Source organism: Herpailurus yagouaroundi, unplaced genomic scaffold (assembly GCF_014898765.1).
Source record: "Herpailurus yagouaroundi ecotype Mexico unplaced genomic scaffold, PumYag 140, whole genome shotgun sequence".
NCBI classification, from domain to species: Eukaryota; Metazoa; Chordata; class Mammalia; order Carnivora; family Felidae; genus Herpailurus; species Herpailurus yagouaroundi.
This window is the reverse complement of record NW_024412395.1, coordinates 22,957,849-23,102,027: the sequence shown is the minus strand read 5'-3', so window position 1 is coordinate 23,102,027 and position 144,179 is coordinate 22,957,849. Positions and strand designations below refer to the sequence as shown.

At 36.4% G+C, this 144,179-nt stretch overlaps 1 long non-coding RNA gene across 1 annotated transcript; it reads left to right on the top strand.

Moving 5' to 3' along the window:
- Positions 1-26,016: 26,016 nt before the first annotated feature.
- Positions 26,017-89,639, top strand: LOC121030230 (uncharacterized). The gene is made up of 5 exons (XR_005790127.1): positions 26,017-26,170; positions 36,699-36,781; positions 76,224-76,267; positions 78,307-78,416; positions 89,498-89,639. It is a non-coding gene; the product is annotated as an uncharacterized LOC121030230 (long non-coding RNA).
- The last annotated feature ends 54,540 nt before the right edge of the window (positions 89,640-144,179 follow it).

Sequence of the window (144,179 nt, the reverse complement as noted above, 5' to 3'; positions counted from 1 at the left end):
ACTTAAAAATAAACCTATCAACCTATCATATCTTAATAAATAAATGTGTAAAGGATGGTTTCATCATTTAGTGTTACCAGATAAGTGATTTCATTGCATATAGTTTTAGGAAGGAAATGGAGCCATATTCTATGCCATACTTAAAAATCAAATACAAGTGACATCACCAAGATGGCTACATCTTGGCTGTTCCTGACTTTGATCTCTCTCACAAGAAGAAGAGTTAATATCTACTGAGGAACAAGACACTGCCGAAACAATCCTAAATCACAGGGGTGAGGCTGAAGCATCCCCCACACCTCAGAAACAAGACGGATTGCACCAGAAGAGAAGGAGAAGAGGCTACACTTTGACCACATTGCCCTTTCCCCAGCCTGTGCAGACCATGCAGTGAACTCAAAGGAGTCTTTAGTTCCTCTGGTGGGAAATGAAAACCCAGGGGGAACAGCTAGCCTTCCCAAGCATGTGGGTCACTTTGTGGGAGTTTCTACTGGATCTTGCACCACAGACATTGCTGGAGAATCTGTGGTAGGTTTATATCAGACAAAATATACTAAATTTTTTTTTAACATTTTTCATTTTTGAGAGACAGAGAGACAGAGTGTGAGCCAGGGAGGGGCAGAGAGTGAGAGAGACACAGAATCCGAAGCAGGCTCCAGGCTCTGAGCTGTCAACACAGAGCCTGATGTGAGGCTTGAACTCATGAACTGTGAGATCATGACCCGAGCCAAAGTCAGATGTTTAACCGACTGAGCCACCCAGGCGCCCCCAGACAAAATATACTTTAAACTAAAATGGAAAAAAGAGGCAAAACCAAGGTATAATGATAGGAGGGTCAATAACAAGAAGCTATAATAATTGTCAATATCTATGTTCCCAACACTGGAGCACCTAAATATTTAAAGCAAAGTTAACAAAGTTAAAAGGAGAAATAAAGAAATACAATGAGAATTGGGAACTTTAGTACCTCAGTCTCAACAATGGATAGACCATAACCAGTCAGTTAAACAATAAGGAAACTGTGGATTTGAGCAACACTGTAGACCAAAGGACCTAACAGACATATCCAGAGCATTCAAGCCAGCAACAGCAGAATATGTGTTCTTCTCAAGTGCCCATGGAACATTTTCTACGATAGATCATATGTTAGGCCATAAGACGTGTCATAGCAAATTCAAAATTGAAATTATACCAAGCATCTTCTCTGACAACAATGGCATAAGTCTAGAAATCAATAAAAGAAGAAAACTAAAAAATTCATGAACACATGAAAGATAAACATTTCCCTGAATAACCAATAGATCAAAGAAGAAATTACAGGAGAAATTAAGAAAAAATTGAGACAAACAAAAATGGAAACACAACATACCAGACCTTATGGGCTACAGTGAAAGCAGTTTTAAGAGAGAAATTCATAGCAATGAATATCTACATCAAGAAGCAAGAAAGATCCCAAATAAACCACCTCACTTTATGTCTTAAGGAACTAGAGAAAGAATAACAAACTGAACCCTAGGTTAGCAGAAGGCAATGGGGTGATGGGAGGGAGAACTTGAAAAAGGTGATCAAAAGCAACAATCTTCCAGTTATATAACAAATAAGCATAGGGATGAATGTACAAGATGATGACTATAGATAACACTGCTGTATGATACATAGAGAACTTGTAAGAGAGTAAAGCCTAAGATCACAAGGACATTTTTTCCTTTCTTCATTGTAACTAGATGAGATGAACGTTAACTGAACTGTTATAATCATTTCACAATAATGTAATTCAAACCATAATGCTTAAACCTATACAGTGATGTGTGTCAGTTATTTTTCAATAAAATGGAAAAAATCAAATACAGGAGGATGAAAATCTAATAAGGAAAATATCAGTTTGAAGGTTTTGAAGAAAATACAAAATAATATCTTATGATTGGAAGGAAGAACTATTTTTTTTACATGAGAAAAACAACATAGCCATAAAAAGTAGATAAATTTGACTACACTGAAATTACAAATTTCTGTTGAACTAAACATACAATAAAACTAAAAGCAAATAACAGAGAAACCATTTATAAATTTGACAAGCTAAAAACTATTTATAGTGTATTTTTAAAGCGCCACAATTTCGAAAGTTTAAGAAAAAGTAATAGGAGAGGTGCCTGGCTGGCCCACTCAGAAGAGCATATGATTCTTGATCTTGAGGTTGTGAGTTTGAGCCCCACGTTGGATGTACAGATTACTAAAAAAAAAACAAATAAATAGAAAAAGAAATAGGAACATGTGTAAATGAAGAGACCAAAGAATTCTTAGAAGCATAAATATGAATTATCAATAAACATAAGAAGAATGGCTGAAACATACTAGTATTTAAAGGAATAACTATTTGCAAAGGCAGATATCCCTTTAAATTTATCTGATTTGGTGAAAAATATTTAAGTCTACGAATACCAAATATATTTTCTTATATATACATAGAGAAATTTTCACAGTAGCATAAGAAGACCAGCTCCAACATGTTTATTATAGCATTGTCTATAATAGCAAATATCATAATCAACCAAAATTCCCACTAAAAGCAGAACAAATATTTAAATTGTGCTTAAGCCAGGCAGTTTTGGCATAGTGATTTAGAATGATTTTTTTTTTTTTTTTTTGAGTCACCCTGCCAGTGTGTGAAGTCCAGCTCTATCAACTTTGGGCAAAATGTAGCTCTATGCTTCAGTTTCTTCATTTGTAAAATGGAGGTAAAAATTGTGCCAGCTTCTTATTTTTTGTAGGATGTTTTATATAAATAGACTTCAGAGTAGAGTAAGAGACATAGCATATAGTAATTTTGATCTGTTATTATTAATATTAGTCATATGACAATAGACCGCACAACAGATAAAATGAATAAACTGTATCTATCAATGTGAATGGATTTCATCAAATTGCATTTAAGACATTTGTAAAGGATACATAAAGCATAATACCATTTACATAAAACTGAAACTTGAAAACAATACTGTACATAATTAGCAAGTATGTTCATGTATTGTGAAAGTAAAAAATCATGCATGGGAATTCATCTGTAATTGGAATATTTTATTTTATTAAAAAATAGACCTAAAGAAAATGATGTACAAGTGTATATAAGCATTGCTGGACTATTCTCTATCTTTTTATTAATGCTTGAGATACTTGGTAATTAAATATATTATAGTGTTAATTTACTTTTTCACAAAGAACTCTGCATTTCCCAGGCTCTTATTTTTAATTCCCTTCATTATTCAATTTTTAGCAAAAGCTTCTATAGCTCTTAAAACTACAGTTTCACTTAATTATGCAAGTCTTTTTTTGGTAATAGTTAGACCTAGTCCATATGTGTTATGAATTGATTTTACAAGATAAATATGCAATAATCCCATTACTAAAATATTTACACATGTTAATTAATATAAATATTTTGATAAGTACAGAGCATTGGCTATAGAAAGATCATTGTTCCATCAAAAAGAAAAACAAAAAATAAGTAGCATAGGACATTCAAAACAAGAACTGAAGGGTGCCTGGGTGGTTTGGTCAGTTAAGCATCTGGCTCTTGAGTTTGGCTCAGGCCATGATCTCACAATTTGCAAGCCCTGTATTGGGCTCTGTGTGGGCAGTGTGGAGCCTGCTTGGGATTCTCTCTCACTCTCTCTCCGTCCCTCTCCTGCTCTGTCTCAAAATAAGCAAATATTAAAGAAACAAACAAACAAAAATTGAAAACCTATGGTTTTTCAACCTATGGTGAAAAAGGTATTTCCTTCACAGCTTCCCATGGTGCCTGAACTGTGCATAAACTCCATCTCTTCTGTGTATTCTCATTTTGGTAGCCTTTCTGATAGACAAAATAGTCTTTATGGATCCTTCTCAGAACTTGTAATGAGGGGTTTGCTTCATTCAGACAAGGACTTGGCAAACATTTCTATGATGAGCAAGACAGTAAATATTTTAGACTATGTGATACATATGACCTTGGTCACTATACTCAACTTTGTAATTGTAGGGCAAAAGACAAAGGCATAAACAATATGCACATGAAAGGGTGTTAGAACAAATAGGTGATTGGCTTCAATTTCGAGCTGAGTCTAAGTTTCTACAGTGACATAGTCAGACTCTCATACCTTATCAGAGACCAAGGAGAGGTCATTACTTTCCTTTTAAAAGATACAGCAGAGGGGCGCCTGGGTGGCGCAGTCGGTTAAGCGTCCGACTTCAGCCAGGTCACGATCTCGCGGTCCGGGAGTTCGAGCCCCGCGTCGGGCTCTGGGCTGATGGCTCAGAGCCTGGAGCCTGTTTCCGATTCTGTGTCTCCCTCTCTCTCTGCCCCTCCCTTGTTCATGCTCTGTCTCCCTCTGTCCCACAAATAAATAAACGTTGAAAAAAAAAAAAAAATTTAAAAAAAAAAAAAAAAAAAAAAAGATACAGCAGAATAGATTGTGGCAGTGCTTTATTCCAGAAAACCAACACTATGTTGAGTTGTTCCACTTTGGGAAGTGCCCAAATAAATCCATATTAGCTATGGACCTTATTAACTAATGAATAAGGACCAAGAAGAAAGGTTAACTATTCTTAAACCTTCTGGTCACTGAATAATCTCTGCATCAGGTTTCTGACAGATTCTATTTTTTATTGCTACCGGTGAGAATATACCAAAATATGATCCTTTCCAAGTAGTCGAGGTAGTCATTTTTTATTACACCTATTGCTTGGTGGAATGGCCTAAGATTATCTCTGACCTTGGAAATGACTCCAAATAACCCCATTCACTGATATCTAAGGACTTCAATGTTGATTGTCCCAACAATGATTTTATTTAAGCTAGTGGTCCACGAGTTCATCTACAGCCCTTTACATGATTACACAAGCTGAAAGCCTATGCTTTCCACTTGTTCCATTCTCAGCCATGCTCACTCATCCTGCCATCAGTGTAATGCATCAGTTGTGGCACTGTTGGCAATTTTAGATACCTATCTCTGTGAAATTGCTTTGGCAAAATGTAGGGAAATTCACACACTTGTTTGTTTTCTTTTTAAATGTTTATTTATTTATTTATTGATCTCAGAAACTATAAGATCATGACCACAGCCAAAATCAAGAGTTGGAAACTTAACTGACTATGCCACCTGGGCACCGCATACACACACTTGTATGGGATAAAAGACAAACTGCTAACCATTCCAGTAAAAACAAATTGCCTCAAAGGGTCTAAGTATATAAGAACCAAGATAATTGATTAACAGAGTTTATCACTGCACGTTGTAAAGGAGATAATGTGCTTTAATGCAGTTATTACATAAGGATTACAGCAATGGTTGAGATACTGGTAGTCTATATTACTCTTTAGAGTGTATCTGTTCTTGGTTTGGTAATGAGGGAAGTAAAGTGGTGTTAACAAGTCGCTTTTCTCCTCGATTTCTTTGTTTAATATGATGACCTCCCTACTTTCACCAACACAGGTGGATTTACAGTTTAGAAGTTGACTAAAGATCTGTGGGCTTCATTTGACTACCAGTTGGTGAGGTTCTCCTGTTATATGTAAAAGGAAAAAAAAAAACTGAGTAAAGGTTATCATGTTCTTCCCGTATCTGAACATTACCCAGTAAAAATGTGATGCCCATAAAATAGCACTATTATTTATTCTGCATTTACTATGAGTCAAATAGGTGCATACCTAAACAATTTATCTGTACTCTCTAACAATTCTTATAACGATCTTTTGAGATATAGCCTTTTCTTGTTACTGTTTTATAACTGATAAATCTGGGAATTAAAGATATTCAGAGAGGGGTGCCTGGGTGGCTCAGTCAGTTAAGTATCCAAATTCAGCTCAGGTCATGATCTCACGGTTTGTGAATTTGAGCACTGCGTTGGGCTCTGTGATGACAGCTCAGAGCCTGGAGCCTGCTTTGAATTCTGTGTCTCCAGCTCTCTGCCCCTCCCCCACTTGCTCTCGCACGTGATCTCTCTCTCTCTCTCTCTCTCTCAAAAATAAATAAAAATTTTAAAAAAAGATATTCAGAGAAATATTTAGAACTAGTTCTTCTGACAAGCCCAAGATCTTTACCATTTTTTTCATACCATCCCTATTAATCTTTTAGATGAAATAAAATCTGTTTTCTGTATTATTCAGGCATGTGAAGAATATTGACTATAAAATAAATGTGTTAATGAGAAACAAAATATGCCTCTGAAAGAACTAAGCCTTTGTCAATCCCCACTTCAGCTCTTGGGACAGTGAGTTCTCAGACATTTAGTTCACATTATACCAGTTGAAATGTCAGTTGTGGGCTTATGAATAGAAAAACAGATAGGACAAAAAAAAAAGAGTCAATTAAAACTAGTAAGACCTGATGTAGCAGCCAGATGGCTGACCTGTCTCTCAGTATCATCTCAGGGTACCCAGATTCTAATGTCCTGGTTTATTGTCCCAATGGCAAGGCATTAGCATGGTTGGATCAGCCCACAGCAAGCTGATGCACTTACAAACTTTAAGCCAGCTGGAAAGAGACACTCATACTTCTGGACCCAAACTCTGTGCTCTGAGTCAAGCTGTGAAGTCAAGCTGTGAAGCCAAGAAACTTCCTGCATTATGACCTCTCAGTCACAAAGGGAATACATTTCTTCTTGCAGCATTAGTAAGCTGTTTTCTCATCCACAGGTATGTGTAATGTTGTTAGGCATGGACAGGACGTCTATTCATTGAACATGTCATCAGACAGAAAGAAATGGTTACCAGCTTGGATTCAACTTGTGGGTTATCTAAATTTCCTGTTTCTTTTGTTTCTGCTCTTTTTTGAATGATGTTTTTGACAAGTCTTCAGTGCTTCTCTATCACTACTAGAAGGAGAAATTTTAACTTACACAGGTCCAGCATCCAATAGAAAGAAAGAAAGAAAGAAGACAGAAAGAAAAGACAGACAGAAGGAAGGAAGGAAAAGAGAGAGAGAGACAGAGAGAGAGACAGAGAGAAAGAAAAGAATTTTTAGGCAGATATGTAGTGAAGAAAGAACTTTACCCAGAGAGGTTTAGCCTTAGTTCTGGCTCCTGGGAGGTAATTTCTAAACCCATGGAATTCCCCAGAGAATGGAATGTCTTTGTTATTCATAGTGGACCTCTGGGGCCACAGCTGATAGTTTATGCTAACAAGATAATTGGCAGTAGGCTAAGCTCCTCAGACCCCAACTGATTATTTTGCTAAAGAGATGACCCCACTGTAGGGGCTGACCAAGATCCAGAAATACCAACGCTGTGATCAGAGTTAGGCTATGTGAAATCAGTCAGATTTCCAGGGTTGGGACTAGAGATTGAATACTGAATTACATGCAGGCAGTAAATCATTCTTGTCAACCTAATGAAGACTCCATAAAATCTTGGGACAGCAAAGCTGGAGTGAGCATCCTAGTTTGGCAGAATTTCATGCACATATTGTTACACTTCAGTGCCAGGAGGGTAATATACCCTTGGGACACAGAAACTTTGTATTTGAAACCCTCTTCCCAGTCTTACACTGGGAAGATAACTTCCTTGATAAGAGATGTTCTATGATGGGGCACCTGGGTGGCTCTGTTGGTTAAGTGTCTGACTCTTGGTTTTGGCTCAGGACATGATCTCACAGTTTGTGAGTTTGAGCCCCGAATCAGGCTCTGTGCTGACAGTGCAGAGCCTGCTTGGGATTTTCTCTCTCCCACTCTCTCTGCCCCTCCACTGCTCACTCTCTCGGTCTCTCAAAACAAATAAAAAAGCTTATAAAAATTTTAAAAAATTGAAAAAAGAGATGCTTTATGATAACTTCCTTGATCAGGGATGTTCTATGATAAGTTCCTTGATAAGGGATGAACATTTTGCCATTGAGTCACATAGTAGTGGCACTGAGCCCAGACCTGGTTCCAGAGTAGTTTATACAAATGAAGAGATCCAACTAGAGTTGACTATAAATAACTACATATCTTATTAGTAGTGGTTTACAAATAAGAATAGTTATTAGATCAACAATAATTTAATCACAAAATAAGAGCTAAGCAATACTAGATTTGGAACAAAAGCTCAATTTTATCATCAAGGACCCAGTGATATCATCACATGTCATTCTCTTTCTCCTGCTCTGCCACCTTCAGCATGCTGGCCTTTCAATCCTGGGTAAGGATGTTTCCTACAGGTCAATGCCATCACATTCAAGGAAAAAGCAATGGAGTAGACCCATAGGTTTCCTCCTCAAGAAGTTCTGCCTTTTCATCAGGAGTATAGACTAGAGAATTTGCCAAAATGATGTCATAGGCCTCATTAGTGAGAAGGTCATAAAGTGAGGCTCTGATGTAAGAGAATGGGATTTCCATAATTAATTTCATAATGATTCATAGTCTGGTACTGGTGGAGGAGCCATATTCGTTCTGAGACCAGGGAACGTCCACCCTTAACTAAGATCAAGTAGGATTTGGCGAGTGGGTCCTTGACAGTATCTACCATAAGAAATAACCTATAAGCTAAGCCATGGTGGCTGATTAGGATTAGCTAGAAAAATATGGGGGTCAAAGGGACAAAATGAGGAAAAAATTTTCAGACCGAATAACACATAATATTTCAGAGACAGAAATCTTGATAATTGTACTGAAATACCAACAATTTATCACAGCGTAAAAGGTGATTGTTGAGAAATGAGATGATAAAAACTAAGAAAGAATAAAATAAAAAAATACCAAAATTACCTAAAATGAAATGTTATCAATTAATCAAATGGATAATTAAAAAGTTTATATGAAATAGACATACAGACATACCTGGCAGTTATTACAGGTTTTGTTCCAGACCACTGCAATAAAGTGAATATCACAATAAAGTGAGTCAAATTAATGTTTTAGTTTTCCAGAGCATATAAAAATTATGTTTACACTAACCTGTAGTCCATTAAGTGCTCAATAGCATATGTCTAAAATATGTACATAATTAAAAAAACATTTTATGCTGAAAATGCTAATCATCCTCTGAGCTTTAAGTGACTCATAATCACTGATCACAGATTACCATTACAAATATAATAATGAAGAAGTCTGAAATATTGCAGAAAATGCCAAAATGTGACATATAGACATGAAGTGAGCAAATGTTGGAAAAATGGTGCTGATAGACTTGCTTAAGGTAGGGTTGACACAAAAGTTCAATTTATAAAAAATATAATATCTGAAAACTATAAGAAAGCAAACCACAATAAAATGAGGTATGCACATATTTATGGATAATGTCAAGGAAAATAAAACGAATATATGTACTTGGTAGAAAGTATAAATAAGCATGATAAATATTTAATGTATAAAACAGTTATAATTATGAAAAGATGCTAGCTAGGATTATGGATACTAGATGTTCAATTAATTTATATATGAATAATTTAATTGATTAAATTAAAATGCTGATTAGTTTCCTACCAGCACAATGTTTGACCTTACTGTCAATTTACAAAATAGAACTGTCAAGTGAAATTTTATTTTCTTCAAAGTTCAAGATGCCGCATGTGGTTGCATAGATCGTGCACTGCACAAGGTCACCCAAGAGTCAAGTGTTAATTCTGTTTGCTCTGCCATTTGTCTTAGTGCAGGGCTATACCTGGAGAGGTTCCATTTTTAATTCCCAAAAAGTTATCAAATGAACTAGCTGCAGCACTTGCTCATGGTGGAAGAAGACTTCAGTATCTGCAATGAGATTTGAAGATACTCATTTTCCATATTCTCTTCTCTCTCAACTAGCATGGCTATTCAAAGTTAACTGTAAAACTCATGAACTCACAAAAGGAATGTACTTGAAGTTACATAAAGACAGAACAGTAGCAAAGTTCATGGAATAATGAATACCAATATTCTTATTGGGAAATGAGAAATCTTCTAAAGAAAAAATATATGTCAGGCAACTGTGGTCCCTTGAGTGACCTCTGGGGATTCCTATAGATGCTCTGTGCAGAGAGCACTTTTTCTGTTCGTTATTAAATTATTTCCTAAACTTCCTTCTATTCTTTATGGTGCCGTTTGACCTACAAAAAAGGTATTGAAATAGAAGTTTCTTTTCCCTTCTGACCAAATGAGAAGGCCAAGATTTGTGGAAGTTTTTCAAGAAACGAATGAGCTTCTTATTACAGTGAATTATGTGAGGGAAAGGGCCAAAATATAATTTGGTTTCTGCTCTCCCTATTTAATCCTATTAGTTTCAGTCTTTGTGACATGTCTTCTGTGCTTTCCTGAGCAGTCAGAATCCCCCTTTGGTTTGAGCTGGTGGCATGACCAGCTGAGTACAGTTATAACACAGGGAAAATTCTTTCTTTAGGGTTCACGTAACAAAATAGGAACAAAAAGCTTTTGTCAAGTAGAATGAAAAATACCTTAGAGGGTGTGGACGTCATTGTTCCTGAAGCAGCTGCTTTTTCTCCCAAGGTGGTCCTTACCTTATAAACCTGTCTGTCCTATTCCTAGAGGGAAGTTTTAACCAAGATGTCCTAATAAGACCAACTTCTTAGGCAATCTGAATTAGAAATTTTCAGAGACTGGCATTTTTCTTAAAGCAATTTAGATTCATCTCAAAAGTCAGCAAATCTGTCTAATGGCCTGAGCCAATTCTGTCCCCATATGGAAGAACTAAAAACAATAATTACTACATTTACTAAACACTTACTATGTGCTATGACATATTTGAGCACTTTACAAGTATTTACTTACTGAATACTCACAAAACACCATATGAAGTAACTAATATTGTCATCTACGATTTATATATGGGAAAACTGAGGTATTGAGAGACTAAATAATTTATCCGCAGTTAATGAAATCCTAAGTGATGAAGTTAGATACAAGCCTGGGAGCCTAGCCCAGAGTCCTGACCTGTAACTTCTCTGTGGCGATAGCTCTGTTTGATCAGACTGAATATGATAATCAGGATGAAGAATCATAGAAATGTATAAATCATCAATGTCAATATGCTAACTAGTGCTTGAATTATGTCTGCATTAATCCCACTAAGCATACAGCATCTCCAGAGATGACATATCCATTGTCTTGTAAATCTGGACATTTTAGACTTGGAAAAAAATTTTAAGTGGACTTAAATTTTAAGTGGAAAAAATTTTTTACCAGTGGACTGGTAGCTGGTGTCTGTTCTTTTAAATGAAGTGAAAAATTCCAGCAACGTGCTATCCAATTAAATGGCTGCATTCATGCAGCACTTCTCATCCAGATGAAAGGTTTTGTTTCATTATTTGCTGAAAACTTTATTCTCCAAGGCTGCACAATGCTCCCATGTGCTTCAAGTGGTATTTGTGCCATGGGAAACAATACCTTGGTTAAAAGACTAGGTGAAAACTCTGATTTTCGTAGGGAAAGGATAAATGATAAGGTTTCAAAACCTATCTGAAATATGAGGTAACTTATGAATTAATGGGAATGTGGTGCTATCTGTAGAGAAGCATGTGCCAGTAACGCTTTTTCTTAATCCTAGAAAAGGGCCTTGATGCCAAGCAGATGGCAGCTATGTTATTCAAACTGAATGGAGAATGTGTCTTTTCTTAAATCTCTTCTCCAGAAAGCGAATACAGTTACCTAGCAGCAGTAAGTATGCCGTTTTATCACAGGTATTAGAGTGAGTGGGCAAAATGAAACCCCACATAAGGAAATACTCCTTCCAAAACACACACATGGACTTAAAAGTTAATTTAACAATTTCCCGATTGTCAGTTTCTGTTTTCAATCATCATCTTCCTTCCTTTTACATGGGCTAGTATAACAGCCATCCAATTGAATGTTCTACCTGTGATTTCTGTCATTAAATCCAGCTTCCACACACCTGAGTTGTTTCTGAGTCATGTATCTTATCTGATCGTTTCAGTGCTAAACACTTCCTGTGGAGGCTTGATTGCCTGATACGATCCCACGTTTTTTTATACGAAAATCAAGAACCCTTATTTTTAGCTCCAGCCTTCTCCAGTCTTCAGTATCTAAAGATTCTGAAGGTAATTTTCTTCACTTCATGATTCCTCCAACAATATGAAGGTAGTAGATAAAGGTTAAGTGTACCAATACTCCTGAGGAACACCACCCAAGGCTGGATGATCACTCTGAGGTAAAAGTGGTTAAGGGGACTTTTTATAGGTAGTGAGTCACAGCAGGATTATCAAAAATTAAGAATTATTGAAAAAAAAAGTTGAAGGGCCATGAAATTCAAATATAGAAACATGTCACCAGAGCCTTTCATAATCAAACATACTTTGAAAATTAGAAATTCTTTATGAGTTAACTGACAACTACATGAAACAGGTGATGTCTTTAGGTGATGTCAAAGAGTTCTGCAAAGCTGTCATTTACAATCCAGGCTGGAAGACGTCCAAATAATGAGTTTTACGATACTTTAAAAATCTTTATCTGCATGAAACGGTAATGACTTTTGAAGAACTAAAATGAGGATAGTTTCATTGCTTGCAGATGCTTGATGCACTAATCAGTGTAAAGACTTTTAAGGCTTCATTAGATTTTTATTCAATAAATGTTAAACTTCAATCAAAACAAACTTTAAAATATCAATGGAAAAGTCAACTTTTCATTATTTTGAAACCTTGTCATGTAAAATTAAGTACAACATTGATTGCCCTCCATAGAAAATAGATTGATATCCATCAACTCCAGCAATGTGTCAGTGGTCCTATTTCTACACATTCCCCTGAACATAATGTTTTATCAAATGTCTTGATCTTTGCCAATCATAGACCTGAAAAATGGTAACTCTCGACCATTTTAACTTGAAACTTTCTTGATATGAATGATACTGAGCATATGAGGTACACGTTTGCGATTCATTTATGTTTATATTCTGTGTGTGCTGTCTCCTCATCTTTTGCCCTTTTTGTTTTTAGAGGAAGAATTTTTATATAGTAAGATATTAGTCTATTGTCTGACATGAGTTGCAAATATGTTTTTCTATAGTCCATTACTTGTCATCTTTTTTCGGGTTTTGCCATGTTTATTGTTTTTCTTTAATTTTATGTGGTCAAGTTTATTACTCTTTTTAAATTCGGGGTTTGGGATAATATTGAAAAATACATCTTGACATCCAGATTAGAAGATTTTTCTGTATAGTTTACTTTTCAATAATTTTATGGTTTTATTACTTTACATTTAAATCTTTGATATTTCTTGAAATTTTTATGGTCCAAGGAAGGGGTTAGAAAACTGTACCCCATGAGCCAAACATGGTTCACAATGAGCCAAATCCAGCCAAATCAATTATTCATGCTGTCTACAGCTGCTTTCGCACTGTAACAGCAGACTTGAATAGTGATAGAAACCTGCAAAACCAAAAATATTTACTATTTGGCCCTTCACAGAAAAAAACAATAAAAACCACCACAACAAAACATTTTCTGACTCTTAAGTCATGTAACGCAAAATACTGCATATATTTTCTAGGGAGTTAAACACTATTTACGTCACTTTTATCCACTGCTCTGAGAGTTACTTTTATAATATACCAAATTGTAAAATATCTTTAGAAATGAAAGACAAACACAGTAAATACAGGCACCTAAATTTTAGAAAGTCAGGTTACATGGGTCTCTTGGATTCTCTTATATGAATGAGTTTTGTATGTTTCCTTCCAGGAAGGAACTCTGGCCTGACTAGCAAGAAAATGTCATAAAATTCATGTTTTATTGATTCTTCTTCTCATATTAGGAAGATCCCAAATGTTTGTCATGAAGTCTTATTTTCCTTCTTTCTATAATTTATCAGTAGGGGAGTGTTTAATATATATAATGTATGTATAGCACAGATACAAATGGAAGGTTGTATCTCATATATAATGTATCCATCTCATTGAACACACATTATTAGTGCCATTAGCTTTGAATTGAGAGGATTATATTTTATTCTTGCGTGTAAAAATGAAGGAGGAGTCATTGTTCTCTAAGAAATTTTGTCGGTAATCTTACTGGATTGACAAAGACTTCTAATTATTTTGCCAGTGTCCTGATTGGATTGACAAAGATTTTTTTTTTTAATTTTTAAAGTTTATTTTGAGAGAGAATGAGAGAGAGTGCATGTGTGACCTCATGTGAGTGGCATGGGCAGGCAGAGAGAGAGAGAGAGAGAATCCCAAACAGGCTCTATACTGTCAGCATAGAGCCCTATGTGGGGCTTGATCTCATGAACCATGAGATAGTGACCTAAGCTGATATCAAGAGCCCGCCACCTAATTGGCCGAACCATCTATGTGCCCTTGGATTGACAAAGACATATTAATCAGCCTTCCTCTTGCTCCTCTTGAGATCCATGACATCTATTGGTGATTGTGATTTGAATACCTGGATTTGAAGATAGAGTTGGTCTGTGATGGGGGGAGCATTTTTCTCAGTGCAGCAATGTTTCTCATGAGATACTTCAGAAAGATGAGAAAAAGGCATATGCACATATGGTGAATTTTATATACACAAATCTGCATGATAACCAAGTGAAGATGTCACTTGCCAATCAATATTTGGCCCACTTTTTATTTTTTATTCCCTACAGTATTTAAATAAAATACACTTTAGTGCCCCTGTGACTTAGGGTTTTGACAAACTCACAAACAACTCATTCATAGGCACAGCAAGCCTCACCTCTAGAGGCACTAAATGACTGAATGATGCCCAAGCACCTACTAAATGTCCAACATAGACAGAAAACGGAAGACTGGTAAGTGGACTGACACTGTAAAGCAAAGAAAGAAGACTCTATGTCAAGTGAAATTTAGTTCTTTAAAGGAACAGTTAAATCTGTAGTTTTCAGGTAGCCTAGGAAGTTTTAAATGGCGGCTCATTGTGAGAAACTCATTTCGAGTACATTTGAAAGGCAGAACATCTAAACGTGCGGTGGCCTTTCCACCTCTCAGGAACTTTGATTGGGCCCTGACTGCGAAGGAGAATGCAGAGAACTGAGTCACCAGCACAGTTTCTATAGCACCCTGGGGTCCTTTGGAAACAACTCCTCATCCAACCTCAGTCTAGGATGGGTTAGAACAGTGACTCCTCCAGGCAGGGGTCTGAGATAAACGACCTCCGGAGTCCTCGCTCTGCCTCGCAAGTCTTTGATTTTGAACTGACGAAGTGCAAGCCGACTTTAAGTAGGTCATCCAAAGAGCTCACATCCTGGCATGTAGTTGGCATTCACTAAATAATATGGCAGAGAGAGAGAGAGCGAGAGCGAGCAATGGACGTTTTTTAAAAGCAAATCTTTCTACATAATTTTATTTTTCCTAAGGATTCTATAGCCCTCTTCCTTCTCTGGGAAGGTATATCTGTGAGTGGTAGCACCAATTAGCATAGGCATGAAGACGAAATTGTATGTGATTGTTCATGGCACCTGCATTCACAAAACTACTATGGAAAAATTAAAATAACAATGCTTCTGCCTGGTTGTGTAATTGGTTGGTGAAGCAGGTGGCATTTGGGTGATTTTTACGTTTCAAGCCCAATACGTTTGAACCAATGCAATACATTGCAATCTGTAATTATATAACTGATTTTTTTCTTAATGCATGGGTTTAATTAACCCTAGGACCTTAGCGACTGGTAACCTCTCCATCACTTAATTCCTTGACCTACCAGCTTTTCAGCTCTTCCTCTCTTTCATCTTCCCCACAAACCTTCATATTTACTACCATCTACATTATATACCATAATATAATGTAGAAGAAAAGTCAGATGCAGCTGTAGGTTATTGATATCTATGTAACTTCTGTGACCTATATAATTATGCTTCTTTAGTAACTTATATAACCCATGGAATCTTAAAGTTACAAGAGACCTTTGGGACCATCTAATTCAATGCATTCATTGGTAAAAATGGGGAATTTGAGATAATTGTCAGTTTTTCCAACCCATGTCCCAAAGTCAATGTCGTTCACTTAATAATAAAATGTAATAATAAAATGTACTTCTCACCTTTATTTCTGATAAATCATTTTACCAACACAATTTCTTTTCAAAGCAGAAGATTAGGACAATTTCTTTCATAAATGTTCTTCATGATAAAAGAATAAAAGATAAACATGTTCACCGCAAATCAACACAGTTATTTGAGATGATTATTTTTACTATAAAAAATAATTTCAAAATGATGCACCTATTCTGTATTTTCCTTTCCTTTTTGTTATACGTTAGCGAGAGTTGACTTGAGTTGAGCTACTCTCTGAGGTTCTTTCTGAAAGAGAGCAAAGCTCACTGCTCTCTGAGTCAGTATGAAACTCATTTCTCTGGTCTCATTATCTCATTCATTTAAAGAGTCATAGAATCTGGAAATCTGGATCTTCATCTTTTTTTTTTTTTTTTTTATCTCTCACTGACCAGCTGCACTTTGATGACTTTTCCAGGCACTTCACTAATAATGAATATTGTGGCTGACTTCTGGCTGGCTTCCTTCTTATTTGAGCTCCCGTACTATTTGCCTCAATGTGCATGTATATTGTGTGGGATGGGAGAGGCCCCGTCTGCATGGCTGATATAAACAATAAGCAACATTAAACCAAATTCACACAAACCAATAAATAGGAGAAAGGATTTATTTACAGAGTAGAAAATATCCCTTTATTTTTATTGTAAGATGTTTTTAAAGAGAAGGAAATACAGTGGTTTGGTTCATTTGCTTTTGTTTTCTAGATGTACACAAACAATTTAAGAAAGTTCAGAATTTTGTAATTTGATAGTCTGAGTGGCAATGCATAAGCGAAAATAACATTTAGATTGTTAATAAAACAGAGTGGGATTTAATATGTTTTTTACTTAAAAAAGATTCCATCTATTTAACTGTAGTGACTCTGATGAGGCTTTAGGTTTTTTCATTTTCTCATTATAACATGTACTCAGAAGTAACAAAATTGTTCCTGAATCTATGTGTGAAATATGTTATCAATTCAGTTAAGTTATTCAGTTAAGTCAAATGTTGTGAAGTAGAGGTGATTTTTGGTAGATCACCTGTCTGCTGCTCATATCCTAAACATAATTTCTTAGAATTCTAAACCCTATTAGCTAATGACGGTGAGAAATAACAACGTTGAAGAGAGTTGCCCTTCAAAGATAGCCAGCTGTCACCCTACTCATAACATTAGAAAAAAGTAGCTTAAGTCTTTTTCACTTGAAATTACCAAATTCTATTTAAATGAGTTTGACTATTTTTAAGCATTTTTTTTGTTTTGACTAAATTTATTGCTGTTGGTAAACTTTAACTAAAAGTTATATAACCCCCATGAAGACTATCTTGAACAATATAAAGAGCCAAGTTTTCTCCTGAATGAAATAACAGAAAATGTGTACCCAACTAACACATGTTTTGTTTTGTTTTATTGTTTTTTTTTTTGTTTGTTTTGGTTCAGAAGTGCCAAAGACATGCTGTTTCATGTTTTGTATCTGTGTCATAAGCAGTAGACACATGCTCGCAGAGAAGGTCATTGCCTCCCCCTTACTCATAGTATAAAGATCCCTTGAGAAATACCACAGGGGGGTAGTGAAACTGCCAACAGATACCAAAATCACTTTGTTACTATTTTAATTATAAAATGCAATCGAAAGCCCAAGCATTTGAATATTCAAACCGAATCATTACCATGTATATAGGCAGCACATTTGGCAAATGCTGAAAAATTGAACACTGAGGATTTGTGATAAACTAGGGTTACAACAAAGCTGTTGGAATTAACGTTTTAATTCATGCTTGCGGGTATAAAGTCATAGCTTATCATGCCGGCCAGGCAGACTTGCTGAGTATTTCTGTTTCTGAACTCTTTTCATTGACATTTAAAAGCTCTTCCAACATGACGATACAGTTTCCCCTTCTGCTATCTATTACATGCTTAAGCAGTGAGAAGAACCCTGTAGGATGGATGATTGATACACATCATTTCACATCAAACAATTTGAGAAGGAAAGAAAGCAAACGAAGTATTCTAAACAATAGAGTAAAAGAAACTTGCACAAATAAAATAGAAATAAATTTTTAAAATGGCTGTGATTGTTGCCCCAAACATATTAAAATTCTGAAAGAGAAGGCAAATATCTAAATTCTTTGAATACTTTAGTTTATCCTTCTCAGGTGTGATAACACCTGCAGAAAGAATCTTTAATTCCGCAGAGGACATTTGTTGAACGAGTTTGCGTTAAAACTTAACTATGTGTCAGGTTTTTACTGGGCACTGGGGAGAAAATAGTGAAAAAACACAGTCCTCAAGGAGCTTACACTTTAACTAAAATGAAAAACAATGGGTTGACCTCAATGAAAAATAGCGTAGTACATACTGTCAAACTACCAATCAGTGGCTTTCCCTGGTGAATAAAATTTAAGAGAGCCATCAAAATGAGTAGCATTAAGATGAAATGGGACTATGCTTTGTCTTTGAATCCTGCCTGCCTAGCAGAGGTTTTAGGGGATGTTTGCTGAATTGAAACCATAATGATGAACAAGATAGATAAAATGTGGGGTTTTTTAATTCCCATATCAGATGAGTCTTTAAAGAAAAAAATTTATACTTATTTATACTTATTTGACTTCCTAGAGCCCAGCATTATTTTTATAAAGCCAGAGGTAAAAGTATTGAACCAAATTGGAGGGGCATGTGAGACAGGCTCAGAGAAAAGTCACAGTTCAATCGTGGGTCATTAAAAAATGGATTTCCCTAGTACTTTGGTTTCACTTATTCCGTAAATCTGGGAAAACTAGTTTGCATGTGATTTTTTTGCCCAAGTCTCCAACGTGGTGGCAGTTCTTGCTTTTTAGAACCAGCAGCAATGCAAAAGAATCCTTTCAAATAGCTTGTAAATATTGCTAGAATTCACTGTTCTTGGATAAAGTCTGAATACATTTGACTCATGCTCATTAATTAAATCATGTAAGAGTAACTGCACTGGAGACACACATTCTCTGTAGGAGAAACAATAGAAGTCAATTTACATCAGAATGGAGCCCTTTGGGCTCAAGAATCAAAGCACCTTAGTTCATTTTGCTCTTACTCTAGGAAAACAACACTTGAAGATGTATGTTTAGCTGAGATTACAGGTAAGAAAGAATCTTTTGTCATTTCCTCTCCCTTTTTTCATTCTTAGAGGAGCAAAATGAGATAATCAATAGTTATAATTACAATTTTCTTTTTATCAACCTTTCAAATGCCTCTTATATGTCATCCTTACCTTTAAAGATTACAACCTCTGCAAATCCGTGAAACATTTTCCTTATTCTCTGACAAAGTATTTATTGTTAATTCCGGTACTCAAATGCTACACAAAATAGCAAAATGGTGACCGTAGTTATAAATAAGGTTTTAACAGTCATTGAAAGAAAATCATTTTACGCAAGGTGAGGATAATTGTTTCAATGCAGTAATTAAAGGTAAAATAATTTGGAATAAAAATGATTTTTTTCTATTGTTGCTTTATTAAAAACGAGATGTTGGATTCTGATTGTTAATTAAGCAATTCATTTTATGCTTCCCAAGTCCTACTTCTTTTCTTTTTTTCTTTTTTCTTTTTTTACATTTATTTATTTTTGAGAGAGAGCACAAATGGGGGAGGGGCAGAGGGAGAATGAGACACAGATTCTGAAGCAGGTTCCAGTCTCTGAGCTGTTAGCACAGAGCCCAATGCGGGGCTTGAACTCACAAACCTTGAGATCATGACCTGAGTTGAAGTCAGATGCTTAACCTACTGATCCACCCACGTGCCCCGCTAAGTCCTAGTTTTTAAACATTTCCTGAGAATAGGTGAGCTGGACAATGTAAAGCATGACATAGGACACCACATAAGTGGGCACTGAGAAATTACTACTTTTTAAATATTTATTTCTCTTCAATATATTCTACCTAACGTGAACACTTATTTATCCATTTCGCTAATATTTATCAATATTGCCTATATTTCACGTATTGGGCTATGTACTTGAGATTCAACAGTTAGAAAAAATGAATTTGTCATAGTATTTACTAGCCAAATTGACATCCACATTGTGAGAAGAAGCTGAACGTACTGAACCTTAATGGACTCTGATAACTGTTTTGTAATTGTAATATTTATCAATGCTGACACAAAATGCCAAAATTATTGTTGGCATTATATTAATGAAAACCATCCATTTGATGTAACTCAAACAAAATATGTAATTACTTGAGTCAGCTTTTTACTTAATTCCTGACCGTTTGGGAACAATACATAGCGAGGTGTATTGTTGTTATGAATAGCTCTGTAGGTTAATTATTCTAGGTACAGATATCCTCTTTGGGAGGAAGAAGACTTATTAGATAATAGAATGTTATAGATGAAAGAGGTCGCAGATAATACTTGTCCAAGATGTAGATAAAGGCCTCAAATATTTGAGGTGAATATCCCTTGTGACCAAGCCAGTTGTTACCACATGCAAACAAAACTCCTAGCTGTCCTGTACGGCTTATTCTTTTGTGTATTATTTAGTTGTTAATTCTGAAAGATTATTATTGTCTGTATTTGCATCTATCTTTTCCAGATTCTCCATAGATAAATTCATTATGCACTCCTGCCAAATTAAATGTGGACCAGAATATCTATATGAGTGTGTTACCTATTAATCAGTATTTTGTGGACTTCCTTATCAGAGCGGTTTCTTTTTTATGTTGAGAAATATTTTTAAAAGCACAGCTCTTAAATGACTTTTTAAATGTTTGGTATTTGAAAATGTCAGGTTTTTAAGCAAATTTTCCTCAGGAATGAAGTGCTAGGAATCCCTGTTAAAATGGAATATTTTTACTGGGCCAGTCACGGAACTACCACTGTTCCCATAGTAACTCGTTCTTAGATGAACAATGAAGCAGAGACACTAGTATGTGTATTGATAAATCTGACCCAATTGTATTTGATAAATCCTCACTCATATCTAGGATGAGACAGTGTTTTTATCAGGGACTATAAACATATTGATCAATTGTACAAACAGGGAAAATTAGCAATTGTGAGGTATGCTTTTACCTTGTATCTGAATTTTCACTAGATGACTTCTCTATGATCAGGAGAATTTACAATTTTGATGTAAGGAAGAAAAAAATCCCGTGGAGTATTTTTGCAGAAATCTCCAGGATTTTGGTAATGTCTGGAGTAACTTTTCCTTATTGACACAATTTTACAAGTACTGATCAAAAGCCTTGAATGATAGCAAATGATTTGATGGATCTACATTAACATTTGGCTCTTTCAGCAAGACTGGAATCCTTAGAGAAATGAGCCAGTTAAAGGTCAGATGCTTATTAATCTGTTGAAAAATGAGATGGGTAATTGTCATCCATCATTTAAAAAAATCTTTTTTGAATTTTTTTAATGTTTATTTATTTTTAAGAAAGAGAGAGAGATACAGAGTGTGAGTATGGGAGGGGCAGAGAGAGAGGGAGACACAGAATCTGAAGCAGGTTCCAGGCTCCAGGCTCTGAGCTATCAGCACAGATCCCAGCGCGGGGCTAGAACCTAGGTACCATGAGATCGTGACCTGAGCCGAAGTTGGATGTTTAACCGACTGAACCACCCAGCCCCCCATCTTGTAATCTTTTTTGTTCACAGAACTTTTTTTTCTTAGAACCAGCATCAGGAAATGCGACATTTAAAAATATTCATTGTCTTGCATCAACCTCTAACTCCCCAATAGGCTTTATTTATTTTGTGCCCCTATTGGACATAGCATCAGGTTTCTATTATCAAATAGGATACTTTTCAACTGTATCAGTTTAATTATATAATTGTCAATTATTCTGGCCCTAATTCTTTGTTTATACATTCAGAACGACCTTCCTATACTTATTGGTGTCAAGGCTTCCCTCTCCAGTAGATTTGGAACCCCAAGTGGTCATGAACTTTACTTTCAAACCCCTGGTCATAACACCTAGAACTCAGTACATGCTCAATATGATTCTTGGTGGGGAGGTTGGGCTGGGAGTGGGTTCTTGCTGCTTCATAGCGAGCGTGTAGCATGGTTCTCACTGAAGGTTTATGAATGTCAGCTAATGAATGACCACAGATTTTACCGTTTTATATAAAAATATGTATATATTTTGCAAAACAATACATTTTAAACAAACAATTCATTTTGATACTTGTATTTTCTTTCCCAAAACATCATTTAGAATTTGTCATATTTCTTAAGTGCAGTGGAAAGTTTACATCACTGTACTCAAAGAAAAGGAGATAGACTCTATCAGTGAATTCAGGTGTTTGGATTTCATCAAGTAAATAAAAAAAAAAAACTTTAAGGAAATTGTTATGTGTATGTGTTTGTATATGTATTTATTTACACATTAAAAGGAAAAAAAAAACATTTTAACACCAAAAAATTTTGGAAGGATCTAGCTTAGTGCTTTAAGTTTGATACTTTGGATTTCATGTAAAATCTCATCACATTTTCCTTATTTTTCTTATGCTTCTTGGAATTGATGAAAATGTTTAAGAATAATGCAAACCGAAATATAAGTACCACAAATTCTGGCTTTCTATTAAGAAAATTTCCATAGAGGCACCGGATGGCTCAGTCGGTTAAGTGTGTGACTTTGGCTTAGGTCATGATCTCACAGTTCCTGAGTTCGAGCCCTGCGTTGGTCTCTGTGCTGACAGCTTGGAACCTGGAGCCTGGAACCTGCTTTGGATTCTGTGTCTCCCTCTCTCTCTGCCCCTCCCCCACTGGCACTCTGTCTCTTTCTTCTCAAAAAATAAATAACATTAAAAAAATTTCCATATATTTTAAAACTGCATTAAAAATTTTTGTGTACAATAGCCTTAGAAAATATTAATGTTCAAAATTGATATTGAACTGTGTATCTTTTTCTTTTTTTAAAGATATAAATTTCACATAAATTGTCCCTTGCTTTAACTATCATTCTTTTCACAATATCTGTAAGAGTTAGTAATATGTTAAGGATATTAATTAACTGCAAGATTTGATACCATTATTCTTTATTTATCAAAACCTCTTCAATCAGCACTGCCATGGAAACAGCCTTAAATTGATGATCAGGTAGATTGACTGGCACACAGAGATTTGAGGGTATCTTTCGCTGGTAGGTCCATGGGAAAATAGTACATGTCTAGCCTAGTCCAAAGTTTAAATATATGACTAGCTTAGTCCAAAAGTTAAATAAGCAGTAGGATCTGCTTATTAGTTTTAGACACCGGCACTGACATTTATACTGTCGTCTGTAAAATGAGAATAATATTACCAGCAGAATTGAATGAGTGAATGTAGGAAGAATTTTTAGAATACTTATTGATATAAAATAAGTGTTTAATAACTCTTTGATAGACTTAATACTACTAGTGATGGTAATCTTGTACTTTAGGCAAAGTACGTTTACTTCTGGTTCTTTTACATGTTTCTTTTTCTGTAAAATAGAGATATTGCTATTACTTGTTTACAAGTTTGTTATGAGCATTAAGTGAAACAATGCATGTAAAGTGTTTAGCACATTGCCTAACATATATAATCAATAAATGTTAGCTTTATTGCTATTTTAATCAGTACATAAATTCTTCTCTACCATACTGCCTCACTTACTCAAGTTATGAACAGCTTGTTTGAGGCTCTGTCCTCTGTGTGTGTGTGTGTGTGTGTGTGTGTGTGTGTATTCTTTTGAGGGAGAATGTTGGTCTGTTCAATCCCAGTTCAGCTCTGTAAAAATGATGGGGGAGGGAATCCATTGTGTGATTCATTTGTCCTGGTCTCCAGATCCCTGGGGCAGGGGTGGGGGGGGGCAGGGAAGGAGGGGAGGTGGGAGGGGGAAGCCCAGTTACAGCATTTTTTCTCACAAAAAGCATTTGTCCCTCATTCCCCAGTCTCCTTTTTCATGCACAATCCTCTCACAACTGTTGCTACTATTTGGCTCAGGTTCAAGATAAACAAACATTGTTATCGATTCAGAAGCCTCCTTCTGATATTTGCAAAGACAGAAAAAAAGTGTCTAGATCTTGGTGTGTCAGTTTATTACTTTTAAAACAAAATTGCTTTGCACCATGGCACCTCCCCATCTATTTATTTGGAATTTTCAATTTCTTTCTTTCTTAGACAGTAATTACTCACCACTCATATATGCAGTCATTGACAGGATACTGATTTATTCTCCATTACACCTAGGGGTTCTTCTGCTTTATTTTTCTTTCTTTATTTTATCTATAAAAGAAAGTCTATGCTTTAATTTTCCTTGAACTGTGTCCTATGCTTAGTTCTTCTTGCGGGAAGTAATTCATTCCCTATGTGCCCTTACTCTCTGGGGTTTTTCCATTCTAACTTTTTTGTTTCGTTTTGTTCCTTTTTTTCTTGTTTTTTTCCTTTTGTTTTTGTTTTTGTTTTTGTAATAGGCCCATTTTAACCCTTTCACAGTTTAGATAATCTTGCTTTGATTCTTTGATTACATAATTCAGGCATAAATCCTATGTCTACTATACTATTTCAAATTCCTGAACATAGTCCCTTATTATTCCCCCCTCTTTTGCTCCTGAACCACAGAAGAATATTTCAGTTCTTCCCAGACCCACCCTGCCTCCCTGATGATGCCAACCTGAAACAGAATTCTGCCTCTTTCTTTTGCTTCTGAAAGAATCCAATGCAGCTTGACCATGATTTACTAAAGATACGGCTTTAATTGGGCAGGGGCATCACACTGCAATGCCTGTGTCTCTCAGCCATCTCACATACCCACACTTCATGCAGTGCTCCAAACCACTCTTTTTTCTACTTGTCAAAAGCCATCATTCCCCGATAACTCTCATCAAGTATACACAGCCTCCTACAAAGTCTAATAAATTCTATGCCATCCCTCAATTTGCTCTACTATAATCCAAGAAGGTCAAATAATCCTCTAGGCAGACACAGATAACGTTGTACCTTCTCCAGTTAAAGGTGGTGTTAACCAGCAAGCAAGATGACCCACAAACCTTGAGTTGCACATGTATTCACATGACTAGTGGTCGTCTATTATTTGAATATGAGCACAGACGCGTGTCCCTTTCTAATTGTACGTTCACAGGAGCACAACCAGCAACAGAACTGGTTCATCATTCATCTTTTTACAGACACGTTTTACGACCGTTCGAGACATCCAACATAAAGCCAGTCAGTACTGCTTTACCACCTCTCTCGAATCACCAGCTCTCACAATCCACAGCTAGTCTGCTTCTCTTTCCTCATCCGCTTGTCCATTCACTAAGCATTTTATACTAACACCCAGCTGGGGCTATTCTTTTGCTTCCCCTGGTTCTTTTAATAATAGAATCATTAAAGGTCTTCCTTTCCTGATTTTTTCCTCTATATTCATCCTCACCTTCCCAATCTCAAGGTGGCAGGGCCAGTTCACTTCAACCAGGGCAAATTCTCCCAGAATCTACAAGCCTGAGAATATGGTTCAACTTTACCCATGTGCTGAATAGAAGCAAATCTTTTCCTCTTCTGGTCTGAGTCAGACCTAATTTCCTGCTTGAGAATGACAGAAAGAATTCTCATTCAAATGAAATCTCATCCTCACCACAACAGTATGTCATGGCCCCGTGATGGGGACAATTGTGTGCTTAGGAAGTCTAGATTATTCACTTTTAAATAGCACCTGGACAGAGATGCTTGTACTATAGCCCAGGTAACAACACAAGCCAGAGATTTCATTTACTTTTTTACATTCTTTTCTTTAGCTGGAAATAGAAACCAGGACTGCACCTTCATAAACTATCACTGGCTCTGGAACGTCTTGCAACGAATGCCTACATAAGAAGATAAAGATATATATCTTGTGAAAAAATAACGTTTGGGCAGAAAAAGAATAAATCTAGATCTAGAAAAAAAGTTATTTAACTTGCATGAGTAAAATTCCACTAAAATTAGTCCATTTTTTCTATTTCTATGTAGAATATTATATCACAATTAAAACAATTTATTTTAGATGTCTTCATTGCTCTAAGGCAAAAAACAAACACACAAACAAAAAAACAGTAAATACGTGCCTTCATTTTCACATCTACAGGTCCTGTTAAAGTGATACCCTAAAAGAACAACAAAAATGTCAAGATTATGTCAATTGGTCAGGATTCCTCATGCCTTGAATATTCAGATGATGCTGTGAATTTCATTAGACATCAGTGCTTTATTGACCCCTTCACCCAAACAATCTCATAGCAGTCAAGGTATGATTTCCTTCTATCTAGTTGATTTTATAGTTATATGTATTAACTATATTTTATTTATATATTTACACTTACAGTTCCATTATATATACTTATGCATTTGAACAGTTGTGTTTATATGGTTATTATGAGTATGTATACATGTATACACATATTTAAATGTGTATTATGTGTTTATATATACATATTTGTATGTATATACACATTTATATGCATACTCATACATATATATGCATATTTGTATATTTACTTTTACACAGTTACATTAAAGTGTCACCTTTTTTAGGACATATTATAAAGTCCTCAGTTATGCTTCAATTATCTCTCACATCTTATCACTCACAAAGAAATACCTCTTAGGTTAAATTCCATTTCTTACTAAAATGATTTCTACTGAGGAAAATTAGATGACTTTTGTGTTCACTATAAACAATTTCCATTTTGATGGGTACTCTACTCCCTAATGCTGCCTCCAGATTCTAGGGCTGAACCTTTTTTGGTATCTACAGTGACACCATGAAAGAGACAGCATTTCTGCCTCCTATTCTCCTTACCCAACAATCAGCCAGAAAGCCAAATGTCTTCCCACCCTCTTAATCACAGATCCATGGAGGAGGCAGACGTCCAAACTGCCTGATTCTTTTGTCTAGAATTCTGGGTGCTGGTCCAGCCCTTCCCTTTGGCCCAAGGCTGTCTTTTGTTTTTCTCCATCTGCAGGATTCCTGGCTTATGGCTCTCCAGATGCCCACAGTGACACCACAGTCCAGGCTGAGCTCTTACTATCTTTGATGTGCTGTAATCATAATTGAACGCTCAGTGTGTTACCTCCCTTAAAGGGGCCTTTAAAGAAACAGTCATGGCTCAGGAAGGCATGCCATCAGATTCTGACAGTATCCCAACCTCCATGTTTCTAGGAAGCCAGCAGGACACCCCCTGGGTGTTCGAAGAGACTTCATCATATTTCCTTTGATCAAATTTCTAGCAAGGATTCAATTTTATAAAGTCATAACAAGAGCAATAAAAAGAGAATATGGCTGTCAGTGGGTTGTCTTAATTGAGCTAGGTCAGTTACTTATGCAGTTTCGGCTTAACATGGTCCTGTTTCTTTGCATTTACTGGTGTTTTTGAAACCTAAGGCAAATCTCTGGACTGGTTATCAATTCCCTGACATATGGCATATTTTAAGTAGTAGTTGTTGGAAAATAAGGAATTATGTGTGGGTGGAATTAATCCTTATTTCACCAATAGCATTCTCTTCACTGTCTGTAAAAGTCATCCAGTAGCCAACAGGCTTTCCTGTCCCTTTTGAATAAAACAAAAGCCCACACTAGCAAAATGTAAACGTTCTTACAGTCTACCATCCCTTTCTCCCAGAGTCTCATTTTCCCATAGCTGAGTTAAAATTCTAGACCAAGACAAAATTTTTCTATAAGGGAGTCTAGTAAGATATAAAGTGTCCCCTTGGAAAAAAAAAAAAGGCCTTTGTAGATGTCATTAAGGTCAGAATCTTAAGATGAGATCATTCTGGGTTATTCTCCAAATCCAATGACAAGTGCATGTTTTACAGGTGGAGAATACCCAGGGCACAGGCCACGTGAAAACCAAGGCAGAGAATGGAGTGATGCATCCACAAGCCAAGGAATACCTGGAACCACCAGAAGTTGAAAGAGGCAGAGAATGGAATCTTAGAGCCTCTGGAAGTAGCATAACTCTGATGAAACCTTGAGTTTGGACTTTTAGCCTCTAGGACAGGGAGAAGATAGATTTCTGTTGTTCAGGCCACCAAGTTTGTGATAATTTGTTACAGCAGTGCTAGGAACCTAGTAGAAAGTCTAAATTGTACATATTTTAGATTTTATGAGCTTTGAAGTCTCTGTAGCACTTTGCCTCATAGTGTGAAAATAGCCACAGACAATATGCAAACAAATGACCATGGCTGTGATTCAATAAAACTTCATCTATAGAAATTGAATTTTCCTATGTCAAAAAAATATATTCTTTCTTTGAGCTTTCTTTTAACATTAAAAAAGCAAAGATTGTTTTTGGCCTGTTGACCATGCAAAAAAAAGCAGTAGGCCAAATTAGGCTTGCAGATGGTAGTTTGTTAATCCCTGTCTTAGAGTATAGTAGAATAATGACAAGTGTAGGTGGGACAGCATTGGGAATGCAGATTCTACTCAGTCTGGAAACTGGTTTCAGTGTCTGACCCTTTTCTTCTTTGGAGATGCCTTGTACCTCCAAACCCAATTTCTCAGTGGATCATCCCAAGCAACAATATGTGGATCCCTGCTAAGAGTCCTAATGGTGCCTGATAGTAGACAAAAAATCTTTAGTTGATAAACCTTGGGCTCAGCTCCCAGTCTCCTTCATCTCCTATCAAACTGATACCCCTGGAAGCCTGGGTGGCTCAGTCCGTTGAGCTTCTGACTCTTGGTTCCGGCTCAGGTCATGATCTCACAACCCGTGAGTTTGAGACCCACTTCCAGCTCTGCGCTGACAGTGCAGAGGCTGCTTTGATTCTCTCTCTCTCTTCCTCTCTCTGCCCCACCCCTGCTTACAATCTCTCTCTCTCTCTTTCAAAAATAAATAAACATTAAAAAACCTGATATCCTCTTCTCTTTAGTCTTGGAATAATTGTTTTATTTTATTTTTTTTTAATTTTTTTTTCAACGTTTATTTATTTTTGGGACAGAGAGAGACAGAGCATGAACGGGGAAGGGGCAGAGAGAGAGGGAGACACAGAATCGGAAACAGGCTCCAGGCTCCGAGCCATCAGCCCAGAGCCTGACGCGGGGCTCGAACTCCCGGACCACGAGATCGTGACCTGGCTGAAGTCGGACACTTAACCGACTGCGCCACCCAGGCGCCCCAAAATAATTGTTTTAAACCTTGCTTATATATTAAAACCATATATGATTTTATATATTAAGATCAAATATTTTATAAATACATCTGTGTGTGTGTGTGCGTGCACGCATGTGCATACCTAGGTCTTATCTCAGAGATTCGTATTTTACTATTCTAAGGTGGACCCTCAAGTATGGGGATTTGTAAGTTTTTTCTACTTAAGAATGTTTACATCAATCTGACACTGAGACTTATTTGTTCCCAAAGATCCTAAACCTGGGATCCTAAGCTTTAACCATCAGCCCCATATGTGTAGCTGCAGAGAAATTTGGTCTCTTGCCTTTCAGAATTCTTATAAGGCCCATTAATTTATCAAAATAATATTCTAACACAGTGTCTTTCCAGTGTTCCGGAAGAGAAAAGCTACAGCTGTCAGAAGTTTGACAGACTGTTGAAATCAGCTATGGAAATTGGGAATTACAAAATGCCATGGGGGATTTTCCTGTGACACTACAGAAATTGCAAACTTTTTATCATGGCTGAAAATTCAAATAGAGAAGAAATCTAAGTGGTAAATGATGTAGAGGTCTATGATACCTCATTCAAGAATCTGTCTCCTCCCTGAAACATTTCGTCAGTTTGCTCATGCTCCCTCATGAACCTCCCCCCCACCCAACTTGCTCATATTTCATACAAGGAAAGCCTAACAAGAATCAGATGGTAGGTGGTCTGAGAAGATGGCGGCGTAGGAGGACGCTGGGCTCACCGCCCGTCCTGCTGATCACTTAGATTCCACCTACACCTGCCTAAATAACCCAGAAAACCACCAGAGGATTAGCAGAACGGAGTCGCCGGAGCCAAGCGCAGACGAGAGGCCCACGGAAGAGGGTAAGAAGGGCGGCGAGGCGGTGCGCGCTCCACGGACTGGCGGGAGGGAGCCAGGGCGGAGGGGCGGCTCGCCGGCCAAGCAGAGCCCCCGAGTCTGGCTTGCAAAAAGCGGCGGGGCCTGACGGACTGTGTTCCGACAGCAAGCGCGACTTAGCGGCTGGGAGGTCATAAGTTAACAGCTCTGCTCAGAAAGCGGGAAGGCTGGAGGACAAAGGGAAGGAAAGCTGCTGAGCCCCCGGGCGACAGAGCTCAGTTTGGTGGGGAACAAAGGCGCTCGCCAGCGCCATCTTCCCCGCCCATCGCCCAGCCAAAATCCCAAAGAGAACCAGTTCCTGCCAGGGAACTTGCTCCCTCCGCGCAAACACCCAACTCTGCGCTTCTGCAGAGCCAAACCTCCGGCAGCGGATCTGACTCCCTGCTGCTGCCACAGGGCCCCTCCTGAAGTGGATCACCTAAGGAGAAGCAAGCTAAGCCTGCCCCTCCTGCCCCTGTGCACCTTGCCTACCCACCCCAGCTAAGACGCCAGATCCCCAGCATCACAAGCCTGGCAGTGTGCAACTAGCCCAGACAGGCCACCCCACCCCACAGTGAATCCCGCCCCTAGGAGAGGGGAAGAGAAGGCACACACCAGTCTGACTGTGGACACAGCAGTGGGCTGGGGGCAGACATCAGGTCTGACTGCGGCTCCGCCCACCAACTCCAGTTATACACCACAGCACAGGGGAAGTGCCCTGCAGGTCCTCACCACGCCAGGGACTATCCAAAATGACCAAGCGGAAGAATTCCCCTCAGAAGAATCTCCAGGAAATAACAACAGCTAATGAGCTGATCAAAAAGGATTTAAATAATATAACAGAAAGTGAATTTAGAATAATAGTCATAAAATTAATTGCTGGGCTTGAAAACAGTATAGCTGACAGCAGAGAATCTCTTGCTACAGAGATCAAGGGACTAAGGAACAGTCACGAGGAGCTGAAAAACGCTTTAAATGAAATGCATAACAAAATGGAAACCACCACAGCTCGGATTGAAGAGGCAGAGGAGAGAATAGGTGAACTAGAAGATAAAGTTATGGAAAAAGAGGAAGCTGAGAAAAAGAGAGAGAAAAAAATCGAGGAGTATGAGGGGAAAATTAGAGAACTAAGTGATACACTTAAAAGAAACAATATACGCATCATTGGTATCCCAGAGGAGGAAGAGAGAGGGAAAGGTGCTGAAGGGGTACTTGAAGAAATAATAGCTGAGAACTTCCCTGAAGTGGGGAAGGAAAAAGGCATTGAAATCCAAGAGGCACAGAGAACTCCCTTCAGACGTAACTTGAATCGATCTTCTGCACGACATATCATAGTGAAACTGGCAAAATACAAGGATAAAGAGAAAATTCTGAAAGCAGCAAGGGGTAAATGTGCCCTCACATATAAAGGGAGACCTATAAGACTCGTGACTGATCTCTCTTTTGAAACTTGGCAGGCCAGAAAGAGTTGGCACGAGATTTTCAGTTTGATAGACAGAAAAAATATGCAGCCGAGAATCCTTTATCCAGCAAGCCTGTCATTTAGAATAGAAGGAGAGATGAAGGTCTTCCCAAACAAACAAAAACTGAAGGAATTTGTCACCACTAAACCAGCCCTCCAAGAGATCCTAAGGTGGACCCTGTGAGACAAAGTACCAGAGACGTCACTACAAGCATAAAACATACAGACATCACAATGACTCTAAACCCATATCTTTCTATAATAACACTGAATGTAAATGGATTAAATGCGCCAACCAAAAGACATAGGGTATCAGAATGGATAAAAAAACAAGACCCATCTATTTGCTGTCTACAAGAGACTCATTTTAGACCTGAGGACACCTTTAGATTGAGAGTGAGGGGATGGAGAACTATTTATCATGCTACTGGAAGCCAAAAGAAAGCTGGAGTAGCCATACTTATATCAGACAAACTAGACTTTAAATTAAAGGCTGTCACAAGAGATGAAGAAGGACATTATATAATAGTGACAGGGTCTATCCATCAGGAAGAGCTAACAATTATAAATGTCTATGCGCCGAATACCGGAGCGCCCAAATATATAAAACAATTACTCATAAACACAAGCAACCTTATTGATAAGAATGTGGTAATTGCAGGGGACTTTAACACCCCACTTACAGAAATGGATAGATCATCTAGACACACGGTCAATAAAGAAACAAGGGCCCTGAATGAGACATTGGAACAGATGGACTTGACAGATATATTTAGAACTCTGCATCCCAAAGCAACAGAATATACTTTCTTCTCGAGTGCACATGGAACATTCTCCAAGATAGATCATATACTGGGTCACAAAACAGCCCTTCATAAGTATACAAGAATTGAAATCATACCATGCATACTTTCAGACCACAATGCTATGAAGCTTGAAATCAACCACAGAAAAAAGTCTGGAAAACCTCCAAAAGCATGGAGGTTACAGAACACCCTACTAACGAATGAGTGGGTCAACCAGGCAATTCGAGAAGAAATTTAAAAATATATGGAAACAAACGAAAATGAAAATACAACAATCCAAACGCTTTGGGATGCAGCGAAGGCAGTCCTGAGAGGAAAATACATTGCAATTCAGGCCTATCTCAAGAAACAAGAAAAATCCCAAATACAAAATCTAACAGCACACCTAAAGGAAATAGAAGCAGAACAGCAAAGGCAGCCTAAACCCAGCAGAAGAAGAGAAATAATAAAGATCAGAGCAGAAATAAACAATATAGAATCTAAAAAAACTGTAGAGCAGATCAACGAAACCAAGAGTTGGTTTTTTGAAAAAATAAACAAAATTGACAAACCTCTAGCCAGGCTTCTCAAAAAGAAACGGGAGATGACCCAAATAGATAAAATCATGAATGAAAATGGAATGATTACAACCAATCCCTCAGAGATACAAACAATTATCAGGGAATACTATGAAAAATTATATGCCAACAAATTGGACAACCTGGAAGAAATGGACAAATTCCTGAACACCCACACTCTTCCAAAACTCAATCAGGAGGAAATAGAAAGCTTGAACAGACCCATAACCAGCGAAGAAATTGAATCGGTTATCAAAAATCTCCCAACAAATAAGAGTCCAGGACCAGATGGCTTCCCAGGGGAGTTCTACCAGACATTGAAAGCAGAGATAATACCTATCCTTCTCAAGCTATTCCAAGAAATAGAAAGGGAAGGAAAACTTCCAGACTCATTCTATGAAGCCAGTATTACTTTGATTCCTAAACCAGACAGAGACCCAGTCAAAAAAGAGAACTACAGGCCAATATCCCTGATGAATATGGATGCCAAAATTCTCAATAAGATACTAGCAAATCGAATTCAATGGCATATAAAAAGAATTGTTCACCATGATCAAGTGGGATTCATTCCTGGGATGCAGGGCTGGTTCAACATTCGCAAATCAATCAACGTGATACATCAGATTAACAAAAAAAAAGAGAAAAACCATATGATCCTGTCAATCGATGCAGAAAAGGCCTTTGACAAAATCCAGCACCCTTTCTTAATAAAAACCCTTGAGAAAGTCGGGATAGAAGGAACATACTTAAAGATCATAAAAGCCATTTATGAAAAGCCCACAGCTAACATCATCCTCAACGGGGAAAAACTGAGAGCTTTTTCCCTGAGATCAGGAACACGACAGGGATGCCCACTCTCACCACTGTTGTTTAACATAGTGCTGGAAGTTCTAGCATCAGCAATCAGACAACAACAGGAAATCAAAGGCATCAAAATTGGCAAAGATGAAGTCAAGCTTTCGCTTTTTGCAGATGACATGATATTATACATGGAAAATCCGACAGACTCCACCAAAAGTCTGCTAGAACTGATCCATGAATTCAGCAAAATTGCAGGATACAAAACCAATGTACAGAAATCAGTTGCATTCTTAGACACTAACAATGAAGTAACAGAAAGACAAATAAGGAAACTGATCCCATTCACAATTGCACCAAGAAGCATAAAATACCTAGGAATAAATCTAACCAAAGATGTAAAGGATCTGTATGCTGAAAACTATAGAAAGCTTATGAAGGTAATTGAAGAAGATTTAAAGAAATGGAAAGACATTCCCTGCTCATGGATTGGAAGAATAAATATTGTCAAAATGTCAATACTACCCAAAGCTATCTACACATTCAATGCAATCCCAATCAAAATTGCACCAGCATTCTTCTCGAAACTAGAACAAGCAATCCTAAAATTCATATGGAACCACAAAAGGCCCCGAATAGCCAAAGTAATTTTGAAGAAGAAGACCAAAGCAGGAGGCATCACAATCCCGGACTTTAGCCTCTACTACAAAGCTGTCATCATCAAGACAGCATGGTATTGGCACAAAAACAGACACATAGACCAATGGAATAGAATAGAAACCCCAGAACTAGACCCACAAACGTATGGCCAACTCATCTTTGACAAAGCAGGAAAGAACATCCAATGGAAAAAAGACAGTCTCTTTAACAAATGGTGCTGGGAGAACTGGACAGCAACATGCAGAAGGTTGAAACTAGACCACTTTCTCACACCATTCACAAAAATAAACTCAAAATGATCAAGGACCTGAATGTGAGACAGGAAACCATCAAAACCCTAGAGGAGAAAGCAGGAAAAGACCTCTCTGACCTCAGCCGTAGCAATCTCTTACTCGACACATCCCCAAAGGCAAGGGAATTAAAAGCAAAAGTGAATTACTGGGACCTTATGAAGATAAAAAGCTTCTGCACAGCAAAGGAAACAACCAACAAAACTAAAAGGCAACCAACGGAATGGGAAAAGATATTTGCAAATGACATATCGGACAAAGGGCTAGTATCCAAAATCTATAAAGAGCTCACCAAACTCCACACCCGAAAAGCAAATAACCCAGTGAAGAAATGGGCAGAAAACATGAATAGACACTTCTCTAAAGAAGACATCCGGATGGCCAACAGGCACATGAAAAGATGTTCAGCGTCGCTCCTTATCAGGGAAATACAAATCAAAACCACACTCAGATATCACCTCACGCCAGTCAGAGTGGCCAAAATGAACAAATCAGGAGACTATAGATGCTGGAGAGGATGTGGAGAAACGGGAACCCTCTTGCACTGTTGGTGGGAATGCAAATTGGTGCAGCCGCTCTGGAAAGCAGTGTGGAGGTTCCTCAGAAAATTAAAAATAGACCTACCCTATGACCCAGCAATAGCACTGCTAGGAATTTATCCAAGGGACACAGGAGTGCTGATGCATAGGGGCACTTGTACCCCAATGTTCATAGCAGCACTCTCAACAATAGCCAAATTATGGAAAGAGCCTAAATGTCCATCAACTGATGAATGGATAAAGAAATTGTGGTTTATATACACTATGGAATACTACGTGGCAATGAGAAAAAATGAAATATGGCCTTTTGTAGCAACGTGGATGGAACTGGAGAGTGTGATGCTAAGTGAAATAAGCCATACAGAGAAAGACAGATACCATATGGTTTCACTCTTATGTGGATCCTGAGAAACTTGACAGGAACCCATGGGGGAGGGGAAGGAAAAAAAAAAAAAAGAGGTTAGAGTGGGAGACAGTCAAAGCATAAGAGACTGTTGAGAACTGAGAGCAAACTGAGGGTTGATGGGGGGTGGGAGGGAGGAGAGGGTGGGTGATGGGTATTGAGGAGGGCACCTTTTGGGATGAGCACTGGGTGTTGTATGGAAACCAATTTGACAATAAATTTCATATAAAAAAAAAAAAAAAAGAATCAGATGGTAGATTTGACTCCTCGAGAAAGGAGGCACACCTTCTGAGGCTGTCTTGTTTGTTCATTTTTAATTCCCATTTCTTCCTGCTCTCTTTGTTCTGGTTCTCTCTACCTTTCTCCCAACATATACTGCCAATTTCTGTTAACCTTCTCTTGGGGTTTTTTTTTGACAAGTATGGTCCTGGAGAATGGCTTTGAATAAAATATTTATTCGATATCTGATATTGTCTTAGACCTTAGGCCTAAGGCCTTTGATTCCCCTATTTCCCATACATCTAGAGGAAGAAAATTAATAAAATTGATAAAGAACTTAGGTAAGCCACTGTTAATTTTTGCAAAGATACACATGTATGAAAAGTAATCATAATCATTTTTTATTATCAGAAATATTTTTTGAAGCCATACTCTTTGTGCTAAACATGTATTCTGTGGCCTTTAATTTGTCCCTTCTTCAAATTTATCTAAGAGATTTTTGATAAAAAGACACCCCAAACCTATATCTACTGAATGGACTGTGTGTCTAGGAGTGATTTAAAAGGATGTACCTAATAGTCACTAATTCTGTAGCTGTCATAAACCAAAATAATAATAGTAATAGTAATAATAATAATAATCAACATATCAGTAAAATCAATGACCTTGAGACACCTGGTCCCCCTCTCTGTGACTAATTTATAATCACTAGCTTCACTAATGACACGAAATAGCACATATCTAGAAAGGATTCTAGACATATCAATAATATATTTTATCAAATATATCAAACGTATTTGTTTATTGATTTCTTTATAACATATGTCAGCTTTAGTAATAATGATTTATACTTTCAAATAAGCTTTGTAAATGTATCCATAATTTACTGATTTTTTTTCACCAAATTTTTTGCCTTTGGAGTAGCCTTAAAGATTAAAACAATTTAATAGGTAGGTAAGTAACAATATTTTTCACAATATAAAATATGTCATTTGTTTTATATTATGCTAAAAGACAGGGATCATTTTACTTTTTTTCCTCCTCAGTACTCAGAGCTCAGGACAGTAGAAGTTGAATCATCTCAAGAAACAAAGAAGGGTTGAAAGAGTATACTTTTGAGGTCTGAAAGGTATGGATTCAGAATCTTGCCTTGTTACTCTTTTTCCTTTATAATTTAGGAAATATCATTTGGTTATGCATTGATAATATTATCTGAGTATGAGTTTTCTCTGTAAAATAAGCTTAATCTCCAATTTAGGTAGTTGTTGGAATTTAAAAGAAAGGACATAACAACCCATTTGTTGTTTTGGGTACAGAGTAGACTCATCTATAACCTGGGAGCTAATAGTATTCTCACTTTTATACAGTGCATACTTGGGTTTGATAACAATACTAAGGTTCCTTCCCATTTATTGTTCACAATGTTCACTAACAAAGGCAAAATCAATACTCTTCCACAACGTGTATGACTGTCCTTTCTCTCAAGAATGGAGAAAAGTACATAACTGTGCTAAAAAAAAAAAAAAAAAAAAAAAAAAAAAGCCAGAAGATAAAATGAGCATCTAACCAAGAAAGAAAAACAAGACAAATTATCATAGCAGAAGAGGATTCACCATTACTTATCTTAGATAATAAAAGGATATTATGAAAAACACTATGCCCTTAAATTTGCTAAGCTAGACAAAATGGACCAATTTCATGAAAAATACAATCTATCAAAACTCACACAAAGAGAAATAGACAATTTGAATAGGACCACATTAATCAATAACTAATGAGCTTCGAAAACAGAAAGTACTAGGCCCAGACTGGTTCACTGGTGAATTCTTTAAAACATTTAGGAAAAAAAATGCAACCAATTCTCCATAATCTCCTGCAGAGAGTAGAAGCAGAAGTAATATTTCCTAACCCATTCTATGAGGCCCATATTACCCTAAAATCTACGGATAGAAAATCTAATATCTCTCATGAATATAGGTGCAAAAATACCTAATGAAAGTATAGCATATCAAATACAATGTATAAAAATACTTATACACCATGGCCAAGTGAGATTTGTCTCAAGTATACAAGTCTTGTTCAACATATGGAAATCAATGAATTCAATCCATTATATCAATAGATTACAGAAAAAAAATCATAGGATTATATTGTTAAATGCAGAAAAAACATTTGACAAAATCAAACACCAATTCATAATAAGAACTCTTAGCAAACTAGACATAGAGGGGAACTTTTTTTTTTTTAATTTTTTTTTAACGTTTATTTATTTTTGAGACAGAGAGAGACAGAGCATGAACGGGGGAGGGTCAGAGAGAGAGGGAGACACAGAATCTGAAACAGGCTCCAGGCTCTGAGCAGTCAGCACAGAGCCCGACGTGGGGCTCGAACTCACGGACCACGAGATCATGACCTGAGCCGAAGTCGGATGCTCAACCGACTGAGCCACCCAGGCACCCCCTGAGGGGAACTTCTTTAAAATTATAAAGCACACTTACAAAAAAATCTACAACTAAGAACATACCTAGTGTTGAGAAACTAGATACTTTCACCTTAGATTGGGAATAAGGCAATGATGTACCCTCTCACACTCTTTTTCAACATTGTACTGGATATCCTAGCTAAAGCAATATGACAAAAGAGAGAGAGAGAGAGAGAGAGAGAGAGAGAGAGAGAGAAGAGAAAGAAAGAAAGAGAAAAGAAGAGCATACAATTTGAAAAGGAATAAATAAAATGATCCGCTTTCACATATGACATGGTTGTCTATGTAGAAAATCTGAAAAAAAAAAAAAAAAAAAAAAAGACAAAAAAACTCCAGGAACTACTTTGAAATTATAGTAATGTTGCAGGATACAAAGTTAATGTATAAAAGTCCATCAATGTCCCATATTCCAGCAATAAACAAATGGGATCTGAAATTAAAAGCACTTTACCACTTACATTAACATCCCTGCCTCAAACTGAAATACTAAAGTATAAATGTAACAAAATATGTACAAGATCTATATAAGGAAAAGTACAAAACTCTGATGAAAGAAATCAAGAACTAAGTAAATGGAGAGATATTCCATGTTCATAGATAAGAAAACTCACAATTTTCAAGCTGTCAGCTTTTTCCAAATCTATAAATGCAGTGCAATTCTACTCAAAATTCCACCAAATAATTTGTCACTATTGTCAAACTAATTCTAAAGTTCATGTGAAAAAGACAAAAGACCTGAAATTGTTAATGTAACATGGAAGAAGAACAAAGTTAGAGAATTGACTCTACCTGATTTTAAGGTTTACTATAAATCTATAGTAATCAAGATAATGTGAAAAATTAAAAAAAAATAGAAAAAAATAGAACAATGAAACAGAATAGAGAGCCCAGAAATAAACCCACAAATATAGTCAACCAATCTTTGCCAAAGAAGCAAAGACAATTCAATGGAGGAAGTATGGTCTGTTTAAGAAACAGTGCTGGAACAACTTTTCATCCTCATCCAAAGAAAATGAATCTAGATACAGACCTTACACCCTTCACAAAAATTAACTCGAAATGGATCATAGAGCTAAGTGTAAAACAAACAAAAAAAAACATTATTTTTAGGAAAAAAATCTAGGTAACCTTAGGTTTGGCAGTGACCTTTTAGATATAACACCTAAAACATAATCAATGAATAAAATAATTGATAAGTTACACTTCAATAAAATTAGAACTTCTAAATTACAAAAAAAAACACATGGTTTAGAGAGTGAAAGACAAGCCAGAGAGTGAGAGAAAATATTTGCAAAACATATATGTGATAACAAACTTGTATCTGAAATATACAAAGAAATCTTAAAATTGAGCAATAAGAAAACAATTCAATTTTTAAAAAATGAGCATAGGATCTGAACAGGCATGTCACCAAAGAATGTATACAGATGGCAAATAATATTAAAAGATGTTCAACATCCTATGTCACTAGGGAATTGCAAATTAAAAAAAAAAAAAAACAAGGAGATACCATTATAAACTATTCTAAATGGCTAAATCAAAATAAAATCTGATAACGCAAAACTGACAAGGATGTAGAGTAGCAAAAACTCTCCCCCCCTGATGTTGGGGATACAAAATGGAAAAAGCATTTGGATGATAGTTTGGCAGTCACTTATAGAGTGAAAGATAGGCTTACAGTATAATCCATCAATTATGCTCCTAGGTTTTTCTCTAAATGAGTTGAAAATTTTATCCACACAAAAACCTGCCCATGAGTCTTTACAGCAGTTTTATTCACAGTTTCCAAAAACTGTAAGAAATCAAGATGTCCTTCAAAAGGGGAAATGGATAAACAAACTGTGTTGCATTCCTATAATAGAATATTATTCAGCAATAAAAATAAATCTATTAAAGCTATAAAACACAGGGAAGAAACTTAAATGCATATTGCTTAATAACAAATAGTAAAAATGATACATATTTTGTCATTCCAACTATATAACATTCAGGAAGAGGTAAAACTAGAGATGGTAAAGAGATCCGTAGTTACAAAAGGTTTTAAGGAGAATAGAAATGAACAGTTGGCACACAGAAGATTTTTAGATCAGTGAAACTATTTTGTATACTACTGTACTGGTAGATATTATGCATTTGTCAAACCCATAGAACTGGACAACACAAAAAAAAATGAATCCTATGGACATTCTGGACTTCAGCTAATAGTGCATCATGATTGGTTCACCATTTGTAACAAATGTACTTCAATAATGCAAGATATTAATAAGGCAAAGCCTGAGAGGGGAGAGAAGGAGTATATGGGAATTCTTTGCACTGTTTGTTCAATTTTCTGTAAATACAAAAACTGCTTTAAAAATAAAGACTGCTAACTTTTAAAATAAAATAAAACAAAAACATGGGGGTCCAACCAAAGGCCCAAGTTGTTAGTATATCATAGTCTCATTTCTTCAAAAGAACATGGTTTCTTCATCATGACACTCAGTTACCACGGTTAATCAATACTCTAATGCTACACTCATCAGAAGAGCATCATTTACTGGGAGACCAATACTTTGAAGTGAGTAGAATATACAACGACTCTGACAAAAAAAAAAATTATAGCATTCTATTCTTTGTGAGATTCCTACCATGAAATAATTTTCATTTTTAAAGTTCATTTGTTTTGAGACAGTGAGAGAGATAGGGAGGGTCAGAGAGAGAGAGAGAGAGAGAGAGAGAGAGAGAGAGAGAATCCCAAGAAGTCTCCATGCTGTCAGCAGAGAACCTGATGTGGGGCTTGACCCCACAAATCGTGAGATCATGACCTGAACTGAGATCAACAGTTACACACTTAACCAAATGAGCCACGCAGGCATCCCAGAAATAATTTTAACTTTTAAAATATTTAAAATATAACCAGGCAAGGAAATAACTTCAAGTCCAATGTAGCTTGAGGTCAGTGCAAAATTACTAGTGGCAAGACTGATTCCAATATAAATTTCAGCTCAGGTCATGATCTCACAGTTTGTGGGCTCAAGCCCATATCGGGTTCTCTGCTATCAGCACGGAGCCTTCTTTGGATCCTCTGTCCCCCAATCTCTCTGCATCTCCCCCACTCATGCTTTCTTTCTCAAAAATAAATAAACATTAAAAAAAAACTTTTTGTAGACATAAAGTGAATCACAACATTGTGCTGGAATTCTTAGAAACCTCAAGTGAGACAGATATGGTATACATTGTTAGGTTTTGTTTTTTTTTTATCTTCATGAGGACATCTCTATTACCCTGATACAAAATTTAATTAGATGAGCAGTGTTATAAGATTAAAAGCAGATATGTGTGCACATAAAAATGCACATTCCTAGAGAGCAACTACTTGCTTTTCAAAGTGACTCAGCCTAGGATATATGTTTCTGGAAAATAGCAGCAATTTGATATGCACCTCATGCACTGCCTTTTATTTTTCCCTATGGCATAAGGACAGTTGTCAGGTTGGAGACCTTGCCATAATGCACAGAGCGACATTACTATCTGACTTATGTCCCTCAGTGATAGCAAGTGAGGTTCCTTTTTGATTTCATTCAAGAAGAGTCTATGTTATTTAGCAGGAAAGTTTCATAGCCTGAGAGAAGAGCTTTCTTAGGTATGGCTCTATATATGCTATCAAGTCTCACAAATATTGCTATCATCTGTACCAAAGGGTTGAGAGCTAAAAAGAAGTCGATTAATTATTTGGCCTTTTCTCTGACCCCTAATTCATACATTATGATTTTCCTAATGCTGTCCTGGTTTTTAGAGAGGCAGCGTTAGTTAAAAACACCATATAAATCTAACTTAGTTTTATAGAAATAGTCTGCAGTAGAGTTGACATCTGACCTCTTTAGTCTGTAAACTTCTGTAGTCAGTAAGACCAACTACACTTTCCCCAAAGGAATATAAAATGTACTTAGAGAACTGGTAAAGCATACAAGAAGAGATGGCAAATATATTGGATGCCTGTAGTATGTACACTAAAAAGAGAAACTACAGCCAAAAATTATCTCCTGCTTTTTTTTAAGAAAAATAAGACAAATTATAACATTTAATGTGCTCCTACAAAGTATTAGGCACTGTCACATAATTTGCCTCAATTAGAGCCTCAGTATTCCTGTGGAGAAATATCATCACTATTTTACTGTTGAGGAAGCTCAAGCCCAGAGAGATTAAAGAAAAAGAAGAAGAAGAAGAAGGAATAGGAGAAGGAGGAGATTAAAAACAAGATGAAGAAGGAGGAGGAGGAGGAGGAAGAAGAAGAAGAAGAAGAAGAAGAAGAAGAAGAAGAAGAAGAAGAAGAAAAAGAAGGCAGCAATGGAGTAGGAGAAGAGGGAGAAGGAGAAGACAGGTGAGGTGGAAGAGGGGAGGAGGAGGAAGAAGAGGAGGAAGGGAAGGAGATGAAGGAAGAGGAGAAGAAAAGGGAGAAGAAAAAGAAGGAAAAAAAGAACAAGAACGATCATTATTACCACCTAAGTGTGAAATCTAGATGTCATCTCTTGTGAATAAACCACACTGCCTCTGAATGGCATTGAATTCCCAGTCGTCTGTCTTTAATATCTCTTCAAGATCTAGTCCTCATTTCCTATTAACCATTTCCTTTGAATTTATTTCCCAGACCCCATTTTTACATCTTTTACTCACTAGGAGAATGGGGTTAGGCCAGTTAATCTTGATCTATTCATTGTCTTAGAGAGGTGACAGGTAAGGGGGACAAATAGAAGGCAGGTGACCAAGTCTAATCTCCTTGTCATCTGGACCTTCAGGTAAATTGACCAATGATATTCTCTAGGAAGAAGAGACTTATGTGGGAAATGCCCTTAATAGGATCTCTCTGGATACATATTATCTTTATTAAATAGGATGAAGGAACTATGAGGCATGGCGCTGAAGAGAATGTTGTATAAGCCTACACTTCTCTTTAAATGCCTCCTGCTGTCTGAGGAACTCCATGAACCTGACTTAGAAATCTCATCTTTTCTGGGCCTGAAGCACATTTCCAATACAGGAAGGAACTACGTGGGGATCTGCCTTTGAAGTTAAAGATTTCTTTCTGCTTTGTGTGAGCCTCTTGGTAGCAAATATTCTGGAAATTTTAAGTAAAACTTAATATACATTCTAATTCGTGTCTGGGTTGATAATCTAAACCCATGTATTATCTTACTCACCAAATTGACTATTACTTACATATACCCATAGTTGGTAGAGTATAATGGGGAAGAACTAGTAGATTGGGAATTCTAGAGTAGTTGTACAAATTCTATAATTATGGATGACTGGTGTGTCTGCATCTCCGTTTCCATGTCATCCCTCAACACCAAGGCTGGGTCTCTGAAAATTCAATTTATGTGATTCTATACGGTAGCAACCATTGGATTGTAGGCTGGTAGACTAAGTAAGTGGTGGCATATCCCTATCAGTGGATGGCAGAAGAAAATCATCATTGTGGAATTAAGCTCCAAGAAAATTTCAGTCAGGCACCTTAGAGCTATTCAATTTTATTGTAGTGGGAATTGGATTCTGGCAAATATGATGTGAGTAGACTGCTCACTACTTTGCTCATTGCTTTGGGTCAGTCTCAGCCTATCAATAACCAATGCTGTGGTTGGACCAGCTTTCATGGTTCTTATTTTGATTGCAAGGTGTCCTTCAGCACCAACCATCATAAAACTTTGAAAAAAATAAAAATATATTAGTTACAGAACCTGAAAATTACATAGAACCCCTGGGGCCACACAATGAAGTTGCAGGTAGAGAGAGGGAGAGAACGGGCCAGTGGTTGTGATTTTATTGGGGTGGAGGGTGGGGGACTAGGGTTTCAAGAGTTCATTCTTCATTGGTGAATTTAGAACGTAAGAGTGGTAATTTAAGCTCCAGAAGAGAGAGAGAGAAAAAAAAAAAAAAACAAAGCAAGTGATCCAAATGTTCAGTTATCAAGATTAACCAAGATCCCTAAAACAAAGGAAACTCAGTGAGGACTTGGGTGTTTTTTGTTATTGTTGTTGTTGTTTTGGGTTTTTTTAGTTGTGTGGCTGGTAAGTGTTTATTTGAGATAGTAGTTTTTGAAATGGATACCTCTTTGAAATAGATGCCTCTTAAAAGAAAAAGAACAACTGTCAGGCTGAAAGAGCAGACCTAGGCCAGCCGACTAGTAACTATGTCCCCGACATGGCCTCAGAAAGAAGTTCCCTCTCAAACCTCAGACCACGCCTCCTCCCCTTGAGTAACTTATGTTTTCTAAGAAAGCAGACTACCGATTGATGCATTCTTCCGAAGTCTAAGGTGGGAGGAAGGGGAGTGTGAGAGGCATGGAAAGTGTGAGTAGAAGAGGGAGGGCTTCTCTCAGGTAGGGGCCAGAGGCAGGAGCCCTCAACCCTGTCCAGGCTTAGAATGACCTGGGAGCATTTTACCCCTCCCCAAACCAATTAAATCAGAGTCTCTGGGGATGGTGTTTGGTGCTAGGTATTTATATAGCACAGCAAGGCTGACAGCCAATGGTTAATAGGTGACCAGTGAGAAACGTTCTGTATACACTGAGGCCAAACATGTTAGAGACCCTCAGACACAGTGGTTCTTAAACTTCAGGTGCATCAGAATCTCCTGGAAGACTTGTTCAAACACAGATTGCTGAGCCCCACCCCCAGAGTTTCTGATTCAGTGGGTCTGTGACCACCAGGCCCAACATTTGCATTTTTAATAAGTTCCAGGTGACGCTGATAATTGCTGATCTGGGACCACACCTTGGCAGCCATTGTTCTATCCTTCCCCAGCCAATCAGCTAAGGCCATGATCCCTATAAAACCTTTGTGCTCTTGGAACCCGCGCTCTTTCTCTCTCCGGTATCTCACCGATGCGTCATTGCAGATAGGGGATTGAGCTGGAGCTAGCTCGAATAAAGGCTCTCTGCCTTTGCATCAGACTCGGCTTCCTGGTGGTGTTTGGGGATCATGGATTCTGGGCATAACAAGGCCTTACACTACACTCACCTTCAACAACTCATTTGTGAAGATTTGGTCCTCACATTTACTGCTTAAGAAGTTCAGATTTCTCAGCCTTGGAGGGAAGTAATGGCTTTGAAAATCAGAAATAGATAAGGACTACCAGCAGCGTAGCGGTCTTTAAAAAAAAAAACAGATTTACTTATGATTTGACATTTTCTAAAACTAATATTAAAATTAGCTCTGCATTCCTGGCCCCTTTATACTGGCCTCCAAATTAAGCATAGTGATAGTTTATTTAGATATTTATTGCACTATCTATGTCCTTTGGATCCTCTGAGAAACAGATGCCGGGATGGAATTCGATGTGCAAGGTATTTGTTGGGGGAGACACTTGTGGAAGAAGCAGAAGTAAACAGGGAATGGTTTAAGATGGCAGTAAGACTCTAACTCTCCTGAAGGGAGATGGGGAAAGAAGGGTTACTGCTGAAAAATTCATATGTTGAAGCCCTATCTCTCAATGTAGTAGTATTTGGAGGTGGGTCCTTTGGGAGGTAATTAGGTTTAGAAGGGGTCATGAGCATGTGGTCTCTGTGATAGGATTAATGTCCTTATAAGAAGAAGACACCAGAGCTTTCTTCATCATGTGAGGGTACATGGAGAAGACACCCATCTGTAAGACAGGAAGAGGGCCTCCTCTGGGCACCAAATTGGCTGGCACCTTGATCTTCAACTTCTCAGATTCCAGAACTATAATAAGTAAATTCCTGTGGGTGCCTGGTGGTTCAGTCAGTTGAGCATCCAACTCTTTATTTCTGCTCAGATCATGATCCCAGGGTTGTGGAATCAAGCCCTGTGTCAGGCTCCATGCTCAGCATGGAGCCTGGTTAAGATTCTCTATCTCTCTCTCTCCCTCCCTCCACCCTTGTGTTCTCTCTCTCTCTCTCAAAAAAAAAAAAAAAAAAAAAAGAAGAAGAAGAAGAAGAAGAAGAAGAAGAAAGAGAGAGAGGGAGGAGGGAAAGCGGGAAGGAAGGAAAGAAGGAAGGAAGCAAAGATAGAAATTCCTGCTGCTAAAGTCCCCTAGTCTATGGTATCCCTGTATAGAAGACTGAGCAAAGTGATATGATTAAGTAGGAAGAGCCTCAGGCTGCAGCAAAGTTCTGAGAAAGTTTCAGTCATGGTGATGGTAAATCAGCAAGCAAAACTTGTTCAGTAGAACCTCTCATTGGGCAGTAATGGGCTAGAGGTGTAACCCTGCTGGGCCCAGTTTGGCTGCAAGAGCCTTGGAGAACTGTGGTAATTATTTCTATTGTTTACTTATAATCTTCATTTATAAGTTCCACCACATTTTATCTAATTTTTAATTATATGTCAGATACGTGTGTAAGAGAATTGTAGAACCTGCAGTAATATTATTTTCCACGGGAAAGTGATTTCTTTGCCACTGCTAGCAAATAAGGTGATATGATGGTAACCTTAGCTACTTAGGAGTTGAGCTTAGGTTGGGTTGTAGTTTTAGTAAGATTCTGTTCACTTAGGTTTTTCCCCTATTCCTCATCCATGGCCTTTCTGGGTTTTTGATTGTTGAGTTCAATGGTTTTTATCTCCTTAGCCATGAATATTTCCAGATTGGGTTCTGCCTTTTGGATTTAGAGTTTAGCTCCTTAGCCTCCACCCACAGGCCTTTGAGTCTGGCCCATATCTTAAGGAGGCATTTTGTACTTGAAGCAGGTCCCCTTGTCTAAAGGGGCTTTGATTCCTAAGCACCAAAGGCTGAAAGGGATTTTACTTTACCCTTTTAAATGTTTCAGACCTAGCCTTCCAGCATTCTGCTCTACCCCAAATCTTAAGAAGTCTCTCATGGAGAATGCCAGGTGTGCATCTGGGGCTCCTCTAGTTAGCAGTCTGTTATGCCAGCTTTCACAACCATGGATCCCATTGTTTCTCTGTTCCCTAGCAGACGCCCACTACTTTGGTCATGTCTGATCCTTAGTCCATGCCCAGAACTGACAGATGCCTCCAGTGAAGAAAGCGGTTGGTTATTGTCATTGCCCTGATCAAGTGGAATTTTAATTTATTTAGTCCTTTCCCTAGGTGTATTTTTAAACGGGTTTAAAATGTGATTTTGGTAACATACCAGTTTTCTAACTGTTACAATGAATCATGGTCTCAGTTGATTAATCAATTTATTATATTATGCTTTTTGGATTCTGAGACATAGAAATACACTTCTCTCTCTCTCTGAGATCATAAAGGAATTTCCCCATGTTTTATTCTCATATTTAAAAAGGTTGATTATTTTTACATTTAAATTTTTAGTCTAGTTGGAATTTGTTCCTCTGTGCAGTGAGGCATAGATCAAAATTAGTTTCAAATGCAATTCCAGTTTTGTCAATACTCTTTATTGGATAATTCCAGCATTTTCTTACCTAAGTTGAGATGCTGCTTTTATATTGTAGTAAATACCTGTATATATTTTGGTCTATTTTTGGAATTCTATGTGTTTACATTGGCTTTTCCGTTTGCTAATGAAAGTGTACACTGAGCCTTAATAGGCATGTCAGTCCCCGGAAGATACAGTCTTTCCCTCATTTTGCTTCTACTTCAGAATTTCCCAAGTTTTTCTTATTAGTCTATTTTTCCATATGAACTATAGTTAAAAGAACAAAAATAGCATTTTGTGGTCTCATAAAATAACTTAAGGAAAATTGATACCTTTATGATGGTGAATCTTCTTAGCTAAAAATATTATATTTATTTCCATATGTTCAAGAATTCTTTTGTGTCCTTTAGTAGTGCTTTAAAACATTCCATCCATATATCTTTCACTTTTCTTATTTACTGTATTTCTAGGAGTTTGATTTTTGTTGTTGTTGGGGTCAATGGTGAATTGTCTTTCATTTTTCCTTCTAAATGGTACACAGAAAAGCTATTGATGTCTATGCTAATTTAATAGTTGAGTCTAACTTGTTAGATTTTTAGGTGCTTCACTTGGATGTCACACCTACAGAATTAGAAATAATTATATTATTATACAAATAATAAGAGTTGTAATTTTTTTCTGCATTTATTTTTAATTTTTAACTTCATCCTCCTATCTGAATGCATTGTATAATACCACTGATAAAAAGTGATAAAATAACAGTGTTAGGATCCTACTTTTCTTAGGAAATGTTCCATTGTTTTCTCATTAAACATTCTGGTTTGGCAAGTGAGATAAATATGTTTTACAGGTTTAGAAGGATTTATCTACTTCTATTTCTTGAAAATTTTATCTTTTTTCTTATTGAGTATTACAAATATATAAGAAGGTACAAAAACATAAATACATGTGCTGGTAAATGAATTGCCACAAACAAAACCTATATAACTATCAGCAGGGTCAAAGGAAAAATAATTGCCAACTTTTAAAAGCACTGTTCACATACTCTCTCAATCACTACCCCTCTTTTATTACTAAAGTTGAATACTATTCTCACTTCTAACTGTGTGGTTTAGTATTGCTTATAAGTAATTTTTAGGGTTTACTTCTTTTCTTGACATTAAATTTGTAGGATTCATGCATGTGGTTGAGTTCATTTTTACTGCTCTATAATATTGATTTTATAAATTTACTACAGTTCATATACCTCATTTACTGTTGATGGATATTTGGGGCATTTTCAATTTGAGGATATTATAAAAATGCCACTATGAATATGCTTATATACATTGTCTAGGTAGTCATGTGTGTGAGTGCATGTCTGGGAGTAGAATTGCTGGATCTTTAGGAATACATATACTCAGTTTTAGTTGGTTCATTCAAATATATAATTTCCTTAGGTGGTTATAAAATATTCACTCCCATCAGCAATTGAGAATTCCAACTGCTCATGTCCATAGCAAAACTTGCACTTGTAGAGTTAAGTACGTTAAAATAAAACCTTTTTTAATGTTTATTTATTTTTGAGAGAGAGAGAGACAGACAGACAGAGTGTGAGCTGAGGAGAGGTAGAGAGAGAGGAAGACAGAGAATCCAAAGCAGGCTCCAGGCTCCGAGCTGTCAACACAGAGCCCTGTAATGATAAAAAGAACAACTGGTCAAAAATATATATTTATCCTATATATGCAGTACCCAACAATACAGTCTTAATCACATGAAGTAAACATTGACAGAATTAATAGAATTGGTAAATTGACATGATAAGGTGATATTTTAACATACTTCTCCTAAACTAATAAGTCATAGAGTCTAAAAAGATGAGTAGGAGTAGAAAAAATTTCAGTAACATGATTAACAAGGTTGATCCAATAGACATAAAATCCTGTTACTGAAATATTGACATACACATTTTTCTTAAGAACATTTGGAATATTTACAAATGGGTTTGAGGTATCATATACACATACTTCCAATGTAAACATTAATTAATAGTAATAATGAAGAAAAACAGTTTTTAAGTATAAATATTTCTTATATGATTACAATAGAAAATGATGTACAGAAGAGTGAAATGTTAGCAGTAAATATTTTCTGATTCTCAAATTCTCTTTGTTGCCACTCTCAGTGGTAAATAATATGAGTAGTTCCCACTGTATTTTTTCAGAAATGTATAATTTTGTATGCTAAGAACTAATATAACACACTGTAAGTTTTTATTGACTTCCTTTATTTTTATAAAAACAGGTCACTTTATACAAATGATTACTCGACTCTATATTTTTTTACCTAAGATATAGTATATCTATTATAATTATATATGTATGCCTTATATATATATATATATATATATACTTTATGTACATATGTTGATATTTCAATATATGTTGGATCTTAGATAAAAAAAGCAATTTGCACAATATGTTTTGTGTATAAACACATATTATTGTTTTTATAGCTGAATAGGGATTCATTACATATTTTTTTAATGTTTATTAATTTATTTTGAGAGAGAGAGATTGGGAGTGAGCACAAATGGGGGAGGGGCAGAGAGAGAGGGAGAGAATGCTTGTAGGGCAGATCCCAATGTGGAGCTCTATCCCACAGAGAGATCATGACCTGAGACAAAATCAAGAGTGGGATGCTTAACCAACTGAGTCGCCCAGGTGTCCCATAGATTTTCATTACATATTATGTCATAATCATAATCATCTACTATAGAGTAAGGGGTAGGGAGCATCTAAATCAAGCCATTTAGAGAGCAGTTCATCCACTTTGTTGCTTAAAATGTCTCTCTCAAAATTCAGGAAATAAATATATTAAGGCAGAAAATCAAGGGGACTGTACAAATGAATTCAGTCTAAAAGCTTAGATGAACTACTTATCTATGAATATATGTGATGTAGTACTTGTATGACACATGAAACAGGACAAATCCACAATTTGCTCATTAATTCCCTGCTTAAAATTTTCATTGACTTTCTGACACAACTTGATAAAACACAAGCTCCTAATAGATTTTTCAAAATTGAATCTGCATAACTTTCCATCTGAGTCTGTGTTATTCCAGAACCACAGCCCTACTAAATGAATGGTATTTCCCTGGATGCATCATTCCCTGGATGGATCATGCATCCATGATTGCACATGTCCCCCCACCCACCCCGCCACCCCTGCTACCCCAACTGCGTGGAATGCTTCTCAGAAAAGTTTCCTCTTGACAGACTCCTATAAACCTTTCAATTGACCCCTGTAATATCACCTGCATTGACTCTTTGATGTCCCTTCACAAAGATTTTTATGGTTTTTTATTTGCTCCATCTGACCTCCATTGTTATTTTTCTATTATTTACATTATTAAATATTATTATTATTATATAAACCTGGTAAGTAATTAATTATCCTCCCCCTTTATTCTGAATCCTTACAGCATGGGAATTGGCTCTTATTAATCTTTGTATCTATATTGCCCAGCACAGTGCCTTACTAAAAACTTGACAAGACATATGGAATCTGAATGAATAATTGAACACATTTACAGTTCTGGTGTAATATTTCACGTTCCCTGATGTTCTGCTCTTTCCTCAACCAGTATTGATTGGGTGGTCTCATTAACCAATCCTGTGGAAAAAAATCCAATTTCTTAAAAATGCTTCTTAAACTTCTACTTCAATCATATTAGAAACTCTAAACACTTCTGCAATATCTTCATTTATTCTTAAGAACAATCTTCAGTAATTTCCTTCCTTAAGATGCTAATTGTTTTTCACATCCTATAAATCAGAGTTGCTTTTCTCACCTTACCATCAAAGTTACTCACAGTTGCTTCCATAAGGAATATATTACCAGCCTAAAAGCCTTTGCATTGTCCCTGCTCTACTTACCATGCTGTGTCTTCAGTGACTTCTGATGTAAGAAGTACCTTGAGTTTCTCCATTCAGTGAGATTCTCCTTCCTTCATAAAGTATTCTTTATAAATCCAAGCTTTAATTTTTCTATGAGCAATGTGTATATTTCATTAATGTAAAAGAACGAAAACATCACTTTGTTTTATAGATTGCCACTGCCACTTGGCAATTCTTAGTAAGAATCAAAAACTACCTTGGACCAACAATCAGCTCAGTAAACAAACAGGATATATGGATAAAGGCATGTATTTAAATGTTCATTATAACAGTAAAAAATTTAGAGATAGCTCAAACATGCAACGTAGGAACTGTTTTAATACCATTGCAGATGTAGTTTCCTGTTTTTCCTGTTTTTCTTTATTTTCCAAATATTCTGTAGTAAACATGTACTTTTTTATAACGAAAAGAAAATCCAATTTCAATTTAAAAATAATAGGAAAGGGGCAGCTCAGTCAGTTAAGCGTTCAATTCTTGATTTCCGCTCAGGTCATGATCTCACAGTTCATGAGTTTGATCCCTGTGTCAGGCTCTGCGCTGACAGTGTGGAACCTGCTTGGGATTCTCTCTCACTCTCTCTCTCTCCGTCCCTCCCCCTGCTTGCTGTCTCTCTCTCTCTCTCTCTCTCTCTCTCTCTCTCTCTCTCCCTCTCAAAAATAAATAAATAAATAAATATTTAAAGAATTAAAAATAATATGAGAAAAAATTTGTCATTAGTAAAAACACACAAATACAATCTCACTCATAATTTTTTCGGCTTTCACCAATGCACAGTGTTTGTTTATTCATACCACAGAGAATATTTTTATAGACACATGTATATTATCTGGACTATTTTCTGCAATTATGCAGAAATTGCTTCATCTCTCACTTTCATTGTGACCTCTTTGTCTGCGTAATGCCAATGGCAAAACATTTTTGTAGTGAATTCACTTTGCATTAAAAATCCAAACAATCCAAACTATCACTAAAGAGACCAAACATTTGCCAGTTTTCTTTATTTTCTTTTCTTTACCTTCCAATATTGTTCAGTTATCTTGTGACAATCTTTGTCGAATCTGTTTTATTGTAGAAGACTCCAAATGTTTACAGACCATCAATTTGTGTGCTCTCTTTATTGCAAAGATACAAAAGCAGCAAAGGAAAGTGCAGTTTGGTGTCTAGACATCATTGTTCAAGGCGGAAGTCCCAAAATCTTTGAGATTTCTGAAATCTATTCCTGTGACTTTAAGAAATCTATCTTTAAAAATGTTAAGTGCCCATACAGAGCTTACAAGCAAGGTATTTTTCTAGCAACTAAAACTCTTATCCTTAGAAATACTATCACTTAGTGATAGTGAGAGTTAATGGAGGTTAATGAATTATTAAGAGTTATTATTTACTAAAATAAAAACAAATCCCATGATGCACCATTATAAAAGCCATTGATACTTTTTGCATACTTATTAGAAGGAGGATAATATGTTTCTTATCATTAAACATAAGCTCATTTATATTTGTGTACTCTTCGGGTTCTAAAATAGGTTAACTTCTGCTGATATTATGTTCCAGCTATGAATTTCTTTGTTAGGGTTTTATTGTTTGCTGTAAAATTCTTAAGTTACAGAATTGCTAGGCTGGGATTTGGCCTCCTTGAAACAGTAGAATCCAGATGGCATATAGAGGAATTGATACTCAATTACTGAGGAGAAATAGAAATTTGGTACTCACTGAAGGTCGTTAACAACTAGATTGGAGCCATGTTATTACTCCTGGCCAATGAACTGTGAGCAGAACTAACATGTCACTTCTTGGCAGGTGTGGTTAAGAACCTCTTACATCTCTCTTTTGTCCCTGCTGTCATAACCGTGGAGATGGCAAACTTCAGATAGCCAATTTAAAAGATGGGGAAAGTCGATCTATATGAAATTTTAGAGGTTTATTTGACTCCACAGCAGACCAAACCTGACCCAATACATCCATGCTTTAGAATTAATATGATCCCTGCAATGAACTTACTAGAAGTGGCACATATTAAGGTAGTGACACAGTCATTAAATTTAATCAAGGCTCTGCCAAGAGATTTGACTAGAAAAACACATATTAAGGTAAGATGGAGTCATTTCTCAAAATCTGATGCAAATATAAGTATCCCACCCAAAATTATTAAACCACTTTTCTTCATTTTCAGTACCCTACGTCATTGAGAGTCCTGAATGAAGGAAATGGAATATAAGAAAGCAATACAGTACACAGATTTGGGTACCAATGGAAATAGAGGAAAACAATAATGTGTCATTAATCTGAAGTATAACTAAAGGAGAATACCAGGAAAGGACACGGTTACAACCCAAAGGGAAGGGAATGCTTTTGCAAAGTAAATAAACATGAATCGTGCAAAGCAGAGACTACCATTTCCTTTTCACAGAAGACGGTCTTTAGGAACAGAGGACTCTAGACATTGGCAAGGATCATACAATTATAAATATGTCAGTTGGTCCTACGTATTTAAGCTAATTATACTTAGTGCAGATAAGGATCCAGTTGAATCAGAGCAACCAAGCTCCCTTGAAATAGCAGGTAAAACCTCTGGCAAAGTGATAGTATAAAACTCAGAGGGAGAACAGATGTGCTGCGGGAGAACATGCTGTTTTTATAGGCACTAAAGTTTTTCTTAAAATAAATGCAGTCATTTAAAGTGTTTGAGTCATGGCTGGAGAAGTACCACATGGAAGTGCTAGAACAATTAAAGAGTCCTGTGGGAAAAGGAGAGAACTGGGAGAGATTATCTGTGGCGCAAATCTTGAATATACAAATTAAATTGTCTGTGAATAGTGGATTGAAACTCCTCTGAAACTGGTTCCATAATAACACAGGGTTTTATAATACACAAATCCTCATCTATGAGGAAGCCTGATCAAAGGGAAATAAAAGTCCCATTTCAGCTCCCATTCAATACCATCGGTCTTTGTCAATGCAGTATGAGTGGTTGGTTTATTTCTAATTCTGCATGGCTAGTGTCCTCACTCTATGGGCAACCAAATGGGAAAGGTTTTAGTAGGATGGTTTCAAAAATTATAAGGGCCCTTGGGTTTGAACCTGCACTCTATTTGTTATTTGGGTATCTTTGCATAAGTGTTTTAGTGAGTGAAACGTTGTTTCCTTATTCAAACAGAAATAATAATTTCTTACTCATAGAGTTCTTGTGAAAATTAAAAGCAATTGGGTTTATAAATTATTAGCCTCACGGTAGAAGCTCAATATTAGTTGCCTTTCTTCTTTTATGCAAAAAGGAAGATCATACGGTCAAGGTAAAAGGCTTCAGGAGTTAAGCCCTGAAGTAATTTTACAAATTTAATATTTTGGTCCTATAGATTTACATATTGGATGACTTGTAGAGTCCCTAGTAAGAGATCCTTTAGAGATTACAGTTCTCTTAAGATATTTTATTATTTTATTGAAAATTTAAAACAGTATTTAATGTCATTCATGCTGTTTTTAGAGACTATAGCAATATTTATTTCTAAAATGGACATATAACCTTTTCAGGATAAATTCAATGCACTGTTGTACTTGTAGGTTCACTTGATGTCTAATATCATAAATCTGAAATGTTTCTACTACTCAAATAAAAACATTCCCCCGCCAGTCTCTGTAAATGTGAACTTCACCCTACCAGTTACTAACAGCAAAATTTACTTTTCTTTTTATTTCATATTCCAAAACCAAATGAAAAGCTTAGTCCTTTCAATACCTTCAAAATAGTGGAGTCTTACTACTTTTCATCAAATCTTCTGTTCGCTCTAAAGTATAAGTCATCACTGAATTTCATGTGGATTTTTTGCAATTGTCCTGAGTGGTTTTGCTTTCACGTAGACTCCCTCTACAGTCTATTCTCAAATGACAAATCAGGGAAATAGTTTAGAAACAAACTGGATTACATCAGGCCACGGCATGGAAGACTTCTTAGCCTTCCATCATATTCTAAATAACAGCTCTTGTCATTGCAATGGCCAGGGAGACCCCTACTGATCTGGCTTCTCATTACCTCCAGTCCCCATCTGCCAGACTCCTTTCCTCACCCAGTCCAGTCATTCTAGCCTTCCTGATGAACCTCAAAAAGAACAGTCTCTTTATCTATAAATTCCAGAACGCTCTTTCCCAGCTTTTTCTACAGTTCGCCCTCTTGCACTTCTACTCACATACTGTCTTCTGAATGAAACTTTCCCCTCTACACTTTATAAAATAAAATAGCAACCCCATCTCAGGAATCCCTATCCTCCTGATCCTACTTTATTTTCTCCATTGCATTTATTACCGTTTGAAATTCTAATTACTTATTTACTTCCTGACTCCCCATTTATTTTGTGTCTATATCACTACCCATTTATTTTGTGTCTTCCTATATCCTCACTGACTAGAACAGTATTGAGTACATACATTTTCAAAAAATGTTGGTTGAAAGAGGAAAGAAGAAATTAAAAAAAAAAAGTTTTATTTCCTTTTCTGTGTCTTTGGATTTCAGAAGAGAAACATGCTTTGGAGGTCATGATCTCTTTCTAGCATAGTCTTTCTAAGATTTCTTGTGTTTTTGCAGAAAGAATACATCTACTGTTCTAATAAAGCCTCAAGACTTTTCTCCCCAAAACATTTAGAGCAAACTGAGCCTTGAAGGAATAATGTAATCTTAGCAGTTTGCCAAGATATTTTGCTGATTCTGCAAAGCATAACCCCTCCCATGAAGGGACCACTGATGGTTCTAAGTCTGGATTACCTCATTGGACAATAAATAACATGTCAAGTACACTAGCAGTCTTGTGTCCCTAGAAACATGAGGACAAATAGTTATTTTCTGTCCTGTGGAAATTTTACAGAGTCCTAGGGGACTTATTTATCTTGTCAACAGTAATCAATATTTGTAACAAATTAGCAGGCACAAATATAAATGTGATATTCAGCAAAACAATATTGGACGAAGGAACATTGAAAAGTAGCTATCTGTCTTCCATGTCCTAAGAGGAGAACTAGCATTGTTATAAAGAATTGGCAAATATTAATTTTACAACAACCTTACGAGGTAAGTATTAGCTTTTCTATTTAACAGGTAAAGAAACACTCTGGATAAAGCAAAGCATTTGATCTGTGAATGTACACAAAGAATATATTAGAGTTGGGAATCAATCCAGCATCAATCTGAGTTCACAGCCCATGAATGCTCTTAAATATGCCATCTTGTTTTGGAAGTCTTGCCTGCAGTATCCATTTAAACCCAATGAAATAATTGGCCTGACTGTAGGAGACACTCTGAAAGTATATTAGAAAATACATTGTTTTGCTGTTAAAATGAGACATGGTTAGCACTGGTGTAAAGCAAAATAATCCAGAATAAGGTTTCCCTATGTGGTAACTTAGGTTCAAAAGAATTCAATCTTCTATCAAGGTGATCACTGCCATAACTCCTGAAATGTAACATGATGTAAATAAGCTAGGAATTACCTCTCATCATTTTATTGAACGAGGTTCCGCAGAGTTCATGTTGAATCAGAGAATGAACTCTATGTAGCACTCATTAATTTTAAGGATTATTACAATCATTAGTTTCTGTCAATTCACAAGTGCTTTAAGTGAGTCTAAGGTATCTGAATTTTTCAGGTGGTGTTACATTTACATTTGTCTTAAAAATGTAGTGCTTTATCATCCTACCTGACATGTGTTTGGCTTTGCCCACACACAGCCTTTGGCAGTATGCATAGGATTAGAAAGGTTTTTTTTTTCAAAACAGTAGATTATCTCCTGATCTTTTCAGTAGGATACTGTTTTTGCCTATGGAAACTTAATAAACCTTTTTTAACTAACAAGGTTAAAAATTGTAACATAATAGATGGTGCTTTACTCAGAATTGCTTTGCAAACTGGCAGAACTAGCATCCAAATCCAAGCTTGAATGCTCTAAACTTGCATTCACTGCCCTTCACGCAGTTCTTTCTGTGACTCGGTTTTATTTTTTATCCACCAAAATAAAAATAATGTCCATTTCATTTAATAGACAAGACTGTGGTGAGGCTCCGATAAAATGAAACACATCTCTACACGTTTTTTGTTTGTGTTTTACAAATAAAAGATGCTTTCAGTCACAAGGAAACTACCAGTAGATTAAAAGAGGAAGTACCAAATTGTTTGGCTGCTTACGGAACTGCCTCTGCAACACCTTTCGTCATCCCCCAAACTATGATTGCACTGCAACGTCTTAACCAAGCAGTCCAGTGGGAGTCCATATTTGGCAAATGACACTCCTAGTTAAAAGGCCTTACTTTTGGAGAACAAACTCTCATTACATAATAATTCTCCCACAGCAGGCCCTTCCTCAGAACTTACTAAATTCTGCCTTTTTTAAATTACCGTTTTATGGCTTTCACATACATAGCAGAGGGAAGGTGATGGAATTCAGTCCTATCTGTGTGGCTCTGAATGGTAATTGCACATAGTCAATGCATATCCATTACTAGCATATTGCTTTCATTTCCCCAGTAAAGTGGGAAAGCTAAACCTAGGCAGTGTCACATATTGGAAGCTACAGAAATACATTTCTTAATATAGTAGAAGTTTGGAGGAAAAATAACTTGACTACTGCACATTCAAGCTTTTAACCTGGGTTAGTACATAATTCGAGACCAGATGTGAGAAAGTTCTTTGCATAATTTATTGTGTCTTTCTAGTGCCAAGACAGGGTAAAAGCATGGAAAGACAAGTAAAAGTGCAAGAGATAGAAACCCTCTATAAAAAAGGAGCACGAAAAACTAAATTTTGCGTGAACTTCAACAAGGTATGATTCCTGTACAATGTACTCCATTCATTTAAAGTGCACAGTGTGGGGGGCGCCTGGGTGGCGCAGTCGGTTAAGCGTCCGACTTCAGCCAGGTCACGATCTCGCGGTCCGTGAGTTCGAGCCCCGCGTCGGGCTCTGGGCTGATGGCTCAGAGCCTGGAGCCTGTTTCCGATTCTGTGTCTCCCTCTCTCTCTGCCCCTCCCCCGTTCATGCTCTGTCTCTCTCTGTCCCAAAAATAAATAAAAAACGTTGAAAAAAATTAAAAAAAAAATAAAGTGCACAGTTTGGGGGCACCTGGGTGGCTCAGTTGGTTAGGTGTCCAACTTAGGCTCAGGTCATCATCTCATGGTCTGTGAGTTCCAGCCCAATGGTGGACCCTGTGCTGACAGCTCAGAGCCTGAAGCCTGCTTTGGGTTCTGTGTCTCCCTCTCTCTCTGTCCTTCACCCACTCTCTCTCTCTCTCTCTCAGTAAATAGACATAAAAAAATTAAAGTGCACAGTTTAATGAGTTCTAAAACATGTATTTACTCACAGAAAAGTCAAGATATATAATAGTTTATATTATCCCAAAAGTCTCCTTATACTCTTTTACACTACATCCTTCTGTCTGCTCTCAGACACACACACACACAACACACACACATGCACACACAACCTGTCAATCTGCTTCTGTCAGTATAGATTACATTATGGTTTTTTATGATTTTAAATAAGTGGAGTATTCATTCTCTTGTGTCTGGCCTCTTTCCTTTAGCATAATAAATTCTAAATTTATTCACATTGTTGTATCAGTGGGGGGTTGTTGCTTTTTTTATTGTTGAGTAGAATTCAATCATGTAGATATTATGTATTTTTCCATTTAACTCTTAATAGACATTCGCCATTTGATAAATTATTTCTACTTCTTAGCTATATGAACAAAGCTTTGAGGAACATTTATATACAAATCTTCACGTGAATATATGTTTTAATTTATTGGGGGAAATGCCTACATATTAAATAGAGTTCAATTTTAAGAAACTTCCAGTTAATTTTCTAAAGCTTTTGAGTTTTTTTTTTTTAAACGAAGCCGGTGTGCCAGAGAAGCAGTAAACCAGCTTTTATTTATTTATTTATTTATTTATTTATTTATTTATTTCAACGTTTTATTTTTATTTTTGGGACAGAGAGAGACAGAGCATGAACAGGGGAGGGGCAGAGAGAGAGGGAGACACAGAATCGGAAACAGGCTCCAGGCTCTGAGCCATCAGCCCAGAGCCCGACGCGGGGCTCGAACTCACGGACCGCGAGATCGTGACCTGGCTGAAGTCGGATGCTTAACCGACTGCGCCACCCAGGCGCCCCAGCTTTTGACAGTTTTAAATTGGTTCCAGTATTGAATGAGAATTATAATTGTTCTATATCTACATCAATGCTTGGCATACTCAGTTTTTATCATTTTAACCCTTCTAATGAGTATATGGTGATATCTCACTGTGTTTTTCTTTTATTTTTTAAAACATTTTATCACTGTATAACATACATATTGAAAATGTAAAAGTGTTAAGTACACAGTGGGATTAATTTTCATAAGGTGAACATATAATATAACCATTGACCAGCCAGGTTAAAAAAGTGGATTATGTTAGGGTACATATAAGATAATTTGTTGAAGTGGGGCGCCTGGGTGGCTCAGTTGGTTGAGCGACCGACTTTGGCTCAGGTCATGATCTCACGATTTGTGAGTTCAAGCCCCGTGTTCGGCTCTGTGCTGACAGCTCACAGCCTGGAGCCTGCTTCTGATTCTGTGTCTCCCTCTCTCTGCCCCTCCCCGACACATGCTGTGTCTCTCTCTGTCTCAGAAATAAATAAACATAAAAAAAATTAAAAATAAATAAATAAAAGATAATTTGTTGAAGTGATAAGTGATGTCAGTAAAAAAGAATAAAGATTTGACAATGATGGGGGTGCTATTTTCATTCAGATAGGGAAAGTCTCTCTAAGGAAATGATGATGGAACAAAGGATACCTGCAATTCATTCTTAAATCTGGAGTAAGACAATCTCAAGCAGGGGGAATGGCAAGGGCAAAGGCCTAGAGGCTGGCGTGCTCTGGGCATATTCCATAAGCAGCAACTTACACTCTTCCTTCCTTTATGTATATCCATAGTTCCATGTAATGACATTTCTCTTCTGCCTGAAGGACTTCCTTTAATAGTTTTTGTTGTATGGGTCTGTTGTTGATGAATGAGTCCTTTCTTCCAGCTTTGATGTCTGGAAATGTCATTTTTCTTTTCTTTTTAAAGATATTTTTGCTGGGTTAGGAATTATAGGTTGACAGTTTTCATTTGTTTGTGCTAAAATCTTGCTCATTGCTTTCTCACTTGCATTGTTTTCCACAAGAAATCTGATGTCATATTTGATTTTCTGGGTATCTTTTATCTGGCTGTTCTAAAATCATTTCTCTTTATGGGTGTCTGGGTGGCTCAGTCATTTAGGCATATGACTCTTAATTTCAGCTCAGCTCATGATCTTTCAGGTTTGTGAGTTTGAACCCCATGCCAGGCTCCTTGCTGACAGAGCGGAGCCTGCTGGGGATTCTCTCTCTCCCTCTCTCTTTATCCCTCCTGGACTTGCTTGCACTTTCTCTCTCTCTCTCTCTCTCTCTCTCTCTCTCTCTCTCTCCCTCTCTCTCTTTTTTTCTCTCTCTCTGTCTCTCAAAATAAATGGATAAGCATTTAAAAGTAAATAAAAATAAAACCATTTCTCTTCATCAATGGTTTTGTAAAATCTGATTATGATATGCCTTATTGGAATTTTCCTTGTATTTCTTGTGTTTGGAGTTTCTTGAGTTTATGGGTATGTGGACTTATAGTTTTATTCAAATTTCTTCAAATAGGAAACTATTTCTTCACATAATTTTTGTCTCCCTTCATTCTTTGAGGGCATTCCTTACATGTCTGTAAGGTCACTTATATCACTATTCACTGATGCTCTATTTATTATTATTATTATTATTATTATTATTATTATTTTCTTAATTTTACTTTTGTACTGTGTTTGGTTTTAGATAGTTTCTCTTGCTATGTCTTCAAGTTCAATAATCTTTTCTTTTTTTAATATTGAGTCTACTGTTAATCCCATCCAAGTTATTTTCATCTCACAGTTTTTGGTTTTCATTTGCAGAAGTTGGATTTTTAAAAAAATATTTTCTATGTGTTATTTAATTTTATGAGTGCGTAGAATCAATCATAATTGTTTTAATGTTCTCATCTATTAATTCTACCATCTGTGGCAGTAATGGGTTAGTTTCAATTGTTTGATTTTTCTCCTCATTATGAGTCATATTTTCCTGCCTCTGTGTATGTCTGGTAACCTTTGATGTTGTGATTTTACCTTGCGAGGTACTGAGTATTTGTGTATTCCCATAATTACTTTAAGTTTTGTTCTGATGCACAGTTAATGTACTTGGAAACAGTTTAATCCTGTTAGATTTTGCTTTTAAGGTTTGTTAGGTAGGACTGGAGCATTGTTCCCACTAGAATCAATTATTCTTTATTCCGGAGGCAAATCTCTCCTGCTTCCTCTCCTTAGTGCCCCATAAGTCAGGAGGATAGCCAGTTTGGATGATGGAAACAAGTACTATTCCCAGCTCCCTTATTGAGCTCTGAGCACTATTATCTCTATTTCTGGTTCTTTCCCTGAACTTGATTAAATTTTCTCAAACACAGGCTAATCTGTACTCAGCTGAATGCTCAAGGTTAGCTGAATGCTAACCTAGAATGAGGTATTATGGAAAATAAGGTCACTTAACCCTCTCTTTTTAAATACTCGTCTCAACTCACAACATGTAACACACAAACATCCATATATTATGTTAAATAAAATTTCTAAATAATTACATGGAGTGAAATTTATTTTCTAATATACTTTAAAATAACTCATTAAACATTTATTAATTTTTAATATGCAAATTTTCTTTTGGTAAGTTGGAGACAATTTTTCCCAACTCATTATTTGTAAGCCTTTGGAAGAATTTAGGTCCTACCTATATGATTAATGGATAGAATAGACTTTTTGTGTGATACAAGAGTTTAGGTCACTATCCTGATACTTAAGAAGTAAAAAAGACACATCAAGAAAGTACAAGACATCATATAACATGGTAGCTAAGTGATAGAGAATATAAACCAGATATAAGGGTTGGTTTTCAGCCTGATGAGGTCATTGTAGGTTGAAGTGGTTTCAAAAGAAACGAAAAACATTGAGTAGACTTTCTATAGAAAAGTATGAATGGGAAACTAAAAAAGACAGTTAGAAGGAGGGAGTTCAGTGTGGGTTGTGATGAGTAAGATTGGGGACAGGGTGAGGAGGTAGATTGGGCATAGTAATAGGAAAATGCTGGCCTCATCTGAGTGAATAAAATGAGTGGCCTGCCTATCCTATTTTAGCACATTATATAATATAAAAATACTTCTAAAAATAAATACTGCTCTTGGTAGTGTAGTCCAAAATAATGTAACAGTCTAAGAGGACAAGATAGTACAGAAAACAGACACAAAAATACATAGAAATTTGGAGTTTCTTGGAGTCATTTGGTTCAACTTCACATTCAGTGCAAAAAATCCCCACCACAACGCACCAGAAAATGGGTCCTCCTTATTCTTTGTCTGACATAGGGGGTTTGCTACCTCACAAGGTAGACTATTCGTGTCTCTGCGATGTCCCATTATTTACAAAGCACTTTTTTTGTTTTTGTTTTTGTTTTGTTTTTTAGAAAGAGAGAGAGAAAAAACAAAAAGAACAAGTGGGGGAGGGGCAGAGAGAGGGGGAAAGAGAATTGTAAGCAGCCTCCACAGAGTGCAGAGCCTGATGCGGGGGTCAATCTCACAACCCCTAGATCATGACCTGAGCTGAAATCAAGAGTCAGATGCTTAACTGACAGAGCCACCCAGGTGCCCCTACAAAACATTTTTACGTAGTGACCTTCCTTGTAAGCCCCTGTTGGTTCTACATCTGACCACTTAGTATGGGATGTTTCTTCTGTTTCATAGTCCCTCTATTTTTGTTTGTTTGTTTGTTTTTTAACAACTATCATAATTTTAAATGTCTTACCCTCATTAGACAACTAGTCATATGTAACTGGTTTTCAAACCTTGATTGTTCTTTTAACAGTCTACATTTTTTATCTGTCTCTCTTAACATGTATCATAGACCTCACACATAACCCGAGGTATAGCCAGATCACTGCAGAGCACAGTAGAATAGTTGCCTCCATTAATCTGGTCACTAAATGCCTATTAATGTAGCAGAAGCCAGCAATAGTTTTTATGATGATCACATTCTGCAATTGATCTTTATTTTGAGATAGCATAATACAGTGGTAAGGCCATAAACTTTGGAATTATGCAAACCTATCTTGTCATTCTGCTATGCACAAACTGTAGGGCAAGTACTTTAACTGAATTTAATTTCCTTTCCAGTAAAATGGGGATAATACCCCATAGCTCATAGAGCTGTTCTAAAAATAAATTTAGATAAGATATTTATTGTGACAATCATATGCTGAATAAATGTTAGTAAATTTTTCTTCTGCTTCAATGTGCTTACAAACAGCTGCAGTGAGACCTCAAGCAGATCTTGATAAATAGGTTGAACAAAACAAGGCCAATCACAGAGCATTGGAACATGGCACTAGATGGTTTCCACCTGCCCGACACTGATCTATAAATCACCACCCTGGGTATAGACACATAAGTAGGCTCACGTCCATCCAGTGCACTATCAGCTGGCCCACATTGCTCTGGCTCGTCCTCAAAGACAGCTGAGAAAGTTGTCAAATGGCTTTCTAAAATCCAGATGCATTATGCCTAGGGCATTTTTCTCATCTAGCAGTCTGGTAGCTGTATCAAAAAAGAAAATAAATTTAGTTTGTCATGTTTCATTTACTGAGATCACGCTGAGCCCAAATGTTATGTGCTTCCTTTTGCAAGTGTTCACAGACCATCTGTTTTGTAATCTGGACTAGACATTTTCGGGAGTTTACATTAGGTGCCATAATTTTGGCCATCCTTAGTGTTTACCTTTTTAGAAACCAAGGAGCTTCTAAAAAGTTTCCATCTGTAGTTTCCTGGTTTCTTTTCCTGGTTTCTTTCTAGAGACTTCAGACATTCTACTTCATAACTTCTGCAGTTAGTAAGAACTTTCAGATTAAAGGTTATTCTCCTTCCAAAGGAAAATGAAAGCAAAATAGAAGCTCGGTCCCTCCGCTTGATATCTATTGGCTATTAACCTTAACTTCAATCTCCAGATTTATTCCTTTCTTGTTCATTTTAATCTGAACACAGCCTTTCTATTTTTCTTAGTGTTTTGTCTTAGCCCATTCTTGGATTTGGAACCCTCTTTGCCTAGTGTTACAGTTCTACAACATGATTTTGTATTTTTTACTACCTGCTTGATATCCCTTCTTTTGAACTCAAAGCTCACTGGAAAGCTTTCTTCTTCTTCTTCTTTTAATGGGTAAAATGATGCCTGTAGCTCTAACTTTTCATACTCTGATCACTAGTGATTACATCACCTGCTTTTTTTTTTTTTTCCTTAGAATGCAATACATTTCCCCTGAGTCTTAGTCCCTTATAAAGTCTCTACCTAAGGGATTACACTTTTTTTTTTTCTCCAAGAAACGACATTTGTTTTTCTAAACTCACAGATACTGCCCCTGAATAGGAGTAGTATTCCCTTCCTTGGATATTAAGAATTCTCAAATGACATTGTTTTTTTTTAAACCAACATTCCCTTGACTTTAACTGTATCAATGAGTTCATTTGTTCAAAGTATCCACGTATACACTTTATACTTGAAACTAATATAACACTGTATGTTAATTATACTTCAACAAGAAAAATAGTCAAGTATCCATATATAAATGTATTCCTTCATTAACATACTGTAAGATAAGGGTAATAATTAATAATAATAATAGTTGTAGAAATAATAGTTATAGGAATGTTTCATTTGTGCCATAGATATTTTAAGCATTTAACATATATTCCTGCACATCTTCCCCCCCAAAAACCCTACCTCTCTGAAGTGTACCTCAGTTAGTTATCTTTCAGTCTGAGACTTAGCAAGTTTAAATTATATACTTAAAGTCATAATCAAATAAATGGTGCTGCTAAGACCAAGGTGACTTAGCCTGACTTCAGAGTCCACAGGCTTATGTCTCTATTAAAGAGTTGATCACTTTTTTAGACCTCTAATTTTTAATAGAATAAGATTATAGATATTTGAAACTCTCATATAACTTTTTTTCTCCTCTCCAGTTTGTAAGGTTGGAAAATTTTGCCCATATTATTTTCCCACATTACTCTGTGTGTGTGTGTGTGTGTGTGTGTGTGTGTGTTAGTGTGTGTAACACTATTTTCTAAATTTTAGCATACACAAATAAAGTACATTAGATTTCCATCCATGTATCACTTTGGTTCTAATTGTGTGAATAAGTTGTCTTATGTTTTCCAAACTTTGTTCTAGATCTCTCCTGTCTGATTTGTAGCCCATTGAGTTTTATGGTGCTTAATGTAGCAGAAGAAAATGTATTTAACTATGACTTTGAAAACTAAAAAAAATGTTCTCATACTTTTCCCATATCTTCTTTCAGATAGCCATACATGGATGACATCTTATTAAATTTTTAAATCATCTTGGTCAGTTACATTTATATTACTATGTAGTGACCACATTATCTCTAGTATTGCTTCTGTTTTAATGTCTCTTTTGTCTGATAGTAATATAGCTAAATTAACTTTACTTTGTGGGACATATTTTTCTATTTATGTTTTATTTTATATTTACATATAATAATACATGTATTATTATATGTATGCTTCTTAAACACAGTATACAGGAGAATTTTGCAAAGTTTACCTTCAGTTCACCACAATTTTCCAAAATTTACTCTCGGTTCACCACAATTTTGCAAAATCATCCTGTATACTGTATATCTTTGCTATATTGATATCAGACATTAAAACACTTTAAGGTAATTTTAGACTTACAAAAGGCTTGCAAAATATTCTAGAGATGTCCTATATGACTTTCATCAAGAATCCCCTAACTGAAATCTTATATAAGCATAGCATAATTACCAAAACTGTGAAATTAACATTAAAATAATGAAATAATTAAATCAATCTGACAACTTCTCAATCTCCCCTTGTGTTTCCTATTTCATACTTTTGAAGAGTACTGGTCGGCCATTTTGTAGAATGTACCTCAATATGGGTTTGTCTGATGTCTTCTCATGATGAAATTCAAATTTTGTGTTTCTGGGATGCATACCACCAAGGTGAATACCATGCTTTCTTAGTATCGTACCTGGAAGTACATGATTGCATTATGTCTTATTACTGATGACATTCACCTGATCACATAGAGTAGTATCTGCCTGTTTTCTGCACTGCAACTTTATTCATGTTATCGTTCCATTGCCACTAACATTCCTGCATGCTTCCCTTTTCTAGTCAAATCCTAGTCCCACCTCTACTCAAATTCCTCACAATCACAGATGATTTTTCCTTCCCTCTGGTTATACCTTTTCCAGAATGTTGCATAAAAATAATTATATAATTTTGGACAATTCTTGGCCATTGTGTCTTCAAATAGTTTTTCTTTTCTTTTACTCTTCTTCTCAGATTCTAAATATGCATATATTAAACTCTGAATATTGTTTAACAGGTCTTACTTTGTTCTCTACCCCCTGCCTTATCTTTTTTCTTGGTATTTAGCTTGGGTAATGTCTAGTGACCTATATTCAAGTATACTGTTTCTATTCTCAGTTGTATTGAGTTTACTGATGAATGCATCAAAAGCTTTCTTCGCTTCAAACACTTTTTTTTTTTTTAATTTTTAAAGCTTATTTATTTATTTTGAAAGAGGGAGCAGTAGCCAGGAAAGAGCAGAAAGAGGGAATCCCAAGCAGGCTCCACACTGTGAGTGTGGAGTCTCACAAAGGCTCAAAAGCACAAACCGTGAGATCATGACCTGAGCCAAAACCAAGTCAGATGCATAACCAACTGAGCCACTCAGGTGCCCCTATAACACTGTTCTTAATTTCTAGCATTTTCATCTGATTCTTTCTTATAGTTTCCATCTCTCTGTTGAAATTACCTGTTTGATCTTATAGATTTTCCACTAGAGCTTTTAATACATTATTTATAGTTACTTTAAGTTCCATGTTAGAAATGTCCAATATATATGTCATATCTAAATCTTGTTAAATCTTGTTCTAATGATTACTTTGTCACTAGGGAGTAGTTTGTGGATTTGGTTTGTGTGTGTGTGTGTGTGTGTGTGTGTGTACACACACACACACACACACACACACTTATATAATGTATATATATATAATTTCTAAAAGCCAAACATCTTGTGCAGAACAGAAGACTGAGGTAAACAATTTTTATTCCTGAACATGGGCGTGATCTTCTTTCTTCTAAGCCTTAAGTATAGCCTGTGGAATTAGTTAGGAGTTGTGCTCTGTTTGAGATTTATTATTGCTTGTTTATCCTCAATTCACCAGAAACTTCAAGTTTTTCTGACGTTACCTAGTATTTAGACTGATGGCTAGTTTGTTAGAGTTCTTTCTTAACATCTGCTTCACCTTCAGCTTTAGGGACTATAATTCAGAGTGGGTCCCTTCCCATGCTCCTGTCCTCCTTGCCCTTTCTCAGCGCTATCCCATAGTCATTTGTTACTTTCATGCTTATTAACCTGAAGTGGTGTGTGTGTGTGTGGTTGAGTAGGTAGGCACCACCTCCATAGGTCATGGGTGCGGCCTGGTCACTTCTCCTGCCTCTCTGCATGTGATTTCTCTGGGCTCACACCTATTTCTTTACCACTCAGAGGGGGTAAACTCCTCCTCCCTCCTCCTGTTTTTCCCTCTTCCCAGCTGCAGTGGGTTTTTAGGATGAATGTTTGTTACCTGTCCTCCTCCCCCCACCCACAGAGATGTAAAATTTGCCCCATAAAAGAGACAGAGGAGAAAGGTCTTGGGACACCTGGGTGGCTTAGTTGGTTAAGCACCAGACTCTTGATTTCGGCTCAGGTCATGATCTCATGGCTCCTGAGATCAAGCCCTGTGTGGGGCTCTGCACTGACACTGCAGAGCCTGCTTGGGATTCTCTCTCTCCCTCTCTCTCTACCCCTCCCAGCTCATGCTCTCTCTCTCTCTTTCTCTCTCTCTCAATAAATAAACAAATAAACTTTTTTTTTTTAAATAAAGAAAAGAAAAGGGTCTTGGCACTTCCTGTGTCCCTCCTTCACTGCTGCATGGCTGCCATTTCCCTCTCCCAGGACAGTACCACAACAGCACATTTTCTTACAACTTTCTCCAATCCTTTCTCTGAGTACTCACTGGGGTTTGTGAAGAAAAACCCTGAAAAAGGCTCAGATTCCCCAAGTTATGTGGCCCCCAGGGTTCCCACCCTCTTGCCGGTACATGGAGGGCCTCTACCAAATTTTCCAACCTCTCTAGCTTAACTCTTGTTATCTGCATCTTGTTGTGTGTACCCCAAATAAGTCAACATGTGTCTCATATGCCCCTACATTGGGTTCCTGCCTCTAGATTTTGGACGAGCTAGCTGCCAATAACCTAGACTCGGGTTCAAGAAAATTCATGGCTTGCATATGTCCAGCTTTTTTTGTTTCTTTGCATGGGTGGAAGTGATATTCTTTCTTACTTTCCAGATCCCTGAGAGGAAACCAGAAATCCTCCCAAAACCCTTGATTTTTTTCATTCCCACAAATGGCTTTCAAGTGTCTTTAAGTTACTTTCTCTGAAGGACTTATGTGTTGTTTTTGTTACTTGTGCTCTTAACTTAAGAAATGTGATTGGGGGGCACCTGGATGGCTCAGCTGGTCAATTGTCCAACTCTTAGTTTTTACTCAAGTCATGATCTCATGGTTCATGAATTCGAGACCACAGAGCCTGCTTGGGATTCTCTCTCTCCCTCTCTCTCTGCCCTTCCCCTGTTCCTCTCTCTCTCTCTCTCTCTCTCTCTCAAAATAAATCAACTGAAAAAATAGAAATGTGTTTGGGAATTATTATTAGTATTTGTCCATCTAAGAACATTTTTTTCCTAGGTTACTTAGTTAGATATAGGTAAGAATTAGGGACAGATAACTAGATGATAGGTGATAGGCATTTAAAGACTATATGTTTAGTTGAATCTATGCATAGACTTGGAAAGGAGGACAGGGATAGTACTTACCTTTATCAATTAACTATCAATTTAGTCTTTGTGCCCAGTGATGCAATGAATGGACATTTCAGTGAAAGGTAAACTACTTGCCACATTTTCCTGATTTTGTTGATGTTCATACTTGTTAATGTATTCATGTTTATTTAGTTTTAGTTTTTGAGTTTCTGCTTATTCATCTGTCAAAAGACTTTTGATTGATTTTAGAAATAATGTTTTGTGTTTGGAAATCTGACTTTAGTAATGATATGGCTATAAGCCATGAATTTTAGAACATTTTGGCAATATCATCATAATAAAAAGTTTGTTCATTTATTCAACTAGGTAGTATAGTGAATATTTATTAAAGTCCTCCCTTTTAGCAGGTAACATTCTTGGCAAAGAGAATTTGGAAGTGACAAAGAGTCAAGGCTACAGGACTGATAGAGCTTCCATTTTAATTATGCAGAATGATTAAAGAAAAAAAACACAAATGGATACATAAAGTTTTCTTATAAAGGCTTAGTGCAATTAATAAAATAAATTTGTGTCATAACCTTTGGGATTACTTTTTCAATTAGCCACAGAAGGACTCTTGGATAGGATAATATTTGTGTGTGTGTGTGTGTGTGTGTGTGTGTATGTGTGTGTGTATATATATATATATATATATATATATATATACATATATGTGTGTGTGTGTGTGTGTGTGTGTGTGTATGTTATAGACCATGATCAGTAAAGGGCTTGAAATAAGGGGATATTTTTTCTATTTCCACTCTAAGTCATTTAAAACTATTCAAGATAATCATTCATGTTAATCATGGAACATACCATAAGCTGGTGTGATCTATATGATTTGCTTTTATCTTCACATAATTTTAATATGATTTCCATAAAGTAAGGTAAATGGGATTCAACTTCTTTGTGCAATTAGAAAACACAGAAGATGTTCCAATCAATCAAAGCACTTGATTGCTCTTTATTACAAGAGGGGAAAGAGATGTTACTTCATGGTCCATCGCTAATGGGTTGTTCCACTGCGGTGGTTAATAGCATGAGTTTCTTCTACATCTAATTTAAGGTTTCTGAATTAAATAGATTAAAAGATTAGTGGGAGCTCAGTGATGTATTAGTATGTGTGCAACCAATTATGTCTCTTTTTAACTTCATTTTATCACAATCTGAGTTCGTATAAAAAAAACTCTTTGATTTGGTTTAAGGAGGTCAATTTTCAACCACATTGCTCATAGTACAACAGAACTATTTCATGGGATCAGTGTCCTCTGGCACCTTTGATTACCTGGGTTGGCTATCAAGAACAGTAAAGATTAGTTCAAATAAATAACATACAAATAGACACGCATCATTTGTGGAGGTTGGAGTTTTAAATTCTAGTCCCACATATATTCCCAATGAATTAAGTGTCTCTAGTTACATTATTTGATATTTCCCATTTATTTTCTACATTACTTATTAAAACTACCAGAACTCATTACCCCAGGAGCCTGCTATAATTTAAAAGATTTTCAGGTTCTAAGGCTAGTCAAACACTGGGGAAATTTGTCTGTGATATCAAAGACCTTAGGTCTTGGGAAATAGGTAATATTCTTATCTATTCCTGACTTTACAAAATTTTTTATAAATTTCCAGTTTATAATAAAGTCCATTGCTTTTTCCATCTCACCACGATAATTAGAACAACATAAAGGTGGGTGGGTGGTAAAATATTTTAGTAGGTAACTTGCTTTTGGAAACATTACCTGGGAAATTTGATATTCCATAAAATGATGGTCAGATTCCCTGGCTCCCAGGTCATAGTAATCCGTTTTTAATCTTTCTCAATCCATATTCAAGTAGCTCTAAGTGAAAGTAACATAGAAAAGCCATTATGCAGATATACCCATTAAGAGTCACCTTTCTTTAAAGGCCGTGTACATGTGTATTGGAGGGGGAGGGGTTCAAAATGCTTGTTTAAATCGTCTGATCTTACAGTTCTTTTTATAATTAATGTCAGAACTCTTGTTTTTACTCATATTATAACTCAGCATCTCAAGATCTGAAATTCTGTGCTAGTACAGTTCTGTCTTTACCATGATATTTACAGAGTAGCTATTATATGTAAGTCCCTGTGTTTATAGAATTTGTACTTGTAATACTCAAACCATAAACAGTAATCCTGGGATATAAAAATGTTTATTTATCCAAATAATTATGAAAGATATCCAGGTGTATAACAGTCCTGAGGCAATTACTTATTTTGTAAACTTCAGTTATTTGGATCTGAGAAATTTTAGGGAATTTTAGCTTAGAATATTTCAAGAAGTTTTTTAACTCAATAATTTAGGAAAATTCCAGTAAAAAACGAATTATTTGAGAAGATAAAACAATTTTAAGGAAAATTACATATAAACTTGCTTAACTGACAACTTGTTTCATAATCATATTAATTGATGACACTAACCTGATAAACAGGCTTGCTTTCTTCAGTTAACAGTTCTGCTTTTCAAAATATTGGCTATTCTTCAGTCATGCGTTCACAGAGTTACGTACTTGGTTAACCTAGAGCATGAACTGCTATTTTCTGATTAGAGTAAAACCTTAGTTTGCGAGAATAATTTGTTCTGGAAACATGTTTATAATCCAAAGCACTCATATACCACAGTGAATTTCAAGAACCATTGACTCAATTGTGGTCATGTAACATTCAGCATCATCAACTACTTGTATTGCAAGACGTCGCTCGTTTATCAAGTTAAAATTTATTAGAAATGTTTGCTCATCTTGGGAACACTTGCATAACAAGTTACTTGCAATTCAAGGTTTTAGTTTTCTCTTTTGAGTTTATTGTTATTCTCAGAGGTTCTTAACTTCCTTTGAAGGCTCTTCCTTCTCTTCTATCACCCTGCAATATTAAATATTTTACCAGTTTCTTTTTTCTCTCTCAGTATTCTTGAGAGATTCATCCACTCACATGTTTTGCTTATCACATATGTGTTAATGACAGAACATGTACACTAATCACTCTCAAAACTACATCTCCAGACTAGATCTCTTTTCTTTAAATTAAAAAAAAAAATTTAAATTTATTTTTGAAACAGAGAGAGACAGAGCATGGGGAGGGGAGGGGGAGAGAGAGGGAGACACAGAATCTGAAGCAGGCTCCAGGCTCTGAGCTGTCAGCACAGAGCCTGACGTGGGGCTCGAACTCACGGACTGTGAGATCATGAACTGAGCTGAAGTCAGACGCTTAACCGACTGAGCCACCCAGGCACTCCAGATCGCTTTTTGATATCTAAATCCTTAGTATTTTCCACATATCTTTACAGGAATATCCCACAGACATTTCAAAAAGGACTATGCACAAAACTCTACTCATGGTCTTTCCCCAAACCTCCATTTCTCCTCCATTTCTTAATTTGGTGAATTCCTCCTAACAGTCATTTTCAACTCTAAGGCTTCACATTCACTCATACCTGAGGCTTAAAATAGATTTCCTTAGGCACTTCTATATTTCAAATGTTATTCTTTTTTGGGACTCTAATTTACTTTTGTTTGGACCATTGCAATATTCACCTAACTGGTCTTCTTGCTCTTAATGGCTGAAGATACCACAGTGCTGCTAAGTTGGTCTTTACTAAATAAAAACCATCTCATGTTATTCATCTATTTTAAATCCTTCAGTGATTTCCTGTTTTCTATTGGATAAATTTCAAACTGTTTCTATAATGCCTTGGCTTATTAATTTATTTTTAATAAAGCAGGCATTTTCTATGTTTAGGCACTGTCCTAGATTCTGGGGACATAGAAATGAACAAATCATGAATCTGACCGTTACTTACATCTCTAGACTTCCTTTTCCTGCATTTTTCGCTCCAGCCATGCTGAAATCTCTGCTATCCCTGAAAAGCAACATGATCTGCAAAATGTCTGTGGTCACATGCTTCTTCTTCATGTGATATTTTTCTCATTCACAGATCCATCTACCTACTCAACCTCTAATTATATTCTAAGACTTGGATTAACTAATACCTTCTCCAGAAAATAAAAAAGGGCTGATAAGTTGCAAAAAAAAAAAAAAAGTGGTGGAAGAATCACGGAGCTCTCAGATTAGTAGAATGGATAACTCCATCTTCTATGTTTCTCTAGTATTATGAACTTTCCTCTATTGTGGCACCATGTTTCAGGACAAAACACCATTCCAAAGATATTTATAGAATTAAGTTTATGACATGAAATCATGCAGTTATAGTAGGAAAAAGCAGAATCATGGCATGTCTTGATTACCAAGAGAATCATTCATTTAGGTACCAGAAAAGCTCTCCTTAATGTGTACCAAAGCCAAGAACACAGTGTGCAGAGAGTACACTAACAGAACATCTCTGTGGCCCTTCCAGATTTGTATCAACAACTGAGCATATTCACATTAATAAAAGCCATGTAGTAAAGGCTAATATAAAAATGACTTAGCTTTGAGTGTGCATTCTTAATTGAATTATATACTTTTTTATTATTGTGCACTTTCACATCTCTAGTGTAATGTCATTTTGGTCTTCAGATGACTGATCACAGCTAGGCTTCTGTACTTGTGGTTCACCTTGTGAGACTTCATTGCTTCCTCTGTACTCCACACACCTGCAACACTTTCTTCATCTTATTTGTTCACATATGAATCTATCTTCTACTCTTAAGCTTTTCACTCTTTTTAGGCAAAGACAATATCTTGTTTGTTTATGTGATTATGACACTTAGAAAAAGTCTTAAAAATACACAGAGCTTAAAGTGTTATGTTGAATAAATGACAAGTCATCTGTGAATATTTATTAAGCATTCATTATATGGCAGTCTCTGTATTAGGTTCTAGGGATACAACAGTAAAGAAAAACAAAGTTCATGCCCTCATGGGTATTAACACTCCAGTTTTTAAAGAATAAAGTGGGAAGTTTGCAAATTTGCAAAACAGAAGCTTTGCTACTGCTACTCTTTCAGTATCTTGTAAACTGCCCTAGATCACCCCTTGAAAAATTTATGTTTTTATTACTTTAATGTAGGATTGGTTTTGCTTATTTACATGCTACTCCATTTGTGATCTTCCTATGGTTATTGTCTCATTGAGAAGCCTTTTGGTTCAGGGCTCCTGAGTGGCTAAGTTGGTTAAGCATCTGACTTCAGCTCAGGTGATGATCTCATGGTTGGTGGGTTCGAGTGCTGCATTGGACTCTGTGCTGACAGCTCAGAGACTGGAGCCTGCTGTGGATTTTGTGTCTCCCTCTTTCTGCCCCTCCCCTGCTTGTGTTCTGCCTCTCTCTCTCTCTCTCTCTCTCTCTCTCTCTCAAAAATAAATAAATATTAAGAAAAAAAAGAGAAGCCTCTTGGTTCTTCATAAACAGGGCCACTGTTTATTGCTGTGTACATTGTGCACTTCACATTCACAAAGACTGTGTTGTGATTGGCACTCTTGAAGTTGTACAAATCAACATTTAAGCTTAAGCAGACTATCAGAATCACCAGGAGAACTTCAAGTTACAGATCTCTTGACCCCATCTCTTAAAAATCTGATTTGGTATATCTGGAATATAACCTGATACGTGATGTATTTTAAAGCCATACCCCCTTCCCTCTATCCTTTCAATCCCTCCATTCCCATCTCATGATTTTGATGACCCACTGTGTCTGGAAACCTCTACTTTAAGCGGCTGATGGTCAGCTTTATGGGGACTCCCTAGAAGATCACTGTAACAATTCTGGCTATATTGTGTAATGCTCACTCTATTTCAAGCCTAAAATGCCTCTAGTATGAATTTAAATTAGCTTTGATCTCCATACATCTACCCAAGATAGACTACTCAAAAACAACTTTAACACATTTTTATGCCCCAGTCTCCATATTTAGTCATGAAGCCATTGATTTGGCCACCATCATGAATTTCAAATTCTCCTTTTATCTCATTTCTCATAGCCCCTGCCCTAGTTAATTCTGATTTGTGCCTTTCCAAAACTCTTCCAATTATTTCTTAACAGTTCTCTCTGCTCTACTCCCAGGACATCTCTAATCCAGTTCCTACATTTCCTCATGAGTGATTTATCTAAAAAATAAACCTCATCGCCACCCCCAAGCTTAAAAATATTAATTGGTTCCCCATTGTCTATAGCATTAAGTCTAAACTCTCTGACATGAAATCTAAGGTCAGTCTCAATCTAGTTGAATCTCTTTTTCTATTATGTCTCTAAATATTATATTTACCCTCTATTTGGTCTAGTGAAAGCTATTAGCTGTTCCCTAAATACATTATGCATTCTCCTCATTCTTTGTTTATGTTATTTCCTCTGCCTGAATGCCACCTTCTGTTTTACATTTTCCCCTCATCCATCAAGGGACAATTAAAATGTTACTTCCACTTCTTGGCTCCACTGTGCCTTTTCTTGTATTTTTTTTTTTTTTGTAGATTCATATAGAACTTGATGGCATGGGCACATGCTCATAATTTAAGTGTTAAAATAAAAAAAAATATCCAAAGCTATAATTACTATACTAATCTAATTTTATAATAATTTTACACATACCCACAAATATAGATACCCAGTGTGGTGGACTGTGATGTGACAATTTGGCTTAACTGGGAACTATGTGGTTCTAGTTTAGTATTTGACAAAGAGGAATTTAAGCAAATTTGGAAAGCAGAAATGAAGTAGCAGTCATCCTGCTCTGAAATTCTTTTTTGAGGTCATATGCAGTGATGGGCAGGCACAGATTGCTTGGCCATTTCCAGTTTGTCCTCATTCTCCTCTGCTTTTCTTCTAGGTCTTCTGATAACGGACATTTGTTTGTGAACCTACTACAAACAGGTAATGAATTTATTACCTCCCATTATGGAACTTTAACTCCATAACATTCTCCCTGTCTTATTTCACTCATATTGACTATGTTCCAAAAGTGACCTTGACTAACACATACAAGAAGAGAGAGAGGGAGGAAGATGGGAAGGGGATGCGGAAGCAGCTCTGAAGAGTATATATACAAGAATGCTAAATGTGTATCTCTCAAAAAAGGCAACAGACGCATTAATTCAAAAGTGACTTTGTGACCCAGGTTGATCTAGTCTTATAATTCACAAGACTTCTGTTTCCCATTAGGCAGTCTATATGTGACTCTTTGTTTTTGATTACCAAAAGGAGAGTACTTCCACCAGAGGACCACCAATGATTCCTCTTAATGGGAAGTTCAGTCTGCTTTCTGGCCAGTTTGGGATCTTCCAGAGTCAGCATGAATAGTCAGAAAGGAGATCACTGCGGGTGGAGGTGATTGACTATGATCATCAAAAAATTGTACAGTGAGACAGAGAAGAGAAATAAGATGTGAGCCAAAGTGATCTTCAGTGTACCTTATTGTGCCACACTCACCTACAGAGTCAAGACTGTTCAATGTCTGCAACCCTCATCAATTAAAGTTTGAGTCACTCACCAAGAAGAGCCCCCACCCCACTGAGATGCTAACTGAAGAGAAGGGAACAGATGCATGGAAAAGGATGTGGTGAAGTCAAGACATGGACAGACCCTCAAGATCAGTTGTGGAAATAATGACTTCAGCCACTACCCACTTTCATTTTATTTTCAATGCACTTTTCCCCTTGTTTCCCATGGTCTTATATCAGGTGTATTGATGATTATTTCTACAATGTAGCCAGAAAATAGGTTACAAAATTTGAGATAGTATCATGAAATCTAAAGAGAAATGGACATCTAGTCCAGAGCTAGTCCAGAGACAGTCCAGAGAGTCTGAGCACTGAGATGTACAAATGATCTGATTAGATATTGGGTTTTGTCTCTTTGGAGATATGAAATATTAAACATTTAGAAGCTCGCATCAAAGTAAGACTGTTTCTCCAAATTAAATGTTTATAATTCGAATAGGAAAAAAGCATTTAATGGAATATAAAAGAAATGTTTCAACTTTTCTCTTAAAAAAAAATCTCGTTACAGATTTACAGTTCCATTTAGGTTTCTTTTAATGTAATCTTTAAAGAATATTTTCATAGCCTTCTAGTATTTGTGACTATTGGCAATACCACCGTTCTCAACTCTCTCTCAATACTTACCACATAAGCATTGTCTTGGTATTTTTAATTATTTTTCTAGTCTACTGGCAACTTAAAACCCTCTCCCCTCATTGGCAGCAGATACTGGATTAAAGTTCTTCAGGTAGAAAAACTGCTTTCATTTGTGTCACTCCCCAGTGCTGAAGACTCTAAGACGTCTCCTACTCTTGCTGCAGAGATGGTTGGAGTTGTTTTAGTGGCTTCAGTCTTAGGGTAGATGACACATCCTTCAGCAGAGAGACCAAGCCCTGGGTTCTGTGAAGGAAGGAAATAAGACATACAAACTAAGATTAAGTCTTGTGAAAACTGCTTTCCTGAACAAAGAATTATTTTATTTTTAAAGTTTATTTATTTATTTTGAGAGAAAGAGAAAGCGAGAACACACAAGCATGGGGAGGGGCAGAGAGAGAGGGAGAGAGAGAACTCCAAGCAGGCTCCGCACCATTAGCCTGCCCCAATAAGGGGCCCAAACTCATGAAACTTGAGATCATGACCTGAGCTGAAATCAAGTCAGATGCTTAACTGACTGAGCCAGTCAGGTGTCCCAAAGAATTGTTTTGAAAGAAGTAGTAGTTGAAAACCCTTTAGGGCAGTATCTTATCTGACATAAAGAGAGGGAGACAGTGTGGCCCACCCAGAAATGGAAGACCACAATCTCAAAACTAAATCTGACCATGTCTTTTATTTCTTCAAAATCAAACATTATTAATATGTACCAAACCATAAAAGTGTGTGTGCTTCAGGAAGATGAGATACTCCCTATGCTTATGTAACATCTGCACTTCACAGTCTCAGCAGCAAGCACCGCTCTGACTTTGAAGTCTGGAACTTGGAAAATGTGCAGTCATTTGATACTACCACCTTCTTTTCTGAATCTGCCAAGCAGTTTCTTCCTAAAGGTAGGTGCATCATATATACATTGAAACAGTTTTTTAAAAGTGAAGTTAGGACAAGAGTCAATTAGAGGTTTCTGCTTTTGATTTTTATTTCAAATGCTTATTCCTATTTCTGACCCTTGTTCTTTACTTTTTACTTACCTTTAGGGAAAAATGAGCGTGGGAGTTAAAATTGAAATTGCACTAGTAAAGTCACTTGGACCTTAGAGCTTGAAAGGGATATTGGCATTTAGTGACATTGACTTTGGACTTATCTGTCTCTGTTCCCTTTTATTCATTTTTGGAAGTGCTCAATCTTTTTTGAGGCTTTTCCTTGAAAAACTCTCTCCTGCTTCCCCTATTCACTTATCCCATCCCCAAGTATAAACACAAAACTCCACCATATTAGACCTATCCTTGACCATGAAAATGACTTTTGAAACATTTTCACGATTCCTGAGTATTAGCAGAGGTTTACTTGAGCCCTGAAAAGTGGCATTGGCTGTGACTGCTCTCAAGTATAGATCTGATTATTTTCAGTCATTAAAACAAAATTCTTCTAGGCAAGGGCAGATTCTCTTTCAAATCCTACCTGCTGTGCAAGCATGACAAAAGATTGAACGGATGGGAATGCACTGAAGCAGTCCAAATTCATCCTTTGACCTCTGAGCTCAACTGGCTGTCATGCACAAATTTGATTTTTGCTAGAAAGATCCATTTTTCCATCCCTCAAAGGAAAAAACTAATGAGACTGAATGAGTTGAGGAATTATTTCTTGAACGATTTTTCACAAGTGATGTATAGCAAATCTAGAAGTTTTCTTTTCAATACATATTTTTGTTGGGCAATTTGGGGACTGAGGACAAACCATAGAACTTTTCCTGCTTTAGAAAATAAAATACATGTTATAGAACCCAACCACATGGGCAGCATGGTATAGTGGAAAGTGTCTTAAACTCTTGAGTTTGAAGACGTAGCCTAAAATCCTAGAATGCTGACTGTACCACTTCATAGACGTGTCATCTTTTTCTCAGCTTGTTTCCTCTTTTTACCCTAAGAAGGTATAAGCATCCATCCTGCCCAGTCTCTCTCCACACAGGAATTTTCCTGAAAAGGGAAGTGATTTATTCAGCCACAAAGGGTTAAGCACAAATGAGTGAGGCTCTTACTTTATTCTAATGAATTTTAATTGAGTTAAACATTACAGCATGCACATATGAAATTTGTACAAGTTGTCATACAATATTTGCTTAAATTCCATAACGAGGAAATTTATTTGCAAGGTAAAATTGTAAAAAAGGGACAAGTCTGAGCTCAATAAATGGGGGAAGACTTCATGAAAGAACAGGACTTAGTCTGTGTTTTTAATTCTTGGTAAAATTTTCTGAGGTGAGAGTAGAGGCCATTGTGAGATGATGAAAACTATACTGACATTGAGGTAAACACTGGTTTGAAAACAACTCTTCCATTTGCTAGCTATACAGAAAAGTCATTTAAAACTATTTGATATTCAATGTTCTCATTTATCAAAAGAAGAAAAGATAACTACCTCACAAAATAATTGAGAGTATTTAACAAGATGATGCATACAGAAGAGGCTAGTGCTGTGCCTGGCACATATCAGGTACTCAATGCTTTGTTCAATTCAGGAGGAGGCAAACATAGAAGGAAAGACATGACAGTGGTAACAAGCATATCATACTTAGAGAAGAGTACAGAAGCTAGACTGGCTCAAGAAGAAGAATCATCACTTGAGACAGTGAGCTATAGTGAGAAGACATTTTCTTTTGCATCATAGAGACCCAATATGACCTGCCTAAACTGATGCTCATGTCTTTGTGGAGTTGCCAATGGAATCTAAGTTTCTCAATTTTTCTACCTAATTTTGAATCCTTAGTTTCTTATCTGTTGAATTCACTTGAGCTGTTTGTGGTGATGCCAGCATAATGCCAGACCAACAGATCAATCCAGCCAAAAAATTGATCAAGACAGAGAAGAAAAAATACAAGTGGCGATTGATTATGGGTTGTTGAATGAATAGATAGGTGAATTCAGTAAGAGTGTTTGATATATTAAAGGCATACATTGGTTCAGTATACATTTCTTTTTATTTTGAGATCACGTATTAATTAGCTTTGCTAAACCATGCTGCGGTGACAAATCTCTAGACTTAACAATAGTATTTATTTCCCACTCATATCTATCCACTGCATTTTTATTTCAGTTCACTTTATTTGTGTTCTAAATCTGGGGCCCAAGTTGTGGAAGCAGTCTGGTGGCAGAAAGGCAAAGAGTTAAGGCCATTCAATACAATTGCCCTTCATGTTCTACTAACAGGGGTGTTTTGGGCACTTCTGCCTACATTGCACAGGCCAGAGAAAGTCATGTGGAGCAGGGACATACACTTCTGCCACAAGGGGACACTTCAAGTCAATGGAGCGTGAAGTATGATCCTCCTACAAAGAAGAAAATGAACAATCAGGACCAAAAATGCAATCTAGACAGACCACAAATTTCTAAATTAAGGTTCTTTAAGAATTAACCTACAATTATTTTGCCCCCATTCTGAAATGGAAAATAGATAGCCAAAAGCCAGCATGCTATTTGTACTTTGCTCAGGCCACCTTTATTTCACAGATGTACAAAATTGCAATTACCTTTCTTACCTGCTTGCCCTTCTATGGGGCACATCAGAGGCTAATGTCCATTCCTAGTCCATCTTTCAGTCAGACAAGGGGGCAGGCATGTGCTCATTCCCTGAGATTGCATCTTGGATATGCATATTATTGTTCAGAAAATTGAGTGGGCTTCACAGAATCCAGATTTATTGGTAAATTCTAGATGCTTCACTTAATATATTTTAGAATGCATTGTGGCATGCATTGTAGTGGCCATGTATTTAAAGAATTGACTCAAGTAAGATGCAAAGAGTGTAATGGGTAAATCAGTAAGTGTCCAGGGGCTTTGGAAAGTGTGACTCTCATTATTTCCTGAGCAATGAGTGAGCTAGGTTTGTTTTTATTTTCACATATCCTTTTGAGCAGTCTCCATCTGTAGCTAATGTTATAAAGCCAGTGTCTGAGACATCTTTGTTTTTATTGAGGCAATATATCTGAGTCCTCTCTTTATCTTAAGTAATCCAGTACCCCTGAAAGATGATGCTGGGACTCTGAAAGAAAAAAAAATCTGATAAGATAACAGCTTACAATGACATTTATATAATTGCCCCAGTCAGAACTCATTTCTGGCTGCTTATGTGAAAGCTTACTTCACTGTTGTAGCTAGGAAACAGGGGAAGCAAATAGCTGCTTCTCTTTGGCTCCCACTTTCTGAACTACTTATGCATAAAGGAAAGCTTTTCATCCAGGAATCCTGTACTTAAAATCATACATAGATTTGCCTCCTAAAATCCCAATTTTCTTTGAAACATAATTAGAAGCACCTGTCATTGAGACCAAATTGTCTTTATTTATACCCAACAAGTTTCTCTATAACCAGTAAAACCCCTCATACATTTCTCCTTCCAATTTGTGTATTATAGAGGTCCTCAAACATTTTGACTGAATTTTTAATTTCGAGTCAGTTGGGTTCACACTAGAATGGTAGATGACATGTCCCTCACTAGAGCTAGCAGGAATTTTCTGCAATTTGCAGGACTTATCTAGAAGCGGTTGCCATGAATCCCCATCTGAAGATTTGAGGCAGCTTTTCCTTGTTCCATTCTCCAATCTACACTCTCTATGTTCTTATTCCAGGGACCTCAAGACTCTATAGAAATTGAGAGTCTGCCTCAATGCTCTATCTTTGAACTAGAAAGACCCATCTATACATTATGTGAGAGATGACCAGTAAGGAGGAAAAAGATCCGCCCAAAACTGTCTCTAATATTCTACCTAGTTCAGTCTGATTTTGTTCACTGTAAAGTTTAATTTTATTTCAAAGTTTTGTTTGTCTTCTTATCCCCTGAATATTGTTTGTTTCCATGACTCCTGCTGGAATTGAGGTCTATTTACCTCTGGTTTTCACTTCCTAGAAGCCTTGGGGAAGCCATACTTATTCTAGACTCTGAGAAACACACCCTAGCACCAATCCACATGGTATTTGACCAGTAGCCTAGTTAGGTCAACTGAAAGCAAGACTAGATAATATCATTCCTTAAAAAGTTGAGGTCTTGAAGAAAAAAAACCTCACTTGCTTTCATTCATTTGGTCTTCATTGTGTCACATTAAGGTCAGCCAAGCAGTGAATTACTCAGGATAATCTTGCAACCTCTGTGTGACTTGGACAAAGTTAGCTTTAAGGAGTTTTCACTGTACTTTGGAAAAATATAATATTTGGGGGAGGGTCATCTAACATGGTCAGACAAAGGACACATACTGGTAACTTAGTTCCTCCATGAAATATTTTTCACTGTGATGAATGAGATCCCAGAGAACAAAGACTGTCTTACTCATTTATAGTCACAAACTATAAAACACTTTCTGGACTACAGTGAGTATTTAATAAATGCCTATGATATGAATAATGGATAAATGAATAAATTCAAAAAGAATACATTATTATACATTACTATAATACCACCAATATTTATCATTTATTATTATTATTTTTTTTAAACTGAGTTGAATCCTCAGCAGCTTTTTTTTTTTAAGTTTATTTATTTTTGAGACAGAGAGAGACAGAGCATGAATGGGGGAGGGGCAGAGAGAGAGGGAGACACAGAATTTGAAGCAGGCTCCAGGCTCTGAGCCATCAGCTCAGAGCCCGACGCGGGGCTGGAACTCACGGACCACGAGATCGTGACGTGAGCTGAAGTCGGATGCTTAACTGACTGAGCCACCCTGGCACCCCTATCATTTATTATTTACTAAGCTAACAAACTGTGAAAATAATGAAATCCATTATTCTTCATGGAATTGAATATTTTCAACCACCTTACAAGATGAGAACTATTTTATCTTCATTGTGTCACCAATAAAAATAGAGATTTTTTATTTGCTTGTGTGAATCTTATTACAGGGCCTCACATACTGTTATTATTCTGTAAAGTAAATATTTCTGAATGGAAAACAAAGGGAAGCAAGGAAGCATGGAAAAAAGGAAGGAAGGATGACAGAAGTAGAAGGTAGCAGAGCCAGTGTACCACCCAGATCTGTTTTCAAAGCTTTTTCTCGTTTTTTTTTTTTTTTCAAAGATGTACATTGACTCAATATATAATTTTAGGTATATATTATTTTCAAAGATTCTGGAAACTGGATTGTAATGGTATAGAAAATGGAACCTCTACCCTGAAGGAATTTCCAACCTACTAGGAAAAACGATCAATCAACAAGAGGAATAGAATAAATTCAAAATATATTCTTGTATTTTGGAATAAAAGGAAAAGCAGACATGAGATCAAAAATCAAGGCCTTTTGCATGTCTAAGTGTATGTAAGTCAACCCTCAGGAAAGCTGTAAAGTCAGAAATCAGCGATAGCTGTCTTAGTGTCCAGCAACTTCTCTTCCTGCTTTTTCTCCCCTTAGAGGCAGGTTCATCATCCACTTCTCTCTGCCTTTTTCCAAATTCCCCTCTTAAAAAGGGATATTAGTATTGACACACAATGTGAATTTAAGTCATTATGCTCCTTCTTCATAGTGTGTAAATATTTAAACCCCATCCCCATCTGTGGACTTTAAGTCATCTGCAAGAAGGTGGATGGGATTTCTATGCGGTGAGCACCTTTCTACTCCACTGAAGATATCATAGTGCCCAAAGAGTCATAGTCTCTGCCAATATGTAAACCTAAAATTAGTTGAGACAATACTATTAAAAAACAGAGGATCATGCCCTACAGTTCTGATTTGTTGTTTAGCTGATATTTATTCCTCAAATCCTGATTTTAGTGTGGCAAAACTCAATTACTTTGGAAAATACCACATAGGAAACACCCATAGGCATCCCCTGAAAGTAACTACTATTTTTTTTTAATTTTTTTTTCAACGTTTATTTATTTTTGGGACAGAGAGAGACAGAGCATGAACGGGGGAGGGGCAGAGAGAGAGGGAGACACAGAATCGGAAACAGGCTCCAGGCTCCGAGCCATCAGCCCAGAGCCCGACGCGGGGCTCGAACTCACGGACCGCGAGATCGTGACCTGGCTGAAGTCGGACGCCCAACCGACTGCGCCACCCAGGTGCCCCCGTAACTACTATTTAGGTATGCACTTCCTTCAAGTTTTATAGGTGTCTATAAGAGGATATGATAAAATTGAGGTTATGATATAGACATGAATATTTTTACCATTTTGTGGCTATCAATATTTGATAACATGAGTATATATTAATTTATTTAACTGTTCTTCAACTGATGTTCTCTTAAATCATTTTCATAATTATTCTCATAAATAGCACTGAAATGAACGTCCTTATTTATGAAACTGTGTACATGTGCCTGATTATTTCTTTGCCATACATACCTAGAAGCAATTCTCTCTATACGTTATGCAACACTTTGGATAAACCTAAAATTATTTCAAAATAAAAAGGTAAAGTTATGTCAAATTACATGTATATATATATATATATATATACACACACATATAATTACTTGGGTATTTTCTTACACTTTTCTGATTATTTCTTTTTTTTTTTTAATTTTTTTTCAACTTTTTTTTAATTTATTTTTGGGACAGAGAGAGACAGAGCATGAACGGGGAAGGGGCAGAGAGAGAGGGAGACACAGAATCGGAAACAGGCTCCAGGCTCTGAGCCATCAGCCCAGAGCCTGACGCGGGGCTCGAACTCACAGACCGCGAGATCGTGACCTGGCTGAAGTCGGACGCTTAACCGACTGGGCCACCCAGGCGCCCCTGATTATTTCTTTCAATAAATGTAGTTAGTGTCCTACAAGAACACTCCTAAAATAAGTAAATGAGTAATGTTGCATTTGGCTCATAGGAAATATTCAGAAATATTTCAGGAATAATTAATGAATGGATATAGAAAGAAAAGATTTTGTTCACAATGACTGGTCAGAAATTCATACCATCTTATATTTTTTTTTCCTCTGTCACCTTCCACATCTACCTGTATTGATGCATGACTCTTTTTTTTTTTTCACATAATTTACAGATAAAGTCAATAATCTGAGAAGTGTGTTCTTTCTGCTTGTAACCACAGATCTCTGAATAGTTCCACTAATGGAAAATTAGTGACAAAAAATTACTGCTTTGGAAATAATAATACATCAAAGCTATATGACTCCTCTGTTGGGACAAAATCCTATGTCATATGTTGGATTTTCTCTGTTCTGCCTAGAGTTCCTATCTGAGAATTTCTTATGTTCATTTCATATTAAAGAATATTTAAAATAGAACCTCTGGCCTATTCTATAAGAAAAAAGTGTGCATTATCACCATTTTTATGATACTTCCCAAACTTCTGTGGGACTCCAACGTGTGAGTAGCTTGCAAAACACTTAGAATGCTTTCTGACAGTGTCAGATGAAGAAAAGAAACACTAAGCAGTGTCTCTGTAAGCCAAAGGCCAAGCCCCATGGTTTCAAAATCTGTCTCTCTGGCTCTTGAAGCCTTTGAACTCTGAGAAATATTTCATTTTTGCTCCTTGTTCCTCTCTGAATCTAAGCTATTGAACCCGCAGTCATTGTACAACTACTTTCCTTCTTTCCTTTGCCTGTTGTTATTAAAAGACCAGTTACTTTTCATTGGAAGGAGTTTCAATGAAATGTGACTGTTTACCATGGAAAAGAATAAGCCATATACACATTCCTCTTCCTCTTTGTGCCTTTTTAATAAAGATGAGAGTCAGAATTTCAGATGCTCTACAAGCCAGGTGTAGGTCGTTGACTTATTTAACTCTTCCTGTGAAGAAAATGTTCTTGTAGGATCAAGGCAACTTCCTTCATTTCTGATGACTATCAGGCAGCAGCAGAAATCCAAATAATAATCTAACAATTAAATGAATTATGGGGAGCCTGGGTGGCTCAGTTGGTTAAGTGTACGACTTCAGCTCAGGTCATGATCTCATAGTTTGTGGGTTTGAGCCCCGTATCGGGCTCTGTGGGGACAGCTCAGAGACTGGAGACTGCTTTGGATTCTGTGTCTCTCTCTCTCTCTCTGCCCCTCCCCTACTCGTACTCTATCTCTCTCTCAAAACTGAATAAATATAAAAAAAATGTTAACAGTTAAATTAATTAGAATGTAGATATGCCCAGAAACAGAGAAAGGGCCTTCACAGAGATACACAGAGATGCATTTGAATAGACTTTCTCCCTAGATTATTATGTTGTGTGTGTGTGTTTTTTATTGTTTGTTAAACATAAACATGTTTTTCTTTTATCCTTCAAGAATCCAAGGAGCAAAATGTTACCCTCCTTTCAGTGAGGTAATAGTCCCAGAGTGACTCTGTATAAGAAACCTGACTGAAAAACTACTTTTTTTCCTGACATATCACCTCTTTCTTACATTTAAGGGCCTGAGTTCTAGTACAAGTTGAGCTGTAATTCACTAATATGAATATGAACCTTGATTTTCAATGTTGAAGCTACCATTATCAAACTTCAAGGTTTATTTATATTTTAATGTAGCTTAATTCGACGTGATAATACCTTTAGTAGATTTTTTTTTCCTTTCTAGAGTTCATCCACTCTTCTTCTGATCACCATATCCAGTTTTCCTCTGGAGAACTTCTCCTTCCCCTTACTTTACACTTACCATGTTCGGTTGAGGAAGTTCACTCTACACTTTGCTTCAGAGGCAGTCATTTGACTGAGCAGCATATCTTCCTATTTGCTCTGATTGTACAGTGAGAGGTACAAGATGCAATCAGAGTAAACAGGAAATAATGAGGCATTGCCTAGGAATTCTGGGCAATGTCCCATGACATTGTCTTTTCCATGGGACTTGAGACTAAGAACTTATAAAATCAATAGCAATCTACAGAGTTTCCAGGGTCTATTCATGAAACCAGAAAATGAACCCAGCTAAGCAAAAGAGAGACTCAACGGAGACAAAATAAATCCTGATGTAATCATTTGAGTTCCTATATCCCGTCATGCTTGAAGATAGAATACTTTGGAAAATCTCAGTTGTGTAAGCCAACAACTGTTTTTTATGCTGAAGCCAGGGTATCAGTTTGGATGTTTTTCAATGGGAGTAAAAAAACTATTGCTGCAAATAATTTAAATAATAGATACAACCTATTGACTCATTTACTTTAAAAGTATAAAGGTAGGAAGAGTTTTAGATTTGTTTCATTTTGGTGGTCAGTGGTGTCAAAACCCACTTTCTGTTGATGTATCTTATCTCTTTTCCATAATAACAGGTTCATACAAACACTCTCTTCCTTAAAATAATAAGATGGACAGTGAAATTTGATTTATATGTTTTCTTGTCCAAGGCAAAAGTGATCTATATTTCTAGTAAATCTGTCAGAAAAGCATTTTTTATTTTTTAAAAAAAATTTTTTTCAACGTTTATTTATTTTTGGGACAGAGAGAGACAGAGCATGAACGGGGGAGGGGCAGAGAGAGAGGGAGACACAGAATCAGAAACAGGCTCCACGCTCTGAGCCATCAGCCCAGAGCCTGACGCGGGGCTCGAACTCACGGACCGCGAGTTCGTGACCTGGCCGAAGTCAGACGCTCAACCGACTGTGCCACCCAGGCGCCCCAGAAAAGCATTTTTTAAAAATAAAATTCCACATTTTAGTCCCATTGACCAAGTTTTGTGCAATACTTATTCTCAGACAACCCCTGTATCTAAAGGAATACCAATGCTGGTAGGCTTAGAAATAGATTTCCTAAAGCACTAACTGTGGTTTTGTGGTTTAAAAAAAAAATCTGATCTCATCCACCCAGTTGCTGGAGTGGATCAGTGTACCTTCCTTACATGGGTATACATAATGAGGTGGGAGGGAGGTGAAAGAAGTGTTGGAAAGACAGCCACAGTGCTCCTCACAACCAGGTGAATATGTCACTTACAGTTTCACTTACCTCTTTGAGAGCTGTAGATAAAATCTGGGGGGCAAACTGGACACCCACACTTGCTCTATATCTTTATTCTCCTTGCTCTGACCAAAAGCTTCAGGCAACTCAGATAAACTTAAATGGGATAAAGGGGGATGATTGTATATAGAAAGAAGCTTTCTGGATAGTGGACTGGAAGCCAAATAGGATAGGAAAAGTTTTTGGAATCTGAAAGCTGAGGTCAATCCTTGGATCTATTCTCTACCCTGTCCCTTGGCCAGCTAGAGTCCGATAGATCTTGAAGCTTCATTAGGGTTTCAGGCAGTCTCGATCTTAGTAAGGTTTGAACATCCCTCTTTAGTAGGGAGGGATATTAGCTTCACCCTTAATCATCATCTACAATCCTGCTTCTGTGATGTGCAGTGTTCATCGGAGACCATATCGTACCAGTTAACCTTAATCCCTGAACAGAATAGGCTGGAACAAGAATACTTTATCCAGCTAATAAGTATTGGAACTAAGGGACCACATTCTATGTCGTTAGAAACCAGATTTGTAAGTTACACCAAGTAGAGATGCTGAGGAGCTAAAGTCATGGTACAGCAGAAATTACAAACTTGGTGGAAGAAATTTATCTATCAAGAAAACAATAAAGAAGAGACCATAGAAAAGTAAGGAGAAGGGATCTTGTTATCTTGGAAGAAAAGTTGGAGAAAGGGGCTGTCCAATGATTTTCTCCTTCCTACAAAATAGAATTGTACTGAGGTCTCTAAATTCTTAAAATACATCTACCCCTACTCTTTACATGTTTGCTAAAGCTCTTCAGCTAAACTGGATGACATTTTCTTTTAATGATGAATAATCTTAATTTAGACAAACCTCCTCATGAAAAATTCCAAAAGTAAATATATAGAAGATTGATGCCTCCTGGGGACAGCTCTCTGACAATCTTAAAGAAAAAAATAACACTGACAGAATTATAAAAGCCTTATCTGGGAAGAAAGTTGGAAAGCCATATAACTGATGGTCTGAAATGAAAACAAAAACTAGTAGTTACTTTGCTTACAACATTTCATATGACCTTATCTTACCCTTGTAACAACCATATGACATATATATTATTATCTGTTTTTTTACAGATGAAAAACTAGATTCAAGAAGCTTAAGAACTTGCACGGAGGAAAGTGGTGAAGTAAAAGTTTCCTCCATAACATAGGGGGAGCCCGAGTCTGTACATTTTCTCTTTCTCTTTCTGCCTTTCAGAATAAAGACCAGGAATCTTCCTAAGTATCTTTGATTTTGCCATTTTATTATTCACACAAAAAGTATGAAGCATTCCAGGCAGAGGCAAAAGTAAGTGCAAAGGCATGTCTGTGTGTGATGGCCGAGCATTTGAGAAAACTATAAAATTCGATTTCTAGAATAAATGGTACCAAAAAAGTGTAGTTGCCGATGAAGCCAGAGAGGTGGGGAGGAGGTTTAGTTCATGGGTTCCTTTCATGGGGTTCTAATCTTCTTAGATTTGTCTGTAGATGATATAAATCCGCTCAAAGGTTTTAGAAAGGAGAGTTCTGGAAATCACCATTAAAAGCACGTGTGTGTGTGTGTGTGTGTGTGAGCTATAAACTCACATTAAACAACCATACATACATCTGGAGAGACAAACAAAACAGCGCCTTGGAATTTTGAGGTAAGACAAAAGAAGCTAAAATGATGCAATTCTATTTCTATGTACTGAACTTTATTTCCATACATACAGATTTGGGAGCAGAGGCTCATACACGTGTGATAACACTGCAATCTTCACAAGTGACTCCAGGCCTTTTTTGGATAAATTTTTTGTATAATTCCAATAAATTTCCCAGCAAGTTGACAAACCAAAATTGCTTAGAGAACAAGCGTCCACTTGATGAATACATGTGAAAATATCTTGCTCCCAAGACCCAGGTAACTTGGGTATTCAATTCCCATTTAACCTGCAAGCTGACTCCTTGGGCTCTGCCTCTCTAGACACTTGCCAGTATGTAGATGGATGGCATTGGTTTCAGATGGGGAAATCCAGTAATGCTGTCCTGAACTCTGCAAACAAGGGCAGACATTTGTAAGAGGTGTAGTCCTCCAGGAAAACATGCACCTCTTTATCCTGTCTGGGGTGCTCTCCTTTTTTATTCTGTCCAGAGAGTTCTTTAAAGCAATTTTATATGTATCAGGGAATGTGGTAAATATACCCATGTCTAAATCTTCTGTGACTCTCTGCAACTGAAAAAGCAGAACGTTTCCTAGGTTTGGTTACAGAGCAGATTGTCATTTGGCTAGAAGGTGTCAGCTGTCTGCGGGAGAGCTATTGATATGCTTTCAGGACAATTGGTCAGGGCGGTATGTAGGCTCTTTAAGAAGATCTCATTCCAATAAAAAACTGCGAAATAGATGACACATCTTTGAACACCTCCTGATTTCTTTTCACTCCTCCATACCCTCCCCTCCCCCTCGTGTTTTTATTCTCTTACATAACTGAAGGGTGCTTGCCCTCGCGCTATCATCTAATCAAAATCAACCAGTTTTTAAGCAGCAGTTATGCACAAAACTGCTCTAGTTACTGTGGTAAAATAAGGTCATTTCCCTTAAAGAGCTGTTAGTTTAGATGAGGAGACAAGACATATAGGAAAGAAAAGTATAACAACAACAGGAGGTTTAATAATACTGTCAGGTAGCTGTGTGGCAGCTGGGCTCTTGCCCAAAGTCTGGATGATGTCCAGTGAGAAAGGACAATGTAAAACAATCAAAATTTATAGCTAGGATTATATAGCCTAATCCCTCTGTTGCCAACATGGAAACAGAAGATTCAGAAATGACCCCAAGGTATTGGGTTTGGATGAGAGACAATTATTGCATTCTTTACAAAGAGGAAGTAAACAAAGGAGGTATTTTTGACTGGAAAATGAATTTCTAATAAAACTCCTCAAACAGTGTTTCTCACTCATCTACTCAAAAAATTCCCATGACTTCTGCTGCCTGCTTATTGCATTTAGGGATAAACTGTTACCTGTATCAGCTGTCATGCTAAAGAGTGGAGACACAAGATTTCATAAATCATTTTCTGCCCTTGAAGTCAGTGTAAGTAGAGGAAGTCCATGAGAGTGGATGAGCTCCTTGAGGAAAAAACACTACGGATCAAGCAAATGTGAATTATCAGGAAGCAAACACAGCAGCCTTCTGGAACAGCATCAGAGGAGAAAACTCACTGAAATGAGAGTAGAAACAGGTGTGCAGGGCTCTGGGGCTTCTTGCATTCTGTGGCAGCACACAGAAGTCTGAACAGGCTGGGCAGTAGACTCCTGGAGAGGGACCCTGGCTGTTGGTTGTGGGTGCTTCTAAGCTCCTTGACTGGGGAGATGCCAGCATTTCTGTGGCATGATCAGGGACTGAGGTCCAAACACAGTGTGATATGGTGGAACCTTGGCTCCAAGCCTAATCTAGCATCTGAGCACTCATTGGCTGAGGAAATACCTGGGCTCCCTCCCTCTGGGGTGATCACAAAACAGAGGTCTGAGTCTTGAGGATACAGTTGTAAGTCTAGTAGAATTCTGTTCCATCACTCCAATATTTGTGTTTGTGGGGATTTTAACCGCTCCACTGGTATTACTAGGGACAGAAGTTCAAGCCAGTGAGCATGTATATGGTTCTAACTATGCACCTTGGGGGAGTCGTTGCCCTGAACTTACCTCGCAGGCCTCTTCCAGGATTGATTGCCCTTAAGTATTCAGTGTCTCCAGTTTCTATGAAGCTTGCAGCCACCAGTGTAGAGAGAATCTATCTTGTAAAAGTTAACCCTAATCTTCAAATGTCAAACGGACAGATATCTGATTCGGGAAATGCTTAGTTTAGGGGTCAGGAGAAGGCAAAACTACTCAAAGAGACAGAAAGATGATCCAGAGAAGTAGAAGGAGAATGGCCATATTGAGAGCCATGGAGGCAAAAAGAGATTAATGTCAAGTAAAGAGGAATATTTAAAATGCTAAGTGCTACCAAGCTGGTAGAGAAAATGAAATATAAATGAAAGATGTAAGACTTAGAAAGGAGGATATTAGTGGCTATATTTCAGTAGATTTGTACAATCAGAAACCAGATTAAAAGTTGTTAAGGGGTACCTGGGTGGCTCAGTTGGTTTAATCGAACTCTTGATTTTGATTTTGGCTCAGGGCATGATCTCATGGTTTGTGAGATCAAGCCCTGCGTCAGGCTGTGCACTGACAGTGTGGAGCTTGCTTGGGATTCTCTCTCTCTCACTCTCTGTCTCTCTCTCTCTCTCTCTCTCTCTCTCAAAATAAATAAACAAACAAAAGTTATAAAGGGGCACCTGGGTGATTCAGTCATTAAGTGTGGGACTTCAGCTCAGGTCATGATCTCCTGGTTTGCAAGATCCAGGTCTCTGCTGCCAGCACAGACCCCACTTCAGATCCACTGTCCCCCTCTCTCTGCCCCTCCCCTCCTCTCTCTCTCTTTTTCTCAAAAATAAACATTAAAAAAAGTAAAAGTTGGTAAGAAATGAAGGTGTGATTAGAAAGGTAGAAAAAGGCAGAGGGATGAGAGTGCAATAGCTTGAGATATGAAGAGGTTGCAAGCAAAGATTCTTTTTTTTTTTTTCTAACACAAACAAACCCTGAGTATATGAAAGGAGCTTCTGAGGACGGAGAAAGGTAAGAGGGTTGGAAAGAATTTGTGTTCTCTGCCAAATGAGTTCTAGTTCTTATGAGTTAGTTTCTGTTGATGTTCTAGGATATCAATGATGACCTATATTGGGTGATCGTTTTTATTTGATGAAGGCTACTTTTATGATTCTGTCCTCTAATTTGTGGGAATATCCCTAATGGTGGCTTCTCAGTCATCAAGTGAAGCTGAGAGCTGCATTCTGGCTAAGCTACTTTTTAATCACCATTCACATTTCAGCTTTCTCTTCTTATATACCAGACAGCTCTATTTTTTCCAAAACAACACTTTCGTGCATCTTTCCTTCTCCCCAAAAGCATCAGTCAGAACAATTGTGGCCAGAATCAGTGCTGAATAAACCAAGCAGGGATTTCCCTCTCTTCCCAGAAAATTATATATCTAACTTCTATTAGTTACAAAAGGAAGAACTAGGGAAAAAAATCAATTCACTTTTTTTTTCTTGCTAAAGGATCAGCACAATCCAAATAAATGCATTTTATCTTAGTAAGACATTTTGAAGTATAATATTCGGGTACCAAATGAGGAAATTGAAGTACAGAAAATTTAAGAACATTTTCAAGATCACAAGAAAGCTGAATGACTATAACAGTGCTAAATAGCCAGATGTTGCTGATTTTTTTTCTTTTTTACAATTCTAAACTTCTCTGTTGATACCATGTGGCTGAAAATGGCTCGTTTTCAAAATGCAAATCATCTTATCCCAATATTTGGGCATGCAATCTTTGGTGGATTTTTTCTATTATGTATATTTCTATTTTTAGACTCAATAACCATCTTTAAGATATGTCTAGGCAATACCCAAACAACTAGTCAGCCCAGGTAATCGAGTGCCAGTGACATCAAAATAATAGCCTGGTATCATGTAGAGACTTTAACCAGTTGAATGACTGTTTTTCCTTTCCTTTATTTTTCAACTCATCATTCAGAAACACATGTACACCCTAAAAGATCATTTCACACATAGGATAATTGTTTAATTTCATCATACTGAGCAGGGAGGGCTAAGGCTGTTTCCTGCTTCCTGATTCAGATAGTTACACCTTTAGGAAGTTTCTCAGCACATGCTGAGGCTATAGATCTTTATTAGTTTATATCTAGGACTAGGGGATATTAACTAGAGCCTGTAATAACTGCATTCAGAGAACAAGCATATGGTCTTATTCACACTATCACTTTTTTCTCAAGATTGAAAGATGCTGTGTTTTTTAAAATACATGACCAACTCATCTCATGGTGGTCTGCCTGCCAGTTTGAAGGTGACAGGTTCCTCACACACTAAAGTTAGAACTCATGAATACATTGTTGGACATTCCTTTGGAGGTAGAGATGAGGGTGCTGGGACCAGATGGGCCTTTATTCATCATGAAACACAGGACTGGGAAAACCATCCACTCTCTCTCCCATCCTATGGTTCTCATGAGCTTTTCCCTAACATTAAACTAAGTGCTAAAAATAAAGAAGTGCTGTCCTTAAAAGCCCATTTGATGCAGTTTTTTTTTCTTTTATAAACATGTTTATGCTGCAAGGAGAATTATGATTTGAAAAATTCAAACATCTGTTCTCTTCAAATTATTACTATATCCCACTGATTCTACCTCAGAAATGTCTTTCCAGTTGCACTGCTAGTATAGGCAGACCCTCAACACTTCCTTCATGGATTACTGCAAAGGTGCACTTCCGTTTCCCTCCTCGCTTTGCCTCTGCGCATGGATGTCAAGGTGTGTCACTGAAGTGGGCTCCATGCCTGGGACAACCTCTTTCCTGGGTTCAGATTTTGTATATGACTAAAATGTTCACTTTCCCTTTTCCAGTTGAGAATGTTTCTATTAATTCTTTAGGAAACAGCTCGAATATTGGGAAGCAAATTCATAAGATTTTATCTATAGGAGCATACATATTACCAACTCCATTTTAGCATTTGGCCCCAGAAAATGATTTTTTCCTATTCCATGTTGTGATTTTGGTAAGTACTCAAATAATGTAACTATATACTAATTACTGGATCTAGAGAAAATATTTCTAACACCTATACCCTTATCAAGTGATTGAACACATGCATCTCTGCTTTAGGTACATACAAAACCACATTCTTGGGTGGCACCATGTTCTGCAATACCATCCCCTCCCCTCATGTACCTGGTAAAACTACTCTTGGATATATTGTCTAAGAGCCCAGGCAGAGTTAGTTACCTTTTATTTTAGGCACATAAGGTATTTTTTTTCATACCATAATTATAATAAAAAGATAAACCCTCTGAATTTTTAAAATTAAAGTTTGTTACTATCCTCCACCACAGCCTATGACTGTTACCTTATGACTCTCATATTGGGTCAGGCACGCAGTTGTTTCATAATAAAATTTTGCTCATTGTATTAAGTAAATATGCAAACCGATATTATGGTATAAATTTGTAGCTATTCAGGCACTTTAAAGAGGTCATAAGCACTGAATAAAAGTTTAAAACACTGCCTATGTGGAAATAAAATTAAGGATTTAGGCCCATCTTTATCAAGAAGGACAATGAGAACACTGAAATTGAGCACAGATTGTGAAGTTTAATCTAGGAGGCTAATGAGGCAATGCTCTCTTTCTCAATAATAGGAAAAGTTCTTGTTCTGAATTTGTATATGTGTGTGTGTGTATACACATATGTAAACACACACATGCGCACTCTACAGATACAGACCTTGGCCTTCACTGCCTTTTGGTCTCTTGTGTTCATACATAAGCTCCAATATCATATTGTTCACATGCAGGGAGACAGAGCTGCATAATGGTTAAAAGTATGGATTTTGGAGTCATCCTGTCAATGTTCAAATTTGGTTCAGACATCTAAGTATATAATTTCTCTGCTTTAGTTTCCTTGTGTGTAAAATGGAATAGCAATAACGTTACAGCAGAGTATGTTGTTAGGATTAAAATTAAATAATATATAAACCTAGTCATTCTTGAAAATGAAGAACAGGATTGGAGGACTTTACTACCTGATTCCAAAATTTACTGTGAAGCTACATTACTATATTCACATAATGATAGACATCAATACCAATGGAACAAAATGGAGTCCACAGAAATAGACTCACACTTAACACAATCAAATGTATTTTGACAAAGTTGACAAAGCAATACAATGGGGAATGTGTATTCTTTTCAATAAAGAGTGCTAAATATCTGTAAGGAGAGACAAAAAATAATGAACCTTGACCTATACCTCAAATCATACATAAAAATTACATGAAGTTGATCATAAGCTTAAAGAAAAGAGCTAAAACCATTATACACCTAGAAGAAAGCATAGAAGAAACTACTTGTGGTGGTAAATTAGGAAAAAGAAATTGAGCAGGACCCACAAAGTACAAAATATGAAAGAAAAAAAATGATAAAATTATAGTCATGGTATCTATCCAGATTAAAACCCTTTAAAAGACACAGTTAAAAAAAATGAGAAGAGACAGACTTATCGAAAATGTGTACACTGCATATAAGTAAGTGATGGGCCTGTATCCAATCCGAAATATATAAAGAACTTTTATAATGTAATGTTAAAAAATAACCCAGTGAAATTAAAAAAAAAAGGAAAAAACAGGCAAAAGATGAGCAGACATTTCACAAAGAAGATATATGAATAATAAGTGGAATTAAAATAACTAGTTAAACACCACTTTTCACTAGAGAAATGCAAATTAAAGCACAATAAAAAGGATTACACCTCTATCATAATTGGCTAAATTTAATAACACCAAGTGTTGTTGAGGATGTATAGTAACCGAAATTCTTAGGTACTGTTGGAGTGAATGCAAAGAGGCCCATTGTCTTTAGAAATCAGTAATACCAGGATCTTACACAGTTAAACACACATCCATTACAGGACTTCACAACCCCTTTCTCAGGAATTTTCCCAACAGAATTGATAATGTATGTTCGCCCAAAGATTTATTTCCTGAAAGACGTGCAGGTAAATGCTCAGTATCATTATGCTTAATAGCCCCAAACTGTAAACTACCCGGATGTCCACAGGCTGGCAAATATATAAGCAAATTGTTTTATATCCATATATACAATACTGCTCAACTGTAAGAAGAACAAAATATTGATATATACAATATGGATAAATTTGAAACTGATTATGCTAAGTGGATAAAGTCAAACATAGTAAACAATATACCATATTATTAAATTTGTATGAAATTCTCTAAAAGGCATAATTATAGCAACAGAAAACAGGGTAGTGGTCATCTAGGACTTTGTATTGAAAGAGAGGGACAAATGCAAATATGTTTAAGGGAACTTTTTACAGTGATAGAATTATTCCATATCTTGATTTTGGCAATAATGACACAACTATACACAATTAAAAAATAGAACCCAATTGTATGCTAAAATTTATTTTATTAAAAAAAAATTTTAAATATTTATTTTTGAGGGAGAGAAAGACAGAGTGGAGCTGGGTAGGGACAGAGTGTGAGCTGAGAGGGAGACACAGAATCCAAACTAGGCTCCAGGCTCTGAGCTGTCAGCGCAGAGCCTGACGTGGGGCTCACAAAGGGCGAGAACATGACCTGAACCCTAGTCAGCAACTTAACTGACTGAGTCATTCAGATGCCCCTATTTCTTTTATGTTTGTAAAGTTTATTTATTTATTTTAAGAGAGAGAATGAGAACAAACAAGTGGGGAGGGGCAGAGAAAGAGAATCTCAAGCAGGCTCCACACTACCAGCACAGAACCTGATGTGGGGCTCGAACTTATGCACCCTGAAATCATAACCTGAGCCTGAAATCAAGAGTTGGATGCTTAACTGACTGAGCCACCCAGGGGCTCTGTGTGTCTGACTCTTGATTTCAGCTCAGGACATGACCTCATGGTTTGTGAGTTTGAGTCATGCATCAGGCTCTGTGTTGCCATCACAGAGCCTGCTTGGGATTCTATCTCCCTCTCCCTCTCTCTCTCTCTCTCTGTCCCAACCCCGCTCACTCTCTTTCTCTCAAAATAAATAAAAATAAGCTTTAAAAATGGTAACTTAAAATATTAAATATTAGTGTTTTCCCCTATCAAATAAACAAATTTGATCTTGATTTTTTGCAGTTGAAAATTTTTGACTTAAAACAAATTAAATCTTGGCATATACCTTGTGTGGGGAGCATACATGTAGAACAGCCATTCATAATTAAGGAAATATCATGTCACAATCAGCGCTAAGCCCTTTGAAATATTCTTTTACATGCCAGCATAATATAAAACCATCACCAAAATTTCTGCATTCTGCATAATGTGTTGATAATTAACCTTATAAACTAATTTTCTGAGCAACTCTCATAGTTGATAAATGCAGTTAAGGGCAAAATCCAACAAGGTTATTGAATAACAATCAGTGCATCCAGAATGAAAAATAACCCACCTTCTTCAGAAATAAGATATGAATAGACCTTACTCTTATAATTAATGTTGCTGCATTTTGCATGGAGATGAGGTATTTTTCATTTAAAGCCCATGTGTTAATTTTCCTTCACAGATAAGCCAAAAACCTTGACTCTGTCATCAGACCTTTGGCATCTCCTTCTGTTCCAATCTTGGGCCTTTGCCAACACAGTTATTCTGTATGTGGACTTCTGTGCTGGGGTTGAGGGATAGATACTCAGAGACATTCATTTTGTTTTCAATCAGATCCAGACTTTAGAAAGCCATATAAAAAACCAAATGCTACTCCTATTAACAAAACATTTTCTATGTTTTCATCTGAAAGACAAAAAGCCTAAAAGCCTGTATTAATAATATTAATAAAACCTAAGATAAGAGCTATTGGAGGGCAATGATGGTTGGGACCAATCAGTACCCAGATTGGTATTTTGCAAAAATCTTTCCAAATCACAATGATTTTGAATTCCAAAATAACTCTGGACAATTAATTGGGGAAACCTGTATTCTAGTCCAGATCTTTATCTGGTCAGTGCTAAGACCTTAAAAATCTCATTTAGTTTTGAAGAAGCACAATTTCTTTCTCTGCACAATGTGGAAATTGGTCTAGAAAATTCCTATGGTGATTTCTAAAAATAAAATTTATGTCTTTGAGAAGATTCAGTTGTTTTATTTTTTTCTTTTGGAAATACAAATTAAATAATGTATTTTTTAGATTTTTATTTATTTATTTATTTTGAGAGAGAGAGAGAGAACGAGCACAAGTTGGGGAAGGGCAGAGAGAGAGAGAAACAGAGAGAATCCCAAGCAGGCTCCATACTATCACGGGGCTCAAACTCACAAACTGTGAGATCATGACCTGAGCTGAAATCAAGAGTCATACGTTTAACCAACTGAGCCACCCAAGCGCCCCTTAAATAATATATTTTTTAAGGTGACAAGTAGTGTGTGTGAGGTGTGTACTTGTGTGACTGTTTTTACCTCAATTTCTAGCTTTAACTATTTCTCAGTGGTTTGCCGATATCCACAGGATGAAAGAAAGTATTAGCACGGGTCACAGAATCCTGTAGAATCAGATCATGTCTACATTCCAGACTCATCTACCCCCTCCTGCTGTAAATCTGCATTTTGTACTCCAGGTTATTGAACTACATATGGTTTCCTGAATGGCTATTCTACATTTTTCTGTTGTCAACACCTGTTTTTCACCATCCCCATTTACCTGAAAAATTTCTACTTATAATCAAAAGCCCATTTCAAGCAAGTCTTCTTCTGCAAAAACTGTCTGGTCTCAAGAACAGTTAATCGCTCCCTCATCTGTACTATCCCTTTGTCTCATACCTCTTGGTTCTGTCATTTGTATTTATCAGGCTTATCATATTTGATTCTCCATGAAACAAGGTTTATAATATGTCCTTATATACATTACCTAACACCATGCCTTATGCATAAGGAATCTTCAATAAGTGTAAATGAATTTTAAATCCTTGAACTTTGTGATTTTTGGATAGCCACACTTTAAACATACACCTTTGTTCTATCTAACTTAATAAACTTATTTGAGAATGTGCATAGGATTTGGGCCAGTCAACTTAGTAAATACTTTTAAACAATCAACTACTGTTTGACTGTTAAGTATCAGCCACTACAGTCAAAACTGCAAGAGTGGTAAGTACATTTCTGTACTGTAATTGGATGACATAATATATTTTCTCAGTAATCTTAAATAAATAAACATCCAAAATTTTTAATGCATGGTCAAAAACAAATATTTTTCCTTCACATTTTTAAAAGTAAATTTTTTGATGGATAGAGAAATATAGATGAATAGATAGGTAGATAGATACAGAGATAAATAGATCTGTATGATATATATGTATATATGTACACACACACATATATATATTTTAAATATTAAAACTCAATTGTTAAACACAGATGTGCCTTTTTTGGTGAAAGTACTATGAAACAGTTTTAAAGTTCTTCTTGATCTATATGATGAACTACAGTTGTTTCTAAATTGACTCATAGAGGATAAGCCTATCAAATTTAAAATTTTTGATTCCAATAATTTAAAATTTAACATGAGAAATTCAAAGCCTTATAAATAATAACCTACAACATATTGAAAAAATATCCCAGTTCAAAACTATGAATGCCTCATTTTTAGTCACAAAATTCAGTGACTAAAAGTGTGTCTTGTACAGCATTGGTATTCAACATATACTTATGAAATGAAGAACCGTTTCAAAATGTATTGCTATTGTGGTGCAACATTTTAAATTTTACTTACTTTTATTCATTTAATTTTTACTTGTTTAAATATTTCCCATTTTTAAAAATATTTATAGGATCAGTTCATACCTTCTCATAACCACAGGTATAATTTCAGAGAGAGTGAAAAGAAGTAATGATTTTGAAAGAATACAATGATTTGTTTCCTCTTTTTTTTTTTTTTTGTACTACAAGGTACGCTAAGTAGAATTGATCATTCTCTACTTTGTGATTCCATTGAATACAACAATTTTTCTATATTTTTTTCTTATAACACATGATTATGCTTACATGTTCTAAAAATCTTTCTCATAAAGAAGGATAGTAGGAGATAATTATTTGTCCTTTATTACTAGCAAATAGGACAGAGCTGCACATAGGGAGGATACTTAATAAGTGTTCATTTAATGAATAGACAAAGGGGCAGATGGATGGATGCATGGATGGATGGATGCATGGATGAATGGATAGTTGTATTATTAAACAGATAATGGGAGAAATAAATCATTACATAGATAACTAAGGCACAGGAGTAATTTAGGGATGGTTGACTAACAGGTAATATATATAGCATCCCAGTCTATGTGTTCACAATATTTCAGGTTTCATTTTTAGGTTTTTCAATCTTTCCCAGATGGTCTCATATTAGCCAAGCTCATAAAAACTAATGCAAAACTGAATGCTAATTTAATAACTTACAAAAAGAAATGTAACTGCTAAGCAGACAAGATTTATGGTTTCTTTGACCAACTTATTTTCTTGCAGGAAGCCACATAGGAAGCCAAAACATAAAGACAAGCTTACTTACTAAATATAAAGAATTAGTACAAAGAACATAAGGTGAATAATTACAATGTCAAATCATATCATATTCGGAATTGGCACTGCTAAATTTGCTGTTAAAAACTCATTTCTAGGCTTACCAATATTATTCTGATCAACTCACTTCCCTATTTCTCAGTTAGTATCAAATGTCACTTAAACACTCATTTTCTTTAATATGTTGTTCAAACATTTATTATTTGTCATTTGTTTTGTCTAAAAAATGTCATGACATCACAAGAAACATTTAAAAAATGTGGTAATGTATTTGAATGTTAGGAAAACAACAAAATATCTGCATACCCAACATAGGATTTGTTTTCAAAATTTCAGAGGAAATACTCAATTTAAGCAGTGGAAAAGAAGAGCAATAAAATCAATTATTTCATATTACAAAAATTGAGATACATTGGTTTCATCAGTGCTTTGGGAAGAAGAGTCTCTAACAATAAGAATAAGTTCTTGCTAATTTTTATTCTCTAGATTCATGAAAGAAAATAATGCAAATTATATTTGAAGGAATAATTGAAAATGTTAACTTTGAAACTGTTATTTAGAATTGTTCTGGCAATATGGTATCCTCGATGTTAGAAAAGTATGTACTATTAAACATCTACAAGTGCAGAATAAATTTTGACAAACATATCTTTAAATGTATAAGAGCTCTCATAGGCTAAAGTAAGATTCAAAGAAAGCAAAGATGAAAATAAAGTTGAAATCAAGGTGATATACAAAAAATAAACCACAGCTATCTTATAGACATATGATAATACCAGGAACCTAAGACTGTGAGTATTGATCATCATGTAGGGAGAGGAGAAAAGGGCTTGGCCAACAGAAATGAGATCCTACATATATCTGTAATCCTTAAACCCCTATATTTTCAGTAAAAAGTGTAATTCAAAAAAAATCTACCAGTAAAATAAACAAAGAAAACAGAAAAGTAAGATAATAAGGAATTTTTTTTCTGCTTTAAATAAAACATTTGAGAGAACATATATGCAATTCTTGGCTTAAATTAGGATTGGGTGCTATTAAAAATGAATAGGTTAGAAAACCACAGGCCAAGATATCACTTATATGTATAGGGAGAGTAAGACAAAGAAACAGAGAGAGACAGAAAGAGAGAGAGTGCATTGGTCAATGTGCATATGTGGAAAAATATAAATAAAATATAAAGGCATGTAAAGCAGCAAGAAAATAATACCTATAATGAGAAAATAACAGAGGTAAGAAAATTAGTACACCAGAACATCAAAACAGCTGTTAGAAAGGGGTTTCATATATTCAAGAATCAGAGGAAAACTTGAGCATGGTAAGCAGAGACATAGAAGAGATAGAAAGCAAGAAAACAAGAAAGCAAGCAGGCAAGAAAGAAAGATAAAAGCTGCCATGAACTGTGCAATAAGTTCAAGCAGCCAACTGTATGTGTAATTGGAGTGCACAACTGGAGGGGTAGTTGAGATAGAAAAAATGTACTTAGAGGGCCTGAGTGGCTCAGTCAGTTAAGCATCCGACTTCAGCTCAGGTCACGATCTTTCAGTTGGTGAGTTAAATCCCATGTTGAGCTCTGTGCTGACAGCTCAGAGTCTGGAGTCTGATTCACCTTCTGTGTCTCCCTCTCTCTGCCCCTCCCCCATTCACACTCTGTCTCTGTCTCTCTCAAAAATAAACAAACATTAAAAAAAAGAAAAATATATTTAAAAATTGCATAAAAAGTTTCAAATTAAACAAAAATTAAGAACTTTCATATCCAAGGAGCTCAACAAACTCAAAGGACAAGGAATGACATGAAGTTGCATCATATTCAAATTGTTTAAAAATCAGTGATCAAAAGAAGGTCTTAAAAAGAGCTGGAGAAAAAGACTCATTCTATACAGAAGACAAAGATGAGAATGGAAGCAAATTTCCTTTGGGAGAAAACACTAGCCAAGAAACAGTGGAACAATATGTTTAATATTCAAACAGACGTGTGTGGGGGAGAAGTCACTGTCAACCTGAAATTCTATACCCAATGAAAATATCTTTCTAAAACCAAGATTAATAAAGACATACAGAAATATGAAAGCTTATATTTTATTTCTTTTTAATGAATTAGTGAATTAAATAATTCATTACTGGCAGGCTTTTATAACAAGATAATATTAAAGAAAATACTTCACGGAGTAGAAAATTGGTATTAGATGGAAATCTGGGCCTACAAAAGGGACTTAAGAGTACTGTCAATGGTAGTTATGTGAGTAAAAAAAAGACTTTCTTTTTTTTTCTTTTTAATTATATAAGTGCCTTTAAAAGAATGGGCAATTTAAATGAAATTTATATAAATATATTTTGGAGTTTATAACATATACAGAAATAAATTATATGGTAACAATAGCACAAAGTTTAGGAGAGAAGAAATACAAGTATACAATTCTTAGGTTCTTATACTGTCCATGAAATAGTATAATATAACTTAAAAGTAGACGAGAAGTTAAAGATGCAAAACCCAGAGCAACCCTAAAGTAACAACAAAAAGTTACAGCTAGTAACCTAACAAAGAAGAAAATAAAATCATAAAAAATATTTAATTAATCCAAAATATGGATGATAAAATACAAAAAAAGGAAAAAAAAAACCAGAACCAATAGAAAATAAATAGTAAGACAGTATTTTAAAATCAGCTATATCAATTACCACATAAAATATAATATGTCTTAATACTTGAATTAAAAGGTAAATATTGTCCGACTGGATAAATAAGGGAGACCAAACTCAATGCTACCTATGAACGACCTATTTTAAATGTGAAAATAAAATTGGTTTAAAAAAAGAGAACTAGTAAAGATATAGCATATTATCACTAAGTAAAGGAAAGCTATATTAAAATCAGAGAAATTAGATCTCAGAACAAAGCAAAGAACATTTTTAGAAATAAAAGGAATTATTCCATAATTTGAGAAAATTCATCTACATTCCTAATTTTAAAGTCGCAGAGAACTAAGAAAGAAGGGAACTTCTTAAAGCTGATAAATTACAGCTAGAAAAGCAAAATAAAAACAAAACAAGCACATAAGACAAACAAAACCCCAAATTATTTCTAATATCACACTTAATGGTGAAAAACTAAGTGATTTTTCCATGAGTTTAAGAATAGGAAAAAATGTTGTCTTTCACCAGTTGCATTAAATATTGTGCTAAAGTTTCTAACAGTATGATCAGTTAGGATAAGAAATAAAAGGCATTCACATTAGAATGGAAAATGTAAAAATCTCTTTATTAGTAGATAATTTAATCATTGATGTTGAAAATTTATGGAATCAACAGATTACTGGAACTAATAAGTATGTTTAGTCATGTTGCAAGTTATAAGGTTAATATACAAATATCTATTGTATTTTCATACACTACCAACAATTAGAAATTAAAATTTTTAATGCCATTTGTATAGCAACAAAAAAGAAATATTTAGAGATAAACTGTGCAAAATATATTCAAGTCCTATACACTGAAGCCCAGAAAACATTACTAAGGGGGAATAAAGAAAACCAAAATTGTTGGAGAGTTATAGTATATCCCTGGACCGGAAACTATAATATTGTTACAACATTGATTCTCACAAAATCGGTAGATAAATTCAGACTAATTTCAACCAAAATCCCAGAAGGCTTTATTGTAGAAATTAACAAACTGATTTTGAATTTATATGGAATTTCAAATAAATTCAGAATATCCAAAACAGCATGAAAAAACAATAGAGAACTTATATTGTCTGATTTCAAGACATTTTTATGGAGCTATAGTAATCAATAGAGTTTAGTATTGGCAAGAGACATTTAAAAAGGTCAATAGAATAAAATAAAATATCAGAAATAAACTCATACCTAAATGGTTAATGGATTTTCAACAAAGATGCTAAGTCAATTCAATAGGGAAATGATAGTCTTTTGAACAGATGGCAAAGTAATATATCTATCTACAATAATAAAAAATAAAATTTGCTCCATAACTTGAATCACATACAAAATTATTCAAAACAGAACAGAGAGCTAAATTTTAAACTTAAAATAATAAAACTTCTGGATGGAATACATAAGAAAATTTTTGTGACCTTGGGCTAGGCAAATATTTTTTAGTTATGATACCAAAACTATGACCCACAAAAGCAAAACATGGCGAATTAGACTTCATTAAATTTAAGAAGTTATGATCTTCAAAAATTACTTTTGGGGAACCTGGGTGGCTCAGATGATTGAACGTCACCTCAGGTCATGATGTCACAGTTCATGAGTCTGAGCCCTGCATCAGGCTTTGTGCTGACAGCTCAGAGCCTGGAACCTGCTTCGGAATCTGTGTTTCCTTCTATCTCTGCCCCTTCCCTGCTCACATTCTGTCTCCTCTCTCTCAAAAATAAATACACATTATACATGATAAAAATAAAATAAATACATGTTAAAAAAAAAAACCTTACAATTCTACTGCTCATAATCTTGGAATTCTGCCTCAAAAGCACAAATAAGCCCATGCTAAGATGCTGGACAGTGAGAGACTAGAGTGAGGAGAAGCCCCAGTATGCTAGCTGTTCCAGCCATGGCTATCATAAAATGGCCAGCACTAATTGACCCTTCAGTTGATTGCAGCCACATGAACAAGCATAGACACAATCAGCTGAGCCCATCCCATGTGAGTAGTACCAACCAGCTGAGTCCACACCAAATTGCTAAGGTACAGAAACTTGAGCTGAATACATTATTCTTCCAAGCTCAGGGTACTTTGATCAACAGTAAAAGCTAACTAACACAAATGTGAACAAATTACACAAGGTACAGCACAGAGACAAGAAGACGTAGAGAGGGAGAATATGAGGTTGGCCATGAGACTTCAAAGATGGTCTGAAATGATCTCACACTCATTTAACTAAAATTTCAGAGGAAAGCAACAGAATAAGAAAGAGATAATATTTGAAGAGATAATACTTGCATTGGGTTGAATCATGTTCCCTGTCCCAAAGATAATTCCTCTCAGAATCTCAATATGTGACTTTATTTGGAATAAGGATCTTTGAAGATGTAATTAAGGTAAGGATCTCGAGAGATAATCATTTTAGATTACGATAAATCCAATGATGGCTGTCCTTCTAAGACACAGAAAGGAAGGCCACGCAAAGACAGGAGCAGAAACTTGAGTGATGTGTCTACAAGCCACAGAACATCAAAAATTCCTGAGCTTTACCAGAAAGTAGGAGGGGTATTGAACAGATTTTCACTGAGAGCTTCGAAAGGAAACCAATGTGTTGATATGTTAACATCAGACTTCCAGCTTCCAGAACTGTGAGAGAATATATTTCTATTGTTTTCAGACACTTAGTTTGTGGTAATTTGATATGGCAGCCCTATGAAACTAGTGCACTGATTACGAATTTTTCAAAATTAATGAAATAATATTTTAAAACTATGAATTCTCAGATTTCAAAAACATAACCAATGTTAGACAGTGAAAAGAAAAAGAAAACTAGGGGCACCTGGGTGGCTCAGTTGGTTGAGCATCTGACTTCAGCTCTGGTCATGGTCTTGAGGTCCATGGGTTCGACCCTGCTTCAGGCTCTGTGCTGACAGCTCAGAACCTGGAGCCTGCTTCAGATTCTGTGTCTCCCTCTCTCTCTCTCTCTCTCTCTCTCTCTCTGACCCTCCCCCCATTCGCATTCTGTCTCTCTCTCTCTCTTTCAAAAATAAACATTAAAAAAATTAAAAAAAGAAAAAGAAAAAAAAACTATATCTAGACAAGTAAACAAAACTTTATCTAGGCAAACAAAATGATTAAACTCATTGTCCAAAATAATAGTGTAAGTGAAAACTGTGTCTCATAGCTACCCACCTCTCCTCCTGGAGACCAACTGCTTTACCGTGTCATGTGCATATATATATATATCCTCTCATAGATTTTGTATTTTGTAATTTTTTTAATATGAGAGAGAGAGAGAGGGAGAGAGAGAGAGAGCGCACTCACTAACAGGGGAGAGGGGCAGAGGGAGACAGAGAGACAACCCTCAGCAGGCTTCATACTTAGTGCAGAGCCCAACACAGGCCTTGATCCATGGCCCCCAGGATCATAACCTAAGCAGAAATCAATTATTGGTCACTCAGTTGACTGAGCCACCCAGATGCCCCTATTATTTTTTGTAAAGATGTATTTCAGTAGTAATTGTGCAACTCTAAAAAATGTAATAGACTAAAAACAGTTTTAGGTCTTAGGAAATACTCATTTCTTTTTGCCTCTTATTTAGGGTAAAATGGGGGTATCTGGGCATTCTATACTTGCTTAATTTTGTTCAATTGTCTTTTATCCATATAAATTTCTATAATTAGTTCATTAGTCACTTTAAAGGGTGACAAAGCAATAGTCCTCAGGCAACATTTAACCGGTGATGAATTTGGTGGTCTGGCATTGTGATTTTTATCGCTGTTTTAATTTTAAATTAAAGTTAAAATCCATTAGGCTAGGCTTGTGTTCTGCTTCCCAGGCCCCTACTGTCTTATTCAGAGATTTAAATTACTTGTTTGGGCCCTCTTGGGCATTTAAATTTCTCTCTCTTAGGGCACCTGGCTGGCTTGGTCAGTTAAGCATCTCACTGTTGATTTCAGCTCAGATCATGACCCCAGAGTCATGAGATGGAGTCCTGCGTCTGGCTCCACACTGGGCGTGGAGGCTGCTTAAGATTCTCTCTCTCATCCTCTGCCTCTCTCCCTTGCTCACTCTCTACCTCTAAAAATGAAAAATGAAAATAAATTTTCTTTCTTAATATAACAATTTAATAACTCATTATTAATTCACAAACATTAATAAAACACTATTACAAGTAATAATGGAGGGCACTTTTGTAATAAGAAAACACGTTCTTGATATATGGATTAGTGGAAAGAAAGTAATCTTTCTTAATCTTATAAAAATATTTATTTAACTAATAATATGTAATAAAAAATCTGGGAGAAACTTTACTAAATGTGAATAATAGTTATCTCTAGAAAGGAACATAAATTTCCCAATTCTTTCTTGGCTTATGTAAATTTTTTATATAATATTTTTCATATTTTTATATAATGAAAATGTATTAGTAACATAATTAAGTATTAAAAAAGTTAGAGGGACACAAAGATAGCCATCTTTCCTTTTTTCAGTGAACTCTGAAATGGGTTTTTATTTAATTACTTTCCATTCTGTGTTCAGGATGACGTTTTGATAATTAAAACAACCAATTTAAAAAAAGAACCGCAAACTGAAATACAATACTTCTTGTAACACAGAAGACAGATACATTTACTGACACAATTTTTCATTTCTGATAGATATTAAATGAAGAAAATCTGAGTGTTATAAGAGACTTCTGTTTCTCTGGATGTTTAAAAAGAAATTATAATTCTGTGTGATAGATGAAGACAGTTCTTAAATGATGCTGATGACATGAGTATATATTGCAATTTTTACTTACTTTCTCATACATTTTCGTATTTTTAAAGGTTGGAGACCATGTTTCTCTTTTTTCTGCTCTCCCATACATTTTATACATATTAATACATGGGTAATCTTTACCCATATGGTAGGCATTATATTGATGTATCATGTAAGCACCTCTCCAGAGTAAGACCTAAATTTCCCTCTCCCTTTATTCTTTGTATCTACAATACATGCATATCCAATAAAGAAAAACATTTTTAATCATGAAAACATTTATTTATCTTCTTCTTGGCTCTATCTACGTGGACTTTTCTTCTCTTCTGCAGTTTAAAAATCTCATATTCACGGCAAGGCATCAATATTTTGAGTCACACTCTTAGAGGAAAACCAAGAAGCTCATATTCAGTTATATGTACAATCTGGTTACTGGAACTCATGAATACCCATTCATTAATGATTAAATTGAATAATCTCTGTGACATAAAAAGACATATATGTTTGGTATCTGTCTCTGGTTCCTGCCACAAAACTCCTAAAATCCTTAGATTTTCCTAAGTGATAGGGGTGAGAAAAATATTTTTTCTTATTCATAATGAGCCCCTTCTAACCACATCTGAGTGAATGCTAATGAAGTGACTGTTTGAGATTGGGGACTGGTTTCCAGAGGAAGCAACCATGAGATTAGAGGGTTAGAACTTTCAGCCCCACTTCCTGACTTCTCGGAGGGGAGAAGAGCTGAGATTGAGTGAATCACTGAAGGCCAGAGATGTTAACCAAGTATGCCTACATAATGGAACTTCCATCAGGGCCCTAAATGAGACAGGTTGGAGAACGTCAGTGTTGGTTAACATGTCTAGGTGCTGGGAAGACAGCTGTGTAGAGAAGGCAGAAAAGTGCCATGTTTTCCATCCATACCTTGCCCTATGCATCTCTTCCATTTGACTCATTCTGTGTTGCATCCTTCACAATAAATAAGTCATATCAAGAAAAGTGTTTTCCTGAGTTCTGTGAGTCACTCTAGCAAACTATTGACTCTTAAGAGGGGGTCGTGGGAACCCCTGATTTATAACCAATCAGTCAGAAGTATAGGAGGCTCAGAGTTGAGGTTAGCATCTGAACTGGGGGCAGGCCTATGAGACTAAGCTTTTAACCTGGGGGGGTCTATGCTAACTCTAGGTAGTTAGTGTCAGACATGTGAGCACAGAAAAATGTTTTTCTTCTGGCCTTTCATAGCTGGTAAGAAAGAACTGTGCTAATACATAGTTCTTAAATTTTCACCTACCCTTTTATACTAATTTGATTCATGCTGTGTTTGACCTTCTATGATTTGTTCATAGCCTGGGCATTTTATTGTACAAAGAGCTAAGCTATAAGTTCCTATTATGTGCTTGACAAATTCATCATTTGATGAGGGCAAAGATGCTTTAAACAAAACCCTTGAAATAATTAATAACCTACAAAGTTTTCTATTCTATATCTACCCTACTAGCTAGGTACCAGAACCAAGAAGAGAGGAACCATCAATATGTTTTCTCAAATAAATGAAACTACATAATAGTTTTAATGGTACCACAAAGAATAATTGAGATTTAGTAGCACATTATGGTTTGAACTTTTATTGACTTTCTCCCAACATAAACTGGCAGAGATATTTCTTCATAATGTTCAAATGTGCTGCTCTTTTTTTTTTTTTTTTTTTTGCAATTTTACTCTAAGCACTGATTTCAGCTTACAGACAATATGTTGGTAACATTTATGTTATTCAAACTATTGTTGCTTTAATAAATAAATCTTTAATCTGTCGCTCTTTCTACATAAACCCTGAAAGAATTTCATTCCTTTGATTTGAAAATCCTAGAAACCTTATGTCTTATTTATAGTATTGGCAGAGGTCATTCCCTTCCTGGAATCATGGACATCTATAAATTATAGTAAGCACAGGGTGTGTAATGAGTTATGCTGAGAATGGGGATGTTTAATAAGAAACTAAGAAGAGTTTGCTGAGAAAATCAGGTCAAGCATTTATAATGAAAGAAACAATAAATATTTTCTTAAAACTGTAAATGTATTTTTATTTTCTCTTGAGTTCTCACTTTCACTGCTTTGTTTTATTGCATTTTATGTTTGTAATTGAAAGTTGAATTTCAGGATCCTAGTCAGGACAACATTTTGGTTTAAAAGGGTTTGTCATAAACACAAGCAGTCAAGACCAGAATTTTGCAATCTCATTTTGAATCTTTACTAAATCATACACTTGTAGTGTGATTTTCGCAAAACTTATTTCTTAACATAGGTTCCTCATCTGCAAATAAAACATACAGTCACTTCAAAAAGGGTTAAAAAGACAGTCCTGAGAAAATGTCAGGCATATTGTAGATGCTCACTATGTTCAACTTCCTTTCTTCTGGCTGGATTTATTTCAGGTTAATTAGATTTTATTGAGGACATGGAAAAGACTGATTTCCAATTATATCAATCAGTATTCCATTCATTTCAACATCCGAGTATTCTATCCCCTGAAGCCCACCACTCCTTGCCTAACTTACTCGAACCAATCTTTTAGTCAAACCAGAGCATAAGTTTTTCCCTTTAAATGGTGAAGTCTTCAAGGCTAACAACTGTGTCTTATTCATGGTTACTACTTTGAGATCTATTAATAGTGCCTGACACATAGCTAGCACTCCTTATTCAGTTCTCTCTCTTTCTGTCTCTCTGTCTCTTTCTTGTTCACTCTTCTCCCCCCCCTTCTCTTCCATTCAAATTAGGTATTCATGATAAGTATTTTGGTAGCACTAAAATTTCAGTGGCACAATGCCATGACTCTGTAGATATCTATATATCTATATATCTATATATCTATATATCTATATATCTATATCTATATCTATCTATATATGTATATATAAAATCATAGGGCAGCAATTGAAATTTTGTGATGTTTGCTGTGTTGAGCCCATTTGCACTATTGAGCACACGATAGACATTCAAAACGTAGCTATTGAGTGAATGGAGAAGTAAATTAAAGAATGATCTATCTGTTAGTAGGATTTCAGAATTCAAAGAAGCTCAGGCACTAAAGAAAACATGTAACAAGTTTAGCAATAACTAGAGATAGGGGAATGATTATTTTTGCCATCCATCCATCCATCCATCCATCCAGCAATCAACCAACAAGCAGTTATTGAGAACCCGTTTATGTCACTAGTACTGGGCTTTGAAAGATACAAATGAACTATATAAAATACATGGGAAGTAGTTCCTTACAGCAAACTATTCCTAATACTTACAAATATAAACATTGCATCACTTATCCAGAATTTTGAGGACTGCAGGGCATTCCTTGCTTTTAGACCACTCTTAAGTAAGTATGAAGAAGTCACATCAGATTTGTGCTACAGCCCTTGGGTTTCACTGTAATGAAATGCTCTTGATTATAGTTATTTGAAATAACAGAATTGTCTATAAACTAAGACCAATTTTAGCACCGATGAGCATTCCGGTACTCATTGCTTATATAAAGAGACCAAATTCAGGAATAAATAACATAACTAAGTAAATGTGATTTAAGATAAATAATTGACTAAATGTACCATTTAATAAATAATTGATACCCATTTGCTTCAGGAATATGCCATCCCTCAGAAATGTGCCAGGTCAGTTCTGACTCCAATTCCAAATGTCACTCTGCTGTCAGAATATGACAGTCACCAGTGTTAGATGTTCCTTCCAAGAACAAATTATTTCCGGCAATAAAAGCCCATCTGTTTATCTAATTTGAGGATGTGCTCTGCCTACATTATCATTTGCCCAACTAGCCTTGAAATGATCACTCTCATATGACAAAGCATTACAGGCGCTGCATGACAGCATTTTTCTACATAGCCATTGGAAGAGACCAAAAGCTTCAGCTTAGAGAATGAGACTAACAAACTAGCTTTTGAAACTAACAAGCACTCTACAAATATTAGGGGCCAACTTTGTCTGAAATACTATGCTAAGTAACCTGGAGGATTTCAAAGGTGAAGGATATAGCCTAAGCCTTACGAAGAGTGCAGTTTTCTGAATAATAATAATAAAAATAACATGTAAATCTTAACCGACTGAGCCACCCAGGAGCCCCCTAAATAACATGTTAATCTTTCCAATAATTCAACTGTAAGAAATGGTCCCATGGGGATTTAAAAAATGCTAAGTACAGCAAAGATTTATGGACATAATACATAACAGTAAAAAACTGGAAATACACTACTAACTGACCAATAATAGTGATAAGTCCATAAAATGGAGCCCTTTGAACTCATGTCAATGAAGGCTAGAATAACACACACAAATATTTCATTTGTAAATAATACCAACTAATATATAGACACTAATTCACCTATCTATTATCTATCTATCTATCTATCATCTTTATCTTTAAAATCCAAAATATAGCAAATGGGAAGAGAGATTGAAAAAAAAAACCCATATTATCTTTAATTGATAGGTCTACAGATCAATGAATTATTTTTTTAAATTTCTTCTCTGAGGTGCCTGGGTGGCTCAGTTGGTTGAGCGTCTGACTTCAGCTCAGGTCATGATCTCACAGTTCGTGGGTTCGAGCCCTGTGTTGGGTTCTGTGCTGACAGCTCAGAGCCTGGAGCCTGCTTTGGATTCTATGTCTCCCTCTTTCTCTGTCCCTCCCCCACTTACACTCTGTCTCTCCATCTCAAAAATAAATAAACAACAACAACAAAAAAAACTTTTAAAATGTCTTCTCTTCTGTGTTCTCCAAACTTTTAAAGTTTATATATAATAAAATATCAGAGTATTATGCCTCACATGACCTTAGTCTTGACCTGCCTTCATTGAATTTTTTATAAGCTAGGACCAAATGCCTCCATACTAGAAGAAATGTATGAAAACAAAAAGGATTTAAATAATTATAGATGGAAATTTTTTTACAGAGCTTCTCAAATAAAAACCAGTATCTTATAGTACTTTATACTATACCATATACTTTCAGAAATATTACATCATTTTTTTTCCACATAATCTTCCTGGACAATAGACCTATTCCTTGTTTTACAATAAGGAAATTCTGACTCAGAGAGTTTAAACCATTTGGCCTGAACCAAAGATTTAGTAAATGTCAAATTCGAGCCTCAAATCCCCACTTTATAACTCAGGGTCTAAGATGCTTTTTCTACACATATTGTCTTGCACTACAAGCATAGCCTCTGACTTCACTTGAATGTTGAGACAAGTTCTTTGGGAAAAAAAATTTTTTTTTTTTAAATTTTTTTTTCAACGTTTATTTATTTTTGGGACAGAGAGAGACAGAGCATGAACGGGGGAGGGGCAGAGAGAGAGGGAGACACAGAATCGGAAACAGGCTCCAGGCTCTGAGCCATCAGCCCAGAGCCTGACGCGGGGCTCGAACTCACAGACCGCGAGATCGTGACCTGGCTGAAGTCGGACGCTTAACCGACTGCGCCACCCAGGCGCCCCGTGGGAAAAAATATTTTTAATATTAGTTGGCAAGCATGCTTTTCATCATCAGCTATATGCAAATGATTTGCTTTGCCTTTAAATTGAAAAATTGCTTTATTTAAAATAGTGTATCAAAAAAATAATACGAGTACTACAAAGAAGCTGAAAGACAAAAAGTAAAGGTGAGTGTACATTTTCATGACTGACAAAGTTCAGTCTTATATAAGGCATTTATGTTAACTACACCCACTCACCTCTAAGCCAAAACAGAAATTATCTTCCAACAAATTCATATAAGGCATGTATTTTGGGTCCTGCTAATTAATTACTTCTGTATCTGCGTCACCTTATGCTTGTGCCACAGAGGATAAAAACAGCCAATTAATTTTACATGATCTAAATGGTATAACTTTAATCAAAAGAAGTTGCTCAGTGGCCAATATACAGCTAATTTTCTGACTTTGATTTTCCAGAGTTCTTTCTAGGCCAATGATTAGCAAACTTTCCCAGACAAAAGACCTGAATGTCACAAATAACTATAGAAACAAGAACTCAAAGCATTAATAGTATCACTTTTTCAGGTTTTAAGAAAATATTAATGATGCTGAGTGCTGATAGAAGAAATTGTACAAAAGCTGATTGGCACCAGTGAATGTTTCTGATCTCTATCCAGTGTATGCCTTGTGGGCCATAGTCAAGCCCTTTATTTGTCTTTAGCCTGTTTTCTCCAATATTTCTTCATTTGTGTTCTAGACTTCTATTTCCCCACCCTCCTACACAGCAGACAGAAAACTAAATCAATCATTTATCATGTTTCTCAAATACAAAGCCTCTCTCAGACTATATTTTTTCTCTTCTTTTTTTTTAAGTTTATTTACTTATTTTGAGAGAAAGAGAAAGAGTGTGAGTACAAAGGGGCAGAGAAAGAGAGACAGAGAGAGAGACAAGGAGAGAGAGAGAGAGAGAGAGAGAGAGAGAGAGAGACTCTCAAGTAGGCTTCGTGCTATCAACACAGAGCCTGAGGTGGGGGACTCGATCCCACAAACCTTGAGATCATGACCTGAGCCAAGACCAAGAGTCGGTTGTTTAACTAACTGAGCCACCCAGGGTCCCCTGTTTTTTCTCTTCTTAACCCTTTTCTACATTCCCAGACATTGTATTCCTGCTATTTGAAAGCAATCTACCCTTCTCTACCTATAGCACCTGACTCCACTTCCTAGGTCTTGCTTTAGATCGCTCTCTCTCATTGCAATTTATAAACATCCTATAAAATTGTCCTTCCCTGAGCTAAAGTCATCTTCCAATAACTGAATCTCTGTTCCATGCTTTTCATCTAAATTTGTCAAAAGAGCCATCTATTCTGATTGATACCACTTTTTCACCTCATATTTGCTTTGCAATCTGTTAAATTCCAGCTCCTGCCCCATGACTCTGTTAAAGTTATCTCTTACTAAAATCACAAGGAGCTTTCAAATTCCAAACTCAGCGGGCATTTCAAAGTCTTTATCACACGTGATCTCTTCACTGAATTTCTTTTTAATTACTTACTTTTTGTTTAAAATGTCATACTTTCTTACTTCTATGGCATCATACTCTCTTTGTCTTCTTTGTGATCTTTAGGTATTATTTTCCCTTAGAATGTCAATGCCTTTGTAATTGTTAAGAAGTAATTTACCAGAAGCATCTCATCAGTACCATTAAATAAAGATCTATAGAATCAGATAGTCTAAAAGTCTTCTAGGAGTTTAAAATGGAAACATGATATAAGAGAATTTATTGAAAACCAAAAATTCTTTTAATATAAATTTTGATTTTTGACACTGTGCTTATGTAATAGCTTACAAACAATAGGATAGATGCATTTTGATTGTTTTATTTATTTTTCAGAAATTTTATAACTACATTGGTTAGCTGCATTTCTTCACCGACCTCCAGAGTTTTACAACCTTGGTTTTAATTCCAATATTGCCGCTAGCCTTGTGGCAAATATTTAACCTTTTTGTACTATTTTCTAGATTTATAAGTAAAATGAAATACTTTTCATGATCATGTAGATAATTAACAATAAAATAAATTATCAAGAAAGGAGGCACTAGGATTAGTAGAGACTGGAAAATGGGCTAACTTCTAATTTTAATCACTTTAAAGAACTAAAACATGTTCTGCCTCCCTCTGGGAAGCTACTTTCTTGTCTTTATTTCCAGATAGCTTACTGTCTATGCAACCCATTTATCATTTATTACCTTGGTGTATTAGGCTTTAAATCTGTGTAGGTCCTATTTTTTTTAAACTAGATTGTAACTTGCTCAGGAACAGAACAATATTTTATTCTTATTAGCATTTCTCGGGTTGCTTTTCAAAATTAGATGTTCAAGACTATTTTCTTACTACTTTATTGTATAATTGATGTATTAAAATACAGTAATTTAGATCTCCATCTCAGCATTAGATTTTTTTTCTGCCTGAAGAAAATTACTGCCTGATTATTCTCTCTAGGATGTGGAGGTAGAGAGGAAATAGCTGTAAGAAGGCATTTGTAAATAAGAAGACATGCGTTAACCACAGAAACTAATGTATTTTAAAATATCCTGGAGAAGGACCATTCAAATAGAACTGTTTGGGAAAGAAAAGTGTGGTGTGGATAAGTTTGCATTAGTTTTCTATTACTACATAACAAATTACTCCCAAACTTAGTGGTTTAACCAAAAACTCGGTAACATTTGTTATACCACAGTTTCTTTTCATCAGGAATCTGGTTCAGAATCTCTGGCTTTGTGTTTTTTACATAGCAGAGACTACAGTCATCTTAAGGCTCAACTGGCGTTGAGTTCGCTTCCAAGCTCAGTCAAGTGATTGTTGGCAGGATATAGATCTTCACAGTTTATTCGACTAAGGGTTCTGTTTCTCATGAGCTGTTGGTCATAAGGGTACCTCAGTTCCTTAATGGTTGAGATATTCCAAACAGTAGCTTTCAAAATGGGAATTGATGTCATCAGAATGAGCAAGCCAGAAGAAAGGAGAGAGTGGGACAATATGAATTCACCAGTCTTTTGTAGCCTAATCTAGAAAGTGGCATCTCTGTTGAATCACTAAACTGTACCTGAAACTAATATTACACTGTGTGTTAAACACCTGGAATTTAAGTAAAAGCTTAAAAAAAAGTGACATCTCAAAACTTTGACATATTCAATGTTTTAGAGCCAGCCACTAGGTCCTACCTATATTTAAGAGGAGGAAAGGATTACACTGGGGAGTGAATACCAGGAGGAATTATTAAGAGCCATCTTAGAAATGTGCCCACCACAGTTATTTCTTTATTTCCTCCTAATACCTTGTATGAGAGAGACATCATTTGGGGATGATGAAGCAAGGAGGAGATAAATTGGAAGAGACTCTCTCTTTATGTGGAAAGTTGAAATGGAGAGATAAAGAAAAATGAAAAAAATACCTAAAATAAAGAATAATAAGAATAATAACCACCACTTTATAAAGTAATGATTATATCCAGGCTTTGTGATAGACTTTATATACGTTGCTTCCAAGCCTCTACAATTCTTTGAAAGTTAGACAACATAATTCATGTTTTATAGATGAAGAAATGGTAGGAAAGAAAGTGGCTTCTTAAAACCTCATAACTATTAAGTGGCAGGGCCACAATATTAGAACAATATTGAGAATTTTTCTGGTCTTCAAAACTCACAAATTCAAATTCAAAACTAATTTAGAGTTAGAGTATTTCACTTTTTATGAAATGTGAAAAGTCCTATTATTCAAAGATCAATTGCATCCTCTTTTTCTTTTTTTTAATTAAAACTCAGATTCTTTAAAAAAATGAGATTCTTCTGGAAAATGCATTAATCTGTCATTCAGTTCTCATTACTCTACTTTGATTTTTAAATCATATTTTAAAGCCAACTTTGTTTTGAAGGGACTACTGAGATGCTGCTTAGGATGTATCTGTCCCAGATGTGTGTGTTTGTGTGTGTGTGTGTGTGTGTGTGTGTGTGTGTGGTGGTTGTCAGATTCTGACTCCCACAGTGGGAAGACACAGTACAAAAATGAAATTCATGATTCTAATTCGCTCAATTCACTATAATTCTGGCACATTGATCTATCTGGGCAGGGAAGATATACATCTATCTCTATCTATATCATCTATCTGCCTGTATAACCAGCCTCATCCCACATTCAAATATTGCCTAATAACCTGTTACTTTATTAATATTAACTGTCATAAAATATTGACTTTAAGCTCAGTAAAATATATTCTTTTCTAGGTTCACCCTTATTTCCAGAAAGTGAGTAAATTTGCATAGCATACTATTACTTGTGAATATAATTAGGCATCTAAAAACATTGTATTGTGCAAGCTACTGCATTTATAATTGCCTAATAGTGCTTGCATGTATCCAATTATCAGCATGATTGGCCACTTACCCTATCAACAGCAAAAGTGGTTAGCTGCATGTACAATTACCTATATGGTTAATTCAGAATGTTCAGTTGCCCCTACATTTAGGTTTCTTGAAACTGTATCTTCAAATAAGGAAGCAGTGCAAACTGCTAGAAACAGGTCAATAGCAAAAAAGTAAAAATAAATCTGGAATTTAGTCGTTTTATTGGTTTTGGTCATAGTATGATTAATTAACTTATAATTTGTATTATACTAACAATACTCATTGTATTACAGATTTTTTAAAATCACTCTTCCTCACATCATCTTATGAAGAATTAATGAGGGAAGTTTACAAATGCAAAAATAGATTTTTAATGGTAACTAATGATAAGTAATTAAGTTACTTGGGTATCTAGTATGTAGTATGTTGTTTGTGGTATAATTTCAGAAATCTTAATGGACCAGGATAGAAAATAGTCTAGGAAATACAATAGACTAAGGATAGTTGAAGATGCAAATAGGTAAAACTAGGCTTAATTTCTGTATTGGGATTGACACAGGTAGAACAGATACAACGATGGGAAGAATTTTATATCTGTAGTGTATTCAGGCACAGGACTAATGAAAATCGGCAGAGTGTTTGGCAGGTAATTAGAACTTGATAATGACCTCAGGAATAATGATTTTCATCTATATAGGGAGGTAATCTAAAAAGGTTGAGAAGTCAACAGTAGAAGAATATGGGATTCTGAAGTGGAGGTTTGTTAAACAGAGCAGCCTATCTTTTAGAATGAAAATAAAAAATTACCATTTTTTAAAATAACAGAGTGTGAAACAGCAGGTACCAACAGAGGACTCATGTTATTATTATTATAAACTTGGTTTGTTTGCTTTACTTTATTTTCTACAGGATTTAAAATGTAAACGCAGAAAAATAATTATAAATTTATCTTAATGATTACGATACATAAAAATATAATATGTGACATAGTTACCAAAAGTAAGGGTGTCTGTGTTGTAAAAGAGTACAGTTTTGTATGCATTTGAAGTTAACTGGGTATTGATTTAAGAGAGATTGTCATAATTATGGATGTTATAAGTAATCCTCATGGTAATCACAAAGAAAATATCTATAGATTATACACAAAAGAAACACGCAGATAATCAAAGCATCTTGCTAAAGAAATCACCTAAACACACACAAAAAGCCATAATGGAAGATATAAGAATCAAAAAGGAATAAGACATTAAAAAGAGAAAACACACAAGTTAGCAAAGTAAATGCTTTCCTACCAGAAATTACTCTAAATGGAAATGGATTAAACTCGTAATCAAAAGACAGAGATTGACAAAATTAATATAAAAAATAAAGGAGTTGTGTAGTGTATATTACTTTAGGGGCGCCTGAGTGGCTCAATTTGTTGAACGACCAACTTTGGCTCAGGTTATGATTTCATGGTTCCTGCATTTGAGCCCCACATCAGGCTCTGTGCTGACAGCTCAGACCCTGGAACCTGCTTTGGATTCTGTGCCTCCCTCTCTCTGCCCCTCCCCCATTCATGCTCTGTCTCTCTCTCTCTCTCTCTCTCAAAAATGAATAAACGTTTAAAAAAAAGAGAGACCTACTTTAGATCAAAAGGCACACATAGATTGAAAGGATAGAAAAAGATATTCCATGCAGAAATAACCAAAAGAGACCTGAAGTGGCTATAATAATATCTGACAAAATATACTTCGAGTCAAAAATTAAGAGACATGCAATGGAATATGATCCCACCTCAGAAAGGAACATCTGACACATACTACAACAAGGATTAACCTTGAAGACATTATGTTAAATTAAATAATTCAATCACAAAAAAGACAAATACAATTGATTCCACTTAAAGAAAATACCTAGATTAGTCAAGTTCATAGTCAGAAAGTAAATTAGTGGTTGCCCAGAGATGGGAAGAGGGGATTGCCAAAGCACCCGAAACTGGAAAAATCAAGATTCCAAAGAGACAAGAAACACAGAGAAGTGAGTCAATAATTTGTCAGCCATTTTCTCTCTATGGGCTCATATTTCTTGGCCATGATGTAAAAAATAAGAGCCCAGGTAGAAGCAAGGGAGAGAGTACTTTTGCCAATCTCATGGAATTTTCTTATCATCAAAAATTAAAGGTTATCACTGCGATGGAAGCCAACAGATGAGAAGCAAAGACATTGGTGAGAAGGGAGGAATAGAAAATGAGTCCAACATTCAGTTATTTCTCCTTGTAGCATCTGCTGGCCTAGAAATGAGCTAAGAAGTTAAATGGAAAACTGTTGAAACAGAAAAGCTTTTTCTTTATTCTTATGCTATGAAAGAGGCAAAAACTGAAGTTCAGGATCTACAAAAAATAGGGAGCCTCTATTAAGCACACTAAGCTCTCTGCAGGGATCCTTGAAAAGTTGAATTTTAAGAACAGAGCAAACCAGTGGTAAATTGGAGACTTACAAAAACTACAACTTAATTTGAAGAATTTTAGATTTGGTTAATAATAGAAAAGTGAGCAGTATGGTTTATCACAGTAAACGATTAAAGTAGAAAATCACATGATTATCTTAATAAATAACCAATATTTTTTGAAAAATTTAAATACCAAATCCTGATAACTACTTTTAGCAAATTAAATTTAAAAAATTCTTTAATCTGTTTAATAGGACCTATGAAAAATCGGCAGCAAACTTCAGGTGAGCTATCAGCAACTTTTCTCTGACATGAGGAATAAGTCAAGAACACCTGTTATCAGCACATCTATTCACCTTGAATTTGAGATCTTAGGTCTATGCAATAAGGCAAGATTTAAAAAAAAATGTAATATGAAACAAATAATAATTGGAATGGGAACTAAAACCTGTAATTGTTTATAAATGACATAATGATGCATATGTGAAGCCAAATGAATTAATTTGACTATATTGCAAGGTCATTAGACACACTGTTAAAATAGAGAATTAATTATATTGCTATGTATCAGTCACAAAAAGGAAATTTACTTTTAAATGATATCACTTATAATGCCAAAAGAAATAAGACTACTAATTTTCCAGTGAAAAGTATGAGCCATCTACACTGAAACAAACTAACAACAACAAAAATGCAGCCAGAAATATAACTGAGATTAACTGAAGAAAACCTAAAACATGAAAGGAAATGCCATGTTCACAGGTTGGAAGGTTCAATATTGTAAAGATGCCAAAATCCCACAGATTTATTTATAAATGCAATACAGTCAATCAAAATCCCTACATCATTTTCTTGGAAATTGACAAGCTTACTTTAAAATGTACTTGACAATATAAAGAGCTAAAAGCCACAACAAACTTGAAAAGAAACAAAGCTGGAGCACTTATGCTACCAGAAATCAAGATGTATCATAAAGCTACATTAGTTAAGACAGTATAATATTAGCACATAAAAAATACAGTAGAACAAAGATATGGGGAGGAAAGGGGGAAGGAGGGAGGGAAGAGGGAAGAGAGAGAGAGACAGAAAAATAACCCAGATCCACATGATATAGTTATTTGTTTTATGATAAAGTCACTTGTATTAGAACACTGCATTGTATAGGGATAAGGATGACCTTTCAACAAAGGATTGCCACATGGATGGGGAGCCTGGGTGGCTCAGTGGTTGGGTGTCCGACTTCGGTTCAAGTCATATTCTCACAGTTCGTGGTTTGAGCCCCATGTCGGGCTCTGTTCTGACAGCTCAGAGCCTGGAGCCTGCTTCCAATTCTGTGTCTCCCTCTCTCTGGCCCTCCCCCACTCACGCTCTGTCTCACTCTCTCTCTCAAAAATAAATAAACATTCAAAACAACAACAACAAAGGATTGTCACATGGAAAAATAATTTAAAAAGTAAGTCCTTACCCCTACCACACACCATAGATGAAAATCAGTTCTAGTTGAACTGTAGATCTACACTTAAATGGTAAAACAATGAGCTATTTAGATAGAAATAGGATAACATCATCCTGTGTCTGAAGAAAGTAAAAATGTCTTAAATGGCACACAAAATGTACTAACTATATTGGAATATATTGATTAAGTGAACTTTACTAAGTCTTATGCTCATAAGGGACAACATTAGGAGCATAAAAATTCAAGCCAGTGTGAGAGTGGATATATATATATATATATATATATATATATATACACACACACACATATATATATACCTCACAAAGGACTCATGTCCAGTATATTTATAAAAAAATTTTACAAATCTGTAGGAAAAGTACAGACCATCAAAATAAAAACTGGCAAAAACTTTACCAGACACATTCAAGATATTCATGACTATTAAATACATGAAAATGCTCAGCCTTAGACATCAGAGAAATATAAATTAACAGTAGAGGGAAATACCTATCAGAATTGCTAAACATTAAAGAGACAGACATTATGAAGTGTTGCTGAGGCTGTGGAAAAACTGAAATTCCCATACACTTATGGAGATGATGCATCTTTTGATACTGTGCAGTACTGTCTCCTAAAGCTGATCATAGGCAAAAGTTATAAAATGACCTTCCTACTCCTAAGAATATATGCAACAGAAATGCATGCATATGTTCACAAAAAGACACATAAAAGAATGTTTGTAAACTGCACTAATTATAACAATTACCCATTGTTTGTCAACAATAAAACTGATTGATAAATTGTGATACATTCTTATAATGCAATGCTATATATTAGTGAGAAAAAAACAAACTATTGCTAGAACCAAGGATGGATACACTTGAAAAATGTAATACTGAGAAAAACAAAGTAGAAACATACTCTATGATTGCATTTATAAAGATCTCAAAAGTAGGCAAAATTAATTTATGATGTCAAAATACAGAATAAGAGTTGTCACTGAAGGGGAATAATGATAGGAACAGGCATGAGGGGGACTTGTAGAATGCTGGTAGTATTCCAGATCTTAATCTGGGTGTTGATTACAAGGTTTCTTCACTTTGTGTGAATTTATGAGGCTGTATTTTTATGATATGAGCATGTTTACCTAGTATGTGATATTCTAATAAACTGTAAATGAAAAAGGAAGATGTTACACAAGCAATCTCCCTCTTTCTCCTTCCTGCTACTTGCAATGTAAATATGATGGTTGGAGGCCAGGCAGCTGTTTTAAGCCAGCAGGCATGTGACAACGTTCTCAAGAGGGCAGAGTGAGGAGAGAGGAGCTCCATATCCCAGATGCCATGGAACAGCTACACCAGCCCCAAACTGACCACTTCTGGGCTTCTCTTACATGAGAAATGTATTCGATCTTCTTACAAAGTAAAGCACGGTCATTTCCTGAGCACCAAACAATATGATGAAATTAGTGCCCATACTACCAAAGAGTTTTGGCTGGATAAACTTCATGACAGAAACAAGTAACAACAGGAATTTAAAAGTTAATCATTCTGCAGACTCGTTCTTGAATGTCTCGACCATTTCCCTTAGAGATAAAATCTCCTAAACAGATTGATAGGAAATATATAGATTTAATTCTTTTCTCATGTACATGCACAAAAGCGGAATAGTGTGTTTTATTTGTTGGGGCTGTTCTCTGCTGTCACAATTCTTTGGAGGACTTTTCCTCATCAGCATTCTTTGCCTGAGAAGAGTGATGACTTTTCTGCTAAAGTCAAGGTAATTCCACAACTCAGCTTTAGTGAACACCCCTTAGCACATTAATGAATAATATTTGTGCATTAGCAAACATGCTCCAGAGACAAAATCAAATCAAATGGGCTTGGATGTTCATAAATTCTGACACTTCTAAGCTCTCGGTAAGAAACTGCTTTATAATGAATTGCATGGGTTACATGCGTTCCACAGGGAGATTTAGGCTCAACTTTGCTTAAATGGAGTGAAATTTAGCTAAGGATAAAACAGCAACAATAATTAAGAATTTTCACAAATCCATGAGGATTCTAATTAAAATCTGACTTTCTAATCATCAGCTGTGTATATTCAGTGCTGATGTAAACTACCTGAACTTTGGCGTTGTTCTAGGTACTGTGTTATATACAGTGATCACAGTCTTAAAAGCCTCCTATCCCCTCCCAGTTATGTGAATGCCTTTTTGGTGCTGTGATGATGGTAGAAGAGTCTCCACAGTCTTATTGCTTCTTAAGAGGAACACACTTCTTAAGAGTCTCCACAGTCTTATTGCTTCTTAAGAGGAACACATGAGATTTATAAAAATCAAAAAAAAGAAGAAGAAGCCAATAGCTGAATACAGGTCTAGGCACATCTGTGGTCTTGATTTCTTTTTGTATATTTTCCCTCCCACTAATGATCTCATCTTTTCAAAGCCTCTTCTTCATATCCTTTCCTGTCCATATCCTTCTTCTCTGTCCATCCAAACTTCTTGCAGAAGATCCTGATATTTGCCATCCTTTTTTTCATACCTGCCATTCCCATTTGAATTACAATCTGATTTACTTCCCTGCCACTTGCAGAAATCTAAGTTTGCTAAAGTCTTCCATACTCTCTTGCTACTGAGCATGATAGATACGTTTCAATCTGACTCAAACATTTGATACTATGAATACTCTTTTAGTAGAAACTGCTGTCTCTTGGCCTCCTTATGGCCTTGGTTTGCCATGGTTTCAATGAACCATATTTCCTTGGCTCTGTGAGTTCTTTTACTCCAGATATCACGTTAGCTTTTTGTTACTTAAGCTTCTCTACTAAGCTCTTTCACAGTCCAAGTTGGTTAACATGCCTAGGAGAAGCTCATCCACTTTCATGGCTTAACCTGTATTCATGCCATTAATTCCAAATTTTTAAAAATAATTTGTGGGGCGCCTGGGTGGCGCAGTCGGTTAAGCGTCCGACTTCAGCCAGGTCACGATCTCGCGGTCCGTGAGTTCGAGCCCCGCGTCGGGCTCTGGGCTGATGGCTCAGAGCCTGGAGCCTGTTTCCGATTCTGTGTCTCCCTCTCTCTCTGCCCCTCCCCCGTTCATGCTCTGTCTCTCTCTGTCCCAAAAATAAATAAATGTTGAAAAAAAAAATTAAAAAAAAATAATAATTTGTAATGTTTACTTTTGAGAGAGAGAGAGAGAGAGAGGAACAGAAGATCCAAAGTGGGCCCCACACTATAACAGTAGAGATCCCGATGTGGGGCTCCAACTCAATGAACTATGAGATCATGGCCTGAGCCAAAGTTGGACACTTAACTGCCACCACCACTCCGGCAACCCACTAATTCCAAATTTAAGTTCCCCATGTAGCATTTGGGGCTCAATCCCATAACTCTGGGATCACGTCCTGAGCTGAAATCAACAGTCAGATGCTCAACCGACTGAGCGACCCAAGCAACCTTAGCCCTCTCTTCTGTAAGCCACACTCCTAGATACAACAAACTAGACACCATTTAAACATTAAAAATCCCCCAAAAAGAAGTTAATTAAAATCTGACTTTCTTGTTTTTATCTGAGTATATTTGGTATTGATTTTAAACACCTAACCTATGGCAATGTTCTTTTTTCTCAAATATCCTAATCTAGTATTGCCTATTTGAGAAAAAAAAAATACTATATCAGACTGAATTCTACCTATAAATCAGATAGTTATCTTTAATTTTCCTCTTCCCCACCACAACATCCAACCATGTCATCACTAAATTCTCTTATCTTTTAAGTAGCTCTTGAATATATCTACTTATTTTTTTATCTGTTGACCTACATCAGTTCAATTTACCACTTTATCTTTTCTAAATTATATAGTAACACATTATGATATGTACTATTTTAAAAATAAATCATTCTAGGGGTATCTCTCTACTTTCTAGATGAGATGCTGCCCAATTTGTGACTCACTTAATAAAGCCAATTACATCTTCAAATTTATATATACATATATATAAATATATAAATGTATATATATGTATAAATATATATGTATGTATGTATGTGTGTATATATATGTATATATGTATAAATATATAAAAATGTATATATAAATATATTATATATATAATGTATGTATAATGTATATATAATGTATATATAAATATATAATGTATATATATGTATAAATATATATATGTATATATATGTATAAATATATATGTATGTATATATATGTATATATATGTATAAATATATATATACACACACAGACACACACACACACAAACACACACACACATACACAGGGCACCTGGGTAACTTAGTTGGTTAAGTGTCCAACTTCCACTTCGTGAGTTCAAGCTCCTCATTGGGCTCCACAATGACAATGACAGCCTGCTTAGGATTCTCTCTCTCTCTCTGTCTCTCTCTGTCTCTCTCTGTCTCTCTCTCTCTCTCTCTCTCTCTGCCCCTCCACTGTGCACACGTGTGTGTGTGCTTTCTTTCTCTCTCTCTCAATCTCTCTCAAAATAAATAAATAAATAAATAAGCAAAAAACATTTACACAAATGTTAAAAAATAAAATAAAATAGCAGCACCTGGAGGATCAGTTGGTTAAGTGTCCAACTCTTGACTTCAGCTCAGGTCATCACCTCATAGTTGCTGAGTTCGGGACCCACATCAGGTTTTGCTCTGACAGCATGCAGACTGCTTGGTATTCTCTGTCTCCTCTCTCTCTGCCCCTCCCCAGTTCATGCATGCACATGCACTCTCTGTCTCTGTCTCTGTCTCTGTCTCTGTCTTAAAAAATAACAAAATGAAACCAATAAAATAAGTTCTACTAACCATATAGGATATGGTTTCTCTTCCTCCATGGATGTATCACTTCATTTTGTTCCTCACTCTACAACAAGGGTGATTATTCTAAAACTATATCTGACCATGTCACTCCTCTAATTGAAATTATTTATTAAATTATTTTTTTCCTTAAGAACAGTAAGGAGTTGAAGTCTTTCTGTCCATTCGTTCTGCAGATACATTTCGTTTGGCATCCTTTAGCTTTTTAAGAATATTGGATTTGAATGTATTCAGTCAGTGACCTCATTCACCCAGCTCTGTACTGGCAGTATGGTTTACAACCCTTTGTGATTTTGCCCCTGCTTAGGCCTAGTCCTAACTATTGCTTCACTTTTGGTATGCTTTATAATCAAGCCAAAATTACACTTCCCTTCAAAATGCTATGCTTTTGTATATACTGATCCCTCTGTTTTGAATGCATCCTCTCTTTCATATTTAAGGAATATCCACTCATTTTAATGCTCAGCTCACATCACAGACCACTAGAAATATTTATTTCTACCTGAGATGTACATAACCACTTCTGATTTCGTTCCTGAACCATCATCATGATGTTTAAAGATATGTCCATCTATGTACATCTAACCATAAGGTTCTTGAATTTATTATAGTCTCAGCTCCTAGCACAATGTCAGGCATACAGTGGGTGCTCAATGAGAGTTTGTGATTAAATAATATATAAATGGATCATTTAACACCCTTTTCTGCTAAAATCTTATTATTCCAAGCTCCAACTTCTGGTCACTTCCTCAAGCTATGGGCGTGAATCCCTGTTGCTTCAGAGGAACTATTAAGAATTGTCTTTGTAGAATCAACTTATAATGGATTTATCACAACCACAAAGCTCCCTGTAGGAACTCTGAGTGCAAGGATGAATGCCACAAAATTAAATCACTCAAATGTCTCTAAAACCAAGCTTCTCCAGCAGGAATGAGTAATTATTTAAACTCTTCAAAATGTGGGCCATAGACAAATTTAGTAAGTTAGGATTTTACAACTTAATTGGACTCAGTGCTGGAAAGCAAGTCTTAGGCTCTTTCCCGACAGCTGTTAGCTAATGGAGGAGTCATATGGATATCATTTGCATTGTTGAAACGGTGTCTCTTACAGCATCGAATGGTACACAACTTTACGACTTCCAGACACTTTTTTTATTGTTTTCCCCACAGGAACCATTATCCATATCAAAATAAATGCCCTGCCTTCCACATCTGATTGTTAATCGGGAAAAGTGTAGATTTACAATAATTGCCTAAATAATCGTTTCTTAATTAGTTACCTGTTTTGTGTGATTTAGTGTGCGCTTATGTTTTCCTGCAGAAATAATGTTTTATGCAGTCTCTTCTTGGCGTTCTTAAAAAGCAGCAGGCTATGTAAATACAAAATGTTCTGTGCATTTTGGGTTTCACCTGACTATGAACATTTCTTGGTGCTTCTTAGGTATACAAGACACAGGAGTCAGTTTGGGCAACAAAAATAAGTACAATCCTTCTTCCTAAATATATCTGGAATCTACTCACTTTCCTGTCTCTCCTGGCAACTACTCTACCCAGGCCAATTTAATTTCCTGCTTGGACACCTGCTGTAGCTTGCTAACTGGGCTCACCAATTCCTATTTTCCTGCAATCCATTATCTAATAATCACAAAGTCCTCTTTCAGACAGTTTAATGGTTCTTAAGATAAAGAGTATTGTTCTTTACCTGAACTCTGAGCTATTGCAGTATCTGGCTCCCACCTCGTTCTCTAGCCTTGTTGTGATGCCCACCAGCTGCTCCCTCTGCCTAAGTTCTGCCACATTGGTGTTTTTGAGATGAGTCCAAGTTCTTTCCCACTTCAGGCCTTATACCTTTACTCTTCTTTTTCTTAGAACCCTCTTCTCACTCCACCCCTACCAGAGTGGCCATCCTTAGCTACTTGTCATGTTTCAGCTTAATTATCACACATTCAGAGAGCACTTCCTGTTTGCACACAAAAGGCAAGGCCACACTGGCATTTGCTTTCATAGTAGGCCCCGCAATCATCCAGATGACTAGAAAAAAGTTAGTTAAGCAAGTGACATGGACTTAAACATTAATATGACAGTTATCCAGTACCAAAGCCCGTATTAAAATTAGCAACTTCTGGGGGTTCCTGGGTGGCTTAGTTGGTTAAGTATCTGACTCTTCATTTCAGCTCAGGTCATGATCTCCACAGTTCGTGGATTCAAGCCCCATGTTGGGCTCTGCACTGACTGTGCAGAACCTGTTTGGGATCCTCTCTCTGCCTCTCTCTCTCTCAAGATAAATAAATGAACTTAAAATTTTTAAAAAATAAAATTAGCAATCTCCGGACATTAGTCAAAGTAACACATAAGCAAACATTTTAAACCTTTGCAACTTGTTGATTTACATGATACAGCCTTTTATTCTCATAATTTTGGATGGAGTACATTCTAAATTAAATTATACTGCATGTGCTTTAAAATAAACCATATTGGGGCGCCTGGGTGGCGCAGTCGGTTAGGCGTCCGACTTCAGCCAGGTCACGATCTCGCGGTTCGTGAGTTCGAGCCCCGCATCGGGCTCTGGACTGATGGCTCAGAGCCTGGAGCCTGTTTCCGATTCTGTGTCTCCCTCTCTCTCTGCCCCTCCCCCGTTCATGCTCTGTCTCTCTCTGTCCCAAAAATAAATAAACGTTGAAAAAAAAAATTTAAAAAAAAAAATAAAAAAATAAAATAAAATAAACCATATTGAGAAAATTAATTGCTGCAGTAATTTGGTGCTACAATATGAACTGTTATAGAGAATACTAATAGTTGATAGGATCTCTTAGGGATCCTCCAAGAACTATCACTCTTCCTTCTTGACAAGGTCCTAAAAACTTGAGTAAGAAAGCAGAGACATGAAAGAAAGCCTGAAATATCAACCTTATGACCAATCATTGCTAAAGTATCTGATGTCAATTTGTGTTAGAGCCAGTTGAACCTGCTTCCTGACCCCCAGAATCCAGCGTGCTTATTAACTCTCTCAACTAGGATTTTCTCTAGAGCTTCAATGCTCCCAGTTGGAAACGACACTGAGAAAAAGGACAAAGCTGAACCCAACATGGTAAATTATTCTCCCCCAGTTTACCAATAGGTAGCTGTTGGGAAATAATTCTCCACGGGTTTTTCATGTGCCTTAATAGTTAGGGACTCCTCAGAGAAAACATGTTTGAATAACAAACAGCTTTGGAAGTCAGGTTCTTCCAGAAGAATTTGAAGACGTACTTCCCCAGAAACATCCCAGGATAATAATTTTAATGTCTCCTCATTCCCCTTCCCAGAGCCATTCTTTTTCATTCCAGGGTGATGAGTATTCTCTCTCAAGGGCCGAAAAGGGTGGATGTGCCGCCAGCCCCATGCAAGTTCAGCCTCCTCACGTCAAGGTTCCTGTCCTGAAATGCACTTCCTGCCTTCCTCACATTGACCTTTGGGAACTGGGGTGTGAGGAACCCATACTGCTCTGGATGTTCTTCTCTGTAATAAGTGGTCTGTCTCTCTGATCCAGGGATTTTTTTTTATCCTTTTGTCACAATTTCTGACTTAACAATAAATCATCCCAATTCCCCAAAAGTGGAGAGAGTAAAATCTCCATACAATGTGCTCGGGGACAACTCCTAATTCTAGGAATTAGCAACAAAGTAAAAAGGTGTTTCTCCTTCACTAACTATGATGGCTTTGGTGAGACCGATATCAGTAAGAAGAACAACAACAGTATAGTACTTACCCTTTTTTTAAAGGAACTTTTATAAGGAACTTTACTGTTGTTATCTCTCTTTAACAATTTCATGGGAGAAGTACAGTTATTATCTTCATTTTATAGGAGAAATTACAGTTTAGAAAGCTTAAGAAACTTGCCCCAAGTCAAAATAATATGTTCAAAAAACAGAACGAGAGTCAAAGAACGTGTGCCCTTTTTTTTACTAAATAATAAGGAAAACATCATTAGGATAGAAAATGTGCCAGTCTTGCTTACCTCTAAAGTTCCAGTCTACCACACCCCCAGACCCTCGAAGTATATTGGGGAGATATATATGTGAATATATATTCCATTTTTAAGCTGTCACATTTTGATGATTTCCACTTGCCTCCACCTACCAGCCCTGTATTACTCAAATGTGGAAAAGTCAACTGTGAACCAATTTTAATCATATCTAAATAAGTGCAAACAGACTTTGAGTGAGACTATGAGGAATTTGTTGATCCTTGGGTTTATTCTGAAACATTAAGAGTGACAAATAAATGAGATGAGGTTAAGTAAGGGATTATGTATTTATCACTTCCTCAGAAATTCCCTGCAAAGAGCAATTGCTTCTTGAATACAAGAAAATTTTCAAACCAAGCCACTCTCACTTTGTAGTACTTCTTAGGGAATAGCAATTCTCACTTTTGTCTTCCAAACACCAGAAGCTTATAGCAAGTGAAATTTGAAAGACTCTTTATATGGACGTGGTTAAATATTTCTGTTAGAATACCCAGTGAAATGTACTGTTGATGCAAAGTTACATTCTTTCTTTTGCATTGCTTCCAACAAAATGTTGTAAAAAATGGAAGTAGGAAGCTGATATTACCTCTTTCTTCTCTAAGGCTTGTCTGGGTGACTCTTCTGGACCACATGGCACAAGCATATTGACACCATATAGTATTTGTCCTTGGCCTCACTAAGTGTTTGCCCTCTAACTTTATGCAACTGAAGTCCTGTGTTAATGGCATTTCCTTCTCACAGAGTTCCTGTAGGTAAGGGATCTTGTGGCTTAGCTGGTTAGGGTCACTCACAAGGCTGCCAGCTGTGGTCACATGACTGTCCTGGGGAGGATTTGCTCCTAGCCTCACCCATGTGTTGATTAGCAGGATTCAATTCTTCATGGGCTCCTGGAATGAGGGCCTCAGGTCCATGGGGGCTGTTATCTAAGATGATGCTCATTTCCTTGTCGGGTGAGCCTCTCCATAGGACAGCTTCTAATTTGGCAGCTTTTGTCCTCAGAGTGAGTGAATGAGAAAGTGAGAGAGGATGCCCCAATGAGAGACCACAATCTTGTTATAACCTGTCTTCATCTGTTCAGGCCGCTATAAAAAAATAACACAGAATAGGTGGCTTAAACAATAAACATTCATTTGCCACAGTTCTGGAGGCTGAGAAGTCCCAGGTACTAGCAGATTCAGTATCTGGTGACAGTTTTCTTCCTGGTTCATAGATGGCCATCTTCTGGATGTGTCCTTACAGGGCAGAAAGGATGAGAGTGCTCTCTGAGATCTTTTTTATAAGGGGTGATGTCCACATGAGCTAATCACTTCCTGAAGGCCCCACCTGCAAACACCACCACTTTGGGGGATATTAGGGGGACATAAATACCCCATCTATAACATAACTTAATCTTGGAAGTTTAATCTCATCATTTTTACTGAATTCTAATAGTCAGACTAATATATGCTATGTATAGCCAGAGGCATGGGCTAGGTTACACAGGATATGAGTAAATGGAGGTAGGGATGGTGGGGAGCCATTCAGAAGCCGTCTACCACAGGTAGTAACAGCACACCTTCCCGTTACTGAGAGGATACTTGGTTCCTGCTGCAAAGCAGAAGGCATCATACTCCTGGCTTAGTCTTCTGCCCCCTGCTGGAGAGAGGTAGAGGCACCCATTATCTCTGGGCACTTCTCTATTCTCCCGCTTTCATAATGGACTCAGAAGCTGCAATTTTACCACTTTAACCGTACTCTCCTCTTGCATCCTTCTTGGCTCTCTAAAAATAATTTCTAAGAAAAAAAATTATAAAGAGTGCGCAAAAGTTGTATTCATTCTATTTAAATTATACTCCCACTGGACTAACCTTTCAACCATTTCTTTAAAGAAATTTATTTAACTTGAATTTTTTTTTTTTTTGAGAGAAACACAGTGTGAACTGGAAAGGGGCAGAGAGAGAGAGGGAGACACAGAATCCAAAGCAGGCTCCAGGCTCTGAGTTGTCACAGCCAAACTTGTCCACTTAACCAACTGAGCCACCCAGGAGCCCCTCAGTCATTTCTTTAAAAGCTTAAGAACATTCAAGGGGCACCTGGGTGGCTAAGTCAGTTGTCCGACTTTGGCTCAGGTCATGATCTTATGGTTCGTGAGTTCAAGCTCCACGTTGGGTTCTGTGCTAACAGTCCAGAGGCTGGAGCCTGTTTTGGATTCTGTGTGTCTCTCTCTGCCTCTCCCCTTCTCATGCTCTGTCTCTCTCTCAAAAATAAATAAACATTTAAAAAAATTAAAAGCTTAAACGTTCAGTAATTAACCAATAGTGCTTGCTGCAAGCCGTAATATTTTTACTTTTTAATTTGGTGGCAATGATCCACAGAAAAACTACATATATTGCTACTGAGTGCATGTGTGTGCACGCCTTTGTACATAATAAATGTGGGACGATGAACTAAATGAAATTACACCACAAATTCTTCCTGGTTGAAGACTTCTAACTTGTTCCTTCACCCTAAAATAGAAGTTTCAGTTTGATTTTCTTTTTCAAACACTTCAGTTTTTAGAATAATGAATGTTGGTATTTATTTAAGTAATCTCTTCACCCAATGTGGGGCACGAACTCACAACCCCGAGATCAAGAGCCATGGGCTCCACAGACTAAGCCAGCCAGGTGCCCCAAATGTTGGCATATATTTAATGCCAGTTCATGATTTGGTTTGACTTTTTTCATGCCCAATTATGAAGCTGTCCCTTACCGAACAGAAACAACAAAAGTGCAATAAAATAAAATAAATAAAAAGTACTCTCAGTGGGAGAACTGTATTTCAGTTTTGCTGTTCAAGTTTGCTTTTTTATTCTGTTGCTTGCTTTCAAATGAAAACATGCCTTATGCAACCAGAAAATGGATAATTCTGGGAATTCATTTGTTTTGGTTTTAAGTAAATTACCAAGAGCTAGAGGTGCACACTAAAAACTGAGGTTTGGGGAAGTTCTAAATTGACATGAGCCTCTAGTCTGTGTTCAGTAAGGGGAAGTCTGTCAAGCAGCCTGAGTCCCTAGTCACTCATGAGCAAAATTCATCAGAAGAAAAGAGGCTGGGTTACGGTCACTGAAGTCAACTTGGTAGTCAACCTCTCTTTTCAAAGGAAAACAAAATTTAGTGAGTTTGGGGCATGTAAATGGCTATGTAAACAATTATTTTTAAATGCTTTCTGGGCTTTTTTTCAGACATGGAATGCTTCTAACATATTTAAGATTTAATTAAGCAAGCAACTATCTTTCCTCTGAATGTCAATGACTTTAATAGGACATGAGGTCTCATAGCTGCTTTAATTGCTTTTATTATCAGAAACTAACCTGATAATTCAGATAAAATCCTGACAATCTTAAAGAAGAATAAAATTTTTTGAAAGCACTAATTCTGTATAAGCTAACTACATTCTATACAATGTATTATGCTTGGTATTGGAAAAAGAAAGATAAACATATACTTTTAAGAAGCTCACAATCCAAGGTGAGGGCAAGAAATATACACAAATAACTCTGCTACAAACTTCTCTTCTTCTGGAAAAAGCCATGCAGAAAGTTTTTACTTCCATCAATCTCAAATTCAGACCTATGAAAAGTGGGACTTAGAAATAGTTTTGGTCTTAATTTTTCATTAGAATTTTGTGACTGAAAATGTTAAATTCTACTGTGTCTCACTTGTTAATGTGCTTTTCTAAATCATTCTGTTTGGAATCAGTTGGGTTGGGGGAAACTTCCAAGGTCCGCTAAATTAATTAGAAAGGGTAATGTGGAAAGAAGTGGTAGAGGATTGGGTGGAGTTCTAGTCAGTTTCATCTAGATAGTGGGTTAGACAACCAAGATTTGTCATCTAAATCCAGCCAGCTATAAGTTCTTGTAAATAAACTCTTATTGGAACACAGCCATGCTCATTTATTTACATACTGTCTGTGGCTGCCTTATGGTTCAGCAGTACTTATGAAAAGTTGCAGCTAAGACCATTTGCAACAGAAATCAACAATATGCAAATCCTAAAATGTTTACAACTCGTCTCTGCCCAGAAAAGCTTTGCCCACCTGTGACCTATACTCAGTTTCACTCATATTTGGCGATTTTATCTGTTTTACATATTGGATTTAAATATATAAGTACAGGAAAAAATATGGGAAAAGAAAATAAACTACATTTGCTTCCATGATCAAGAGGAATTGTAATAATTGCCTTAGAAGTAGAAGTTGCTTATTTTAGAAAATACCTTAGTAAGTTATTTTGGTTGACAAAGTGAGGGCGGTTGGGCCTGATCTAAATGAGAGTTTTATACAAAATATGCAAATTACACTGCATTATATAATACAAGAAGTGTTCAGTTTCCTTCTGTGATGGCTGTGAAACAGAATGTGGCCAGTATGGTTGGGGGGGGAGGGTGCATAAAGAGAATAAAAGGATAAATGGACGGGTAGACATGGGAAGTTTACTCCGCGACATCAGGTATCAAGTAGAACCAAGTAGAATCTCAGAAGTTGACCAATAATTTCCTGGTGGTGGAAATGGTCAGTTAATTTTAAAACTCATGTTATTTTTTAAATCCATTTTTTGCTAAAATTATCCCACCACCACCAGCCATGATCTGAAAAATTCAATAATAGCTTGATTCTAACAGCCACATTTATGTTAGAGGGGAAAAGAAGGAACAACTGATCTAATTTGGGTGAAATGGATGTATGGAGTGGATATTTCAGAGGTGTTGAGGCAGTGTCTATGAACTGGGCAATTGCAGAAAAGTAAACTGCAGACACTCAGGAGGTAGACTCCAGGCAAGTCCACTTTTATCCCAATATAGCAAAGAAGAAGATAATCAATGGGAGTTGAGATAGAGAATATAGATCCTAATTTTATGTGGGGCAAACTTTAAACCTTTCCTTCATTTTTGCTTCTTTATTTTCTTTCTTTTTTTTTAGGTGACAGGATTTTGAACTATAAATGTGAGAGACTGAATATACAAAGGGAAAATGGTCATACTATATATAAAAGTAGAACTCTGACCCACAACCTGTAGCAACCTGACCAGGAAACTGACCTCCTTATCTACAATAAACAACCCAGGAAGGCATTCTGCTATAAACGAGAATTACAGGCTGCTATAAATGAGAATTACAGGAATTCAAATTGTTATCTCTAATGACAATCCAAGAAGCTAAACCACAACTTCTGTAACAATTGGTCCCAAATGTCCAGGACTTGATTAATAACTAACAGCTTCCCTAATTTTTGTCTCTGTATCCAACTCAAGATCAACCTGTACCCCTAACCAATCACATATGATGCTCTACTTCTAGTTAACCCCACCTATAGTTTCTCCAGAACAACAGCCTACAGTTAGGCTGCACCTGAAGCCTTCCCTTTTTCACTCTAAAGCTTTCCCACTCTTCTGCCTGCTCTTGAGTCTTTACCAGAATTCAAGTGAAGGTGGCTGACTACCTTACGGTACGGCAAGCTCAGAATAAATAGCCTTTGATTTTTCCATTTGATTGGTCTTTGTTTATTTCCACAAATTTAACATTGTGTTTGAAGAATAAATTGAGATTTATGGCTCTCTCCCCCAAAATATTGAAAACCATTATGTAAACCAACATTTTAGTCATATAGATGGGAAACTTGATTTTGGAGAATATAAGTAACTTGCCTTAGACCAGTGATTCTCCACCTCCTGAATTTTAGAAACACCTGGGGATTTTGACATCTGATGCCTAGGCCATATCCCTAGAGGAAATGAGATGAAGCCAAGTGTAAAGCTATATTTTGAAGCTTCCTAGATAATTCTAATGGGCCACAAGAATCTGGAATCTCTGTCTTGAAAGTTGGTAAAAATCAGATGCAAATGCAGGAAATGGAACTGTTCACCTATTTTCAACTCTCTTGTGGCATTTAAAACCTTTCATCTCAACGTGAAATAAGAAAGTGATCCAAGGAAATATGGTAACATTCCTCCTGGCTAGAATCTAAATCCCAAGCAGGTTCACCTGTCTAACAAATATGACAAAGAAAAGCGAAAATGACCTCTAGGTAGTCAAAATAGTGTCGCTTAGTCATAGAGGATTCCCTCAAGACTTCACTCAGAAAATAGGTATTCTTATTTTACACACACTTCTGACAGGTTTGGAAATCTCGTTTTCAGATTTACAACTTCTGTGAAAGGGGTGATGTTTTATACAGGTTATTTGATTGCCATGAGAAATGACACCCAAGAGCAATCAAGGAATTGGGAAACCTACAAAAGCCACGAAACCCAGGCCCTGCATAACCACTAATGCTCCACATCACAGTACGTCCTGGAGTCACAAAACAACCAGAGATCCTATATCTGGAAAAAAGAAAAAATCCCAACTGTAATGATTGAAATGTATATCTACTATAGCTTGACTAAAGACATCAATTCCTAATTATTCAGAAACCTGGGTATTTCAAATGGCACATTTCTTCAGATTTTTGCACAGCAGAGAGATTTCGAGTTTTACCAATACAATGTTACATTTAAACTAAAAGAAATGAGGAAAACTGTTCCAGCTTTTGATCCAAAAAATGCTCACCCACTGAGGTATATTTTGCAAAGACCAATATGTCAGTTAAAGCTCTATGAACTTTGCTCCTTCTTAATGTGCCATCTTTAGCAACTACCACTTTTGCAAAATGTTTTTCTCCTAGAAGTATTTCTAAAATGGGTTTTAGCGATCTACAGCAAGTAAAAAGCCCTTGGTTATGAAAGTCTCACTCCCTCTGTTTAAATAAAATGCTTAAAGATAAATCACAACTGAAGTCAACAGTTCGTACAGAGAAAATGTCCTCTACTGAGACTTGGGTTTCTGTCAGTTCTAATCTTTGCAGTTTGCAGCCTAAACTAATAAACCATTGCCCTTGACTATCCTCCTTGAACAGTGTTCATCTGAATGACACAAAGGCAAATGCAGACAATATGTATGTTCATTTAATATTTAATGTTCCTTCCTGCATATACTTTAGGGAACACTTAGCATACTGCCTATAATGGTGCTTGAAATGAGGTGGCAACTCCAGAAATAACAAATGTAAAAATATATGTTTTCACGGAGATCAAAATAAATTTGAAACATTATAAGCAATGTTTACAAAATCCCTCAAATCCAGGTATGGAAAATATTTGTGTTAGTGTCTCTCTTCATTCAAATGTCTCCCATCAAAAGACACCTCTGAGACTCTGCAATTTGTAGCATTCTAGGATAAGCATCAAGTGTCACCCTTCTTAGCCCATAGACCGCTCCCAGGCTAACCCAGAGGAATAAAATTAAAAGGTATTAATTATTTACATTACTTACTTTAAGTGACTTTCAAAGGGATAATTTAAACTAGTTTGAGTGGCACCTTCTACTTGAGGAGTCCTGTTCCTGGTTAAAAACCTTCCCTGATTTTTCAGGCCTGACAATAGGCAAGTACAAAGGCTTTACCTGACAGATCTCACGATGGAAAGCTTTCTTCCCTACACAGACTTTGTGCATGGCCAGTGGGCCAGTGCTTCGCAGTCTCTCAAGGGAGATACGATAAAAGGCACAGGACCCCTCGGCCAGTCACACTCCGACACATATGGTGACCCTGGAACAATGGGGGTTGGGACGCCAATGCCCTACATGGTCAAAAGTCCTTGGATGAACTTTGACTCCTCCAAAACTTAACTACTAATAGCCTACCATTGATTGGAAGCCTTGTCAATAACATAAAAAGTAGATAAACACATACTTTGTATATGTATTATATACTATTTTCTTATGATAAAGTAGAGGAAACAAAATGTTATTAAAATTATATGAAAGACAAAATACATTTACAGTACTGCATTGTGTTTATGAAAAAAAAACTGGATATAAGTGGACTTGTGCAGCCCAAACTTATTTTGTTCAAGGACCAACTGTATTTGCATTCTTAATCTTGAGGTCCTCATTTCTAGGTCTTTTTATCTGAAGCTTTCAGCAAGGGTCCTGTTCAGGTGCTCTGCTGAGATCTCCTTATGGGGCTGAGGGAGAAAGAAGAAAACCTTGAAGACACTTGCCCCACTCTGACCATTACCTTTTATTTTCCCACTTCTGGCCTTCCCTCTTCCCCCTATTTCCCACCTCAAGGTCTTTAAAACGGCCAGAACCTCTGTTTGTGGCTCCCTCTACAGCGAGCCTACCCTGCGTCTGTGCTGATCCGCTGACCCTCACCTGGTGCTTCATTCCATAGGGGAAAATGGAAGAGGAGAAGCTGGAGTCATCTCTGGTTTTAGACCTTTTCTTATACCATCATACTAAATGATTAAAGTGATTAGGCTCTTTCCTTTTTGGCTTGTTTCACTACTCTGACACCAAACAGCTCAGCTGAGCTCCTGACTCTAACCTGTATTAGTTGCAATCCATATTGTTATCCAGTCCCTAGAGAAGGCTCATGACAAAACATTTCCACACTATTGATAACCTTTGAGAATTTAGTGTTGGTGTGCTTACTTCCTATAATTTTAGGGGACCACATCGTATCAAAACCCATAATGCTTGAAGAGCAACTGGATGCCTGAAATTTGGGATTTCTCCACCCTTCACTGAACAGCTCTATTTTTCTCTTTTATTAATCCCTCCACCACATACTGAGTAGTCTAGTGTAATCCCTGAGCAAACCAAGACTTGCCACTCTCATAATCTACCATTTTGGCATTGCCGAAGCCTGATCTTTGATTAATTGTGTCATTTCTGACAAAACTTTCCTCTTTAATCTATGCTCTTCTCTCACTATATACCCATTGTGTGACAGCTTAATCTTACTGAGCCACATAGAACAGCCTGGTGGAGAATTTTATTTCAGCAGCCTTTCAGCAATATTTGCATCCGTTTCTATAGACAAATACTCCTCATCTTTCTATAATCCCTATATTTGGATCCACACCTTCCTGGGAAAACCTCCAGCATGGTTTATATATAATGACTATTCCAGATTGACAAAAAGCTGTTGGATTCCAGGGAACTCATTCCCAGGGCTCTGAGTCTATAACAAAGAGGCTGCTCCACACATTTGGGAATAAGAAACTGATTATATGGAAAAGCGAAAATAAAATACTGAAGTGCTGATGGTGTTGGTGGTAGAGAGCGTTGGTGTTAGATGCTAAGACCTGACAATGAGTACTTTGATACAACAGGCAATTTCTGCTGATAGCTTCATTTGTAAACACAAAAATAGTTTCACAAAGCTCTTATAATAAAAGAAAATAGTTTCAAACTATAAAGAAGCAGCTTACTTGCTTAAGCAGAGATTTTCTCAGGACAAGAGATGACAGAGAAAAGGCCGTGAAGCTTCCTGGTCCCTGAGACATGTCCTCAGTTGCTTTCCTCAGTTCTGAGAATTCATCGGGAAGGGGCATCATCATGTCAGGGTTGAGCCTTTTTTTGTGGGGTAAGTGAGCCAAGTCATGTGTAGTACAGCAGGATCTTTTGAGAAAGTAATCATTGCTTGTTGTTCCTAACACTCCATCCACTGGTATTATTGCCTCAAATTGGAGTGTACATTAGCTTACAGCATAGAGGACACAGTAATTTCGCAGTCGACTTTTTTTGAATGCATAGGGAAAAAAAAGTCACAGCACTTTTTATTAGCAAGCGCCTGGTTTTAATAGAGTAAAAGATTTTTGGAATTCTCAAAATGTGGCTTTGAGTATTATGAGGAAATTCTAAAGGAGTTAGAGTTTTGAAATGATGCCATAAAGAAGAAAGAAAAAGTTGTTGAGTGAAGAAGAAATTGTGATGATAGAAGAGCAGTTTTCCCAACCTCAAGCGAAGAAATGATACTTTAAAGATCTCTTCAGGATTCTGCATAGACAGGTGACTCAGTAAGATTGAGTGATAAGTGGTAAAGAATTTAGAAACTAATTAGGGAGTTGTATCAATACTGATGTGTTCTCTGTACTTGAAACCTTGTTTAAAATTTCATTATAAAAACAAAGGGGCGCCTGGCTGGCGCAGTCGGTTAAGCATCCGACTTCAGCCAGGTCACGATCTCGCGGCCCGTGAGTTCGAGCCCCGCGTCAGGCTCTGGGCTGATGGCTCAGAGCCTGGAGCCTGTTTCCGATTCTGTGTCTCCCTCTCTCTCTGCCCCTCCCTCGTTCATGCTCTGTCTCTCTCTGTCCCAAAAATAAATAAAAACGTTGAAAAAAAAATTAAAAAAAAATAAAAAAAATAAAAAAAAACAAAATATGGAAATGGGAAGACAAAATTATCTGTCATTGGACTAAATAGTGCCTCACAGGTTACTTTGAATTTAATTATAGTGACATAAAACAAGTTTCCAAAATACACCTGACTCTGGATGATATACCTATTTATATTTAATATATAATTAAGTATATGTTTGCATGACATTTTATATATTTATATTAAATACATTTTACATTAAATATAGAATATTTAATATAAATTATAAAATGTTATACAAACCTATAACTACACAAAATAAATATATAAATATAAAATCTTATATAAAGTATAATTAATTATATATTATATTATATTATATTATATTATAAATTTATATGTATTTAAGTCCCTATTTGATATTATACTTTCACTTTGGGTGACAGAAACAAGGGAACAATTTGTCAGGACTTGTGTCTAATGACCAAAGAATATATTCTGTGAAAGTTTTCCAAGGATAGCTACATGTATTGGTTTTCTAATGCTGCTGTAATGAATGACCACAAACTTAGTGTCTTAAAACACATATTTATTTGGCATGTCAGAAGGTCTAAAGTCAAGGTATCAGCAAGATCTCATTTTTTATGGGGGCCCCAGGGGAGAGTCCAATTCCTTGGCTACTGATTCCTTTCATGCTCAAGGTCCCCAGCTTAGCCTTCAAATCCTCTGTCACTCTCTGAGTTCTGCTTCTATTGTCATGTCTCCTTCTTTGAATCTGATCCTTTTGCCCCCCTCTCACAAGGACCCTTGGAGGCTCAGCCTCATGCTCCATGGTCATCTTCCTATCTCAATATTTCCAAAGTCTGAAAAACACTTTTCTCATTTAAATTAACATACTCACAGGTTCTGGGATGGAGAAGAGGCATATTTGGTGGCCCATTCTACCTCAGTATACTTCAGAGCACAGTGCATAACCCTCATAACAAACCATTGATCAGAATCAAAGGTGTATATTTGGCATCTTACAGCAAAATCTAATGTCTTCTTAGAGAACATGAGGTTTTTGGAAAACCCAATTAGTCATTTCTAATTTAATTCTTATACCAATTTATGGTTTTATTCTTCCCAAACAGGCACACAAAGAAAATTAGCTATATTGGTAATCATTGAGGAACAAAAACATTTTCCTCCATAGATTTAATTAATGTGAGAGAAACTTTGAAATACAGGGCTGAAGAAGAAATTGTGATGATAGAAGAGCAGTTTTCCCAACCTCAAGCCACCCTCATGCCATTGATACACTACTCATTTATACTCACCCCATAAATGATACTCATTTATCATTCACCCCATTTGACAGTAAAAAAGGTAAAAGGCAAAACGATCTCCAAACGTCATTAAATATATAGTTTTTGCTAAAATTAAATCATTTTAAAATTAAACTTCATAAGTTTACATGTTTTTATATAAAAGATTATTTTAAAACATTCTAGATAGTTACATGGTAAGTCATTAAATAGAATGATTTATGCTTTTACAAACTTATTAAACCTTTTGACAGCCAATCTTTTTCCATGAAAGGTTAAAGGAGACCATATGTTCCATTGGGCACATGACAGTCCTAACTATTAACAGTGTCACCTTTAACTTTCAGAATGGTTTGATGATAAATCATATGGTCACCCCACTATTAATTCTTCCTATATCAAAACACAAATGGGAGATGATTCCATTCATTGCCTTTCTTCTCCACATTACTATACATAGAGGATAAAAAGGGAAAATGTGAAAATGTCTATAAGTAAAAGGGGATGTATTGAGCAACAGTGTTGTTAAGGACACGAGAGACTGCAGGCAAATGCGGTCTGACACAGGAAGAGAAAAGCAGCCTGGGACTCTTGCTGACACTTGGGTGAGGCCTTAGTACTGAAGGACTTCTTTCTTTATTTTTTTTTAATGTTTATTTCTTGAGAGAAAGAGAGTACACACAAGCAGGGGAAGGGCAAAGAGAGAGGGATACAAAGGATCCCAAGCAGGCTCTGTGCTGACAGCAGAGAGCCCAATGAAGGGCTTGAACTCATGAACTGTGAGATCTGACCTGAGTCAAAGTCAGACATTTAACTGACTGAGCCACCCAGTCGCCCCAAATACAGAAAGATTTCGCAACTGTAAACATTAATGAAGAAAAGACCAACAGACATCCAAGAAACACCAGCACCTAAAGAAATTAAAAACAGACAGAAGACATCATACCCAAGGAAACAGATGACTGAGTAGCCAGAATAGAAGTCAAAGTAAATGAAACTAATGATATCAGAAAGGTGAGAAGAGGTACTTAATCAACAGAACATCGGTAGGAAGTGTCAGCAACAGTAAATAATAAATAT